The sequence below is a fragment of the Tachyglossus aculeatus genome, chromosome 7 (assembly GCF_015852505.1).
Source record: "Tachyglossus aculeatus isolate mTacAcu1 chromosome 7, mTacAcu1.pri, whole genome shotgun sequence".
Lineage (NCBI taxonomy): Eukaryota > Metazoa > Chordata > Mammalia > Monotremata > Tachyglossidae > Tachyglossus > Tachyglossus aculeatus.
In genome coordinates, this window is record NC_052072.1 from 57,971,331 (window position 1) to 58,115,509 (window position 144,179).

The window sequence follows — 144,179 nt, forward strand, 5'->3', positions numbered from 1 at the left end:
CTCTCAGTAGGGCTTTGAAGGGAGGAAGAGATGTGTGACACATTGGCGGATGTGTGGAATACCAATGGGACTGACTGAGAATCCACACCGCAACCACTGGTGACACCATCTGCCTAGAACCCATACTAGTCAGAGGCGGTGAGCCTCTGGGCAGACCCGGCTCCCAACACCACTTCTGCCACCACCTCCTCCTCCCCGCCTCCAAATTGTCACCGTGCCCCCTCCAACCCCCAGTTCCCCTGCACACCACCCCCCCCACACACACACACCCTCATGGAGGTGGGGCGGGTTGGGGGGGCTGGCGTCGGTTGGGGAAGAGAGAGGACAATAGGGAGATTCCGGGGCGGAGAGAGAGTGAGAGTGACGGTATGTGCCTGGCACAGAGTAAGCGCTTAACAAATACCACAATTATTATCATTATTACCGCCATCCTGTCTTTTGATGTTAGGCTGCTGGAGGGTGAAAGCCATATAGTCAAAATGGATTTTACAGTCCCAAGCGTTTGGCCGACACCCAGTTGATAACACTGACCTTCTTATGGACTTGTGTGGTGAGCAGTATAGAGTTCAGGGTTGTCAGACTTTGGGTTTGAATTCTAAACCCGACACTTGCCCTGCCATATGACCTTGGTCAAGTCACTTCACCTCTCTGGGCCTCAGTTTCCTCCTCTGTAATAATAACAATAATAATAATAATGATGGCATTAAGCCCTTACTATGTGCAGAGCACTGTTCTAAGCACTGAGGAGGTTACAAGGCAATCAGGTTGCTCACAGTCTTAATCCCCATTTTACAGATGAGGTAACTGAGGCACAGGGAAGTTAAGTGACTTGCCCAAAGTCATACAGCTGACAATTGGCAGAGCAGGGATTTGAACCCATGAGCTCTGACTCCAAAGCCCGTGCTCTTTCCACTGAGCCATGCTGCTTTTCTATCTATAAAAGATATGTCTGCTCCCTTCCCCTCAGAATGCGAGTCCCACATGGAACAGGGACTGTGCCCGATGGGATTATCCTACCCCAGTGCTCGACACGGTGCCTGCCAATAATAAGCTCTGAGTCGATGCCCTAGGGCGTTATTTGGTGCTGAGCCCTCATTTTGAGGGACGCAGCCTAGGGCTGGTAGACATATAGTGTCCATGGCCACAGCTGGCTAGCAGAAAGGCCAATGGGAAGGCTGGATGCTTCAGAGACCTGTATCAGCCTGGGAAAGACCCATAAAGGGAAGCAGTGTGGCTCAGTGCAGAGAGCATGGGCTTTGGAGTCAGAGGTCATGGGTTCAAATGCCGGATCTGCCAATTTTCAGTTGTGTGACTTTGGGCAAGTCAACTTCTCTGTGCCTCAGTTACCTCATTGGTAAAATGGGGGTGAAGACTGTGAGCCCCCCATGGGACAATCTGATCACCTTGTAACCTCCCCAGCGCTTAGAACAATGCTTTGCACATAGTAAAAACTTAATACATGCCATCATCATCATATAGACATGGGGCAGGCTGAATACTGAAACTCTTAGATCAATAGAGACCACTTGGGCCCTGCATCACTCTAAAGCTTGTTGGGGAAGTGGAGAAAATGAGCTCACTATGGGCAGGGAATGTGTCTGTTGTATCGTACTCTTCCAAGCACTTAGTAAAGTGCTCTGCCCACAGTAAGGACTCAACAAATACGATGGACTGACTGACTGAAGTCCATCACGGTGATAGGCCGGGGAGAATGTGGGGGTTGTGTGAGGAGGGGGCCATCTCCTCAGGCAGAGGTGGTGGTTGAAAGTCAATTCCCATCCACCAGTGGAGCCACTGTGGCTTGTTTTGAGCCCACTTCCATTGCCATTGTCCATTTTACTTTCTGAAAGAAGAGACCTGCCGCTGTGGAACGGTGCAACAGGAGAGGGCAGTGTCTGTTCACTGTTGCTGGGACTAATGGGGATAAATAAGAGCAAGAAATGAATGGAAATTGAAGGAATGTCTGCTGAATCTGCAACTTAGTGTGTTTCAAAATGGGTTTGCCCTCCTTACTTGTTGATGGGAACCTAGTTTGGGTGCTGTACGATGTTCCTCTGGACTGTAAGCTTCTCCATCAAACATCAATGGTATTTACTGAGTGCTCACTGTGTACAGACCACTGCACTAAATGCTTTTTTTATGGTACTTAAGCACTTTCCATGTGCCCAGCACCACTGTTGTTGTTACTCCTTGTTGCTGATGGGGATTTAGTTTGGGCCCTGTAAGATGTTTCTCTGGACTGTGTTTCTTCACCAAGCATCAGTGGTATTTATTGAGTGCTTCCTGTGTACAGACCACTGTACTGTTCTTTTTTTTTTATGGTATTTAAGCACTTTCCATGTGCCCGACACTGTACTCCAGTGCTTAGTACAGTGCCTGGCACGTAGTTAAGTGCTTAACAAATACCATAATTATTATTATTATTATTATTACTGAGAGCTGGGGTAAGGTAGAGGGACTTATTGGCAGGAATTATATTTACCCCCAGAGTTGTATCTTCCCAAGATCTTAGTACAGTGCACTGCATTCAATGAACACTCAATATATTTTTTTAAAAATGTATTTGTGCGTGCGCCTGCATGCTCACTAATGATGGTCGGGGGAAGGGGTGGTTGGCTGGGTGGGTGCGTAAAACAGAGGATGCCACTGCTGACACAGAAGCTGGTCCTGGAAATGGGGTTTGGGTGTCTGTGCAGGGCACTGGGTCTTTTTGACTTGATGGTGGGCCTGAAGACCCAGGGCCCTTTATTCTCTAGACAGGTCAAAGTCCTGCCTTGAGGATCACCCTGCACCTCCTCATTCCCCAAAGAAGGGACATCTCTGTCTAACAATGGCTTCTGAGGTGGTGCTTTGTAAGGATTAAGGCAGGTATTGCCACTGCCTCCTTCACCCTCTGCTGAGAAATTGTTATGGGGATTTTAGAAGGATATGGATTTCAGTGGTGAGAGGCACAGTGAGGCACAGTAGATAAGTTGCATTGATAGTCAAGCACACGGGCTGGGGACCTGAAAATGCAGGCAGTATACTAGAAACTGACCTCTGGCCAACGTTCAAAGATGCTGTGTGTCTCTGGACTCAGGAATACCAGAGCTTCAGGCCTGATGCTGGTGGTGGGAAGGAGCGAGAGGAAGGGATCTCAAGGGGGGAGAAAACTCCAATGTTTAGAGTCGGGTAGAGAATAGTAGTGAAAAGTCCTCTCATTGGAACTGCTTTGCACAGCTCTACCTCCAGCAGAAGGGACCTTTCCATTTCTGCTAGGGGTTGCTCCCAGTGGAGTGGGAGGTGAGTATCAGGACTGACTTTGTGTGTTGTGTGTGTGATGAGGCTGTCTACTGCCATGTCTTCGCCCCCTCTCCCCATGCCCACCCCCGTCTCTCTCACCCCACCTCTGGGTAGGATGACTTGAGGGAAAATCTGACTGGCTATTACTTCCTAAACAGAGGCTGCTCAACGCTTCATCCTGGACTCGAAGACCATCCTTTTGCAGTGTGGGTACAGGCAAATCAATTCTCAGATTTGCGCCACCACTGAGCTATGGAGAAGTGGATCACATTGCCCCCACAAAAGAAGGTGTTGTTGTGTGTGTTAAGGGGTCTTCTTCTCTGTCACTCGGTCCCTCAACCCCCCTATTGTTCTCCCCACTTTCCTCCTCCCTCCTCACTGTGGGATGATTTAAGGGAAAATCTCACTGGCTATTACTTTCTTAGCAGAGGCTGCTCAACTGTTCATCCTGGACTTGAGGATCATCCCCTTGCAGTGTGGGTACAATCAAATCAATTCTGGGATTTGCTCTACCATCGTGCAGCGGAGCTGTGGATCACATTGCCAATCACAAAGAAAAGGATGTGTGTGTGTGATCGCCCCCTCTACCTCGCCCCCTCCTACCTCACTTCCCTTCTCTCCTTCTACAGCCCAGCCAGCACCCTCCGCTCCTCTGCCACTAGCCTCCTCACTGTACCTCGTTCTCGCCTGTCCCGCCGTCGGCCGTCGGCCCACATCCTCCCCCTGGCCTGGAATGTCCTCCCTCTGCCCATCCGCCAAGCTAGCTCTCTTCCTCCCTTCAAAGCCCTACCGAGAGCTCACCTCCTCCAAGAGGCCTTCCCAGACTGAGCCCCCTTTTTCCTCGCCTCCTCCCCATCCCCTAGCCCTACCTCCTTCCCCTCCCCACAGCACTTGTATATATTTGTAGAGATTTATTACTCTATTTATTTTACTTGTACATATTTACTATTCTATTTGTTTTGTTAATGATGTGCATTTAGCTTTAATTCTATTTGTTCTGACGTCTTGACACCTGTCCACATGTTTTGTTGTCTTTCTCCCCATTCTAGACTGTGAGCCCATTGTTGGGTAGGGACCGTCTCTATATGTTGCCAACTTGTATTTCCCAAGTGCTTACTACAGTGCTCTGTACACAGTAAGCACACAATAAATACGATTGAATGAATGAATTGTTCTGGAAGGTGAGGTTCTGTGCAGGGTACTGGTTTTGTTGAACTCGGGCTCGGGACCAAGAAGACCCATGGCCCTTAATTTCATAGACGGGTCAATTCCCCCTGTATCGACAGACCCGTATGCAGGTTCACCCTGCAAACCTTCAGTCCCTGGAGAGGGGACCCTTCTGTGTTTGACAGTGGTGGCTTCTGTGGAGGGTTGGGGTTTGGGGGTCTAGTGTCAGGAGCAGTACAGAGTGGCATCAATGTGTCTGCTGCATTTGTCTCTGAGAAACAGAGCCTTGCAAACTCTCTTCAGACACCATGTCAGCAGGGGTGTGGGTTGGGAGGAGAAGAACAGTGAGGCTTGGTACTAGAAGTTGACTTCTGCAGTTGTGCTGGACTTCCAGTTTCTGGATAAGGAGCCCCTCCTGGAGCCGTTGTTGGGTAGGGACCGTCTCTATATGTTGCCGACTTGTACTTCCCAAGCACTTAGTACAGTGCTCTGCACACAGTAAGCATTCAATAAATACGATTGAATGAATGAATGAATGGAGTAACGGAGCTGGGTTTCTGAGGGGGCCCACTAACAATCAAAATGGCAGAATGCTGCAGTCAGTTTAGCAGGGGTGGTAACTATTATTTTTGGGGGGGGGGAGGGGGAAAACAATGTTTGCCACCCCCTAAAAAGAAGACAAATTAAAAAAACAGGTTGTCTGCAATCTCCTACCCCTCCAATCTCCAGCTCTTGGAGACTGTGTTCGGTAACAGATAAGGACATCAGAGGGTAGGATGGGGGAACCCAGCCCCTGAGGCTTACCACATGTCTCTTCCAGGACCAGTTTCCACAACCCCAAATGGGTTCCAGCCAGGACCAGTGGAGAAGCTCCATTAACAACTGATTTCCCTCAGAGTGATGTTCCAGGATCCTCTGCCAGGTACCTGGAAGAGTTTTTGGTGGTGAATGCCAAATTCTTGCCCTCACCCTTAACAACTCCATGTCTTGCCAGCTCTGACACAAAATCAATCAATCGTATTTATTGAGCGCTTACTGTGTGCAGAGCACTGTACTAAGCGCTTGGGAAGTACAAGCTGGCAACATATAGAGACAGTCCCTATCCAACAGTGGGCTCAGAGTCTAGAAGGGGGAGACAGAGAACAAAACCAAACATACTAACAAAATAAAATAAATAGAATAGAGAGGTACAAGTAAAATAAATAAATAAATAGAGTAATAAATATGTACAAACATATGTACATATATACAGGTGCTGTGGGGAAGGGAAGGAGGTAAGATGCGGGGGATGGAGAGGGGGACGAGGGGGAGAGGAAGGAAGGAGCTGAGTCTGGGAAGGCCTCCTGGAGGAGATGAGCTCTCAGTAGGGCCTTGAAGGGAGGAAGAGAGCTAGCTTGGCGGATGGGCAGAGGGAGGGCATTCCAGGCCCGGGGGAGGACATGGGCCGGGGGTCCATGGCGGGACAGGAAGGCTGAGTAGGTGAGAATGAGGTTGTTGTTAATGTAACTTGGAGATAACAAGGGCCTTTTTCGGGGTGGGGGGGGGGGAGAGGGAGAGTCAGTCAGGACCGGACCGGGAAGGGGGGTTGGGGGACACTATAAGGAAGGTTACTTAAGTGGGTGGGGGTGGAAGCAGGGGGCGTCTATGGCGGCGCTTGGAGGAGAGGAGCCTTCCAGGAGCAGCGGGGGTCACGCGGTGTGATGGCGGGCGGGCGGGCCTCTCGGGAACGGAGTCCCGGGCGTCTATGGCGGGCCTCTCTGGTGCTCTGAGGAGAGGATCCTTCCAGGAGCAGCGGGGTCCATGCAGTGTGATGGTGGGCGGCCCTCTCGGGAACGGAGTCCCGGGCGTCTATGGGGGCACTCTGAGGAGAGGATCATTCCTGGAGAAGCGGGGGCCACGCGGTGGGATGGCGGGCAGGCCTCTCAAGAACAAAAAGAAGTCCTGCAATGCACTGCTTGGGTAGGATGACCAAGGGAGGAATCTGACCAACTATTTCTCTCCAAACAGATGCTGTTGAGTGCATGCTCTGGCCTTGAGGATCATACCCTTGCACAGTCAAGTCAATCTCCAGACTTGCCCCACCAATGAGGGATTGCACTGTGAAGACCAAGTGGCCATTACAAAGGGAAGGATATGTGTGTGTGTGTGTGTGTGTGTGTGTGTGTGTGTGTGTGTGTGTGTGTGTGTGAATGAATACTGGAGTTAGCTTTTGGGGAAGGACAGTTAGGAGGGGGCTACCACTTTGTATGGAGGCTTGTTCTGTGCAGGGAACTGGCTTTGTCTGACATGGTTGTGGGACTGAGAAGATCCAGGGCCCTCAAACCTCCCTGCACCCACAGTCCAGTCAATGGGATCAACCTACTCACTGTCCGGACCTGGGAAAGGGATCTGTCTGGGCCTGCCAGGGTGCCTTCTGGGAGCCCAGTGTCTGGAGTGGGGCAGGAAGACTATCACTCTGTCTATTCTATTCCTCTCTGAAAAGCAGACTTCTGCAACTGAGTTGTCACAGGCGTGGACAGGAAGCACAGAAGGCAGGCACTGTACTCACAAATGAAAATAGTTCAGTTTGGGTTGGACCTCCAGTCCCTGGAGTACAAGGCCCTCCTGGACTAACAGATTTGGAGGGGATGGCTAAGAATTAGTCAGGCAGAGTTTTGCATTCAGGTGTGAGAATGATGGTCTGTTTCTGAAGACCTCATATCTGATGGTGTTGGGGTCTTTGGGAAGAGGGAGAATTCAGTGCTTGCCAAAAAAAAGTCAGCTGAAACCCTTACCCTTCTCTTTCCAGCTTTGAGACTACTGATTCTCCTGGAGACATGAGTGTCTGTTGATTTAGATGTGATCCTCAGCTGTGGACAGAAGGCTGGAAGAGAAACCCAAACCTTCAGGTTAACTCACCTTCCTTCTCTCTTTTTCCATGCCCACTTTGATCCTTGGAGACTTCAACATCCACAAAGATGTACCCAGTGAGTCCTCTGCCACCTGCCTTCTATCCCTCCTCGAGTCCGCCAACCTCCTGCTCCACCCCACCTTGCCCACTCACCAACTTGGACACACTCAATTTCATCAACTCTAATTGCTGCACAATCTCCACCCTCACCAATTCTGAAATCCCACTCTCTGACCACAACCTTCTCACTTGCCTCCTCTCCTTTACTCCTCCTCCCCACAGAGACGTCTGGTCTCTCGATTCCATCCATCTCTCTCAGCTACATCACACCCCACCTAGCCTCCATCCCCAGTCAACCCACTCTTGATGAACAAATAGATGCTCTCAACTCCACCCTCTCTACTCAACTCATTCGCTCCTCTATCCCTTGGTGGCTCTCGCACCACTAACCCATGGCCCTAGATCACCTCCACCATCCACCTCCTGCCTCTTATGCTCGAGCCGCTGAATGCCTAGAAACACTCTGGGCATGTCACTCCCCTCCTCAAAAATCTCCAATGGTTGCCCTCATGAAGCAAAAACTCCTCACTATTGTCTTCAAAGCTCTCCATCACCTTGCCCCCTCCTATCTCACCTCCCTTCTCTCCTTCTACAGCCCAGCCCACACACTCTGCTGCTTTGCCACTAACCTCCTCACTGTGCCTCGTTCTCGCCTGTCCCACTGTCGACCTCCAGCCCACGTCCTACCTCTGGCCTGGAATGCCCTCCCTCCACACATCTGCGAAACTAGCTCTCTTCCTCCCTTCAAAGCCCTACTGAGAGCTCACCTCCTCCAGGATGCCTTCCCAGACTAAGCCCCCCTTATCTTCTGCTCCTCCTCCTCTCCCCATCACCCAAACTCCCTCCTCTGCCCTACCCCTTTCCCCTCCCCACAGCACTTGTGTACATTTGTACATATTTATTATTCTATTTTATTAATGATGTATATATATCTATAATTCTATTTATTTTGATGGTATTGACACCTGTCTACTTGTTCTGTTTTGCCATCTGTCTCCCCCTTCTAGACTGTGAGCCCGTTGTTGGGTAGGGACTGTCTCTATATGTTGCCAAATTGTATTTTCCAAATGCTTAGTACAGTACTCTGCACACAGTAAATGCTCAATAAATATGAATGAATGAATGCTGCTGGCAGAAATCTAAACATCAGCCTGACCTTGTCCACTTCGAATTTACTCTACCCTTTCCTCTGCCCGGAAAAACTATTTCTCTTCCCTTATTGACACCCATGTCCATCACTCTTGTCAATTATTCCAGACATTTAACTCCCTCCTCAGGCCCCCTGTCCCTCCCCCTCCCCCATCCCTCATCCCCAATGATCTGGTCACCTACTTCATTAGGAAAATTAACACCATCAGGTCTGAGCTCTCAAAAATCACCCCTTCCCCTCCTTTCAACATTCCCATCGTTCCCAGCAGTATCTTCAGAAGAGATATCCTGCTTCCTCTCAAGAGCCACCCCCTCCACTTGCACATTGGACCCAATTCCCTCGTACTTTATAACAACTCTTGCCCCTTCCCTCCTCCCCTCCTTAACTTCCATTTTCAACCACTCACTCTCCAACGGCTTCTTCCCCTCTGCCTTCAAACATGCCCAAGTCTCCCCCATCCTAAAAAATCCTCCATTGATCCCACTGCCCCCTCTATAGCTCCATCTCCCTCCTACCCTTCCTTTCCAAACTCCTCGAGCGAGTCATCTACCCTTGTTGCCTCAAATTCCTCTCCTCCAACTCTCTCTTGGACTTCCTCCCATCTGGTTTCTGCCCTCTTCACTCCCCTGAAATTGCCCTCTCAAAGGTCACCAATGACCTCCTTCTTGCCAAAACCAACAGTTCCTCCTCCATCCTAATCCTCCTCGACCTCTCAGCTGCCTTTGATGCTGTCGACCAACCCCTTCTCCTCAACACATTATCCAACCTTGGTTTCACTGACTCCATACTCTTCTGGTTCTCATCTTATCTCTCTGAACATCTCCTTTGCAGGATCCTCCCCCACTCCACATCCCCTAACTGTAGGGGTCCCTCAAGGGTCAGCTCTTTGTCCCATTATATTCTCCATCTAGACTCACTCCCTTGGTGAACTCATTCGCTCCTGCAGCTTCAACTATCATCTCTATATGGATGACACCCAAATCTATATCTCATTCCCTGTTCTCTCTCCCTCCCTCCAGGCTCACTTCTCCGGCCTTCAGTACATCTCCACTTGGATGCCCTCCTGCCAAGCCAGAGTTCCTTATCCTCCCTCCCAAAGCCTGTCCTCTACCTGACTATCCTGTCACTGTGGGTGGCACAAACCATCCTTCACATCTCACAAGCCCGCAACCTTGGTGTCATCTTTGACTCCGCTGTCTCATTCACCCCACATATCCAATTTGTCACCAGAGCCTGTCAGTCTCACCTCCAAAACATCACCAAGATCTGCCCTTTCCTCTCCATCCAAACCGCTACCACATTAATACAGTCACTCATCACATCCCGACTAGATTACTGCATCAACCTCGTTTTTGACCTCCCAACCTCCTGTCTCTCCCCTCTTCAGTCCATACTTGACTCAGCTGCCCAGATTATCTTTCTTCAGAAATGCTCTGAGCATCCTCACAATCCTCCAAAATCTCCAGTGGTTGCCTATCAACCTCCGTATCAAACAAAAACTCCTCACTTTTGGGTTCAAAGCTCTCCATCACCTTCTTACCCTTCTTACCTCACCTCCCTTCTCTCCTTCAACAACCCAGCCCACACACTCCGCTCCTCTGGTGCTAACCTTCTCACTGTGCCTTGTTCTCTCCTGTTCCACTGTCGACCTCTGGCCTGGAATGCCCTCCCTCTTCAAATCTGCCAATTACACTTCACCCCTTCAAAGCCCTACTGAAAGCTCACTTCTTTCAAGAGGCCTTTGCAGACTAAGCCCCCCTTTTCCTCAGCTCCCACTCTCCTCTGCATCACCCCGACTCACTCCCTTTGCTCTACTCCCCTCCCTGCCCCATAGCACTTGTGTGTGTGTATGTATATATAGATATATATCTTTAATTCTATTAATTTATATTAATACCTGTTTACTTGTTTTGATGTGTATATATCTATAATTAGATTTATTTATATTGATGCTTTTGATGCCTATTTACTTGTTTTGATGTCTATCTCCCCCTTCTAGATTGCGAGCCCTCTGTGGGTAGGTATTATCTCTCTTTGTTGCTGAACTGTACTTTCCAAGCGCTTAGTACAGTGTTTTGCACATAGTAAGAGAAAGAGCTCAATAAATACAATTGAATGAATGAACAGGGACTGTGTCCAACCAGATCAACTTGTATCTGCCCCAGCGCTTAGTACAGTACTTAGTACATAATAAGCACTTAACACCATAAAAAAAATAAAGATGTCATAGGACCGCAGTTTGCTGAAGCCCCCTCTCCTGCCCAGGTCTCTTCCTGAGACAAGGTCCACTAATGCCAGGAGACCTTGATAAACCCATTCCCCCAACCCTCAGCAGCCTAAGGGAGCAGGGATGGGGGTTGGGGGACAGAATCCACCTTGTCCCCCGCTCCCCATCTCTTCTCACTACTCTCCAACTACAATTTAGCTGCCCAATGACTGCCCATTCATTAAGAGAAAATCCTCAGGCTGGAAGGGGGAGGCAGAGCAGCGGGGGGTGGGGGGGAGGGGGACGAGGCAGAGGAACAGACAGACTGACTAATTCTGCCCCCATTAATCGATGGAATTTATTAAGCGCTTACTGGTGTAGAGTCTGTACTAACTGCTTAGGAGAGCACAGTACAAGAGAATCAGTAAACACTTTTCCTGCCCACAAGGAGCCAACAGTCTAGAGGGGGGCTCTTGGCTTAAGACCCCCAAGTTATCACTGCTGCCACACAGCCTCCTTGCTGCACGCAGAGGTGACCAGTACCAACCTCTGCCCATGGTGAGTCACTTAAATTCTCTGGGTCTCAGTTCCTTCACCTACAAACAAGGGGAGGAACGGGGATATGTCTGTTTTGTTCTATTGTCCTCTCCCAAGTGCTTAGTACAGTGCTCTGCATCAGTAAGAGCTTAATAAATTCCAATGCCTAATAATAATAATGATGGCATTTGTTAAGCGCTTACTATGTGCAAAGCACTTTTCTAAGTGCTGATACCACCCCCATCTGTCAAACATATTTATTGAGTGCTTACTGTGTTCAGAAGACTGTACTAAGTGCTTGAGAGAGTAGGATACAACAATTAGACACATTCCCTGACCTCTTCCTCCTCCTATATCAGGAAATAGAGCTAGCAAGAAATAGGAATAGTAGGAATGGGAATGTTAAACACTTTTCTTTTTTTAGTAAAACATTGCTAGTGGTCATTTCTTCCCTAATGTTTCACCACTGCTAAATGGTCAAACATTAGGGAAGCAGCATGGCCTAGTGGAAAGAGCACAGGGCTGGGAGTCAGAGGACCTGGGTTCTAATTCCAGCTCCACCACTTGTCGGCTGTGTGAACTGGGGTGAGTCACTTAAATTCTCTGGGTCTCAGTTCCTTCATCTACAAAATGGGGATTCAATACCTGTTCTCTCTCCTATTTATAATATGAAACCTAATTCTCTTGTATCTAGCCCCAGTGCCTAGAAGTGTTTGGCACATAGTAAGTACTTAACAAGTACCACAGTTACTGTTATTATTGGGTGAAATTCCTTCACCAAGCAACTGTATCCAATGAAATGACATTTCCCCTAACCTGGCCAAATTCCATATTAGAGAAACAGCGTGGCTCAGTGGAAAGAGCACAGGTTTGGGAGTCAGAGGTCATGGGTTCTAATCCCAGCTCTGCCGCTTGTCAGCTGTGTGACTTTGGGTAAGTCACTTCACTTCTCTGTGCCTCAGTTACCTCATCTGTAAAATGGGGATTAAGACTGTGAGCCCCACATGGGACAACCTGATCATCTTGTATCCACCCCAGCGCTTAGACCAGTACTTTGCACATATAGTAAGCACTTAACAAATTCATTCATTCATTCATTCAATCGTATTTATTGAGCGCTTACTGTGTGCAGAGCACTGTACTAAGTGCTTGGGAAGTACAAGTTGGCAACATATACAGACGGTCCCTACCCAACTGCGGGCTCACAGTCTAGAAGGGGGAGACAGAGAACAAAACAAAACATATTAACAAAATAAAATAAGTAGAATAAATATGTACAAATGACATCATCATCATCATTATTATTATATAACAACTAACAACAGGGGCCAAAAACCATCTAACTCCTAATCAAAACCCAAATTCCTTGGGAGGGAGGGACTGGGGGTGGGGTGCGGGAGGGGAGGAGGGTCAGGGCAGGGAAAGGAGAGGAATTGAGGCAATCCCTTTATCCTGCTCAGAGCCTTAGGGAATTGCCTACTTTTTTTCATCCTGAAGCACCCCAATTGTTTCACCACCGCCCCCCACCCCCGGGTGTCTGAAATCTACTCTTTAAAATGTTGGGGTTTTTTTTTATTTTTTTATCAGATCCAATAGGGAGGGGGACAGGAGACAAGTGGTATCCCACCCACCTATGTATGCCCTGAGGCAAAAAGAAAAGCATTAGGAAAAGATCCTTTGCAATCAGAATGGCTCTTTTGGAGCCAAAGTTTCTAAAGGATGAGAGACAGAGACAAAAGGGAAAACTGCACCAGGGGCTGCAAACATTAAGTATGACAGTAAAAGAAAGGGCAGACTTTTTCTGCATACAATATGGTTGTAACTGGTTCTCACAATGGGCTTTTCCCTCACACATGGATCAGGAGTTCACCGTAGTGAGGGGTGTCAGAAGGGCAGCTCTAGTTTCATCAAGCCATGTCATTATTAGTGACACAACCTTCATGGCTAGCCCCCGCCCCAACACTTGAGCTGAGAGTCCAGGCCTAGTCACCCACCTTTCAGCAACACCAACAACCCAATGGCTTCTCCAACACCAGAAGCAACCCCTCCCCCAGCCAAGACCTCCCCACCAGTCACTCTCATTCATTCAGTCATATTTATTGAGCGCTTACTGTGTGCAGAACATTGTACTAAGCACTTGGAAAGTACAGTTCGACAACAGAAACAATCCCTACCCAACAACAGGCTCACAGTCCAGAAGGAGGGAGATAGACAACAAAACAAAACTTTTCTTGACCCCCTCCTCATTCCCTCCCACAACGCCTCCCAGCTGCACATCATCACAACCACCACTACCAACAAAGCTGGGGGCATCAGCTGTCCCTGCCGGAAATGGGGTGCAGCTCAGACGGTGACGACAGCCCCCAACTCACCAGGTTCAAACAGGGGGGCCACATTCTGTCTCCTTCCCAAATACAGATCTGGCCAGCTGAGTGTTCGGTGGCTCAGTGGAAAGAGTACGGGCTTTGGAGTCCGAGGTCATGGGTTCAAATCCCAGCTCTGGCAATTGCCAACTGTGGGCAATTCACTTCACTTCTCTGGGCCTCAGTTACCTCATCTGTAAAATCGTGATGAAGACTGTGGGACAACCTGATCACCTTGTAACCGCCCCAGCGCTTAGAACAGTGCTTTTCACACGGTAAGCCCTTAATAAATGCTATCATTATTATTATTATTATTATTGCATGGGGCAGGGATTGCCCAGAATCCTCCAGCTGGGGGAGAGATTGACTCATTAGAGCCAGCTCCCCTATGATGGGAAGCAGTCAAGGGCAATTAGTTGCTATTAATCTTAGAAAGTGAACTTCCCTGTCAATTTTCAAGCTGAGCAAGATTTATGGATCACTTGCAGAACATCTGAAACAGAACCAAACAACTCAGCTTGATTTCACCAATTGTTCCAATTTGATTTCTCCGTGGATACAAAGAAATCCAAGCTATGAAATGGAAGAGGCCTTCCCCGACTAAACCTTCGTTTCCTCTTTCTCCCACTACTTTCTGTGTCATGTTTGCACTTGGATTTTTTTAACTGTATTTGTTAAGCGCTTACTATGTGTCAGACACTGTTCTAAGCGCTGGGGTAGATACAAGCTCACCAGGTTGGACACAGTCCATGCCCCAGCCACATGGGGCTCACAGTCTTCATCTCCTCCGTTTCACAGATGAGGGAACTGAAGCACAGAGAAGTTAAGTGACTTGCCCAAGGTCACACAGCAGATGAGTGGTGGAGTCAGAATTAGAATCCCGGTCCTTCCCAGACCCATGCTTTAACCACCGGGTGATGCTCTGAACTCTCACTCCAGTTCAGAACTCTGTTCCAGTTGGTTCTGTTTGGGATCACAATCATGAGTAGTTATTGTCTTCAGAGCACTGTCTAAGAGGGTGGGAGAGTATACTACTATTAGTGGCAGAAGATACTCCCGACACGGAGAGGCTGGGATTCAGAGGACCTGGGTTCTATTCCCAGCTCTACCACTTGCCTCCTGTGGGACTTTGGGCAAATCCCTTTAATTTCTCTGGCCTCCATCTCCTCATCAGACAAGGAGAAACCCTCTCTCCCCACCTCTCAGTCCCCATCTTTGAGAAGCAGCGTGGCTCAATGGAGAGAGCACAGGCTTTGGAGTCACAGGTCATGGGTTCAAATCCTGTCTCCACCACTTAGCTGTGTGACTTTGGGCAAGTCAACTTCTCTGGGCCTCAGTTCCCTCGTAAAATGGGGATTAAGACTGTGAGCCCTCTTGGGACTACCTGATCACCTTGTAACCTCCCCAGCGCTTAGAACAGTGCTTTGCACATAGTAAGCGGTTAATAAATGCCACTATTATTATTATCTCATACAGAACTCCCAATCTGTGCCCAGCCTGATTATCTTGCCTCTGGCCCAGTGCTCAGCACCAATGAAGCATTAGTAAATAACTCCCCATCTTCAAAGCCCTTCTAAAATCCCCCTCCTCCAGGAGATATTCACCAATTAAAGTGGAATTTTCCCAGTACTTACATTTATGCACCTACTCTAACACTTATGCACATTTTGCATATTGATATAAACTTATTTGTCTATTTATCCTTCTAATCTGCATGGCCTAGTAGAAGCAGCATGGTTTAGTGGATAGAGCATGGGTCTGGGAGTCAGAAGGTCATGGGTTCTAATCCTGGCTCTGCCACTTGTCTGCTGTGTGACTTTGGGTAAGTCACCTAACTTCTCTATGTCTCAGTTCCCTCATCTGTGAAATGGGGATGAAGATTGTGAGTCCCATGTGGGTGGGGCTTGGACTGTGTCCAACCTGGTGAGCTTGTATCTACCCCAGCTCTTAGAACAGTGTCTGACACATAGTAAGCGCTTAACAAAGTGCTTTGCACATAGTAATGCTTAATAAATGCCATCACCATGAATTTAAAAAAATCCAAGTGCAAACACGACACAGAAAGGAGTCGGAGAAAGAATAAATGAAGACGTAGCCGGGGAAGGCCTCTTTCATTTCCTAGCTTGAATTTCTATGTATCTGCAGAGAAATCAAATTGGAACAATTGGTGAAATCAGGCTGAGTGGTTTGACTCTGTTTCAGATGTTCTGCAAGTGATCCATAAATCTTGCTCAGCTCGAAAATTGACAGGTAAGTTTACTTTCTAAAATTAATAGCAATTGTAAGTGTCCTTCTCCTCACCTAGCTCCCCTGAGGGCTCCAGGTTCCAGCACAAAGAAGCTCAATTCGGATTTCAGTTGTGTCCTCTTTCAGAGTCAGACATTAAGTCCTAGGGGTGTGTTCCCTTTCTGGATATTCTTGCCACTGCAGGGTTATGTGATCCTAGCCTACAGCAAATTTAGGCAACACTACCATTCCACACCCATGAAGTTTGGGTGACGCTGGAATTTACCTCCTCCATTAATCAATCGATCGGTCAATCCGTAGTATTCAGATGTCTTCTACTTGCCGTACTAACTGTCTGGAAGTGTTAGAATTAGTTGACATCACCGTACCCTCTAGGAGTTCAATAATCTAGCAGGGGAGACAGTAGCTAAAGTGAACTGGAGGTATGGGGAAGAGGCTGCGGGGAGGTGTGTAGCCTTAGGGTGTATGTAGCTCTGAAGTGCCGGCCTCGGCTGTAGAGTTGGAGGAGGGGTGGGAAGGGGTGGCGTAGATCATAGGAAAGAGCCTTCAGATGACTTTTGGGTTGGTCGGGTGGGAGCGAGTATACAGTGAGCTGATGCCATTCTCTGAGAACTGACCCTTCGATAGGCTGCTCTGGGGATGGGGGCAGTGACTGGATGAGCCAACCATAAAATGGCCTTACATGGGAATCACGTGACTGGAAACGTGTTTAAAAGGATAAAAACTAGCCTCCCTAGGGAGACTGATCCAATCCCGACTTTGGAGGGGGACCTAGGGGTCACGGTGTGCGGTGAAGCCCTTGGTCTCTCCAAGCGGGAGCCGAAGGCCTGCTGCAAGGGAAGACAGGACAGTTGCCAGTGATATTCTCTGAGGAGTTGGTCTGTGAGTGTGGGTGTCGTGGGGGTGGGCCAGGGGATGAGGTGGGGGGGGTTCATGGGGAAAGAGCAGAAAGAACTCTTCACAGGGTCAGGAACAGTCAGTCAATCATATTTATTGAGCGCTTACTATGTTCACAGCACTGTACTATGCACTTGGGAGAGAGCTCCCACGGGGAGCTCACAGCCTAGAGGGAGAGACAGACATTAATATAAATAAACAAAATTACAGATATGCACATAGAGAAGCAGCGTGGCTCAGTGGAAAGAGCACGGGCTTGGGAATCAGAGGTCATGGGTTCTAATCCCGACCCCGCCATTTGTCAAATGTGTGACTTTGGGGAGGTCACTTAACTTCTCTGTGCCTCAGTTTGCTCATTTGTAAAATGGGGATTAAGACTGTAAGCCCCACGTGGGACAGTCTTGATTACCTTGTAACCCCCCAGCGCTTAGAACAGTGCTTGGCACATAGTAAGTGCTTAACAAATACCAATTTTTTATTATAAGTACTGAGGGCTGGGGAAGAGGGATGAATAAAGGGAGCGAGTCAGGGCGATGCAGATGGAATGGGAGAAGAGGGAAGGAGGGCTTAGTAAGGGAAGACCTATTGGAGATGTGCTTTCAATAAGCCCTTGAAAGTTGGGAGAGTAATTGTCCATCAAATATGAAGAGGGAGGGCTTCCCAGGCCAGAGGCAGGATTTGGGTGAGAGGTTAGAGGTGAGATAGGTGAGATTGCAGTACAGTGAGAAGGTTAGCATTAGAGGAGCAAGGCGTATGGACTGGGTTGTAGTAGCAGAATAGTGAGGTGACCTCATTTGTGGGCAGGGAATGTGTCTATTATATTGTACTCTCCCAAGCACTTAGTATAGAGCTTTGCACACAGTAAGCACTCAATAAATACGATTGAATGAATGAATGAGGGGACAAAGTGATTGAGTGATTTAAAGCTGTTGGTAAGAAGATTTTTGTTTGCGGAAGTGGATGGGCAGCCACTGGAATTTCTAGAGGAGTGGGAAAACATGGCTTGAACACTTCTGTAGAAAAAATGACCTGGGCATCAGAGTGACTTATGGACTGGAGTGGGGAGAGACTGGAATAATAATAATGATGGCAGTTGTTAAGCGCTTACTGTGTGCCAAGCACTGTTCTAAGTGCTGGGGGGGATACAAGATGATAAGGTTGTCCCACGTGGGGCTCACAGTCTTCATCCCCATTTTACAGATGAGGTAACTGAGGCGCAGAGAAGTTAAGTGACTTTCCCAAGGTCACACAGCAGACATGTGGTAGAGCCTGGATTAGAACCCATGACCTTTGGCTCCGAAGCCCAGGCTCTTTCCACTGAGCCACGCTGCTGCCTCCCTGGAAGCAGGGAGGTCAGCCAAGGAGGCTGATTCAATAATCAAGGCGGGTTAGGGTAAGTGCTTAGACTACTGTAGCAGTTCGGATGGAGAGTAAAGAATGGATTTTAGCAATGTTGTGATGGTGGAACCAACAGGATTTAGTAATGGATTGAATGTGTGGGTTGAATGAGAAAGGAGCCAAGGGTAATGCCAAGATTACAGGCTTGTGAGCCAAGTAGAGATATCTCGAACGCAGGAGGAAATGCTGAGACTGTAGGGAGGGAGAGAGATCAGGGCTGGAGATGTAGTAGATTTGGGAAAGGTTTCGAGAGCCGGTGTCTATGAGGAAAACAACAGGAGCACCTAAGGGTCCCAGAGGCCGAAAACAGGAAATTGTGGGTGGTCCCAGAACCCAGGGGCTGCTACCACTCAGTCTTGTGACTCTCCATGCAGCTTTGCTACATATTTAAAAATCACAACCTAGACAGAATTTTTAGCCTTCCCTCTCCCACCTTCTCCACCCCACCCAAATTCCAACTGTCCACTCCAGAAACTAGGGGAGTTGTTTGCTCAAGGCAGATGGAACTGGTTCTGGGACATAGCAGCCATTTGAAGTCCTGGCCCTGCGGGCACTCCTGCCTGCGAGAACACAGCCCCAAGCAGACCCAGCAGGTGATCTGGCAGTGGCGGGGGGCTAATCAGAGAAGGAAATCAGACCTGCCCCCCCAAACCTGACAGAGGGGAAACAGAGCAAGCAGCATGGCCTAGGTCTGACTCGTGGACCCAGGAGTCAGAATTCATTCAATCATATTTAATGAGCACTTACTATATGCAGAGCACTGTACTGAGCACTTGGGAGACCAATATAACAATAAAACAGACAGATTCTCTGCCCACAGTGAGCTTACAGGCTAGAAACGAGCCTACCGTCAGAAGGACCTGGGTTCTAATGCCGGCTGCTGTGTGATTTTTGGGCATGTCAATTGATCAGTGGTATTTATTGAGCATTTTCTATGCGTAGAACATTATCTGTGCCTCAGTTGCCTCATCAGTAAAATGGGGATTAATACTGTCCCCAACCTGACTAACTTGTATCTACCCCAGCACTTAGTACAGTGCATGGCATAGTAAGTGCTTAACAAATATAAAAAAATGAGAGAGAGGGGAAAAAGGGAAAAGGAGGGCAAGATGGTATGGGAAGGTTGACAAAAAACAGTATCGAAGGCAACTGGTCAGAGTTGATGGGAAAGAAAATGGGGAGAGCTGTGAGCCCACTGTTGGGTAGGGACCGTCTCTATATGTTGCCAACTTGTACTTCCCAAGCGCTTAGTACAGTGCTCTGCACACAGTAAGCGCTCAATAAATACGATTGAATGAATGAATGAATCCCAGATTCTGGACCTGAGTCAGGATTTGGAGGAGAGGAGAGAAAATGGAGTCTTTGTCACCATGAGGGCAGCCAAAAGGTCTCTTTTTGACCTGGGGCTCCGATTTTTGGATCCCATGGCTTGATCTTTCCGTAGGCCTTCCTGCCACTCCTTCCCTAACTTCCCCAGGCTTTCTCTCCCTTCCCAATCTTTCTGCCAACCTCATAGGAGCAGCAAAGTAACAGTAATAGTAATGGTATTAAGTGCTTACTGTGTGCAGGGCACTGTACTAAACGCTGGGAAAGAATGTGCAGGTGGGAAATAGACACAGTCCATGTCTCTCCCAGGCTAAGAGATTTTTGACAACCAAGATATGAGCTGAGTTCAAACCATCAGTCCGGGTGCTCTCTGCCCCTTCCAATTTCCACCCCACATGAACTTAATCATCATTCTTGTCATTCCATCCAAGGTGTCATGGCTGCTGCACAACCATTTCAGGCAAAAGATCACGTAGAACTTTATGAAAAGTACAGGTTCCCTCCTCCTGAGGAACTCCAAAATGTTATCTTCTCCTATTTGGAAGAGAAGGTAAGATGTGAAGCTCATGGGGCGAATGTGGCTCAGAAAGAAAACAAGGTGTGAGGCTGATCTTCTGTCAGTTTGTTTAGAGGAAGAGCAAGAGCCTGACCACTGCCTTCTCATTCAGTAGCATCTTCTAGATTGTAAATTCCTTCAGGGCAAGAATACTGTGTTGTGCTTTCTCAAGTCTTTAGTGGAATGGTCATTAAATGCTATCAGTTGATTTTAATGAGCATCTGCTGGATGCAGAACATACTGTATGTAGTAGGCCCTTGGGAGAAAGCAATAAAAATAAAATATACAGACCCTGCCCTTGAGGAGCTTCCAATCTAATGGAGGGAAGCAACTTGGCCTAGAGGAAAGCAAAGTGGCCTACTGGAAAGAGCACGGGCCTGGACTTTGCCACTTGTCTGCTGTTTGACCTTGGGCAAGTCACTTAAATTCTCAATTTCCTCATCCGCCAAATGGGGATACGGTGCCTGTCCTCCCTTGGATTGTGAACCCTAGGATTGTGGGCCCCATGTGGGATAGGGACTGTGTCTAACCTGATTAACTTATATCTACCCCAGTGCTTAGTATAGTACTTGGCACATAGCAATTGTGTAACGAATACCCTAAGAATAAGTATTATCTGCATCATTATTATCTCATTAATTAATTAATGTTGGTATTAAGCTCTTACTATGTGCCAAGCACTGTTCTAAGCGCTGGGGGGGATACAAGGTGATCAGGCTGTCCCACGTGGGGCTCACAGTCTTAATCCTCATTTTACAGATGAGGTAACTGAGGCACAGAGAAGTGAAGTGACTTGCCCAAAGTCACACAGCTGACAAGTGGCGGAGCTAGGATTAGAACCCATGACTTCTGACTCCCAAGTCCGGGCTCTTTCCACTGACATGCATTGCTCAGAAGCAATTTACAGAGGCAAAGCAAGGGCAAGTTCATACTGCTGCATGTTTTGAGCTCTGGGAGCTATTGGGATTGTTCTTCATTCATTCAATTGTATTTATTGAGCACTTACTGTGTACAGAGCACTGTACTAAGTGCTTGGAAAGTACAATTTAGCAACAAATTGTATTTTCTATTGTCTCTAAATATTGTCTAAGTATCTAGACAATTGTCTCTAAATATTGTCTAAGTATATTGTCTAAGTATTGTCTCTAAATTGTAATTTAGAGACAATCCCTACCCAACAATGGGCTCATTGTCTAGAAGGGGGGAGACAGACATCTAAACATGTAAACAGGCCCCAATAGCATCAATATAAATGAATAAATAGAATTATAGATATATACATGTCATTAATAAAATAAATATGTACATATTTACACAAGTGCTATGGGGCAGGGAGGGGAAGTAGAGCAGAGGGAGGGAGTTGGGGCGATGGAGAGGGGAGGAGGAGCAGAGGAAAAGGGGGATTAGTCTGGGAAGGCCTCCTGGAGGAGGTGAGCTTTCAGTAGGGCTTCGAAGAGCGGGAAGTATGCTAGTTTGGCAGATGTGAGGAGGGAGGGCATGAGCCAGGGGTTGATGGTGGGACACGCAAGAATGAGATTCTCTACCTCTCTTTCTGTCTGTCTGTCTGTCTCATTTTCTTTAGAAAGGAAAACCTCACAGACTGGCCGTGGACGTGGGCTGTGGATCAGGCCAGGGCACGCGAGTCCTGGCGCCTCATTTTGAGTGGGTCTTGGGGATGGACATCAGCGAGGCCCAGATCCAACAGGCCCGACAAGTCCCCGGCCCCAACAACATCTCCTACAGGTGAGCTTGATCGACAGTCTCTCCGGGAGGCGGTTAAAATCCCAACCCTAGAACTGGGTGGATGGAGCAATAAGACCAGCATAATTCACTCAGCAATAAGGGACCAGATACAAATGAAGAAGCAGCGTGACGTAGTGGAAAGAGCAGGGGCCTGGCAGTCAGAGGAGCTGAGTTCTAATCCTCGCTCTGCCAATTGCTTGCTGTGTGACCTTGGAAAAGTCACTTAGCTTCTCTGTGCCTCAGTTTCCTCAACTCTAAAATGGGGATTAAGTACCAGTTCTCCCTCCTACTTAGACTTGCGAACTCCATGGGGGATAGGGACTGTGTCCGACTGAATTAACTTCTACCTATCCCAGTGTTTAGAAAAGTGTTTAACACAAATACCATAAAAACTCATATTTTGTATTTAATGTGAAGAAAAACTTTACAGACTCTGCACTGTGTTCAGAAAAAGGTATGTCAGGGAAGTTTTATTACTACTAGTGCTTCATCCGGCACTAGTATGGAGAGGCATTGAGTGGCAGAGATTCCCCTGCTAGACAAAGTCAGTTCAACTTCTACCAATACAGAGCTTCTTTATATATCATTAGTACAGCTGGAGAAGCAGTGTGGCTCAGAGGAAAGAGCATGGGCTTGGGAGTCAGAGGTCCTTTGTTCTAATCCCAGCTCCCCCACTTGTTTGCTGTGTGACTTTGGGCACGTCACTTAACTTCTCTGTGCCTCAGTTCCCTCATCTGGAAAATGGGGATTTAGACTGAGCCCCATGTGGGACAACTTGATTAACTTGTATCCCCTCAGCACTTAGAACAGTGCTTGGCACATAGTAAGCGCTTAACAAATGCCGTTATTATTATTATTATTACAGCATTCATAATAATCAGAACAATACAAAGGAGAAATACCTTAGGATAGAAAGCAGTGAGTCCCTGGGGCATTTCCTGTTTAGTCCTGGACCTCCTTTGATAAGGTGATAAGTAGGACCAGGGGCTTGATTGGTTCAAGGGCATGGTTTTACCAGGTTGTATTGTGCTTGATTGAATTGAAGCTTGACTACTCAATTTGAGTCAATCAACCCATCAGGCACACCCAAAGTGGTCAAGTGGGCCTTAGGCAGAGGGAAAGGTCAGAGAGAAAGGTGGGCGAAAGCATTGTGATTCCACAATAATGATAATAACAAAAATGATGAATATAATTGTGGGATTTGTTAAAGACTTATATGCCAAGAACCAAGCACTGTAATAAGTGCTGGGGAAGATATATTTTAAGCAGATCAGACATTCCTTATCCCACATGAGGTTCTCAGCCGAAGTGGGAGGGACAACAGGTATCTTATCTTGGTTTTATAGATGAGGAAATTGAGGCACCGAGCAGTAAAGTGACTTGCCCAGGATCATACAGTACAGTGTAGTTCTAGCATGGAAGTCAAATTTTGCCTTTGCAAACAATGAAAAACAAATGGATTCATTTTCTAGCTGATTTTAAGCTCAGATATTTTGGGAGGAAATGTTGTTTTTGGTAAGACTCATTTGCTTTTTAATAGTAAGCATCATGGCTGAAGCAGCATGGCTCAGTGGAAAGAGCACGGGCTTGGGAGTCAGAGGTCATGGGTTCTAATCCTGACTCTGCCACTTGTCGGCTGTGTGACTCTGAGCAAGTCACTTAACTTCTCTGGGCTTCAGTTACCTCATCTGTAGAATGAGGATTAAGATTGTGAGCCCCACATGGGACAACCTGATCACTTTGTATCCCCCCAGCGCTTAGAACAGTGCTTTGCACATAGTAAGTGCTTAACAAATACCATTATTATTTTAAAAATTTCGCATTTCTTAGGACTTGATTTCCCAATCCCCAGAGCTCAAGGAGAGCTTACTAAATGATCCATAGGGGATTCAGCTTCCATCCACTTTGTCAATTCTGGGTATAGAATACTCAGAATTCAGTAAAGTCAATGGGAATTTCAAGTAAGGGGAGGATGTGCACCTCTTAGCAGCCAGATACAGTGCTCTACACACAGTAAGGGTTTAATAAATTGTATAGCAATACTCTAAAACTAAAGGATAAGATTTAGGAGTATCTGCTTCAGATAGAGATTTGGGGTGCAGAAGAGTGGAATTTGGTGGCTGTTCTAAGAGCCGGGGTAGATATAAACTAACAGGTTGGACACAATCCCTGTTCTGCATGGGGCTCGCAGTCTTAATCCTCATTTTACAGATGAGATAATTGAGGCCCAGAGAAGTGAAGTGACTTGTATATATGTTTGTACATATTTATTACTCTTTATTTATTTTACTTGTACATATTTATTCTATTTATTTTATTTTGTTAATGTTTTGTTTGTTGTCTGTCTCCCCCTTCTAGACTGTGAATCCGCTGTTGGGTAGGGACTGTCTCTATATGTTGCCAACTTGTACTTCCCAAGCACTTAGTACAGTGCTCTGCACACAGTAAGCGCTCAATAAATACGATTGAATGAATGAATGAATGAATGAACTTGTCCAAGGTCTCATAGCAGACAAGTGGTGGAATCGGAATTAGAACCAGGTTCTTCTGACTCCCAAATCTGGGCTCTATCCACTAGGCCATGCTGCTTGTATTAACCACTCCTGTCTCTCCCAACTTCAGTCTATACTTCACGCTGCTGCCCGGGTCATCTTTGTGCAGAAACGCTCTGGGCATGTTACTCCCCTCCTCAAAAATCTCCAGTGGCTGCCTGTCAACCTAAACATCAAGAAAATACTCCTCATTCTCTGCTTCAAGGCTGTCCATCACCTCGCCTCCTCCTACCTCACCTCCCTTCTCTCCTTCTACAGCCCAGCCTGCACCCTCCGCTCCTCTGCCGCTAATCTCCACACTGTACCTCGTTCTCTCCTGTCCCACCGTCGACTTCTGGCCCACGTCCTCCCCCTGGCCTGGAATGCCCTCCCTCCACACATCAGCCAAGCTAGCTCTCTTCCTCCCTTCACACCTCCTCCAGGAGGCCTTGCCAGACTGAGCTCCCTCGTTCCTCTCCACCTCCTCCCCCTCCCCATCCCCCCTGCCTTACCTCCTTCCCCTCCCCACAGTACCTGTATATATGTTTGTACGTATTTATTACTCTATTTTATTTGTACATATTTATTCTATTTATTTTATTTTATTAATATGTTTTGTTGTTTGTCTCCCCCTTCTAGACTGTGAGCCTGCTGTTGGGTAGGGACTGTCTCTATATGTTGCTAACTTGTACTTCCCAAGCGCTTAGTCCAGTGCTCTGCACACAGTAAGTGCTCAATAAATATGATTGAATGAATGAATGAAAGCCCTACTGAGAGCTCACCTCCTCCAAGAAACCTTCCCAGACTGAGCCCCCTTTTTCCTCTCCTCCTCCCCATTTCCCCCCCCGCCTCCTTCCCCTCCCCACAGCACCTGTATATATGTTTGTACAGATTTACTTCTCTATTTTACTTGTATATATTTACTATTCTATTTATTTTGTTAATGATGTGCATTTTAGCTTTAATTCTATTTGTTCTGATGACTTGAAACCTGTCCACATGTTTTGTTTTGTTATCTGTCTCTCCCTTCTAGCCTGTGAGCCCATTGTTGGGTAGGGACCATCTCCATATGTTGCTGACTTGTACTTCCCAAGTACTTAGTACAGTGCTCTGCACACAGTAAGCACTCAATAAATATGACTGAATGAATGAACCCCAGTCCTAGTATAGTGCCCGGCCCTCAGTAAGCTCTGAACAAATACTACAGTCATTATTATTGTTATTAATTATTATTATTTCCATTCCCCTTTCAATCAATCAATCGTAGGGTCTGCCCCGCAGAAGACCTCCCCCTGGAAGATGCATCTGTGGACCTAGTCACGGCATTTGCAGCAGCTCACTGGTTTGACACGGAGCGCTTCCTGCGGGAAGTGAAGCGCGTCCTCAAGCCGCAGGGTTGTGTGGCCCTGAGCACCTACCTCCCCCGGATGAGCCTGCACTTTGGGGACTGCTCAGAGAGGCTCACCCAGATTGTGGAGAAGGTGAGACCATCCAGGCCACCAACAATGGCCAGGTTTAGAGCCAAGGGAATTAACAGAATGTTTTCAGAAATCGTCTCGACAAGTAGCTGTCAAATGGGCCACGGTGAAAGGTAGCCAACTGAGTAGCAATTTGGAGTCAGGAGAACTGATCAGTCATAGAGAAGCAGCATGGCCCAGTGGAAAGAGCTTGGGCTTGGGAGTCAGGTCATGGGTTCAAATGCCGGCTCCGCTGCTTGTCAGTTCTGTGACTTTGGGCAAGTCACTTCACTTCTCTGGGCCTCAGTTACCTCATCTGTAAAATGGGGATTAAGATTGTGACCCCCACATGGGGCAACCCGATCACCTTGTATCCTCCCCAGTGCTCAGAACAGTGATTTGCACATAGTAAGTGTTTAACAAATACCAAAATTATTATTATTACTATAATTGAGCGCTAACTGTGTGCACAGCTGTTGGGTAGGGACCGTCTCTGTAGGTTGCCGATTTGTACTTCCCAAGCACTTAGTGCAGTGCTCTGCATACAGTAAGCACTCAGTAAATATGATTGAATGAATGAATAAGTGCTTGGAAGAGTACACTCTATTCCATGTTCCCTGCCACAACGAGCTGACAGTCTTGAGGGCTGTATGTCTCCTGTTGTAAATAATGATGGTATTTGTTAGGCGCTTATTATGTGTCAAGCACTATATTAAACGCTGGGGTAGATACAAACTGTGTGTCCCACTTGGGGCTCACATCTTAATCCCCACTTTACGGAGGAGGGAACTGAGGTCCAGAGAAGTGAATAGACTTGTCCAGGGTCACAAAACACACATGGTGGAGTCGGCATTAGAACGTAGGCCCTACTGACTTCCAGGCTCATGCTCTATAATGATGATGGTATTTGTTAAGCACTTACTATGTGCCAAGCACTGTTCTAAGCAATGGGGTAGTTACAAGTTAATCAGGTTGTCCCACATAGGGCTCACAGTCTTAATACCCATTTTACAGATGAGGTAACTGAAGCACAGAGGAGTGAACTGACTTGCCCAAAGTCACAGAGCTGATAAGTGGTGGAGCCAGAATTAGAACCCATGACCTCTGACTCTCAGGCCCGGGCTCTTTCCACTAAGCCACCACACTGATATCCACTAGGCTCTGCTGCTTCTCTTAATCAATACTTGCAGTCCCTGGCTCTTTTCGAAAGTTTCAGGCCACAGTCCTCGCTGATGAAAACAACATAGATTCTCCCAAACATTCTGATAGCTGTAAGGGCCGACATTTCTATCAATCAGTATAGTATTTCTGAGAGCCTATTGTGTGCCAAACACTGTATTAAGAGCTTGGGAGAGTATGATTGAATTAGTAGATATAATCCTCGCCTTCATGATCCCTGGATTTGAACATTTGTACTGTTTGCAGAGGATATGCTTCAGGAACATACCAAAAAAAGATAGAAGGTACAGACAAGGATCTTACAATTTAATGAGAGCATCAGGCAGATAAAGATAAATATGCACAGTGGGGGTGGAGGGAAAAATATAGACACTGCTAGAAACAACAAAAGTAAGTAAATGGGAAGAATAAACTGGGATAATAATAATAATTGTGGGCTTTAAGAGCTTACCATGTGCCAAGCACTGTACTAAGCACTGGGGTGGATACAAGAAAATAGTCCCTGTCTTGTATGGGGCTCACAGTCTCAATCCCCATTTTACAGGTGCGGTAACTAAGGTACGGAGAAGTGAAATGACTTGCCCAAGGTCACACTGCAGACAAGTGGCAGAGCCAGGATTAAAACCTATGTCCTTCTGACTCCCAGGCCCCTGCTCTATCTGCTATCCCATGCTGCTTCTCTACAAAAATCACTTGGTTCATGGAACTTGCTAAGCGGAGCTGATGGAGTTTAGTCTTTTAATCAGGGTGGTGGGTTGTATCATCTTTATATTGAATGTTTCGCCGACACAGGGGACAGAAAACATAACGTTAGAGAAGTGATAATGGACTCATAAATCTGACCTTGCATTAGTGAAAAATTGTGCACTCAGCATCTGTCCCTTCTTGTACATTTTGCTGTTTTAGCAGATGCAGTTGCTTGTGGATAATTATGCTAGTAACGGCATCAAATTTGTGTTGTCAGAGTACAAAGAGATACTTGATGCTATGACTTTCCCAGACAAACAAAGGTGAGGATCTGTTTTCACTATGGGTGCTAAGATTATGGTTTGGGGGTCTAGCTTGTGAAAGCCTCCTTTAAAGTTTCTGAAAATTTAAAATTATATTATCTTGACGAAAGCTAAGACAAGAAGTGCTGGATCAGTCTAAGGAAGACCCCAAATAAAGACCAATTCAGTGGCCTTAATCTGTAAATGTCTTTAAATAATGAAAGAGAAAGACTAGCAAAGGGAACAACTGCTCTAGGTATCAGCGCGAGTTGGAATTAGGGACCTAAGCAATTTTGGTTTGGCAGAGAATAACTGTTAACATTCACCAGCGTGATTTTTTTTTTATGATACATGTTCAGCACTTACTACGGGTGAAGCATTGTTCTAAGCCCTGGAGTTCATACAAGCTTATCAGCTTGGGCACAGTCCCTGTCCCACATGGGACTCACAGTCTAAATTGGAGGAAGGAGGATTTAATCCCCATTTTACAGATGATGAGGTAACTGAGGCATAGAAATTAAGTGACTTGTCCAAGGACACACAGCAAGTAATTGGCAGAGTGGGATTAGAACCCAGGTCCTCAAGCCAGTCCCGGGCTCTTTCTACTAGGCCACTCTGCTTCTCCTCCAAATCTGGGCTGTGGGTCTTCAGAGAGTACCGGTTCACTTCAGGACTCTTGGATGAAGCCCAAGCCATCTCTGATATCCGCCAGTTGACCCTAGTCTTCTGTAGCTAACAGGGGATGACTCTCATTCGGTTTCCTGGGCGCTGATGGGTCAAAACCTACCACTTTGTAACTAACCAGTGTCCATGCTCCTTTAATATAGTAGATCCATGAGATACTGGGGTAGTAGTAGTAATATAGTAATAATAATAATAATAAATGGCATTTATTAAGCGCTCACTATGTGAAAAGCACTGTTCTAGATGCTGTGAAGTGACTTGCCCAAAGTCACACAGCAGCAAGTGGCGGAGTCGGGATTTGAACCCACAACCTCGGACTTCCAAGCCTGCGCTTTTTCCACTGAGAGGAGGAGTAGTAGTAGCAGTCGTCGTCGTCGTCGTCGTTGTAGTAGTAGTAGTAATAGCAGTATTTATTAAGCACTTACTGTGTGCAGAGCACTATATTGAATGCTGGGAGAGAAGTCACAGGTAGGAATTAGACAACGTCCTTCTCCCTCCAAGGCTCCCAACCCAAGAGCATAAGTGGGGAGAAGGAACTGGAAATTGAAGCCTCAGGAATGATGAAACATTAAAACACAACACAGATAAATACACAAAATAAAAACAAAGTAGGTAGCTAGAGGAGCAGAAAGTCAGGCTCCTTGTGTCTCAGAGTGCAAGGCACACTCAGGGGCACAGTGGCCACTACAGCAGCCACCAGTCTTCTTGGGGTTTTGTGGAAGCCTCATGCTGAAGGTGGTGTTCTTTTTCCCACCTGGGTGGTGTAAGGCAGGGTGGGATGAAGTCTCCTCAGTGAGATGGAGGAGTGTCAGCACTGGTTTCCAGGGAGGCAGGGCAGCTGGCTGTTCACCTGGGGAGAAGCCAAGAGGCAGCTTTTAACCCCAGCCTGGTGCGCATTACTTTTTATTTCTTTATTTAATTTAATTTATGGTGTGTGTTAAGTGTTTACTACGTGACATGCACAGTTCCAAGTGCTGCGGTAGGTATAAGTTAATTGATTTGAATGCAATCCATGTCCCACCTGGGGCTCACAGTCTTAATCCCCATTTTACACAGCTGCTGCCAAGTGTGGCCTCTGGAACCCCCGCTCTGTTTTAAGTAAGATCCCTTTCATCCTGGACCTTTTCCTTTCCAGTTCTCTCCTCCTCCTCGCCCTAACTGAAACATGGCTGTCTCCGGATGACACGGTCTCTTCTGCTGCTCTCTGCAGTGCAGGCCTCTTCTTCTCCCACTCCCCCAGACTCACCGGAAAAGGAGGAGGTGTCGGTTTCCTTCTCGCCCCCCAGTGTCGCTTTCGCACTATCCCTCCTCCCCCTTCCCTTTCCTTCCCTTCCCTTCCTTTGAAGCCCACATTATTCGCCTCTACCACCCCCTCCAGATTCTTGTAGCCGTCATCTACCGCCCTCCCGGCCCCAATTCCAACTTCTTTAATGACTTTGACCCCTTCCTCACCTTCCTTCTCTCCTTCTCCATGCCCACTCTGATCCTCGGAGACTTCAATATCCACATGGATATCCCTAACGACTCCTCTGCTGCCCGCCTTCTATCTCTCCTTGACGCTGCCAACCTCTTCCTCCACCCCACCTCACCCACTCACCAACTTGGTCATACCCTCGACCTCATCATCTCCTACCGCTGCACTGTGTCCACCCTCACCAACTCTGTAATCCCTCTCTCTGATCATAATCTTCTCACCTGCCTCCTCACTCACACTCCTTTCCCCTGTAAATCCATATTACTCCCTCACAGAGATCTCCGCTCTCTGGACCCCACCCATCTTTCGGAGCGCCTCAAACCCCACCTCGCCACCCTCTCCTCTCTACCCAGTCTTGATGATCAGATTACTGCTCTCAACTCTACCCTTTTTACTCAGCTAGACTCACTCGCTCCCCTTTCCCTTCGCCGCTCTCGCACCACTAACCCACAGCCCTGGATCACTGCTACTGTCCGCCTCCTTCGCTCTTATGCTCGAGCTGCCGAACGCTGCTGGCGAAAGTCTAGACACCATGCCAACCTCGTTCACTTCAAGTTTATCCTTTCCTGCCTTAATTCAGCCCTCTCTTCTGCCAGACAAAACTATTTCTCCTCCCTTATTGACACCCATGCCCATCACCCCCGCCAGCTCTTCCGTACATTCAACTCCCTTCTCAGGTCCCCGGTTTCTCCCCCTCCTCCTTCCCTCACCCCCAACGATCTGACCTCCTACTTCATTAACAAAATTAAATCCATCAGGACCGACCTCCCCAAAGTCTCTTCCCCCCTTTCTCCAACCCCCCGGCTCTCAACACTCTCTGCTACTCTCCCATCCTTCCCAGCAGTATCCTCAGAGGAGCTCTCCTCCCTCCTCTCAAGTGCTACTCCAGCCACTTGCGCTTCTGACCCCATTCCCTCTCATCTCATGAAATCTCTCGCTCCATCCCTTCTCCCCTCCTTAACTTCCATCTTCAACCACTCACTCTCCACTGGTTCCTTCCCCTCTGCCTTCAAACATGCCCATGTCTCTCCCATCCTAAAAAAACCCTCTCTTGACCCCACCTCACCTTCTAGTTATCACCCCATATCCCTCCTACCATTCCTTTCCAAACTCCTTGAACGAGTTGTCTACACGCACTGCCTAGAATTCCTCAACTACAACTCTCTCCTCGACCCCCTCCAGTCCAGCTTCCATCCCCTTCATTCCATGGAAACTGCCCTCTCAAAGGTCACCAATGACCTCCTGCTTGCCAAATCCAGCGGCTCATACTCTGTCCTAATCCTCCTCGACCTCTCAGCTGCCTTTGACACTGTGGACCACCCCCTTCTCCTCAACACGCTATCTGACCTTGGCTTCACAGACTCCGTCCTCTCCTGGTTCTCCTCTTATCTCTCCGGTCGTTCTTTCTCAGTCTCTTTTGCAGGCTCCTCCTCCCCCTCCCATCCTCTTATTGTGGGGGTTCCCCAAGGTTCAGTACTTGGTCCCCTTCTGTTCTCAATCTACACGCACTCCCTTGGTGACCTCATTCACTCCCACGGCTTCAACTATCATCTCTATGCTGATGACACCCAGATCTACATCTCTGCCCCTGCTCTCTCCCCCTCTCTCCAGGCTCACATCTCCTCCTGCCTTCAGGACATCTCCATTTAGATGTCTGCCCGCCACCTAAAGCTCAACATGTTGAAGACTGAACTCCTTGTCTTCCCTCCCAAACCTTGTCCTCTCCCTGACTTTTCCATCTCTGTTGACGGCACTACCATCCTTCCCGTCTCACAAGCCCACAACCTTGGTGTCATCCTCGACTCCGCTCTCTCATTCACCCCTCACATCCAAGCTGTCACCAAAACCTGCCGGTCTCAGCTCCACAACATTGCCAAGATCCGCCCTTTCCTCTCCATCCAAACTGCTAGCCTCCTCATTCAAGCTCTCATCCTATCCCGTCTGGACTACTGCACCAGCCTTCTCTCTGATCTCCCTTCCGCGTGTCTCTCTCCACTTCAATCCATACTTCATGCTGCTGCCCGGATTATCTTTGTCCAGAAACGCTCTGGGCATATTACTCCCCTCCTCAAAAACCTCCAATGGCTACCAATCAATCTGCGCATCAGGCAGAAACTCCTCACCCTGGGCTTCAAGGCTCTCCATCACCTCGCCCCCTCCTACCTCACCTCCCTTCTCTCCTTCTACTGCCCAGCCCGCACCCTCCGCTCCTCCGCCGCTAATCTCCTCACCGTACCTCGTTCTCGCCTGTCCCGCCATCGACCCCCGGCCCACGTCATCCCCGGGCCTGGAATGCCCTCCTTCTGCCCATCCGCTAAGCTAGCTCTCTTCCTCCCTTCAAGGCCCTGCTGAGAGCTCACCTCCTCCAGGAGGCCTTCCCAGACTGAGCCCCTTCCTTCCTCTCCCCCTCGTCCCCCTCTCCATCCCCCCATCTTACCTCCTTCCCTCCCCCACAGCACCTGTATATATGTATATTTGGTTGTACATATTTATTACTCTATTTATTTATTTTACTTGTACATATCTATCCTATTTATTTTATTTTGTTGGTATGTTTGGTTTTGTTCTCTGTCTCCCCCTTTTAGACTGTGAGCCCACTGTTGGGTAGGGACTGTCTCTATGTGTTGCCAATTTGTACTTCCCAAGCGCTTAGTACAGTGCTCTGCACATAGTAAGCGCTCAATAAATACGATTGATGATGATGATTGATGATTTTACGGATGAGGTAACTGTGATTCGCCCAAGGTCATACAGCAGACAGGTGGTGGAGGCAGAATTAGAACCCAGGGCCTTCTGACTCCCTGGATTTTGCTCTATCCACTAGGAGCAGGGTCCCTTGGTGGAAGGAGGGGATTTACCTGAAGATGCTTTTCTCAGCTGTAATGGACAGGTCCAGTGGAAAGAGTATTATGCGTTGGTGATCAGGAGATCTGAGTTCTAATCCCTCATGACTGGCTGTTGTTTGACCTCGGGCAAGTCACTTAACCTTCTTTGGGCCTCAGCTTCCTTAGCTTTAAACTCAGGTCAGTAAGAATAACAGCTGCCTTCCATACCCCAAAGAGATACTGGGAGGAGAAAGAAGAGATAACTGTCAAAGGCATTTTGGAAAAAATCCAGACAACTCTGCAAATTCAAAGTATTATTGCTTCCTTTTCTATTCTGCAGAATTAGAAATCTCCGTGGTAAAATGCACATGTCAGTTGGTGAATTGATGGGGTACATACAGTCCCTTGCCATGTACCAGAAATTCTTGAATATCAACCCTGAGGCAGCAAAGGATTCTTTGAAAACAACCGAAGAGAGGTAAAGTATGAATTGCAGCCCTAAGGACATGTATTATTTTACATCTGCTGGTTCCTGCACAACTGTCCCAAATCCCCATTTCTGCAGTGGTTACAGCTTCTACAACACATTAAAAAGGAAATCAATCAATCAATCAATCAATCAAACATTTATTGAACACATTGTGTGCAGAGCACTGTACTAAGTGCTTGGGAGAGTACAGTATAACAATATAACAGACATTCCTTGCCCACAAAGAGCTTGCTGTGTGCTGAGCACTGTGATGATTATAATAATAATAATAATAACTGGCATTTGTAAGCATTTACTATGTGCCAGGCACTGTACTAAGTACTAGGGTGGATAAATGCTAATTGGGTTGGACACAAATAATTTATGAATATGTACATAAGCCCTCTGGGGCTGAGGAAGTGGGGAGAATGGGAGCAAGTCAGGGCCTTGCAGAAGGGAGTGGGGAAAAAAGGAAATGAGAGTTTAGTCAGGGAAGGCCTCACAGAGATGTGCCTTCAGTAAGGTTTTGAATATGGGGAGAGTAATTGTCTGGCGGATATGAAGAGGAAGGACATTTTAGGCCAGCTAGTGGGACTAAGGACAGGCTGGAGGGGATTTAATTCCCCTATGCCCACCAAATGCAATTCTTTCACTCAACAAGAACTGAAATGGCAAGCCAAGATCTATCATTCAATCTAGTATTTATTGAGTGCTTCCATTTTGCAGAGCACTGTACTAAACACTTGGGAAAGTACAATAAAACAAATCTGGTAGATACAGACCCTGCCATCAAGGAGCTGATAATCTCCAGGGGGAGACAGACATTAAAATAGGTTATGGATAGGAGAAATAGTAGAGTACAAGAATATTAACGCAAGTATTGTGAGGCTGAAATGACTATCAACACAGCCAAGTAGATGGTCAGTCGTTCAGTCAGTCATATTTATTGAGTGCTTACTGTGTGCAGAGCACTGTACTAAGCACTTGGGAGAATACAATATGTAAAAGACATTCCCTGCTCATAACGAGCTTACACTCTAGGCGGGGGAGAACAAAGGAAGAAGGAAACAGGAGTTAGACCAAATGAAGATCAGCAATGGGAGACAGGGCACCCGCCTCCAACTTTTTATCTTCAGGTGCCATTTCTTTCTGCCTTAGTTTCCCTCTCTCTTTTCCTTTCCAGGAGACATCCTATTTCCCAGGGCTTAGAGCCAGTTGTTGCAGAGAAGAGAGTGGAGAGGGGAAATTAAAGCTTAGTGTCAGTCTGTGAAGAAAAAATGAATTCTGATGTCTGATAGGTGAACAATTTCCTAAAATGAAGCTCTAGTAATCAGTCACCGCGGGTTCCATAAATCAAAATCAGCCCATCTCAATCACCCAAAACCAAGGGGTGGTGGCAGGGGTTGTATCGTAAGCTCCTTACGGACAGGGAACATATCAACTCTGTTATATTGTACTCTACAAAGTTCTGCACCAAGTAAGAGCTCAATATATACAATTGATTGATAGCCAATCATTGATTGTTAGATAAGTGAATGGTGTTTAACTCAGAGGTTTTAGAAGATGTCCCTCACAGTCAAATGTATCCTAAAACAGTGACCAATCTGCCGAAAGTATACTAGAAAATTCTCTTTCCATCTAGTACATTCTTGGTGCCAATCTGACCGAGGTATCAGAATTAAGCCGCAAGCAATTTTTGTGCTGAGAGTATTAATCAAACTTCACTTTCCTTGTTTTTTACAACAGCATCTTAGAGACCATGGGAGCTCATTCCAAAGAAACTCAAATAGAGGTCTGGATGAATTATGTTTGCATTCTAGGCTACAAGATGTCATAGGAATGCCTCTGGAGCAGGTATGTGGATCACCTCCACACAACCATCTTTTGTTTTCTGATCAGCTTGAAAGACTAATTTTCATATGTTGACTGACTCCTGGCTGCGCTTTAAAATCCATCTTAAAATCTTTCAAATGCGATGCACAGTTTAATTAGGGCTTTCTTTCATCGCCATTTGCTAGTTGGTCAGCCGTGGGACTGTGTTAGGGCAGGGAAGAAGGAAGGAGGGAGGGAAAAAGATGGGGTGAGGTGCAGGGGAATAGCTGCCACTGTTTCCTGACAATCAGACCGACATTCAGGCAAGGGAGCAGATGAGTAGTGAGGAGCAGCAGGGACCAGGGCCTGAGGAGCAATTAAAGGAACAGGGCCCAGCCGACCACCCTGAGGCGAAGGAGCGAAGGGGGAGTTCCTGCTCCGGATTCCCCCCTCTGTGTCACCTCAGAGGAAAAGGGGATAGCTTGGGTCTCCAGTTGCTGCCCCATTCCTGGTTGTCCTACCTGCGGCTACAGAAGATGCGGAGATGATGGCCCCTGCTTACCCAAGGCTCTGACTGACTCACATCCCTGAAGGAAGGCTGTGGGGGCAGATACGGGATTTTGGGTATCCCAAGCAGGGCACATAACAGACAATCAGATGAGACCTCTATGACTGAACGTTAACTAATCATATCTCATTTGAAAGGGAGGAAGCAAGGGAAATGCCCGCGGCCAAAGGGGACCATCCCATTCTCTGGAGAAGAAAATGCCCTGTACTGGCCACCCAACAAAATGGAAGACCTGATCCTCCAAGGCTCCTGTCTCGCTATTTTGGGAACGCTACCATTGATTGGCTGATTGCTCATGATTCCAGACCAGAATGGCTTCCAGAGGGTGGGAAGGGTGTTGGGGGGGGGGGGGGAAGGTTCCTGTGTGATGTCACTAAGGGGAAGGGTCAAGGCAGTATCCTGACATAGTCAATGCCCTCTCCCAGCCTCAGAGGCAACTGGTCCCTAGGGTTTTAATCATTTTCCCGATTATCAACCGCCTGGTCTAACATGGCCCAATCCTTTGCACAAGAACTTGTTTGAATGGGGTGCAAAAATTCTTTCTGAATGCTTTCATTTAAAAGCCAGGATCATGAAAATCTGCTGTAATCTTGAAGAAAGGCTCAAACTTGTAAAGCATCTGTGAAATAAATATGTGTGTTCCCCATATTTGCTAAGGATACATTTCTCCTGCACACCTACTTCCTCTTCCAAAGGCAGTTCCTCTCCTGAAGGTAGGTTGGGCTAATGGTCTCTCCAGCCCAAGTTTCCAACCATGACATCAGGGCCCTTTCAGGAACTGGATATGATGTTTGCTGCCCAGACACCCAACCTCATGGTTAGGGATGGACCATCCCATATCCCTGTCACCCTTCTTTTCATTCGTAACCTTCCTCTCCACATCATAAATCTCCTAGTAGTAACACTCTTGGATCTCTTGCCCATTAATTTATCTAACTTTCCCCTCTATTATTTCCAGTGGTAGCAAATTACATTTTTTTTTTATGTTATTTAAGCGCTTACAATGTGCAGGTATTGTACTAAGCGTGGGGTTGTATACAAGCAAATCAGGATGGACAAAGTCCCAGTCCCACATGGGGCCCACAGTCTCGATCCCCATTTTACAGATGAGTTAACTGAGGCACAGAGAAGTGAAGTGACTTGCTCAAGGTCACACATGGTTATCACCTGCTTTCATTATCACCAAATATGTGCAAAATGCATAGTAAGTACTTGGGTAAATACAATATAAGTAAAATCAACTAATGAATAGCATTTATTCAGTGGCTACCATGTGCAGAGCACTCTAAACACTTGGGATTGTAGCATAGAAGGCTCAATCCCTGCCTTTAAAGAGTTGTTTCTTTTTTTTAAATGATATTTGTTAAGCACTTTCTATGTGTCAGGCACTGCACTAAGCACTGGGGTAGGTGCAAGCTAATCAGGGTGGACACAGTTCATGTCCCACATGGGGTTCACATTCTTAATCCCCATTTTACAAATGAGGTAACAGGTACAGGGAAGTCAAGTGACTTACCCAAGGTTACACAAGCAAGTGGCAGAGCCAGGATTAGAACCCAGGTCCTGTTGGACTCCAGGCCTGTGCTCTTTCCACTATGCCACATTGCTTCTCTAGTTTGCAGTTTAGCCAGGGAGGTAGATGCAAAGTAGTTTATAATAGTAGTAATAATGACATTTGTTAAGTGCTTACTATGTGCGAAGCACTGGGGGGAGTACAAGGTGATCAGGTTGTCCCATGTGGGACTCAGTCTTAATTCTTATCTTACAGGTGAAGTAACAGGCTTAGAGAAGTGAAGTGACTTGCCCAAAGTCACACAGCTGACAAGCGGCAGAGCTGGGATTAGAACCCATGACCTCTGACTCCTAAGCCCGTGCTCTTTCCACGGAGCCACAAAGTTTAGAGACAGTGTGGTGTAGTGGAAAGCAGAAGACTGGGAAGTCAGGAATCACTGGCTCTGGTCCCAGCTCCATCATTGGCCTTCTGTGTGACACTGGGCAAGTCACTTGACCTCTATGAACCTCAGTTTCCTCGTCTGTAAGATAACTACGTTCCCTACCTCTGATATTGTGAGCCCCATCTGGGATAGGCACGGAGTGTCCAATCTGATTCTTCCGTATCCGCCTTGGTGCTTGACACCTAAGTGTCCAATGAACACATAGGAAAATTAGATAATAATATTAATAATGCTGGTATTTAAGTGCTTACTATGTGTCAAGCACTGTTCTAAGTGCTGGGGGGGATACAAAGTAATCAAGGTTGTCCCACGTGGGGCTCACAGTCTTCATCCTTATTTTACGGATGAGGTCACTGAAGGCCAGAGAAGTTAAGTGACTTGCCCAAAGTCGTACAGCTGACTATTGGCAAAGAGGGGATTTGAACCCATGACCTCTGACTCCAATGCCCGTGCTCTTTCCACTGAGCCATGCTGCTTCTCAAGAAGGAGGGAGATGGAGGAAAGGATTTGGGAGGTTCAGTTTTAGACATTTTGAGCTTAAGGTGTCCGTGGGACAACCATATAGAAGTGAACTGAATGCAGGAGGAAAATGCTAGATTGCAGGAGAAGTGAGAGGTTGATGTAGTCATCAGGAAAGAGTAATTAATAATAATGGTATTTGTTAAGCACTTACTATGTGTCAAGCAACCATGAGAGAGAGTTCACTGCATTTCTTCTCACTTTGCATTCTCTATAGAGAGAGCCTTGAGGAGCACATCCAGTTAGGGGATGAGAGATGGAAGAAGAGCAAGGTCTTTTTTGACAGTCAAGTTGGTCATTATTTCTGCGGATGCTGACATCAGCTCTTCAGAAAGGCTAAAATGCTTACCTTTCCTGGATTCATCAGCCTGCAGGCTAAAATATCCAGAGAGACCAGGTGTGACACCTTCCTCTAAACCTGAACCAATCCTAACTCCAGTGAGCTTAGCACTTACCTTGACAGTGGTGAGTAGACAAGAGTGTTAACCATTCAAGCTAGGAAATCAGGAAACGTGGCACCCTGGAACATTTCTCTTCCCAGGGTGTATGGATTCTAAATCATGTGGTTTTCCTTCCTGGCTTCCCCAGAGAAGCAGCAGGTGGTGATAGAGAGGGAAACATGATAATTCACTGCTGGAGAGGTGATTGTTGAAGCCATGAGTCTGAGGAGTCCTCTCTGGCTGGGCTTCCCCTCAGCTCTGCAGAGTCTGTCACAGCAGGAAGGAAAACACTCTGGCAAACTAAACCCTAAATGGCCTCGGAAAATACCATTGAATGATGGATGGCCAGTCCCTTTTTACCTTATACAACCCCTTCCTTGCTTCTGAGCGGTCACTGAAGGTCCTCGCAGGATTGAAGATGGTATGAATAATAATTGTGGTATTTGTTAAGCATTTACTATGTCCTAGGCACTGTTGTAAGTGCAGGGGTAGACACAGAATAATTGGGTTGGACACAGTCCTTGTCCCACATGGGGCTCAGAGTCTTAATCCCCATTTTACAGATGATAAGAATAATAATGTTATTTGTTAAGCATTTACTATATGCCAGGCACTGTTCTAAGGAATGGGGTAAATACAAGATAATCAGGTTGGACACAGTCCCTGTCCCAGATAGGGCTTAACAGTCTAAATTCCCATTTTAAAGATGAGATAACTGAGGCAGAAGTGAAGTGACTTGTCCAAGGTTACAGAGCAGACAAGTGGTGGAGCTGGGATTAGAACCCACGACCTTCTGACTCCCAGGCCCATGCTGTAGCTCTTTCTTGAAGATGGGACTGCTCAATTTCTTTCCAGGATCTTTTCTAAAAATATTTCTGAGTGAAATCAGTTTTCCTGTTCCATTTCTTCCCGCTACGTTTAATAATAATAATAATGGTGTGTGTTAAGCGTTTATGTGCCAAGCACTGTTCTAAGCACTGAGGTAGATACAAGGTAATCAGGTTGTCCCATGTGGGGCTCACAGTCTTAATCCTCATTTTACAGATGAGGTAACTGAGGCACCAAGAGGTTAAGTGACTTGCCCAAAGTCACACAGTTGACAAGTGGTGGAGTCGGGATTAGAACCCATGAACTCTGACTCCCAAGCCTGGGCTCTTGCCACTAAGCCACGATCAGGAAGGGGAACCAATACAATCCTGGTAAAGAGCCTCTGCTCTTGAATTATAGTAACGCCAAAGACCAGGAAAAGCTCTGGAAAAGAGGGTGGGTACAGAGTCTCATGGACATAGTAGAAGTAGTAGTAATAATAATAATAGTAATAATAATTATTACTCTGTACCATTGGGGATGTGCCAGATAATACTAGTATCTTTTTAGCACTTTCTATGTGCTAAACACTGTACGAAGCACAGGGGTAGACACAGTGGGGCTCACGGTCTAAGCAGGAGGGAGAATAGGCATTGAATTCCCATTCTGCAACTGAGAGAACTGAGGCACAGAGAAATTAAGAGATTTTCACAAAGTAACACCACAGGCAAGTGAGGGAGGTACAAGGATTACTGAAAGCTCACCTACTGAGAGCTCACCTCCTCCAGGAGGCCTTCCCAGGCTGAGCCCCCCTTTCCTCTGCTCCTCCTCCCCTCCCCATCATCCCGACTCTCTTCCTTGCTCTACCCCACTCCTCTTCCCATAGCATTTGTGTATATATGTACATATTTATTCTATTTTATTAATGATGTGTATATATATATATATATACAGTGCTCTGCACACAATAAGTGCTCAATAAATACAATTGAATGAATGAATGAATGACTACCTATAATTCTATTTATTTACTTTGATGCTATTGATGCCTATCTACTTGTTTTGTTTTGTTGTCTGTCTCCCCCCTTTTAGACTGTGAGCCCGTTGCTGGGTAGGGACTGTCTCTATATGTTGCCGAATTTTACTCTCCAAGCGCTTAGTACAGTGCTCTGCACACAGTAAGCGCTTAGTAAATACAATTGAATAAATGAATGAATAAATCAATCGTATTTATTGAGCGCTTACTGTGTGCAGAGCACTGTACTAAGCGCTTGGGAAGTACAAGTTGGCAACATATAGAGACAGTCCCTACCCAACAGTGGGCTCACAGAAAGGATTAAAATCCAGGTCCTCTGGCTCCCAGGCCCATCCTCAAGCCACTAAGTGACACTACTTCTCTACAGGGTAGGAGAAATCACTTCCCCACCTTCAAAAATAATTTTAAAAAAACCTTTTCAGATGACAGGAGGAGGATTGAGGGGCGGGAGGTGCGGGGGCTCCAGGGACCCACAGTGTAGAGGAGGCAGCACACAATAATAATAATGATGGTATTTGTTAAGCATTTACTATGTGCCAAGCACTGTTCTAAGCACTGGGGGTGGGGGATACAAGGTAATCAGGTTGTCCCATGTTGGGGCTCACAGTCTTAATCCACATTTTACCGATTAGGTAACTGAGGCACGGAGAAGTGAAGTGACTGGCCCAAAGCCACACAGCTGATAACTGGTGGAGTTGGGATTAGAACCCACGACCTCTGACCCCCAAGCCCGGGCTCTTTCCACTAAGCCATGCTGCTTCTCTACACTGCTTTTCAGATGAGAGACTGTGAGCCCACTGTTGGGTAGGGACTGTCTCTATATGTTGCCAACTTGTACTTCCCAAGTGCTTAGTTACAGTGCTCTGCACACAGTAAGTGCTCAATAAATATGATTGATTGATTGATTGATGAGAGGAGGATTGGGGGGCAGGGGCGTGGGGCTTCCAGGGACTGTAGAGCACACATGCCAGAGGACTCACAACCAAATATAAACGTGCCTCTTCCTGCAGCTGATGTCCACATGCCCACTCGGGGTGGGGGGTAGGCCTATAGCCTGCGCCCTCAGAAGGAGCCTGGGCGGTTCAGTCTACACCCACACACCCTGGAACTCTGACAAACAGGGAGCGTGGGGTGGAAGGCGAGGACGCCCTGAATTTCCTGAGGGAACGAAGCCAATAAAAATGGATGAGTAGAATAAATACAACCTCATGCTTCTGACCAAGATTTAAAGCCATTCATAGGCCTAACCCTGCCTTTCTCCTCTGGCCAGGTACACTGGCAATAATAATAATAATGTTGGTATTTGTTAAGCGCTTACTACGTGCCAAGCACTGTTCTAAGTGCTGGGGTAGATACAAGGTAATCAGGTTGTCCCCCGTGGGGCTCACAGTCTTCATCCCCATTTTACAGTTGAGGTAACTGAGGCACGGAGAAGTGAAGTGACTGGCCCAAAGTCACACAGCAGGCAAGTGGTGGAACCTGGATTAGAACCCATGACCTCTGACTCCCAAATCCAGGCTCTTTCCACTGAGACACGTGGCAACACAAACACAGACCTCTCCCTGTCACGGGCCCGCGGATAAGCAACTGATAATATTGAGCAGCAGCGTCGCTCGGCAGAGAGAGCCTGGAGCTGGGAGTCAGACCTGGGTTCTAATTCTGCCTCCGCCACAGGTCTGCTGGGTGACTGTGGGCAAGGTACTTCACTTCTCTGGGCCTCAGTTACCTCCCCTGGAAAATGGGGTTTAAGACTGGTGGAGTAACTTGTAGCACTTAGAACAGTGCTTGGCATATAGTAAGCGCTTAACAAATACTACCATTATTATTATTGTATCTACCCCCAGCATTTAGAACAGTGCTTGGGACATAGTAAGCACTTAACGAGTACCACAATTATTGTTATTTATTGGGGTCCCAACACCCACGCACACAGGGAAGCAGTGTGGCTTAGTGGAAAGAGCGCGGGCTTGGGAGTCAGAGGACGTGGATTCTAATCCCGGCTCTGCCACTTGTCATTCATTCACTCATTCATTCATTCAATTGTATTTATTGAGCACTCACTGTGTACTGTGAACTGTACTAAGCGCTTGGGAAAGTACAATTCAGCAGATGTGGCAGATGAGAAGCAGTGTGGCCTAGTGGAAAGAGCCCGGGCTTGGGAGTCAGAGGATGTGGGTTCTAATCCTGACTCTGCCACTTGTCATTCATTCATTCAATCGTATTTATTGAGCACTCACTGTGTGCAGAGCACTTGGGAAGTACAAGTCGGCAACATATAGATACAGTCCCTACCCAACAACGGTCTCACAGTCTAGAGGGGGAGAAAGACAACAAAACAAAAATGTAGAGCCAGTTGAAAAAACAAGTGGACAGGTGAGCTGAGACTTTGAGACAATCACAGCACCAAGAGGGAGCTGTCGGCTGTGTGACCTTGGGTAAGTAAGTCACCTCACCGCTCTGGGCCTCAGTGCTCTCATCTGGCAAATGGGGATGAGGCCTGGGAGCCCCGCAGGGGCAGTATTTCCCCCAGCGCTTAGAACAGGGCTTGGCACAGAGGAAGCGCTTAACAAATACCAAACAGATGAACACCCCCTTCCCCCCCAGCCGGGAGCGTTGCGCTGGAGCTCCCCATTCATTCATTCATTCAGTTGTATTTATTGAGTGCTTACTGTGTGCAGAGCACTGGACTAAGCGCTTGGGAACAAGGTGGCAACATATAGAGACAGTCCCTACCCAACAACATGCAGAAACGTTCTGGGCATGTTACTCCCCTCCTCAAAAATCTCCAGTGGTTGCCTGTCAACCTACGAATCAAGCAAAAACTCCTCACTTTCAGCTTCAAGGCTGTCCATCCCCTCGCCCCCTCCTACCTCACCTCCCTTCTCTCCTTCTCCAGCCCAGCCTGCACCCTCCGCTCCTCTGCCGCCACTAACCTTCTCACTGTGCCTCGTTCTCGCTCGTCCCGCCGTCGGCCCCCGGCCCACATCCTCCCCCTGGCCTGGAATGCCCTCCCTCCGCACATCTGGCCAAGCTAGCTCTCTTCCTCCCTTCAAAGCCCTACTTAGAGCTCACCTCCTCCAGGAGGTCTTCCCAGACTGAGCCCCCTCCTTCCTCCCCCCTCCTCCCCCTCCCCATCCCCCACGCCTTACCTCCTTCCCCTCCCCACAGCCCCTGTATATATGTATATATGTTTGTACGTATTTATTACTCTATTTATTTTATTTGTACATATTTATTCTATTTATTTTATTTGTTAATATGTTTGGTTTTGTTCTCTGTCTCCCCCTTCTAGACTGTGAGCCCACTGTTGGGTAGGGACCGTCTCTATATGTTGCCAACTTGTACTTCCCAAGCGCTTAGTCCAGTGCTCTGTGCACAGTAAGCGCTCAATAAATACGATTGAATGAATGAATGAATGAATATTTATTTTATTTTGTTAATATGTTTTGTATTGTTGTCCTTCTCCCCCTTCTAGACTGTGAGCCCGCTGTTGGGTAGGGACCGTCTCTAGATGTTGCCAACTTGTACTTCCCAAGCGCTGAGTCCAGTGCTCTGCGCACAGTAAGCGCTCAATAAATATGATTGAATGAATGAATATTTATTTTATTTTGTTAGTATGTTTTGTATTGTTGTCCATCTCCCCCTTCGAGACTGTGAGCCCGCTGCTGGGTAGGGACCATCTCTATATGTTGCTGACTTGTACTTCCCAAGCGCTTAGTCCAGTGCTCTGCACGCAGTAAGTGCTCAATAAAGACTGTGAGCCCACTGTTGGGTAGGGACTGTCTCTATATGTTGCCAACTTGTACTTCCCAAGCGCTTAGTCCAGTGCTCTGCGCACAGTAAGCTCTCAATAAATACGATTGATTGTCTTAATCCTCATTTTACAGATGAGATAATTGAGGCCCAGAGAAGTGAAGTGACTTGTATATATGTTTGTACATATTTATTACTCTTTATTTATTTGACTTGTACATATTTATTCTATTTATTTTATTTTGTTAACGTTTTGTTTTGTTGTCTGTCTCCCCCTTCTAGACTGTGAACCCGCTGTTGGGTAGGGACTGTCTCTATATGTTGCCAACTTGTACTTCCCAAGCGCTTAGTCCAGTGCTCTGCACACAGTAAGTGCTCAATAAATACGATTGATTGTCTTAATCCTCATTTTACAGATGAGATAATTGAGGCCCAGAGAAGTGAAGTGACTTGTATATATGTTTGTACATATTTATTACTCTTTATTTATTTGACTTGTATTTATTTATTCTATTTATTTTATTTTGTTAATGTTTTGTTTTGTTGTCTGTCTCCCCCTTCTGGACTGTGAACCCGCTGTTGGGTAGGGACCGTCTCTATATGTTGCCAACTTGTACTTCCCAAGCGCTTAGTACAGTGCTCTGCACACAGTAAGCGCTCAATAAATACGATTGAATGAATGAATGAATGAATGAATGAATGAACAACGGGCTCAGTCTAGAAGAATGAGAGCTCCGCCCCCTGATAGCCCCGCCCCTCCAGGATAGCCCCGCCCCCTTCTTGACCGCCCCTCCCTGATAGGTCCGCCCCACCCGATAGCCCCGCCCCCTGCTTGTCCGCCCCTCCCTGATAGGCCCGCCCCACCCTATAGCCCCGCCCCCTGCTTGTCCGCCCCTCCCTGATAGGCCCACTCCACCGATAGCCCTGCCCCCTGCTCCCCTGCTTGTCGCCCCTCCTGATAACCCCGCCCCCTGCTTGCCCGCCCCTCCCTATAGCCCCGCCCCCTGCTTGTCCGCTCCTCCCTGATAGGCCCGCCCCGCCCGATAGCCCCGCCCCCTTGCTTGTCCGCCCCTCCCGATAACCCCGCCCCCTGCCTGCCCGCCCCTCCTGATAGGCCCGCCGCACCCGACAGCCCCGCCCCCTGCTTGCCCGCCCCCCGATAGCCCCGCCCCCTGCTTGTCCGCCCCTCCCCGATAGGCCCGCCCCACGCGATAGCCCCGCCCCCTGCTCGCCCGGCCCTCCTGATAGGCCCGCCCCCTGTTGGCCCCGCCCCCCGATTGTTGCCGGCCCCGCCCCCCCCCTCCCCGCGCCCTCCCACCGTCCGGCGGGGCCCGGGCCCGGGACGGGAACCGGCGTCCGCGGCGCCTCCGCATGGGGCTCCGGGCCTGGCTGGGCGCCCTGGGCTCCTGCTGCTGCGGCTGCTGCTCCTGCTGCGATAAACACTGCGACTGCGACAGCCTCTGTCCCGGACCCGCAGCCCCCACCACCGCCCCCACCGCGGAGAAGGAGCCGCTGGTGCGGTAAGGGGGGAGGGGGCGGGGCCTGTCCGTCCGTGGGTCCCTGCCTGACCATCATTCAGTCATTCAATCCATTCATTCATTCAATCAATCGCATTTATTGAGCGCTTACTGTGCGCAGAGCACTGGACTAAGCGCTTGGGAAGGACCAGTTGGCAACATTTATTTATTATTACTCTATTTTACTTGCACATATCTATTCTATTTATTTTATTTTGTTAATATGTTTGGTTTTCTTCTCTGTGTCCCCCTTTCAGACTGTGAGCCCACTGTTGGGTAGGGGCCGTCTCTATATGTTGCCAACTTGGACTTCCCAAGCGCTTAGTACAGTGCTCTGCACACAGTAAGCGCTCAATAAATACGATTGATTGATTGATTGATTGACTGAACATGGAGAGACGGTCCCTACCCAACAGAGGGCTCACAGTCTAGAAGGCGGAGGCAGGCGACAGAACAAAACATATGAACAAAATAAGATAAATAGAATAAATATGTACAAATAAAAAGAGTGATAAATACGTACAAGCACGTTTACATATATACAGGTGCCGTGGGGAGGGGAAGGAGGTAAGGCCGGGGGGATGGGGAGGGGAAGGAGGGGGCTCAGTCTGGGAAGGCCTCCTGGAGGAGGTGAGCTCTCAGTAGGGCTTTGAAGGGAGGAAGAGAGCTAGCTAATTCAATCATATTTATTGAGCGCTTACTGTGTGCAGAGCACTGGACTAAGCGCTTGGGAAGTACAAGTTGGCAACATATTCATTCATTCATTCGTATTTATTGAGCGCTTGATGTGTGCAGAGCACTGGGCTAAGCGCTTGGGAAGTACAAGTAGGCAACATATTCATTCATTCAATCGTATTTATTGAGCACTTACTGTGTGCAGAGCACTGGACTAAGTGCTTGGGAAGTACAAATTGGCAACATACAGAGATGGTCCCTACCCAACAACAGGCTCACAGTCCCTCTGAGTAATAATAATGATGATAGTATTTGTTAAGCGCTTACAAGAAGCAGCGTGGCTCAGTGGAAAGAGCACGGGCTTTGGAGACAGAGGCCATGGGTTTAAATCCTGACTCCACCAATGGTCAGTTCTGTGCCTCAGCACCTCATCTGTGAAATGGAAATTATGACTGTGAGCCCCCAGTGGGACAACCTGATCACCTTGTAACCTCCCCAGCGCTTAGAACAGTGCTTTGCACATAGTAAGCGCTTAATAAATGCTATTATTATTATTAGTATTATTATTATTACTATGTGCCGAATACTGTTCTAAGCACTGGGGTAGATACAGCGTAATCAGGTTTTCTCACGTGGGGCCCACAGTCTTCATCCCCATTTTACAGATGAGGTAACTGAGGCACGGAGAAGTTAAGTGGCTTGCCCAAGGTCACACAGCAGACAAGTGCGGGAGTGGGATTAGAACCCACATCCCCTGACTCCCAAGCCCGTGCTGTTTCCACTGAGCCACGCTGCTTCTCATCTGCTGAATTGTACTTTCTCAAGAACTCAGTACAGTGCTCTGCACACAGTAAGCGCTCAAGGAATACGATTGAATGAATGAATGCCCTGCACACAGTAAGCGCTCAAAAAATACGATTGAATGAATGAATGCCCTGCACACAGCGCTCAATAAATTCGATTGAATGAATGAATGCCCCACACACAGTTAGTGCTCAATAAATATGAGTGAATGAATGAATGAATCTGCGTGTCATGTGCTTTTGTCCTGGCTGTGTATGTAACTGTTTCATGTGTGCATGTGTGTTTGTATGTCCCCTTTGGGCGAACGTATGTCTCTCGTGTGTATCACGTTTCTGTCATCTGCACTGCATCTGTCTGTCTTACGACTGTTGTCGACTAGGTATCCTGCCCTCAGCAGTTTGCAGCGTATTTGTATGGCTGTGTTCTGGGGCTTTAAAGTGATGCCACCCTGGGGAAGTGGATATCCGAATATTTACAGATGCCTTGTGTTCATGCCCCCTGTGCTTTGGCATTCACCGTACTGCCAGCGCCCTTAGGTATCTATCCTTATGCTCTGTTCCTTCCCCTATCTGTAATTTATTTTATTGTCTGTCTCCTCCACTAGACTGTAAGTTCCTTGTGGACAGGACCCTGTATTATTTTCTCGAGCTCTTAGTACAGTGTTCAATGTGGTATCAATATGGGTTCAAATCTCAGCTCTGCCAATTGTCAGCTTTGTGACTTTGGGCAAGTCACTTCACTTTTCTGGGCCTTAGTTACCTCATTTGTAATATGGGGATTGAGACTGTGAGCCCCATGTGGGACAACCTGATCACCTTGTAACCTCCCCAGTGCTTAGAACAGTGCTTTGCACATAGTAAGCGCTTAATAAATGCCATTATTATTATCAATGAATACTCTGGATTGACTGTTTTGAATCCGATTAATGTGTATATCTGTGCTTGCCCAGCGTTTATGTATGAGTATCTAAGTCTCTGGGACTGTGTATATGGGTCCTGGGTGTGGGCATCCGATTCATATGTATATTTGGCGCATCTCCTGTGTGTTTGCATCTTGAAAATGCTTTCATATTCCCTTCATTTTATGCGTGTCCTCCTTTATTCATTCGTTCAATCATATTTATTGAGCACTTACTGTGTGCAGAGCACTGTACTAAGCACTTGGGAAGTACAAGTAGGCAACATATAGAGACGGTCCCTACCCAACAACAGGCTCACAGTCTAGAAGGGGGGAGACAGACAAGAGAACAAGACAGGTGTCAATACCATCAGAATAAATTGAATTATAGCTATATACACGTCATTAATAAAATAGAGTAATAAATATGTACAAATATACACAAGTACTGAGGGGAGGGGAAGGGGATAGGGCAAAGAGAGGGAGTAGGGGCGATGGGGTGGGAAGGAAGAGAAGAGGATAAGGGGGGGCTCAGTCTGGGAAAGTCTCCTGGAGGAAGTGAGCTCTCAGTAGGGCTTTGAAGGAAGGAAGAGAGCTAGTTTGGCAGATGTGAGGAGGGAGGGCATTCCAGACCAGAGGTAAGATGTGGGCCAGGGGTCGACGGCGGAACAGGCGAGAACGAGGCACAGTGAGGAGGTTAGCGGCAGAGGGTGCGGACTGGGCTGTAGAAGGAGAGAAGGGAGGTGAGGTAGGAGAGGGAGAGGTGATGGAGAGCCTTGAAGCCAAGGAGTTTTTCTTGATATGAAGGTTGATAGGCAACCACTGGAGATTTTTGAGGAGGGGAGTAACATGCTCAGAGCGTTTCTGTACAAAGGTAATCCGGGCAGCAGTGTTAAGTATAGATTGAAGCAGGGAGAGGCAGAAGGATGGGAAATCAGAGAAGAGGCTGAGGCAGTAATCCAGTTGGGATAGGATGAGAGATTGAACAAGCAACGTAGCGATTTGGATGGTGAGGAAAGGGCAGATCTTGGAGATGTTGTGGAGGTGAGACCGGCATGTGTTGGTGACAGATTGGATGTGAGGGGTGAACGAGAGGGCAGAGTCGAGGATGACACCAAAGTTGTGGGCTTGTGAAACGGGAAGGATGGTAGTGTCGTCTACAGTGATGGGAAAGTCAGGGAGAGGACAGGGTTTGAAAGGGAAAATAAGGAACTCAGTCTTAGACATGTTGAATTTTAGATGGCGGGCAGATATCCAGATGGAGATGTCCTGAGGGCAGGAAGAGATACGAGCCTGGAAGGAGGGAGAGAGAATCAATCAATCAATCAATCAATCGTATTAATTGAGGGCTTACTGTGTGCAGAGCACTGTACTAAGCGCTTGGGAAGTACAAGTTGGCAACATATAAAGACGGTCCCTACTCAACAGTGGGCTCACAGTCTAGAATGGGGAGACAGAGAACAAAACCAAACATATTAACAAAATAAAATAAATAGAATAGTAAATATGTACAAGTAAAATAGAGTAATAAATATGTACAAACATATATACATATATGCAGGTGCTGTGGGGAAGGGAAGGAGGTAAGACGGGGGGATGGAGAGGGGGAGGGGGGGAGAGGAAGGAGGGGGCTCAGTCTGGGAAGGCCTCCTGGAGGAGGTGAGCTCTCAGTAGGGCCTTGAAGGGAGGAAGAGAGCTAGAAGAGAACAGGAATGGAGATGTAGATTTGGGTGTCATCAGCGTAGAGATGATAGTTGAAGCCATGGGAGCGAATGAGGTCACCAAGGGAGTGAGTATAGATGGAGAACAGAAGGGGACCGAGGACTGACCCTTGAGGAACCCCTACAGTAAGGGGATTGGGTGGGTGGGGGGGAAGCCTGCGAAGGAGACTGAGAATGCATTCTTCCTTTGCCTTGCACCTTATTCACCAAGCTCCAGGGGCATCATGATTCCCCTGTCTGAAGAAAGGGTCACGGAGGTCCCATGGCAGGGAAAACCAGGCCAAGGTGGACACTTGGATGCGTTTTTAGCTAGCACCTACTGGGTGTTGGTTTGTTTCAGGGTGTCAGCCCAGTGTGGTGCTGCTTTTCTTACAGTGTGTTTGGAAACAGCAGCTTTCTCACAGAATTTGCGTTGAGAGAAGGGTTTGATTGTCATAATTACAGCATGAAATCTAGTAATCTGGGAGCCAACTCGAAGGATTGAAGCCAAATGCAGTGCACTGAACACCCGCTGAGTGACAACCATCAGCCCAAAGTTAGTGAAGGGTTGGGAGTGGACATTTGGCATTTTGCAGGGATTTTCTTTATGAACGTGGCTGATTTTGATATGTTTGGATGAGAGACTCCTTGCCCCTGCCAGTTGACATTTTACACCATGCTACAAATCAAATTTATTTACAAATTTTAAAGAATTAGTATTTCTCACTGCAATGGGAAGGGCATGGGGCTGGAAGTCAGAGGACCTAGGTTCTAACCCGAACTCTGCCACTTGACCGCTGTGTGTTATGGAGCAAGTCACTTAACCCCTCTGTTTTTTTTCTTTTCACAGTATTTGTTGAGCGCTAGGGTGGACATATTTATTCGTTCATTCATTCAATCGTATTTATTGAGCGCTTACTGTGTGCAGAGCACTGTATTAAACGCTTGGGAAGTACAAGTTGGTAACATATGGAGACGGTCCCTACCCAATAAGGGGCTCACAGTCTAGAAGGGGGAGACAGACAACGAAACAACACATATTAACAAAATAAAATAAATAGGACATATGCTTCAGCACTTAGAGCAGTGCTTCACACATAGTAAGTGCTTAACAAATACCATAATAATAACACTAATCAGGTTGGATACAGCCCATGTTTCACATGGGGCTGACAGTCGTAATCCCCATTTTACAGATGAGGTAAACTCATTAGGGGCAGAGAATGTGTCTGCTAATTCCGTTATATTGTGCTCTCCCAAGTGGTTAGTACAGTGCTCTGCACATATTAAATGCTCAGTAAATACCATTGATTGATTGGTTGCTTGATGAGGTAACTGAGACACAGAGAAGTGAAGTGACTTGTCCAAAGTCAGCACACAGCAGGCAAGTGGCGGAGCTGGGATTAGAACCCAGGGTCTTCTGACTCTCAGATCTGTGTACTATCCACTAGAGAAGCAGTGTGGCTCAGTGGAAAGAGCCCGGGCTTGGGAGTCAGAGGTCATGGGTTCAAATCTCGGCTCTGCCACTTGTCAGCTGTGTGACTTTGGGCAAGTCACTTAACTTCTCTGTGCCTCAGTTACCTCATCTGGAAAATGGGGATTTAGTCTGTGAGCCCCACGTGGGACAACTTGATTACCTTGTATCTACCCCAGTGCTTAGAACGGTGCTTTGCACATAGTAAGCGCTTAATAAATACCATTGTTATTATTATTATTATCCTCTAGGCCATGATGCTTCTCTGTGTTTGTTTACTCATCTGTATAAATGGAGATAAAATATCTGGTTTACCTCCCTCTTAGACTGTTATAGCTCTTTTGGTAGACAAAGAAAAGTGTTCAACCTGATTATCTTATATCTACTCAACACTGTACCCAATCTAGTCCCTGGCACAAAGTAAGCACTTAAAATACCATCATCATGAATCAATCAGTAGTATTTATGAGCACCTACTGTGTGCAGATTGCCAAATGAAGCTTTTGGGTGAGTACAGTAGACAATAATAGACAAGTTCCCTGCCCTCCAGGGTTATAGCAGCAGTAGAATCCAGAGCTAGAAAAAGGCTTCTTGTGTGATGATTGAAGTGCTGGATGATGTTTTCACTTTGGTCAAAGTGAAGCTTTGAAGGTTTTGGTTAGAAAGAGCTGCTCCTTTCTTGGCAGGCTAGTCTAGCTTCAGCAGGGAAGCAGTGTAGCCTAGTGGAAAGAGCCTGGGCCCGGGAGTCAGAGGAGCTGGGTTCTAAATCCGGCCCCACCTTTTGTTGGCTATGTGACTTGGGGCAAGTCACTCAACTTCTCTGTGCCTTAGTTACCTCATCTGCAAAATGGGGACTTAGTACCTGTTCTCCCTCCTACTTAAACTGTGAGCCCCATGTGGGACTTGATTATCTTGTATCTACCCCTGCTCTTAGTACAGTGCTTGGCACGTAGTTAGCACTTAGCAAGTGCCACAGTTATTATTATTGTTATTAATTGGTCTCCAAGTTTTCAGCTGGGACACAGGCATCTTCTGATGCTTCACTTTATCATGTCCTTAAAATGTTTCCTCTGTCCTCCTTGCTTTCAGATTCTCAATTTCCATTCTCTATTCAGCATTTATTAGGGAATCTCTAGACTCTCTAGACTGTAAGCCTGTTATGGGGCAGGGAACGTGTCTGCTAATTCTGTTGTATTTACTCTCCCAAGCTCTTAGTATGGTGCTCTGCACATAGTAAGTGCTCAATAAATACAATTGATTAATTGATTGAATCCTGTTGGGGGACATTCCTTTGCTGTGTCCCACCCAAGAGACCTGGGTCGAAGGGAATAGAGCTACAAAACTAGGAGTCTTCTCCATTCTAGGATTTCATTGTCGGGAACTCTGCCTTGTTATTTGGTGTTAAATATAACTTGTAAATGATGCTGGTGAAACAGCTCAAGGAATCAGATGAGGCAGCCAGATGTTTGTTGTTTATTTGTTAATGGTATTTGTTAAGCGCTTACTATGTGCCAAGCACTGTTTTAAGTGCTGGGGTAGTTACAAAGTTATCAGGTTGGACAGAGTCACTGTCCCACATGGGACTCATGTGGGAGGGAGTAGGGTTTAATGCCCATTTTACAGATGAAGAAACTGAGGCACAGAGAAGTAAAGTGACTTGCCCAAAATCACCCAGCGGGAGAGTCGAGTGGTGGCAGCGGGTTTAGAACCTAGGGCTTCTGGCTCCCAGGCCCATGCTCTTTCCACTAGGCCATGCTGTTTCTCATAAGGACCAAGGTGGGGTCCAGGTTCCATAGCTATAGGGGAGATTGGACAGAACTCCACCTCTAAAGCCCTTCACTTTGGTCTGGACTCTGGGGGTGCCACACTGCCTCCACACACTGGCAGTCTCCCTAAGGATGGGCAAACCTTCGGGATTTGGTTTCTATGTTTTAGGTGTTATGGATTGTCCACCACCTCTGCATCAAACGGAATCTCTTTACCAGCAGCTTTACAGCTATCCATCAGCTCGCCCCATCCTAGTTCATCTCGCTGATTTCCTACTCCTACTTTGTTCCTCTAATGCTAACCTGCTCACTTTACCTCAATCTTGTCTACCTCGCTGGCCGACCCCTTGCCCATGTCCCGCCTCTGGCCCAGAACTCTCTGCTCATTCATATCTGATAAACCAGCACTCTCCTTACCTTCAAAGCCTTTTTAAAATCACATCTCCTCCAGGAGGCCTTTCATTAATTCATTCAATCAAATTTATTGAGTGCTCACTGTGTGCAGAGCATTGTACTAAGTGCTTGGGAGGGTACAGTACAACAGTAAACAAACACATTCCCTGCCCACGACGAGCTTATAGTCTAGAGGGGAGGAGACAAACATTAATATACATAAATGACAAATATGTACATAAGTGCTGTGGGGCTGAGTGGGGAGCAAGTCAGGGTGGTGCAGAACGGAGTGGGAGAAGAGGAAAGGGGGTGCTTAGGCAGGGAAGGCCTTTTGGAGGAGATGGGCCTTCAATGAGGCTTTGAAGGGCGGGGAGAGTCATTGTCTGTCAGACTTGAAGAGGGAAGGCATTCCAGGCCAAAGGCGGGACCTGGGTGAGATGTTGACAGTGAGATAGACAAGATTGAGGCACAGGGAAAAGGTTAGTATTAGAGGAGTGAAGTGTGTGGGCTTGGTTGTAGTGGGAGAGTGGTGAGGTAGGAGAGGGCAAGGTGATTGAGTGTTTTGAAGCAAGGTGATTCAGTGCTATGAATCAATTCTCCGACTTAGCCCTATTCTCCCCTACTCCCTCTCCCTTCTGCGTCACCCTTACAGTTGGATTTGCACCCTTTATTCACCCCACCATCAGCCCCACGACACTTGTATACATATTGTAATTTATTTATTTTAATGCCTGTTTCCCCCTCTAGATTGTAAGCTTGTTTCGGCAGGGAACGTGTCTACGAACTCTATTGTATTGCACTCTCCCAAGGGCTTAGTCTAGTGCTAAATGATTGATTGATTGATCAATTTTCTACCGTTGCATCATTGGTCTGTGTCCTGCCTAGGTAAGAGAATTCTGTCACGGAGGTGAGCTCTGTGTTGCTAATGTACATTTTTGGTCTTGTATATGGCTTCCGTAGTTCAGGCTGATAAATCACCTCGGTTTTCTGTAGACTTATAGCCAACCTATAACACCTAACTGGTTTGGTACTTGATCACTGGTAGTCACTGAGTCCTTACTGTGTACAATACAGTACAGACAGTACAAAAGGCTTGGTAATCACATTCCTGCCTTCAGGGAACTTACAGTATAAAGCAGGAATTGTATTTGAATTGGTTTTTTTCATTAGTGTTGATGGGTTGCATTGAACCATCCATACTCTCAGTTCAATTTATATCTACCCCAGTACTTAGAACAGTGTTTGACACATAACAAGTACTTAACAAATCTACTGGTAATAATAATAAGAATAATGATAATGAGCTCTCAGGAGCTAATAGTCCACCTTGAGAGATGGTTGGTTAAACATAGTAAGCAGTTAACCAATACCATTATTGTTATTATTGGTGCTGTCTAGGGGTAGAACATATGCCCAAGTGAAAAGAATGTAGGATTGGAAGTCAGGAGACACCCACACACACCCACACCCTCCCCACCCACCTGCCTGTGTCAGGAGCAGCTGGGATTGGTCCTCCCAACAGTGCCCGAGGAGTGGCCATGCTTGCCCAGAGCTGTAGCTGTCACTACCCAGCCTCAGTTCCTGTAGCCCACAAGCGGCCCTGGCCCAGGCTAGAGGATATGGGATCCCCCTCATTCACTCATCCCCCTTGTAAGTAGGACTGCACAAAAATAACTGTGGATTTTTTATTAAGTGCTTACTGTGTACCAAGCACTGTGCTACATACTGGGGTAGATACAATACATTCTGGTCAGACACCAGTCCCTGATCCCTCATGGGGCTCACAGTCCAAGAAGGAGAGAGAACAGGTATTTTATCCCCAGTTTACAGTCACAGTAACTGAGGCCCAGAGAAGTGAAATGACTTACCCAAGGTCACACAGCAGGCAAGAGTTGGGATTAGCATCCCGGTGCTTTGACTCCCAGGCCTGTGCTCTTTCCCGTAGGACACGCTGCTTCTTTTCCAGGAAAATGCTTGGAACCAACCTGACCAGGGAGATGGGGCTGGTTCTGTCTGAGGCAAGATGGATGGACTCAGACTCTTCAGTCGGGAAAGACACAAGCTGAGAGGGGCGGGATCCAAACTCATTTAAAGGAGGGTTAGGTTACATATAGAATTGTTCTCCAAAACCCCAGACAGCGCGGTGAAGGGCCCCCATAGATGTCAACAGGTGGCAGTCTCAAAATAATGAACAGGGAAGAGTCAGTCAATCAGTCAATCATATTTATTGAGCACTTACTGTGTACAGAGTGCTAAACTAAGCACTTGGGCAAGTACAATAAAACAGTACAACAGACACATTTCCTGCCCACAACAAGCTCAGGATGTGGAGATGAAGTGTCAGTATATGGAGAGAGTTACCACAGCAGGTGATCACAGCCAATCTGTTGTTTTAGCAACTGGCTTTTTTTCACCTGATCGCGTTTACATTGCAGTGATGTTTTTGGTCTGTGCCAAACTGACCTTTTATAAAAATTAAGCGAGTTTCAAACTTGAATAGTGGTCTGAGTTGGGCTGGGTTCTTGGGGTTAGCCAAGGTGTTGGAAGATCATTTTCCTATAGAAAGTTTCAATGTTGTGATACCTCAGTGGCCTGTTACACCCACCCCCCTTCATATCCGACACATAATCAGTCTTCCCTCTTTCAAAGCCTTATTGAAGGCACATCTCCTCCAAGAGACCTTCCCTGACATTTCCCACTTCCTTCTGCACCACCCTTGCAATTGAATTTGCTCCCTTTTTTCACCTTTCCCTCAGCCCCACATCTCATATACATATCTGTAATTTATCTATTTATAGTAATATCTGCCTCCCCCTCTAGGCTATAAGCTCGTTGTGGGCAGGGAACATGACTACCAACTCTATTATATTGTTATATTGTTCTCTCCCAAACACTTAGTGCAGTGCTCCATATATAGTAAGCGCTCTGTAATGTGATGGGTTGATAGTCTAGACTTCACCTTCTTTGAAATTTCATCTTTCCTTCTGCCTCCAGGGTTTCTGTACGTGGATGTCCTGCCAGCACCAGGAGCTCATCGTGTTCCAAAACTGAGTTCTTCATCTTCCCTCCCAAATCCTCTCCTCTGCCTAACATTCCAGTCACAGTTGGCAGTACCACCGTCTGTCTCTGAATCTCATGGCTTTGGCTTTTTATCCTAATATTCAGTCTGAAATCAAATCTTGTCAGATTTTCCTCTACAACATTCCAGAATCTGCCTCTTCCTCTCCTCTCAAACGATCACCACTCTGTCCCAGGCACTTGTCATATCCTGGCTTGATTCCTACATCAGCCTGCCCCTTGATCCCCTTGCTTCCATTGCCTCCCCTCTCCAGTCTACACTTCACTCAGCTGCCTGGATCAGTTTTCTAAAATGTCATTCTGCACACATTCTTCCATTCCTCCAAAACTCCAATAATTGCCCATTTCTTTTTGTATTAAACAGAAACTCCAGATCACTGGCCCTAAAGCCCTCCATCAACTCTCCTTCCTCCACTTATTCTCCTTCACACTCTTCATTCCCCTCAAGCTAACCTACTTTCTGTGCTTCGTTTTTATCTCTCCCACCACTGATCTCTTGTTCACACCCTCATGTCTGCCTAGAGCTTCCTTTCCCTTGAAATTTGTCAGTCCACAGCTCTCCCCACTTGACAAGCCCTTCGGAAATCAAATTTCCTTCAGCAGGCCTTCCCCAATTTACTTGTAATCTCCCCTGCTTCTATCTCCCCTGCTGCCTGTTCAAGGACTTCTGTGCTACTTAAGCATTAATTACTCACAACCTCACGAAACATAATAATAATAATGGTATTTGTTATGCTTTTCTATGTACCAAGCATTGTTCTAAGTGCTGGGATAATTACAAGGTAATCAGGTCCCACATTGGGCCTTAGAGTCTTAATCCCCATTTTACAGGTAAAACCCAGAGAAATTAAGTGACTAACCCAAGGTCACACAACAGACATGTGGCAGACCCAGGATTACAACCCACATCCTCTGACTCCCAGGCCACTGATTTTTCCACTAAGCCACGCTGCTTTTTTGTTTATACCATATATATCCTATTACTTAAATGCAACTCTTGTCCATAATCCCTTTTCCTTCTTCCTTCTATCTGTAATTTATTCTAGGTTGGTTCTCCCCTGCTAGATAGAAATTCCTCCTTGAGGGAAATGTTCATATCCTTTAATTCCATGGCACTATGCTCATTACACAATAGGTACTCAGTTTTTACTACTGATTAACCTCAAGACTCTAAACTCCTTTTAGACAGGGATCATGTCTATGTACTCTGGGAAGAGAATGTGTCTGTTACATTGTTGTGTTGTACTCTCCCAAGTGGTATTTGTTAAGCACTTACTATGTGCCAGGCACTGTATTAAGCACTGGGGTGGATACAAGCAAATCGGGTTGTTCACAGTCCTTGTCCCAGATGGGGCTCACAGTCTCGATCCCCATCTTACAGATGAGGTAACTGAGACCCAGAGAAGTGAGGTGACTTGCCTAAAGTCACACAGCAGACATGCTTAGTACAGTGCTCTGCACAGAGTAAGTGCTCAATAAATACGATTACTAGATTGATTACTGTTGAATTGTACTCTCACAAGCACTAAGTCCAGTGCTCTGCATGCTGTAAGTGCTCAATAAATGCCATGGATTAATTGATAGGTTGAGGGATTGCACTGGGCAGAAAGGACTGACATTTTAGGGAGTCACCTCCAGCACTGCCCTGCCGATGCTCTTAGCCTCCAGGCCACTTAGCAGCAGAGATGAATGGGGGAAGAACTTAGCAACTGGACAGGCAGACTTCTGGACAAAACAGGTGACAGCACAACAATTCAGTCCTTAAGGAGGGCTCCATCTCACATTGTTGCTCTTCTACATGATTGTGCCGAACTGTAACCAGGCCTCCCAACACCAAAGCCCTGAACCAGCCCGATGCCACTAGTGCCTTTGAAATCCAAGCAGATCCAGCAAAACGGTCTGCAGCAGGCTGAAAGTTACCCCACACAGACAAGGACTCTGAGTTTTTAGCTGCTGCCCTAAAAACGGCATCATTGAGTGACTCTCATTTGATAATCCCACAGGATCATGTTTCATCTGAACAGATCCAGACCTGCCTGTCACTGGCAGTGTAATTCAATAGGCTGCTTTTGACCTTAATTGATCACAGCTTTTTATTTTCAAACCATCCCTGAAAGTGCCATACCATCAGTTCAATATTCTTCCACAGTTGTACCCTGAGAGATTTGAAAATGACAGGAGCTGCCATATGGCGTCCGTGTAGTGGGACTGGCTGGATAATGCTGATGAAATATTTATCATCAGTAGATGCTAACAGGGGGATAGGGTGCAGATAGAATTTCCTAAGCTGGCGACTATGTTTTTTGGGTACTTTTGCATATATTTTGCCCCCAGTAAAGTGATTATATTGAAAAATGTCGGCACAGTTTTACTAAGTGCCGCATATTTTTGTCAGGATGATACAGGTGCTAGTCAGTGTTCTACTTCTCTGCATTTCTGAGGGATATAGCTCAAGAATTTCTAAAAGTGGAGTCTGATTTCCCATTGGTGAATGGGGTTTGCATGACACATGGGATACTGGTCTGTCAATCAGTGGTGTTTCTTGATTGCTTACTGCCCTGGCAGGCTGTGGCCAATAATAATAAAGATGAATAATATAGTAACTGTGATGTTTGTTAAACACCTACTCTGTGCAAAACACTGGGATATACAAGTTATTCAGAGGAGGCATAGTCCTATCCCACACAGGGCTCACAATCTAAGGGTGAGGGAGAACAGGTATTTTAGTGCCCATTTTACAGATGAGGAAATTGAGGCACAGATAAGTCATTCATTCATTCAATCATATTTATTGAGTGCTTACTCTGTGCAGAGCACTGTACTAAGTGCTTGGGAAGTACAAATTGGCAACATAAAGAGACGGTCCCTACCCAACAACGGTCTCACAGTCTAGAAGACCAGCGACGGAGCCAGGATTAGAACCCAGGTCCTCTGACTCCCAGACCCACATTCTTCAAGGCCACACTGTACCCATCCTAAATCCTGCCAGTATGGCCTTTACCCGTCACTAAAATCCACCCCTTCTTCTCCATCCACACTGCTACAAATTAGTTAATCCACTCACTCATCCTATCCCCCCTTGATTACTGTATCAGCCTCTTTACTGACTTCCCAGCCTCCTGTCTGTCCCCACTCCAGTCCATACTTCATTGTGCTGCCCAGATCATTTTTCTGCAAAAACTTTCAGGCTGTATTTTCAACTTCAAGAAGCTCCAGTGATGGCCTATTCACTGCCACATCAAACACAAACTCCTCACCATGGGCTTTAAAGCAGTCAACCACCTTGTCCCCTCCTACTTCACCTCACTGCTCTCCTCCTACCCAGTCTGCATACTTCACTCTTCTAATGCTACCCTTCTCACTGTACCTTGATCTCATCCATCTGGCCTCTTGCCCACATCCTGCCTCTGGTCTGGAATACCCTCCTTCCTCATATCTGACAGATGGTGACTCTGTCTGTCCCACTTCAAAGCCTTATTGAAGGGATCTTTCCTCGGGGCCTTCTCTGACTAAATCCTCCTTTCCTCATCTTCCATTCCCTTCAGCGTCACCCTGACTTGTTCCCTTTATTCATCCCCCTTCCCAGCCTCACAGCACTTATGTACATATCTGTAATTTATTTATTTATATTAATGTCTGCCTCCCCCCACTCAAACTGTAAACTTTCTGTGGGCAGGGAATGTGTCTGTTGTACTAGACTCTCCCAAATGCTTAGTACAGTGCTCTGCACACAGTAAGCGCTCTATAAATATGATTGACTAACTGACTGACTCTCCCTGTCCACAACCTCGAAGAAGGGGTGGTGCTCAGGGGATGGGTGTGGAGGTCTGGGTGTCTGGCCTAGGCTGGAGCCTATGGCAGAGGCAAAGCAACCTGGGGTGGATGGGTGGGCTGTGAATCCCCCGATTGAGGAAGCTCATAGCCCTAGTGCCTCTGAGATGAGGATCGTGCTATTTCACTTGCCTTTTCCTCCTGGTAGGAAATCATGTAATCATTGTTCCAATGATTTTCTCCTTTTCCCCTTTTCTCCTTTCCCTATTTCCAGAAATCTTTTTTTATATGGTTTTTGTTAAGCACTTATGTTCCAGGCACTGTACAAGCATTGGCTCAGATAGAAGGTCATCATTTTGGACACAGTCCTTCATTCAGTCATATTTACTGAGCGTTTACTGTCAGCAGAGCACTTCACTGAGCACTTGGAAGAGTACAGTCCGTGTCCCACAGGGGGCTCACAGCGTTAATCCCCATTTTACAGATGAGGTGACTGAGGCACAGGGAAGGTAAGTGAGTTGCCCAAGGTCACACAGCAGAGGAGAAAGAAAGAGACCAGGACAGATGGAGAAGCAGCATGGCATAATAGATAGTGCACAGGCCTGGGAGTCAGAAGGTCATGGGTTCTAATCGTGGCTCTGCCACTTCATTCATTCATTCATTCATTCACTCAATCGTATTTATTGAGCGCTCACTGTGTGCAGAGCATTGTACTAAGTACTTGGGAAAATAGAACATGGCAATACAGTCATCTGCTGTGTAATCTTGATCAAGCCACTTCCCCTTCTCTGTGCCTCAGTTACCACATCTGCAAAATGGGGATTGAGATTCTGAGTCTCATGTGACAGAGTCTGTATCCGACCCAATTTGCTCGCATCCACCCCAGTGCTTAGTACAGTGCCTAGCACATAGCAAGCACTTAAATACCATAATTGTTATTGTTATGTGGCAGAGCCAGGATTAGAACACAGGTCCTCTGATTTCCAGGCCTGTGATATTTCCACTAGACCACAATGCTTCTCCATCTGTCCTGGTCTCTTTCTTTCTCCTCTCCCACCCCTCAGCTCCACTAGAGATTGTGCAAACCACAGTCCCTGGAAGGAAGATAGAGGGAGGGAAGGCATTGGTTTGACAGATTTGTTGAGGACCTAGTGTTTCTTGTAAAAGTAGAAGAAGGTGTTGGGTGTTTACACTTCAATCCACTCAGTGCCTGGTCATGATGAGGAAATCTGTGAGTGGCTCAGTCTGCTTCGAACACCTGCGGAGAGTATTGGCAGAGTTCGGAGGGGTTGGGCTAGACGATTGTTCTTTTCGAGAGCTACTCCTTGACAGACTCTGGCTACCATGTGCCAGTGTCTTTCTGACCAACCCGTTCTTGCTGCTCTCGTGCCTCAGCCAGAACAGAGACGATGGCCTCCTGTCCACGGTTCTGAATGCAGAGGGGACTGTTGTGACAGGTTGATGTCTCCACAGAGACAGCACATAGGCATACGGTGGTGTGCTCTTGGTGTGGAAACGTAGGAACCCCTGTGCTCAGCTGAGGTGAATCTGCTTCCTTTATTCAGCAAAGATGAGATTTAGGGATCAGACTGTACTGCTGCGGACCAGAAGAGACTGTTCTAACAATAATGATGATGATGTTAATGACAATAATAATAATAATGGCATTTGTTAGGCAATTACTATGTGCCAACCACTGTACTAAGTGCTTGAGTGGATACAATCAAATCGGGTTGGACACAGTCCCTGTCCCACTTCTCAGTCCCCTCACATGAAGGAACTGAGACCCAGAGAAGTAAAGTGACTTGCCCAAGGTTACACAGAAGACAAATGGCAGAATGGGGATTAGCACCCAGGTCCTTCAGACACTGAGGCCCGTACTGTAAGTTTGCTGTGGGCAGGGAGTGTGTCTGTTGATTGTTGTATTCTATTCTCCCAAGTGCTTAGTACAGTGCTCTGCACACAGAAAGTACTCAGTAAATAAATATGATTGAATGAATGAACTAGGCCCATGTTGCTTTTCTTTATGACTTGCATGGGTAAATTGTACATAAAAGGCAGAAGGCCATTTCTCAAGTCTGGTAATACTAACTATTCAACATCATTATCAAAGCCTATTTCTCCAGCATCTCCTTTGTGCAGAGAATTGTTCTACGCCCCTAGGATATGATTTCTCTTCCACTGATTCCAGTCCAGGCCTGTCCCACCTTTGATCTTGTCTGAGCCACACCAGGTCTAGATCACTTCCAGAGTGCACTTCTACTCCTGGACTCATGCTGTATTGCACAGTTGGAGGAAATCCAGACACCGGGTTGAATTCTGTCTCTTCAGATCCATTCTTGTTTGTGAGAACTCTGCCCTTTCTACTCAGGGTCCTTACTACTTCATCACTGGGTTGAATTCTGTCTCTTCAGGCCCATCCTCATTTGTTAGAACTCTGCCCTTTCTACTCCTCAGCAACTCCTCAGGTTGATGTCTCCACAGAGACAGAACATAGGCATACGGTGGTGTGCTCTTGGTGTGGAAACATAGGAACCCCTGTGCTCAGCTGAGGTGAATCTGTTTCCTTTATTCAGCAAAGATGAGATTTAGGGATCAGACTGCCCTGCTGTGGACCAGAAGGGACTGTTTTAATAATGATGATGATGATGATAATGACAATAATAATAATAATAATAGCATTTGTTAGGCAATTACTATGTGCCAAGCACTATACTAAGTGCTGTACTAAGCGCTTCTTTGTCGACTTCCATACCCATTGGCACCAATGATTCCAGACCTTTAACTCTTCCTTTAAAAACAGTGCTCCTTCTACCACCCTCCCTTAACCCCAGCAATCCCACAAACTACTCTGTTGCCAAAATTACGATCATTAGGCATGACCTTCCCAAACTCCCTTCAGCTCCCTGAGTCCCTTGCACTCTTCCACCTCTATACTATAAACTCGTTGATGATGATGATATTTGTTAAGCGCTTACTATGTGCCAAGCACTGTTCTAAGTGCTGAGGTAGATACAAGGTAATGAGGTTGTCCCTCGTGGGGCCCACAGTCTTAATCCTCATTTTACAGATGAGGTAACTGAGGCGCAGAGAAGTTAAGTGGCTTGCCTGAGGTCACACCGCAGACAAGTGGAAGAGCCGGGATTAGAATCCATGTCCTCTGATGTTGCTCCTCATTGTGGGCAGGCAGTGAGTGTATCAACCCTGTTGTATTGTACTCACCCAAGCACTTAGTGCAGTACTCTGCTTTTGCACAGTAAGCGCTCAATAAATTCCATTGATTGATTACATGTTTCTATGCTGCTCACAGTCTCAATCCCCATTTTGCAGGTGAAGGAACTGAGGGCTAGAGAAGTGAAGTGACTTTCCCAGGGTCACACAGCAGACAAGTGGCAGAGCCAGGATAGGAACCCATGACCTTCTGACACCCAGGCCCCTATTTCATCCACTATGCCATTGTTCAAATTCTTTCCCAAGTCGCTGGCAGGTGAGAGAAAGGTCAGTGTTGAAGTAGGATCCCGGCTTCAGCAGCCACTTTCTGTACTTCAGCAACAAGCATGGAGACTGTTCCAGTTGGCATCCTGTTTTGGCTCCCTGCTAATGGAGACTACTGGAATGCAGGGAAATCCATGAAGTAAGGGAAATTTGGTCCTTTTAAAGATCATATTGTTATATAATTCAATCTGTACTACGGGACTGACTTTAAAATTCACCTCACTCATCTAATCTCACTGCAGAGGAGTTTCATTTTCAAATACAGGATTGTTTTTCTGACATCATTGTTCAGCACACATCTCTGCAAGTGTTGATGGTTCCTCTCCCCATCTAGCAGCAAATTCTGCTCATTTATACTCTTTAAGACACTTCATCTGCATTCTCCCTCTTACTTCTCAGCTCTCCTCTCGCACCACACTCCACCTCGCACTCTTTGTTCCTCCCAGGTTAACCCTCTCACCTTGCCTAATTCCCAGCTCTCTAATTTCCATCCCCTTTGCTCGTGCACCCTTCCTCCTGCCTGGAATTCCCCCTCCCTTCCAATCAACCAGATCACAGCTCTCCTCATCTTCAAATCCCTCCTGAAAATTCACCTCTTCCAAGGGGCATTCCTCAATTGAGCTCCATCAGCCTAGGTTTGTGTTCTCCCAGAGACTGTCCTGAGGACAGGAATCAAGAAAGTGCTTCGGAAGAGTGGAGGGGAAAGGATGAGGGGAGTAGCCCGGTGAGTACTGACTTAAAGCTATTCACTGATTGAGTGACTGATTGACTGGAAGGGCTTGGTGAGCAAGTCAGGGTTATTTCTGGAATGGAAACTAACAACTTTTCAAACTGTGGGAAAATGTATCACACAGTACAATGGTTCACAATGCACCCACATTTTAGAGGAGCACATTACATATATTCCTATATGTTTATCTGTAAACAATAATAATAATAATAATAAAGCATGTATATTGAGCGCTTACTGTGTGCACTGTACTAAGTGCTTGGGAGAGTACAATCTAACAGACACATTCCCTGCCCACAACCGAGCTTACTGTCTTGTTAAGTGCTTACTGTGTGCCAGGTACTGGACTAAGCGCTGGGGTAGGTACAAGCTAACTTAGTTGGACACAGTCCCTGTCCCAAGTGGGGCTCCATAGTCTTAATTCCCATTTTAGAGATGAGGTAACTGAGGCACAGAGAAGTGAAATGATTTGCCCAAGGTCACACAGCAGGCAAGTGCTGGAGGCAGGATTAGAACCCATGTCCTTCTGACTCCCAGGCTCATACTCTATCCACTAGACCATGCTGTTTCTTGTACATGTATATATTTCATATATAAAATGCATTTTATGTTGAGAAGAGTCAAAGGACACATCATTTGGGGTTTTAACCCTGTTGGAATGATGTGGATTGGTGACCTCATTATGCTAGTAATGGAGGAAGAAAACAGTTTCTAGTACCTTGTTCATTGTTCTACACAAGGGACGGATAGCACCTTGGCTAGAGCAAAGCATTTTAAAGCATCTGTGCTAGTGGAAAGAGGACAGGCCTGGAACCCAAAGAGGATATGGGTTCTAATCCCACCTCTGCAATTTACATGCTGTGTGTATTTTGTCAAGTCACTTCACTTCTCTGTGCTTCAGTTCCCTCATCTGTGAAATGGGGTTCCATACCTGTTCTCTTTTTTACTTACATTGTGAGCCTCCAAGTGGGACCTGATTATCTTGTATCTACCCCAGAGTTTAGTACATTGTTTGACAAATAATAAGCGCTTAACAAATATCACAATTATGATTAGATTATGATTGAGAAGCAGCGTGGTTTAGTGGAAAGAGCACAGGCTTTGGAGTCAGAGGTCATGGGTTCAAATCCCAGCTCCACCAATTGTCAGCTGTGTGACTTTGGGCAAGTCACTTAACTTCTCTGTGCCTCAGTTACCTCATCTGTAAAACGGGGATTAAAACTCTGAGCCCCTGTGGGACAACCTGATCACCCTGTAACCTCCCCAGTGCTTAGAACAGTGCTTTGCACATAGTAAGCACCTAATAAAAGCCATCATTATTATTATTATTATTTGGAATCAGAGGACGTGGTCTGGGGTTCTAATCCCGGCTCTGCCACAGCACTCAATAAATGCGAGTGAATGAATGAATGAATCTGTGTGTCATGTGCTTTTGTCCTGGCTGTGTATGTAACTGTCTCGTGTGTGTGTGTGTGTGTGTGTGTGTGTGTGTGTGTGTGTGTGTGTGTGTCCCCTTTGGGCTAATGTGTGTCTCTTGTTCATATCATGTTTCTGTCATCTGCGCTGTGTTTGTCTGTTTTGCGGCTGTTGTCGACTACATATCCTGCCCTCAGCAGTTTGCAGCGTATTTGTATGGCCACGTCCTGGGGGTTTAAAATGACGCCACCCTGGGGAAGTGGATATCCGAATATTTGCAGGTGCCTTGTGTTCATGCCTTCTGCGCTTTGGCATTCACCTTACTGCCAGTGCCCTGAGGTACCTATCCTTATACTCTGTTCCTTCCCCTATCTGCAATTTATTTTATTGTCTGTCTCCTCCACTAGATTGTAAGTTCCTTGTGGACAGGGCCCTGTAGTATTTTCTCAAGTGCTTAGTACAGTGTTCAGCATGGTATCAATATGGGGTCAAATCTCGGCTCCACCAATTGTCAGCTGTGTGACTTTGGGCAAATCACTTAACTTCTCTGTGCCTCAGTTACCTCATCTGTAAAATGGGGATTAAAACTCAGAGCCCCTCGTGGGACAACCTGATTACCTTGTATCTACCCCAGCACTTAGAACAGTGCTTGGCACATACTAAGCACTTAACATATATTATTATTTTATTATTATTATTATTATTATTATTATTATCCTCTGCCTCTGTTCCCATCAGAGAATCACTGGAATCTTTTCTCCTTCCTCCCTGTTGGCTATCGCTGTCTCAACCCTCTTCTCTACATCACTGATCTCTTCTCTCCTCGACATTCCAGTCTCTCAACCAGACTCAGCCTTGGAAAGCAACAGTTCCCTGACCTTTGTTAGGAGGAAACACAGGTCTTTGCTTGCAGTGTCAAAAGTTAATGAGTGAAACATGGAGAGCACCAGAGGTAGAGTCTTCATCCTGCCACTATTCTCCATCTACACCCACTCCTTTGGAGAACTCATTCGCTCCCATGGCTTCAACTACCACCTCTATGTGGATGATGCCCAAATCTATATCTCCAGCCCTGATCTCTCTCCCTCTCTGTAGTCTCACATTTTCTCCTGCCTTCAAGACATCTCTACTTGGATGTCCTCCTGTCACCTCAAACTTAGCATATCTAAAACAGAGCTCCTTATCTTCCCACACAAACCCTGTCCTACTCTGTAAATGGCACCACCATCCCTCCTGCCTCACAAGCCACTAACCTTGATATTATCCTTGAGTCCTCTCTCTCATTCAATCCATCACTAACTCATGTTGGTTCGATCTTGATGACGTCGCTAAAATCTACCCTTTCCTCTCCATCCAAACTGCTACCACATTAATTGAAGCACGTGTCCTATCCCACCTTGATTACTGCATCAACCTCCTTTCTGACTTCACTGCCTCTTGTCTCTCCCCACTCCAATCCATACTTCACTCTGCTGCCCAGACCATTTTTCTACAAAAATGTTCAGGCCATATTTCCTCACTCCTCAAATACCTCCATTGGTTGCCCATCCACCTCTGCATAAAACAGAAGCTCCTTACCATCGCCTTTAAAGCACTCCACCACCTTGCCCCTCCTATGTCACCTTGTTACTCTCCTACTACAACCCAGCCCAAACATTTCGCTCCTGTAATGCTAACCTCACTGTACCTCAATCTCATCTGTTTCATCGCCAACCTCTTGCCCATGTCCTGCCTCTGGCTTGGAATGCCCTGTCTTCATATCTGAAAGGAAATTACTCGCCTCTGCTTCAAAGCCTATTGAAGGCATATCTCATCTACTCCAAGAGGGCTTCCCAGACTAAGCCCTCTTTTCCTTTACCCGCTTCTGCATCACCCTAACTTGCTTCCTTTATTCATCTCCCTTTCCAACCCCACAACACTTATGTACACATCTGTAATTTACTTCTTTCTTCCCCTCTAGACTGTAAGCTCACTGTGGGCAGGGAATGTATCTGTTATAGTCTACTCTCCCAAGTGCTTAGTACAGTGTTCTGCACACAGTAAGCACTCAATAAATGTCATTGACTAACTAGAGTCTTTGACTCCAAAAGCACATGCCAGAGTGCAAGCCTACAAAATAGGCCACTGACTTGACCCCATCAGTCAACCAATCAATGGTATTGATTATTATTGAGGCCTTCCCAGGAGGCCTTCCCAGACTGAGCCCCTTCCTTCCTCTCCCCCTCCCCCCCGCCTTAGCTCCTTCCCCTCCCCACAGCACCTGTATATATGCATGTATGTTTGTACGTATTTATTACTCTATTTATTTATTTTATTTGTACATATTTATTCTATTTTATTTTGTTACTATGTTTTGCTTTGTTCTCTGTCTCCCCCTTCTAGACTGTGAGCCCACTGTTGGATAGGGACTGTCTCTATATGTTGCCAACTTGTACTTCCCAAGCACTTAGTATAGTGCTCTGCACACAGTAAGCGCTCAATAAATGCGATTGAATGAAAGAATGAATGAATGGTATTCATTGAGCACTTACTGTGTGCAGAGCACTGTACTAAGTGCTTGGGAAAGTACAATAGAATTAGTAGACACAAAACCTGCCCTTAAGGACCTTACACTATTGTGGGGGAGACAGACATAAATATAAATAAGTAAATTACAGATGTGTACAAAAGTGCTGTGGGGCTGGGAAGGGCGGGGGAGATGAATAAAGGGACCAAGTCAGGGCGATACAGAAGGGAGTGGGAGAAGAGAAAAGGCGAGCATAATCAGGGAAGGCCCTTGGAGGAGATGTGCCTTCTGTAAGACTGTAGGGTAGGAGTAGGGTGAATATCAGCTGCTTAGATGGTGCAGATCCAAGTGTGTAGGAGATGCAGAAGGGAGGGCAAATAGGCTGGGGAGATGAGACCACCACTCTCCCCTACTTCAAAGCCTTATTAAAAGCACATCTCCTCCAACAGGCCTTTCCCAAGTCCTCATTTCCTCTTCTCCCTCTCCCTTCTGTGTCATTCTTTCACATTGATTTGTTCCCTTCATTCACACCACCCTCAGCCCCACAGCACTTATATATTATTATTATAGTATGTTTTAAGCATTTACTATGTGCCAGTCACTGAACTAAGCACCATAATTTATTTTAATGTCTGTCTCTCCCTCTAGATTGTAAGTTCTTTGTGGACAGGGACATGTATACAAATTCTATTGTATTCCACTCTCCCAAGCACTTAATACAGTGTCTGCACACAGTAAGTACTCAGTAAATACCATTGTTGAATGATTCATTGATTGATAAAGAATGTGTCTGTTTATGGTTATATTTTACTCTACCAAGCACTTAGTAAAGTGCTCAGCAGGCAGTAAACACTCCATAAATCTGATTGAATGAATGAATGAATGAGAGTTAGTGAGGGAATGCTTCTGGAGGGAGATATGCTAAGACATGATTTCAGTAGGGCTTTATGGATGTGGAGAGTGGGGGTCTGTCAGCTGTGATGAGGGAGGGAGTTCTGAGCAGTTGGGAGGATGTGAGCAGTCTGTCAGTCATATTTATTGAATGCTTACTGGGTGCAAAGCACTGTATTAAGCACTTGGGAGAGTACAATATACAATATAACAGAAATATTCCCTACCACAATGAGCTTACAGTTTAGAGGGGGAGACAGACATTAATATAAATAAATAAAATGTAGATATGTGCATAACTGCTGTGGGGCTGGGAGAGAGGAATGAATAAAGGGAGAAAGCCAGAGAGATGCAGAAGGAAGTGGAAGAAAAGAAAAAGAGGGCTTAGGAAAGGCCTCTTAGAGGAGGTGTGCCTCTAAAAGGCTTTGAAAGTAGAGGGGGTGTACTTGTCTGTTGGATTTGTGGATGGAGGGCAATCCAGGCCAGAGGCAGGATGTTGGCAAGATAGACGAGATCGAAGTACAGTGAGAAGGTTGGTATTAGAAAAGCTAAGTGTGTGGGCTGAGTTAGTGTGTGGGCTGAGTTGTAGTAGGAGAGTAGCGAGGTAAGGTAGGAGGGAGCAAGGTGATTGACTGCTTTAAGTGATTGAGTGAAGAAGGGGTCGACGGTGTGTGTTCTCTGTTGTTCAGAGCCAAATGTGCACTTTGTTACCAAATTCAGTATTTCCTCAGTACAGAATAAACATTTAGGACGGTGCTGGGTCTGGCCATTCTCTAGACATACGGGGCTGACTTCTTCTCTCTCCCCTTACCCAATTCCAGAGAGACCAACCCTTATACTAGCTTTGGAGCCACTCTAGTGAGGGACGATGAGAAGAATTTATGGAGCGTCCCCCACGACACGTCCCATACAGAGGCAGACGACGACAGGATTCTGTACAACCTCATCGTTGTTCGCAACCAGCAGGCCAGAGATTCTGAGGTGAGTCACTGTGGCCCAGTGAGTCAGTGAAAATGTCAGAAAGTCAACATGCTGAGCATCAAGTTGAGCACCCACTGGGTGCTAGGGTGTGATGTGTCCTTTTGAGACCCATTCAAAACCCCAGAAGTCAATCAGTCGTTTTATTGAGCACTTACTGCATACATTGCACTGCGTTAAGCTCTTGGGAGATTACAATATGACTAAGTTGGTATCGTCAATCATATTTTTTTGAGCTCTTATTGTGTGCAGCCCACTGTACTAAGGTGCTTGGGAGAGTACAAAATGACAGAGTTGGTATCAATCAATCATATTTATTGAGCGCTTACCTTGCACAGTGCACTGTACTAAGCACTTGGGAGTGCTTCTAGACTGTGAGCCCACTGTTGGGTAGGGACTGTCTCTATATGTTGCCAACTTGTACTTCCCAAGCGCTTAGTACAGTGCTCTGCACACAGTAAGCGCTCAATAAATACGATTGATTGATTGAGTGTACAGTAAAACAGAGTTGGTAGATGCAGTCCCTGTCCACAGCAAGCTTACAGTCTAGCAGAGAGACAGACATTAAAATGAATTAATAAATTGCAGATATGTACATAAGTGCCATGGAGCTGAAAGAGGGGTGAATAAAGGGTGCAAACCCAAGTGCAAAGCTAACAAAATAAGGAGTGGGAGAAAAGGAAATGAGAGCTTAGTTGGGAAAGGCCTCTTGGAGGAGATGGTTTTTCAAAGAGGCTTAGAGGATGGGAAGAGTGGTTTTCTGTTGGATATGAAGAGGGCGGGCATTCCAGGACAGAGACAGGACATGGGCCAGGGTTTGGTGCCCAGACAGGTGAGACAGAGGCACAGTGAGAAGGTTAGTACTAGAGGAGTGAAGTGTGTGGACTGGGTTGTAGTAGGAGAGCAGCGAGGTAAGGTAGAAGGGCACAAGGTGATTGCTTTGAAGCTGATGGTAAGGGTTTTCTGTTGGTTGCGGAGGTAGATAAGCAACTACTGGAGGTTCTTGAGGAGTGGGGAAATGTGGACTGAATGCTTTTGTAGAATAATGATCCAAGCAGCAGAATGTAGTAAGGTGTGGAGTTGGGAGAGACAGGAGGTAGGGAGGTCAGCAAGGAGACTGATGCAACAATTAAGGCCGGATAGGTTAAGTGATTGGATTAATGTGGTCACAGTTTGGATGGTGAGGAAAGTGATGTTGTGAAGGTTGAACTGACTGAATTTGGTGACAGATTGAATATGTGGGTTCAATGAGAGAGATGAGTCAAGGATAACACCAAGGTTATGGGCTTGTAAAACAAGGAGATAGTAGTGCCATCTACAGTGATGGGAAAGTCAGTAGGGGGACAGGGAAAGAGCACAGGCCTGGTAGTCAAGAGACCTGGGTTCTAATCCTGGCTCCACACCTTGCCTTGGGCATGTCACTTCATTTCTCTGTGTTTCAGTTTCCTCATCTGTAAACTGGGGATTCAGTATCCGTCCCCCATCCCTTTTAGACTGTGAGCCCCATGTGGTACTGGGACTGTGTCTGATCTGATTTCATTTTTCTATCCTAGCGCTTCACATATATTAAGTACTTTGCACATACCACAATTAATGTCATTAATAAAACTGGCTACTCCCTTAGCACCCATGCTGGCATGCATATCTTCAGTTCATTACGTTGGAGAGGAGTTTGATGACACTGTCTGGAGTAACTTCCAACAGTTACTCATTCCAGAAGTTACTGACAAACCAAGATTGCTGGTAAGGAGCAGAATCTGGAGAGGAAAGAGCAGAGATGACCAAGATTGCTGTGTGTGCGTGTGTGTGTGTGTGTGTGCACGCGTGCGCGCGTGCACGTGCCAGGTCCTTAAAATACACTGCAAAGAATTTCTGACTCTAGTTCACCTTGCTTGCTGGTTTGCTCAGGCACAGGAATAATTTGGGGAGCATTTCTGAGATAAGGGGGACCAGGTTTGTTGGACTGGCGCTCATGGATAGGAACGTGTTGGCCTGAGGCGAGGTAAATTCCTCCCTGTCGATCCTCAGCCTCCTTAAATCAATCAGTCAAACATATTTATTGAGCGCATACTGTGTGCAGAGCAATATACTTAGTGCTCAGGAGAATAAAGTCCAACAGAGTTGGTGGACATGTTTCCTGCCCACAAGGAGCTTACAGTCTAAGCGAAGGACAGACACTAAAATATAGATATGTATGTCAGTATTCTGGGTCTGAGGGTAGGGTGATAAAGGGTGCAAATTCAAGAGCAAGGGGGACACGGGAGGAGGAGGAGAAGAAATAAGGGCTCAGTCGAGGAAGGCCAGTTGAGCTGATATTATTTTAATACTAATACATAATAATAGTAATTGTGATATTTGTTAAGCACTTAATGTGTCCCAGGGACTGTACTAAGAGCCAGGATGGATACAAGCAAATCGGCTTAGGCACAGTCCCTGTCCCACCTGGGGTTCCCAGTCTCAATCCCCATTTTACAGGTGAGGTAACTGAGGCCCAGAGAAGTCAAGTGATTTGTCCAAGGTCACATAGCAGACAAGTGGTGGAGCTGGGATTAGAATCCATGACCTTCTGACTCCCGGACCCGTGCTCTATCCACGATGAAGATGGGGAGAGTGATGTGATGCCCTTTCCTCCCCATCCAAACTGCTACCCAGTTAATCCAGTCACTCATCCTATCCCGCCTAGATTACTGCATCAGCCTCCTTGCTTACCTCCCAACCTCCTGCTTCTCTCCACTACAGTCCATACTTCACTCCACTGCCTGAATATTCTTTCTACATAAACGTTCAGGACGTCACCCCCCTCCTCAAAAATCTCCAGTTGTCGTCTGTCCACTTCCATAATAAACAAAAGCTCCCCACCATTGGCTTTAAAGCACTCCATCACCTCGCCCACTCCTATCTCACCTCGTTTCTCTCCTTCTACAACCCAGCCCACACTTTTCACTCCTCTGGTGCTATTGTTCTCACTATGCCACAATCTAGCCTGTCTCACCACCAACCCCTGGCCCACATCCTGACTCTGGCCTGGAACGCCCTCTCTCCAAACCCGCCAGACAATTACTCTTCCCCACTTCAAAGCCTTACTGAAGGCACATCTCCTCCAAAAGGCCTTCCCAGACTAAGCCTTACTTTTCCACATCTCCCATTCCCTTCTGCTTCGCTTTGACTTGTACCCTTTGCTTTCCCCCCATCCCTGCCCCACAACACTTATGTATTTATCTGTAATTTTATTTATTTATATATACACACAAGGGGATACAACCAAATCGGGATGGAGACAGTCCCTGTCCCACGTGGGGCTCAGAGTCTCAATCCCCATTTTACAGATGAGATAACTGAGGCCCAGAGAATTGAAGTGACTTGCCCAAGGTCACACAGCAGACAAGAGGCAGAGCTGGGATTAGAACTCATGACCTTCTGACTCCCAGGTCTGTGCTTTATCCACTATGCCATGCTATTTAATAATGATGGCATTTGTTTGGTGCTTACTATGTGCCAAGCACTGTTCTAAGCGCTGGGGGTTTACAAGGTAATCATTCATTCAGTCATATTTATTGAGTGCTTACTATGTGCAGAGCACTGTACTAAGCGCTTGGGAAGTACAAGTCGGCAACACATAGAGACAGTCCCTAGGTTGTCCCACATGGGGCTCACAGTATGTGAGCCCCAATCCCCATTTTCCAGATGAGGGAACTGAGGCACAGAGAAGTTAAGTGACTTGTCCAAAGTCACACAGTTGACAAGTGGTGGAGACGGAATTTGAACCTATGACCTCTAACTCCCAAGCCCATGCTGTTTCCTCTGAGCCGTGCTATTTCTATTTGAGCTTAGCACAGTGCTTTGCACATTGTTAAACGTCACAATTATTATCATTTTTTATAATTATTTCCATCATTACCAGGAGCACAGCACCTTAGCTTTGGCAGAGAGGTTACAATCCATGACTGGACTGGAACACATATGTGTCTTCTCTGCCTAGCAGCAGAGGAAGGAGCTCAGAGGTATGTGTGAGAGCCCTACTTTTGATTTCACTCACTTTTGAGAAGATTTTGATCTGAGAACCCAACAGTCTTATATTCTGTTCTTGGAACAGGAATCCTTTGTCACTGGACAGCATAATAATAATGAGATGCAGCATCGCCTAATGGATAGAGCACGGGCCTGGGAGTCAGAAGGACCTGGGTTCTAATCCAGATTTATGACTGTGAACCCCATGTGGGATGTGGACTGTGTTGGTCTGATTATCTTGTATTTTCCCCAGCCTTTAGTACAGTGCGTGGCATTTAGTACCTCAAAAATACCAACAAAAAAACTTGAGCTATTTAAGTGCTTACTATGTACTAAACTAAAAAATGCCTGACACAGAGTAAGCACTTAACAAATACCACAGTTGTTATAGAGAAGTAGCATGTCCTAGTGGATAGAAGACAGGCCTGGGAGTCAGAAGGAGCTGGGTTCTAATTCTGGCTAATACAACTAGTCTGTTGTGTGACCTTTCGCTGCCTCAGTTCCCTCATCTTCAAAATGAGCATTCAAAACCTGTTCTCCCTCTCCTTCAGACTTCAAGCCCCATGATTATCTTGTATATACTCCAGTGCTTAGTAAAGATTCCGGCACATAGTAGGTACTTAGCAAATGCCACAATTATTATAGAGAAGCAGTGTGGCCTAGTGGACAGAACATGCCCTAGGTGGGCAAACTTGGTTGATCAATTCCTCTGTAGGGAAGTTTATAGTTTTTTCTGTCTTTTCCTTAATTTTGTTTATTAAATGCTTACTATGTGCTGGAAACTGTACTAAGCTCTGAGTTAGATATAAGCTTATCAAGTTGGACACAGTCCCTATCCCACATGGGGCTCACAGTCTTTCCAGATTAGGTAACTGAGGCACAGAGAAGTGAGGCGATTTGCCCAAGATCACACAGGAGACAAGCGACAGAACTGGGATTAGAACCCAGGTCCTTCTGACTCTCAGGCCCGAGCGCTACCACTAGGCCATGCTGCTTCTCACTTACAGTCATGAGAACTAGGATCAGAGCAGTGTGCTCTTCCCTCAGCAGGCTCTAGATACAGTGCACCAGATGGTGCAAGGACTGTGTTCAAACTATTACTATTTATTATTCATTCATTCATTCAGTTGTATTTATTGAGCGTTTACTGTGTGCAGAGCACTGTACTAAGTGCATGGAAAGTATAAATTGGCAACATATAGAGATGGTCCCTACCCAACAACGGGCTTACAGTCTAGAAGACTGTGAGAAGTGCCATCAGAGAAGTGCCATGGCTTAGTGGATAGAACATGGACCTGGGTGTCAGATGTACCTGGGATCCAAACCTGGTTCTATCACTTGCCTGCTGTGTGACCTTGGGCAAGTCACTTCACTGCTCTGTGTATCAGTTACTTCATCTGCAAAATGGGGATTAAGACTAAGAGCCCCATGTGTGACAGGGACTGTGTGCAACCCGATTTGCTAGTATCTACCCACCGCTTACTTAATATAGTGCCTGGCACATAGTAGACACTCAACATACCACAGTTGTTGTTATTATTATTATTACCCTGGTGCTTAGCCCAGTGCTTGGAACCTAAGAAGTGCCTAACAAGTAACAACTGTAGGCTCATCCTCTAGACTGTATGTTTGTTGTGGACAGGGAATGTTTCTGTTAATTCTGTTGTAATGTACTTTCTCAAGCGTTTAGTACAGTGCTCTGCACACAGTAAGCACCAAATAAATGCCATTTATTAAATTGATTGAAGTACCACAATGATGGTTGTGGTGGTGGTGGTGGTTGTTGTTCTTCTTCTTTTCTTTCTCTTCTCCTCCTCCTCTCCTCCTCCTCCTTCTCCTCCTCCTTCTTCTTCTTCCTCCTCCTGTAACAATAATAATAATAATTGTGGTATTTGTTAGGTACTTACTGTGCGCCAGGCACTGGGGTGGATACAAGCAAATCAGGTTGAACACAGTCCCTTTCCCTCATGAGGCTCACTATCTCAATCCCCATTTTGCAGATGAGGTAACTGAAACAAACAGAAGCAAAGTGACTTGTCCAAGGCCAACAGCAGGCAAGTGGAGGAGCTGGGATTAGAACCCATGACCTTCTGACCCCCAGGCCTGTGCTCTAGCCACTACACCATGCTGGTACAATATGGGCATGTCACACCAGTGAGTGAAAGCCACCATTCATTCGTCGAGGGACTTGCCATCTGCCTGGCAGAGCCCTCAGACCTTGGCAGTAACACGAGAGCGGAAGCAGGCCTCAGCTTCCCAGCCTGTCAGTCTGACATCACTCAACCACTGCCGTATGAGTTATCAGGCTTCTGTTAATGACATTTATGTCTTCGTGCTGCTTCGGTATAAATGGAAGAAACAGATGGTCCCCGGGAAACTAATCTGAGGCAGAAACGATATAGCAGGGTTTCTGGCCCGGATGGGAAATGAGAGCTGTAAAATCAGAGTGCCTTCTTTCTCCACAGTCAAAGGAGGTAGTTGTTTGTGATGGCTTTTATCCTGGAGCAAAGCAAACTCACCCAAATGGCTGGCACGATAACATTTGTTATGTAGTAGAGTTCCTCCAGAGGGACAGTCAATAGGTTCAGAGTTTCAGTGTTTGGCCAACTGAAGAAATCTTTTTCTAAGACAGTGAGTAGCAGCATGGCTTAGGTCAAAAGCATGGGTCTGGGAGACGGGGATCTGGGTTCTAATTCCAGCTCTGCCACATAATAATAACAATAATAATAATAATAATAATAATAATGATTGTGGTATTTGTTAATCACTTACTATATGCCAAGCGCTGTACTAACCACTGGGGTAGATACAAAGTAGTTAGGTAGGACAAGTCCATGTACCACATGGGGCTCACAGTCTTAATCCCCATTTTACAGATGAGGTAACTGAGGCACAAGATGTGAAGTAACTTACCCAAGGTCACAGAGCAGGCAGCTGGGGGAGCCAGGATTAGAACCCAGGTCTTTTTGACTCCCAGGCCTGTGCTCTATCCACTTGACCAGTAGTAGTAGTTTAATACTACTATGACTACTTTTATTATTAGTAATAACATATCACAATAATAATTATTATTGCATTTGGTAAGTGCGTCCTAAGCACTTACTAAGCACTAGGGTAGCTCTAAGACAATCAGGTCCCACTCAGAGCTCCCACTCTAAGTAGGAGGGAGAACAGGTATTGAATCCTCATTTTGCAGATGAGGAAACTGAGGAGTAGAGAAGTTGAGTGACTTGCCCAAGGTCACAGAGCAGGTAAGTGACAAAATCAGGATTAGAACCCTAGTTTTTTTGACTCCCAGGCCCATGCTTTTTCCACTAGGCCATTCTGCTTCATTTGCCTGGTGAGTGATTTGGGTAAGTCACTTCATTTCTCTGTCCTCAACTTCTTCTTCTGTAAAATGGGGATTCAATGCCTATTATCCCTCCTACTTAGACTCTGAGGCCAAGTGGAAAGGTATTGTGTCTGAAACCTGAATACCTTCTTTCTATCCCAGGACTTAATACAGTGTTTACCACATAATAGCATTTCACAAATATTATCATTGTCATTATTATTATTATCATTCTTTAACCCCCACCATTCCTCTAAATCACAGGCCCCCAGGGGAGAAATGGAGCCCTATTTGAGCACTGAGAGGGGAGAAATCAATCAATCGATCAGTCAACTGGTATTTTTCGAGCACTTACAAATTCCAGTATTGATACATAGTTTCACGTTTCCCTTCCCACTCCGACCCCTTGTCCTTTTCAAAGAGTTTTAAAAATTGCTTTCCTTCCTTTTACTGCTTTGGGGTCATGAGGAATAATAATAATCATAATGATGTTGTTTGTTAAGTGCTTACTATACAACAGGCACTATACTAAGCACTGGGGTGGATACAAGCAAATTGAGTTGGACACAGGCCCTGTCCCATATGGGGCTCACAGTCTCAATCCCCATTTTACAGATGAGGTAACTGAGGTGCAGAGCAAGGCACAGTGCCTGACACATAGTAAATGCTTAACAAATACCGATTATTATTATTATTATTCGAGTGAGGGAGACCTCCAAAGCCTTATTGAAGGCATATCTCCTCCAAGAGGCCTTCCCTGACTAAGCCTTCTTTTCTTCTTCTCCCACTCCCTTCTGAGTCACCCTGACTTGCTTCCTTTATTCATTCCCCCCTCCTATCCCCACAACACTTATGTACTTACCTGTAATTTATTTATTTATATTAACATCTGTTTCCCCCTCTGGACTGTAAGCTGGTTGTAGGCAGGGAATGTGTCTGTTACATTGTTATATTGCACTCTCCCAGGCACTTAGTACAGTGCTCTGTGCCCAGTAAGCACTCACTAAATACGATTGATTGACTGACTGTCTGCCATGAGTCAGTCAAAAAATCAATCAATTACTGAACTAATCTCTTAGGAGAAGGTAGACTCAATCCACAGGTGACAAAGAGCACTTCACTGTCCAGTTTGGAAGAGGTCAGTGAAGAGGCGGGGCAGATAATTGGCGGCTCTGTGGACCTTGTAAAACTCAGATGGGATCACCCCAAATCAGATTGATTCCTTCCTGACAGGAGCAAACACCTTCTTCCTGGGTTACGATCACAGGTGAATCATCATCAGGGCTCAGATCGCTGGCAGCTCCGATTGACGTTAGAAGCGATGTGCCTAAAGGCTAGAACACAGGCCTTGTAGTCAGAAGGGCCTGGGTTCTAATTCCAGTTCTGCCACCTGTCTGCTGTGTGACCTTGGGCAAGTCACTTCACTTCTCCGTGCCTCTGTAAATGGGGATGAAGACTGTAAGCCCCATAATAGACAAGGACTGTGACCAACCAGATTGGCTTGTATCTACCTCAGGGCATAATACAGTCCCAGGTACATAATAAGCACTTAGCAAATACCATCAAAAAGCAAACAAACTAAAAGAAGTCATCACTGCTCACAAGCCTTGGGAGTTTCATATGGGAACGGGTCTGTAGCCCCTCTCCACTGTAAACTCTACCTTTATAGCCTCTAAGTTCTTGTGTCTATCTCAGCACTTGGCTCATAGTAAGTGTTCACTACTATTATCATTATCAGGAGGACACACACTTGACTTACTGAGTTGTTTTTCCAGTAGTGGTGATGATTCATGTTGAGCCATCCCTACTCTCTCACCTAGTCCTGTGCGTCAGAGCACATCTTGTGTGACTGCTTCAAGGCCGTGGCACAGATTCATTATTATTATGGTATTTGTTAAATGCTTACTATGTACCAAGCACTGTTCTAAGCCCTGGGGTAGGTACAGGGTAATCAGGTTGTCCCACGTGGGGCTCACACTTTTAATCCCCATTTTACAGATGGGGTAACTGAGGCACAGAAAAGTTAAGTGACTTGTCCAAAGTCACACAGCAGACAAGTACTCTGTCCCTTCTCCACAGTAGCTAACCCTGCTGGGTTTCCATCTGCTCTTTGCACTGTGGTTGAATGTGGCCGGCAGGGAATGTATCTACCAACTCTGTTATAGTGTACTTTCCCAAGCACTTAATACAGTGCTCTACAAGCAATAGGCACTCTGTAAATACGATTGGTTGGTTGATCCATCCCACAAAGCCTTGGGGTTTTTGTTAAAAGACTACTTTTTAAAAATGGTATTTATTAAGTGCTTACTATGAGCCAGGCTCTGAACTAAGCTCTGGGGTAGATACAAGGTGGTCAGGTTGGACACAGTCCCTGTCTCACATGGGGCTCATAGTCTTCAGCCCCATTTTAAGATGAGGTAACCGAGACACGGAGCAGAGAAGTGACTTGCCCAAGATCACACAGCAGGAAAGTAGCGGAGCCAGGAATAGAACCCACGTCCTTCTGACTCCCAGGCCCATGCTCTATCCACTAGGCCATGCTTTCTCTAGACTGTAAGCTTGTTGCGGGCAGTGTCTACCAATTCTGTTGTAGTGTACTCTCCCAAGTGCTTAGTACAGTGCTCTGCACCCAGTAAGTGCTCAATAACTGTGATCGATTGATTGATTGTAGTGATGGTGGCTTGCACAGCACAACACACATTCTCTCCTTCCTGTCAGTCGGGCTATCAATTAGTGATATTTATCGAGCGCTAAATAATGATAGCATTTGTTAAGCGCTTACTATGTGCAAAGCACTGTTCTAAGCGCTGGGAAGGTTACAAGTTAATCAGGTTGTCCCACGGGGGGCTCACAGTCTTCATCCCTATTTTACAGATGAGGTAACTGAGGCCCAGAGAAGTTAAGTGACTTGCCCAAAGTCACACAGCTGACAATTGGCAGAGCCGGGATTTGAACCCATGGCCTCTGACTCCAAAGCCCGTTGCTCTTTCCACTGAGCCACGCTGCTTCCCCTAAATGTGTGCAGAGCACTTGGGAGAGTACAGTACAACAGAGTGAATAGGGATGTTCCCTGCCCACAAGGAGCTTACAGTCAAGATGGGAAGACCGCCATTAAAATAAATTACAGATGTGTACATAAGTGCTGTGGGGCTGAGTGGAGTGATTATCAAGTACTTAAGGGGTACAGATTCAAATGTCTGGATAATGCAGAAGAGAATAGAGGAGGGGAAATAGGGCTTAGCCTGGGAAAGCTTCTTGGAGGAGATGCAATTTTAATAAGGTTTTGAAGGTGGGGATATAGTCCTCCTGTGACATGGAGTACAATGAGCAAATAATGAGCAATGAGTACAATGAGCTTGTTGAAACTCTCCAATTTGGCCTTAGTGATGCTGAGTGGGGATTATATTGCTCCAACGTTTTGATAAAGCTCCAGCAGTAAGAGTATAGTATTTGTTAAACACTTACTAGGTGCCATGCACTTTACTAAGTTTTGAGGTTGGTGTAAGATAACCAGGTCGGGCACAGTCCCTGCCCCACATGGGACTCAAAGTCTAAGGGGGAAGGAGAACAGGTATTTCGTCCCCATTATACAGAGGACAAAAGTGAGTCACAGAGAACTGAAGTAACTTGAATAGAGTGAGCCAGGAGGCGGAGCTGGGGTTCAAACCCAGGTCCTTCGACTCCCAGGCTTGAGTTCTTTCCACTAGGCCACGATGTTTCTCTGAACAGGAAGCACAGGAGGGCAATAGAGTAGTACCGACAACCATTCCGTTTTATGGATGGAATTCCATTCTGCTGTTCGGAATTCTACAAGAGAGCAAAGGTGTTCTGCTGTTTGGAATTTAACAAGGTAGCAGAGGTAGAAACTCATGAAGACTGGATTCACAGAGCTTTGCGATCGTCATCCCATTAAAATCACCCACTCATTTGGGTCAGAGCGAGGTAATATCTTCTGGTTGGGAAACCAATTCAGTGTATTGACTTCTGGGGTCGTAAGCCTCTTCTGGTCAGATGGTAGGTCCTGAAATAGGGTGAATTTGGGTAGAACTGAGGGGAGACAGTCAGTCAGTCAGTAGTATTTATTGAGTGCTTACTTAGTGCAGAGCCCTGTACTAAACAATAAACCCTGCCCAAGAATGGGAGGATCCAGGGAAGCCCTGGAGCAGGCGACGTACATGAGTTGGCTCTCTTTGAAGAACACAGAAAGAATGTGGTTTGACTGATCAGGCGTGATTCCAGGGTCCGGGCCAGCTGGAGTGAATCTGTCAGAGAGCTCTCATCAAAGTCAGCTCCAGGGAGCAAGGAGGCCCTGTAGCTCGTGGCCTCTGAAGCATTATCAATTAATCAGTCAATCAGAGTGCTTATTATGTGCAGAGCACTTTACTAAGGGTTTGGGAGAGTAACGTTGCCATTCCCTAGGAAAGCAGCGTCGCCTAGTGGAAAGAGCACAGACCTGGGATTCAGTGGACCTGGATTCTTATCCTGGCTCCACCACTTGTCTGCTGGGTGACCTTGGGCAAGTCATTTAACAACTCTATGCTTCAGTTTCCTCATCTGTAAAGTGAGGATTAAATCCTACACCCTCCTACGAAGACTGTGAGCTTCGAATAGGACAGGGACTGTGTGCAATCTGAATATCGTGGATCTTCCCCAGCACTTCATACAGTTCTTGGAACATAGTAGTGCTTAACAATTATCATTATGATTATTTTTATCATTCTTTAGCCCCCCCAACCATTCCCCTAAATTGCGTGGCCCTAACGGAGAAATGAGAGGGGAGAAATCCATCAATCAATCAGTCAATCAGTGGTATTTATCGAACACTTACTGGGGCAGATCAAAGCACGAAGCATCTGGGAGAATACCGTAGAATAAATAGACACGTTCACTGTTCTCAAGGAGCCTACGGTCTAGAAAGAAAATGAAGGTAGTCATTGGTGGCTAAAATAGGGGTGTTTGTAGAAATTCACCTCTTGAGAGCTCAAGAGCAGCAGCTGTCTGAAGCTCAAGAAGCTGATGATGGTCACAGCCCCAGAAACCAACTGCCTTAAACTGCCTTTGAGCTTTGAGCTCTAGCTGACAGTGCTTTGCACATAGTAAGCACTTAACAGATACCATCATTATTTGGGGAGAAATGACCATTTGCTCTGTGCTGTCCATGGGGTGTGGGCGACGTTGGGTGGGTGGAAGGTGTAGGACGGGGGAGGTGTCGATTCCTACCACTTTTGGTAAAGTTCAAGTTTTTTTATGGTATTTTTTAAGTGCTTATTATATACTGAGCGCTGATCTAAGTGCTAGGGTAGATACAAGATAATCAAGCTGGACATAGTCCCTGTCCCACATGGGGCTCCTTGTCTTAATCCTCATTTTACATATGAAGTAACTGAGACACAGAGAAGTGAAGTGATTTGCCCAAGGTCACACAGCAGACAAGTGGCAGAGCTGGAAGTAGAATCCGGGTCCTTCTGACTCCTAGGCCTGTGCTCAGTCCGCATGTTTCACTCCTCTAATGCCAACCTTCTTGTTGTACCTCAATATCGTCTATCTCACCACCAAGCTCTAGCCCACATCCTGCTCTGGCCTGGAATGCCCTCCCTCATATTCAACAATTACTCTCCCCAGCTTCAAAGCCTTATTGAAGGCATTTCTCCTCCAAGGGGTCTTCCCTCACTAAGTCCTCCTTTCCTCTTTTCCCACTTCTTTGTGCATCTCCCTGACTTGCTCCCTTTATTGAGAAGCAGCGTGGCTCAGTGGAAAGAGCCCGGTCTTGGGAGTCAGAGGTCATGGGTTCTAATCCCCGCTCCGCCACTTGTCAGCCGTGTGACTTTGGGCAAATCACTTAACTTCTCTGTACCTCATCTACCTCATCTGTAAAATGGGAATTAAAACTGTGAGTCCCATGTGGGGCAACCTGATTACCCGGTATCTATCCCAGTGCTTAGAACAGTGCTTGGCACATAGTAAGCGCTTAACAAATACCATCATTATTTATTCCCTTCCCAGCCCCATAGCACGTATGTACGTATCTGTAATTCATTCATTTATATTAATGTCTGTCTCCTTCTCTAGATGTAAGCTCACTGTATGCAGGGAATGTGTTTGTCTCCCAGGAGCTTAGTAAAGTGCTGTGCACAGAGTAAACACCCCATAAATACGATTAACTGACTGACTGTCCATTAGGCCACGCTGCTTCTCGTGGCTCAGTGGAAAGAGCATAGGCTTTGAAGGTTGCCCTATGTTGGGGTAGCAGTTGGGTGGGAAGTTCAGACTGGGTTATCTGGGAAGACCAGGGTGGGTGATCAGTAAGTAGCGGTTGGCGTGGGGTGGGTTGGTGGGAGAGAGGATGGGCCAGGACCCTGTTTCTCTACCCTGAATTGCATGGGCTGTGGGCTAGTCATGCCCGCTGGGTTGGGCAGAGTGCCTAACCCCCAGACTGTAAGCTTGTTGTGGGCACGGAATGTGTCTGTTTATTGTTGTATTGTACTGTTCCAGGTGCTTAATACAGTGGTCTGCATATAGTAGGTGCCCAATAAATACAATTGACTGACTGACTGACCGTCAAAGTTGGGTCTCAGCCATTTGTGGATGGAAGAGGTAGCCTTTTCAGGACAGTGGGCTTGGACAGGTGGGAGAGAGCCAGAGAGGGCCCAGGGTTAGGGTGGAACTGACAGGTGGGGGTTTTATGTTAGTTGACAAGTCTGGCTGAACCATCCAGCACCTCCTGTTCCACTGCTCCAATACTGCCCATGTGGATTCCCTTCTGCTCTGCTCTCCCATCCCATTCCCAACCTCCATGAATATAGGAGCACAAGTGAATGGAACATTTTGTTGTTAGAATGAAAACTTCTCCTGTACTACTATTTCCACTTGGATTCTTTCATTCAGTCGTATTTATTGAGCACTTACTGTGCGCAAAGCACTGAACTAAGCACTTAGGAGAGTACAATATAAAAGAGTTGGTAGACACGTTTCCTGCCCACAACAATAGCATTTCATCCTCTTCAAACCCCACTGAATGTTTCATTTATTCATCCATTCATTCATTTATTCATTGTTGCATTTATTTAGTGCTTACGTGTACAGAATACAAGTGCCTGAGAGAGTGCAATACAACAATAAACACATTCCCTGACCACAATGAGCTCACAGTCTGGTTGCCCCCCAAACCCTAGCTGCTCTGCATTTCTGGTGACAATGACTGTCGTTTCACTTTGAAACAATGGGTGCAATATAAGTAGCCTCGTGGCCTAGTGGAAAGAACACGGGCCTAGGAATCAGAGGTACTGGGTTCTAATCTTGGCTCTTCCACTTACGTGCTATATGAAAGCCTTTCACAACTTCTCTGTGCCTCAGTTATCTCATCTGTAGAATGAGGATTCAATACCTGTTCTACCTGCTACTTAGAAGAGGAGCCCCTTGGACTCTGCCCAACTTGTTTATCTGATATCTACCCCAGCACTTAGAACAGTGTTTTATGCTTAGTAAACACTTAACAAATACTACAACTGAAACTCCCAGGCCCTTTTGAAAATCAGGAGCTGAAAATGGTGTTTGCCATTGTTGAAACCCACAGTGGGATGGAATTTGCCCAATCATTGATCAAACTATATTTTTTGGGTCAGTGATGGAATTGCGGGCAGGGACTCTGTCTCTTTATGGTTGTAATTTACTCTTCCAAGCTGTTAGTACAGTGCTCTGCATGCAGCAAGCACTCAATAAATGTGATTGAATGAAGGAATGAATTCTGGAAAGGACTACATTTGTACGTGTTGTGCGATGTTAGCCGGAGGCCTAAAGCAAGGATCCGGTCTCAGAAATGGCTTGGGTAATTAGGAGAAATTTCTACAGTGGGTGTGCCAAGATGAGCCCTGTCAAACGCACCCATAACCCATTGAGCAATGGGATCCTGCTGCCCTGCCGTGTTTCACCCCCATCTTCTCCTCAGGCTAGGATTGCATAAAGGCTGGTGAAGCACAGGCTGGAATGTTGATGGACTGATTTGTGGGGGAGAATAACATGTTGGCCTTGAAAAACCAAAATAACTTGAATTCTGGACATATGTGGCAGATTTCCAACCCCTTCCCTGGGAGCCATGCTTGGATTTCAAATGCTGAGTAAATGCACAGCGTGATAATAGTAAAACTAGTTAGCCAGTGTATTTCCAGACAGCAATTGAATTCCTCTAATTTAGGGTTGTGCTCTGAACATCATGTTTCAGGCTGTCGGTCATTATCATCAGGGTTTGATTGAGTGCCTCTTATGGACAGAATGCTGAACTAGATTCTTGAGGACATACAAAGAAGTAGGTTAGCTCCCATTGGGGAGCTTATGATTTAATGGGGAAGACAGGCAGATGCAAATTGATGAACCCACAACGGGTCACAGACTATAAGTAGAAATAATAGAAGGGAATCGGTATTACATCTGTCAGTGGTATTTATTGAGCACTTACTGTGTGCAGAGCTCTGTACTAAGGACTTGGGAAAGTATAATACAGTAGAGTTGGTAGACACATTCCTTGCCCACAATGAGTTTACAAATCCTGGCTGATGGATGTAAGACAGTGGGAAAGTCATCGGGAAAAGCATCCTGGTGGAGCATTTTCTTTGTGGGCAGGGAAAGTGTCTACCAATTCTGTTGTAGATTACTCTCCCAAGCTCTGCATGCAGTAAGCTCTCATTAAATACCATAGATTGATTTTAAAGGAAAGATGGGACATGTTATAGTGAAGCAGGGCAAGAAGGTGGCTTCAGGCCAGAAGAAAGTTGTGGGCAATGGGGTGAAGGTGGAAAAATCCAAAAATACTTTGGAAGTTTCTCAGCTTAAGTTTGATTAAGTCCTCTTTTCCCCAGCTCACTCTCCCTCCTGCATTATCTAAGCACTCGGGTCTGTGACCTTTGGACATTTGATATTTGTTCCACCCTCAACCCCATAGCACTATGTATGTATCTTTAATATATTAGCAATTATTTATTCATATTTATGCCTATCTCCCCCTCTAGACTGTAAACCTGTTATGGGCAGGCAACATATCTACTAATTCTCTTGTATTGTGCTCTCCCACTGTGTTCTCCCAAGCACTTAGTACAGTGTTCTGCGCATAGTAAGCGCTCAGTAAATACCATTGATGGATTGGCTTTTCTGGTGAAGAAAAGAAGAGATTAAACTAGGTGGAATTTGTTCTGTCACTGGAGATCTGAAATTACATTCAAGTTTGCTTGAATTGCAATCCTAATAAGATTGAAATTTGTATCCAGACAGGATCTTCTTCAAGGTTAGTTTTGATAGTTACCGCTACATTGTAAGCTTTTTGTGGGAAAGGAACATGTCTACCAACTCTGTTATATTGTATTCTCCCAAACAGTACAGTGCTCTGCACACAGCAAGTTCTCAATAAATATAATTGACTGATTGATTGATATTAACTAGATAGGGTATTAATGAAGCACAAGGTAATCAGATCAACCCCTCTCAGGGTCACACCTAGGGAGTTTCCAGTACTCTACCAGACTTGACAGTGGGAGGGAGAGTCAGGCAGAGGCCTATCCATTCCATTCCAAGCTTGGCTAGTGGCTAGCAAGTGGAATGTTTAAAGTTAAAACTCACCTGTGCTGGGCTGCAGTGGCATGGGAGAGAGCCGAGAGTGGAGACACAGGTTTACTGCGTGGAAGGAGGCAATTGTAAACCACTTCCATATTTTTACCAAGAAAATTCTGTGTATACACTACCAGAACGATTGCAGATGAGGTGGGGGCGTTCTGGGATGAGATGTGTCCATGGAGTTGCTATGGGTTGGGGACGACTCGACAGTGTTAGGCAAGAAAATCAGATCAGACACATTTCCTTTCCCTGCTAGGCTAACAATCTAAGTGGTAGGAAGAACAGATATCTCAATTTTAAACATGAGGAAGAGGAGGTCCAGAGTGGTTAAGTGAACTTGCCCAAGGTCTATCAATGCTTTTTATTGAGCACTTAATATGTGCAGGGCACTGTACTCAGCGTTTACTAGAGCACAGTACAAAACAGTAGGTAGACACAAGGAAGTCCACAAGGATGTTAGACTAGGGAGGGAGCCATATGTGCTGTTATGTGCAGTAGGCACCCCCCAACCTCAGTTCCTGGACGACCACCCCCAAACCCCAGGGTGATAGCCATCAGACCAGATTCTACAATTAAGAAGCAACATGGTCTAGTAGATAGAGCACAGGGAGTCCTGGGAGTCAGGACTGCACTTCTAACCCTGGCTCCACCACTTGTCGGTTGTGTGACCTTGGGGAAGTCACTTCACTTCTCTGTGCCTCAGTTGCCTCTTCTTTAAAATGGGGATTAAGACTGTGAGTCCCATGTGGGTAAGGGACTGTGTCCAACCTGCTTATCTTGTATCTACCCCAGTGCTTAGAACAGCCCTTGACACATAGTAAGCACTTTGCAAATACAATTGTTTTTACAGTTGAAATCCTAAAGTGCTGGAAGTAATAATAATAATAATTCATTCACTCATTCAATCGTATTAAGTGCTTATTGTGTGCAGGGCACTGCACTAAGCACTTGGGAAAGCACAATTCAATGATAAACAGTGATGATAATGATAATAATAATAATGGTATTTCTTAAGCACTTACTATGTGCCAGGCACTGTACTAAGCGTTGGGGCGGGTACACATGAATTGGGTTGAACACAGTCCTCTGTCCCACATGGGGGCTCACAGTCTCAATCCCCATTTTCCAGATGAGGTAACTGAGGCATAGAGGAGTGAAATGACTTGCCCAGAGTCACATAGCTGACAGGTGGCAGAGCTGGGATTAGAACCCATGTACTTCTGACTCCCAGACCCGTGCTCTATGCACTATGCCGAACCTGTGTGTCCGACCTCACATTCCCTCCTTCCATGCCTGCATAATAATAAAACTAATACTAATGATGGCATGTACCTGCACCCTGGTCTCTGGCTTAGTCTAGATAAAAAATTAGTCCAGAGCCTCAGGCTGTGTAATGTCCTGGGTCCAGACTCCAGTGGAGTTCTGACCAGGAAACAGAGAGGACGGGATGACTGGACACAGAAAGGACAAAGTGATCGGGACACAGAGAAGACAGCATGGAGTAGAGAGGGTGATCACGACTTTACCTTAGCATTTGATCTGTGCTCCGTCAAGCTTGAGGGAAAAGGGGAGGGTTGCCTAGGCATTTCCCAACCTACCCTCTTGTCAACTCTGTCCTGAGTGTGTTTGTAAGTGTGTTTGTTTCTTCAAAGGTATTTTTGTGGACTGAGGGGCAGTGATCGAGTATGCTGCAGTGGTGGATGAAGCAACCATGTGGAGATGAATTTTAACTCTGCCTCCGCCATTAATAAACTTCTGCGGTGGTCTCCAACCCTCCATTTTCACATCTGGGAAATGAGTCTAACTGAATCGGTTTTCCTGGAAGCTCTAATCCTAAAGAACAAATAATAATTCCAACAATAATAATAATAATAAAGGCATTTATTAAGCGCTTACTATGTGCAAAGCACTCTTCTAAGTGCTGGGGAGGTAACAAGGTGATCAAGTTGTCCCACGGGGGGCTCACAGTCTTAATCCCCATTTTACAGATGAGGTAACTGAGGCACAGAGAAGTGAAGTGACTTGCCCAAAGTCACGTAGCTGACAATTGGCAGATCTGGGATTTGAACCCATGACCTCTGACTCCAAAGCCCGGGCTCTTTCCACTGAGCCACGCTGCTTCTAATTGTGGTATTTGCTAAGTGCTTACTATGTGTCAAGCATCATATTAAGCAATGGGTCAGATAAACAGCATGGCGTAGTGGATAGAGCACAGGCCTGGGAGCCAGAAACTCATGGGTTCTAATCCCGGCTCTGCCCCTTGACCCTGGGTGAGTCACTTCATTTCACTGTGCCTCGGTTGCCTCATCTGGAAACTGGGGATTGAAACTGTGAGCCCCACATGGGACAGGGATTGTGTCCAACTCGATTTGCTTGTATCCACCCCAGCGCTTAGTACAGTGCCTGGCACATAGTAAGTACTTAACAAATACCATCGTTATTATCATTATTAAGTTAATCAGGTTGGACACAGTTCCTGTCCCACATGGGACTGCCAGTCTTAGTAGGAGAGAGAACAGATATTGAATCCCCATTTTGCAGCTGGAGGAACTGAGGCACAGAAAGTTAAATGATGTGGCCATGGTCACACAGCAGACAAGTGGCGGAGCCAGGATTAGAACCCAGGTTCTCTGACTTCCAGGCTTGTGCTCTTTCAACTAGGCCACACTGCTTCCCAATGGATTTCCTTGGTTTTCTTCAAATGGAAGACTGAGTCATTCTTGACCAAGATTAATGAATTATTGTTCCTTCAGATCACCCCATGCCCAAAGAACTGCTTATCCCCAAGGGGAAGGCCTGTTGCTGAGGTTGAATGTTTGAAATATTGACTTTTCCAGCCACTCTAAGCCCTGAAAAGTGTGTTTGTCCAAGACAGGGTTTGTGGAACAATTTCCCTTCGGGATTTAGTGAAGTAGGCTGAACCCACATTCCACTTAGAGGCAAATGTGCAAGGAGGAGTGTTTGGGCCCAAGGGTTTCTGAGAGTTTGGAGAAGGGAACAGAGAGTCATATGAGTGAAACTGCAGTTTGAAGAGCAGTCAGCTAGGGTGTATGCCTGACTATTTCAAGAGGAGGCTCAGATGGCCCTTCCTGGAACTGGATCATTTCCCCAGGGCGGAAAAAGCAGTCAGAGGTCTACTTTGTTGTTTCAGGGATGTGGGGTGGGGTGGGGGGGGTGGATTGCCAGATTCTTTTAGAGGTGCGAGGGAGAAAGAAACACTGCTTCACACTGTTCTCCCTCCAGCTGGTAGAGAGGGGTGGGGAAGCAGCATATGACTGACATTCAACCTCTTAGGTAGGGTAGTTCTAAAATACCAGCAGGTTCTAAAGGGGTTAGATAGTCATGGTTGAGCCGTCCATGCTGGGGTATTAGAGGGAAAGATGGGGATGGGGAGTGGAAACCTTGGGGGTCTTGGATGGTCCAGGAGGGTGGGGGCCAGATACACGGTTCCTGTAAAGTAGTTGAGGTATCTGTTAAGCACTTGCTAAGTGTTAAGCACTGTTCTAAGCACTGGGGTGGTTACAAGTTAATTGGGTCAGACACAGCCCCTGTCCCAGTTGGGGTTCACAGTCTAAGGAGGAGGGAGAACAGGTTTTGTTGTTGCTGTCAAAAACTGAAAATAATAATAATAATAATCATGGTATTTGAAGTGCTTACTTTGTGCCAAGCACTGTGGTAGATACAAACTTATCAGGTTGGACCCATCCCTGTCCCACATGGGCTTTAGAGCCTTAATCCCCATTTTACAGATGAGGTAACTGAGGCCCACAATTTAAGTGTCTTGCCCAGATAAGTGGTGGAGCTAGGATTAGAACCCAGGTCCTTCTGACTCCCAGGCCCATATTCTATCCACTAGGCCACACTGCTTCCCAAAATCATCTGAAAAGGACCTTTGGTCCCATGCGATAATAGCATTGCTGAAGGTCTCCTGTTCTTCAGGTCTCCATTAACAAGTGGTTGGCTGTTCTCTGCCTCGACCTTCACTAGCACAGATGCAGAGTAGTCAACCAGGAGCGCCCAGTACATTGCTCTGCACATAGTAAGTGCTCAATAACTGCCAAGACACAAAGCAGGAGATCACTTAGGAGAAGAGAAACGGTGCAGAGGGAAGATAAGAGCTTGGGAGAGCACTTGGATAATCAGCATGGTGCAGTGGAATCAGGCCTGGGAGTCAGAAGATCATGGGTTCTAATCCCGGCTCTGCCACGTGCCTGCTGTGTGACCTTGGGCGAGTCACTTCACTTCTCTGTGCCTCAGTTACCTCATCTGTGAAATGGGGATTTAGACTGTGAGACCCATGTGGGACAAGGACGGTGTCCAACCGGATTTGCTTGTATCAATCAATCAATCAATATCAATCATATTTATTGAGCACTTACTGTGTATAGAGCACTGTACTAAGTGCTTGGGAAGTACAAGTTGGCAACATATAGAGACAGTCCCTACCCAACAGTGGGCTCACAGTCTAGAAGGGGGAGATCAACTCCAGCGCTTAGTATAGTGCCTGGCACATAGTAAGAGCTTTACAAATGCCACAATTAATATTATTATTACAGTACAACAAAGCCGGTAGGCACGCTCCCTATGCACAATGAGCTTACAGTTTCAGATCTAAGCAGTCAGCTATAGACAAGGCTGCAGATCAGCTCCTCTTTGAGTCTTTCCAGATCATGATACTTGTAATTTCCACAGTCCTTTTCTGCCAAGGGGCTCACTGCTTCTCTGCAGTATTTGTAAGATTCCGGGGACACGGCAGTGGAACTAATGCCCCAAATGTGCTGGTTCTTCTCAAGGTCATCGACTGGGTTGGGGCCAGTCAGGACCTGAGCCTACGGGTTACAACTCTTTCCCTCACCCTGATGTCAGCCAAGCCAGGCCAGAGTGGCTAGGCCCACTCAATCTGCCTCTTGCAAATACACCGTTTCTGTTTCTCAGTTCTCTTAGTCACAGTTTATCTTCCCTCTGAACTGTTTTTCTTCTTCGAAGTGATCTCCTGCTTTGTGTCTTGGGCATTATGTGATCATTCCTCTGGTTTTAGCTTCATTTTGTCTCAGGCCTCTGAGGGACGGAAACCTGTATGCTCTCCTTCCTGCCTGGAACTTTTTCCTCTTTCTCTTCCTCCACAGCTCTCTCCATCTTCAAAGTGCTCCTTAAAATCCTTTTTTTTTCCTCCAGGAAGGTATCCCCGATCACATTTTTCTTTTCCTTTCTTTTCCTCAAGTCTTATTTTTCCAGTTGTCACCTCGGCGTGTTTATACTGTAACCTGTAATGCCTTTGTTCACATAGATATACATACTTCAATTTTTAAATACTTATCCATCTTTCCATTTTTTGCTTCGTCCTTTCTGTCAATTGTCTTTTGTCTGTGTCAGTTTATTGAGGTCACAACTGTGCCTTTCACCTCTATTGCATGCTCCCAGGTGTTTAGTAGAGTGCTCTTTCTGCCCTACAATTGTTGGCTTCATTGGGATGGCATGGCTTAGTGAAAAGAGCATGGGCTTGGGAGTCAGAGGTCATGTGTTCTAATCCCAGCTCCGCCACTTGTCAGCTGTGTGACTTTGGGCAAGTCACTTAACTTCTCTTTGCCTCAGTTACCTCAACTGTAAAATGAGATTCAGATTGTGAGCACCACATGGGACAACCTGATAATCTTGTATCCTCCCCAGCAATTAGAACAGTGCTTGGCACATAGTAAGTGCTCAACAAATACCATCATTATTATTATTAAGTCTCATAGATGGGTATTGTTGAGTCTTGTACCTAATAATAATAATAGTAATAATGGTATCTGTTAAGTGCTTTCTATGTGCCTTATTAAGGTCACACATCCTCCAAGATACCTGGATTGATTATGGTATTTGGTAAGTGTTTACTATGTGCAAAGCACTATTCTAAGCATCGGGTTAGATTCAGTTTAATCAGGCTGGACACAGTCCCTGACCCAGATGGGGCTCACAGTCTAAGTAGGAGGGAGACCAGGTATTGAATCCCAATTTTTACAGTTGAGAAAACCAAGGCAGAGTTCTTTGCACACAGTAAGCCCTCAGTAAATACAAATTTCATTCATTCATTGTCACATTTATTGAGCGCTTACTGTGTGCAGAGCACTGTACTAAGCACTTGGGAAGTACAAGTTGGCAACATATAGAGACGGTCCCTACCCAACAACGAATGAATGAACAGAGAGTTCATTCTTGCCCAAGTTCACACAGCAAGCAAGTGGCAGAGCCGGAATTACAACACAGATCCTCTGCCTCCAAGGCCCATGCTTTTTCCATCAGGTCATGCTGCTTCCTTCCCCAATTACACCCTTTTTTCCCCAACTTTCACTCCCTCCTGCATCATCTATGTATTTGGATCAGTACCCTTTAAGCCCTTGCTATTCATCCCATCTTCAGCCCCGGAGCACTTTTGTACATCTCCATAACTTATTTATTTATATTAATGTCTTCTCCCTCTCTAGACTGTAATCTCGTTTTGGGGAGGGACTGTGCCTCCCACCTCTTAGTTTTGTACTTTCCCAAGTGCTTAATGCAGTACTGTGCACATAGTAAGTGCTCAGTAACACTGTTGGTTGATTGCCAAACTTTGTACTACCAGCTGGGGTAGATATTAGAGAATCAGTGAAGACCCAAGTCCCTGTCCCACGAGAGGCTTGCAGTCTAAGTAGGAGTGAGGATCTAAGTAGGAGTGAGGATAGATATTGTGTTGCCATTTTACAGCTGAAGAAACGGAGGCTCAGTGAAGTGAACTGACTTGCCCCAGATCATAGAGCAGGCCGTTTCTATATGTTGCCAACTTGTACTTCCCAAGCGCTTAGTACAGTGCTCTGCACACAGTAAGCACTCAATAAATACTATTGAATGAATGAATGAAAGTGGCAGAAACATGCTACCCCAGCCTCTTCAGAGCCCCCCCCACCCCGGATCCCCCGGAAGAAACCGTGCCCACCTCCCTGACCTTGTGGTCCTTCTGAGCCCACCTCTCGCTTCCCAATGGGGCAGTGTGGTTGTTAGAGATGAAGCTCTAAGTCCAGTGCTCTGCACACAGTAAGCACTCAAAAAGTACGATTGATTGATTCTTTTAGCTGTTTCAGCCTCCTTCCTCAGAGCCTTTTTCCTGGCATCATTAAACACATCTCCGTGGTCTAACTTTCTATTTTATCTCTTATCCTTTCCTCTCCCCAAGAGTTCACAGAAGAGCAGCCTAATGGTTTCAGGAAGGCAAAGGAGCAGAAGACAGGGCCCCGGAAATTCATGCGTTGAAGTACAGAGCTGACCATCCTAGACTTGAAGTTGGGAGCCCGGGGCAGAGGGGTTATCCGCTTGTGGGCGGCTGCTTAAGGCTCTTGAAGCCATCTAGTGGTATAATTTATGCTTTAGAGCAAGAGCGAGAGATACACAATCCCTGCTAATCCTAACCCTGTGTGCAATTCCTTGCAAGGGGCACAAACCTCACCTGCTCCAGACATTAGCCGTAACAATCAGGGATTACAGACAGCGGTCCGTTTGGAAGGTAACTTTTCTGGCTGTGCCCCCTGTAGTGAGCTAAGGATGCCATAATGTTTCAGGGAGTGAATGCAGATGACGTGTATTTTTTAAAAATCTCAGTGTGTTAAGTGCTTACTATGTGTTGAGCACTGTTCTAAGTGCTGGAGTAGATACAAGCTTTATCAGGATGGATTCAGTCCTTATCCCACAAGGGACAGTCTGAATTGGAGGGAGGAGGAGTTAATCCTCATTTTACACATGAGGGGACTGAGGTGACAGAGAAGCTATGTGACTTGCCCAAAGTCACATAGCAAGCAATTGGCAGAACCAGGACCTCTGACTCCCAGGCCTGAGTAGTTTCCACTATCATCAGTGGTATTTACTGAGCCTTACCTATGTGCAGAGCACTGTACTAATCGCTTGGGTGAGTACAGTGCAACAGAGTTGGTAGACACATTCCCTTCCCACAGCAAGTTTACAATCGAGACCATGCTGTTTCTCTTTACCTAGCCCCAAGTCTGGGTGAGCAGTAACATATTGAGAAGGGAAAAGAAGCATCGAAAGGACTTGTCTACTTGTCTGATGGTCACTCAAGCTGGCCGCACACATAGAGGAAGTCGGGGGAGAGGAAAACAGAGGAGAAATTTGCAAAGTTGCTTGGAGTACATTCAATCCTACTGACCTCTTTTCTGAAGGAAGTCTAATGAAATTGAATTACCAGGTGCCTATCAGGTACCTTGGTCTGGGATACAGCCAGTCAATCACAGGGGAGCGGGGATTGGGAAAGGAGGTGGGGGTCAATGAAGGAGCCCCTCAGTCATTTTGAGTGGAGATTTGGGAAGCGATCCTGGAGAAGCTGACTGAGGAAGAAGGCTTCTCCATATTGGAATTCAGTGGTTAGGATCCCAGAGGAGTGAGGCTCCTTACCCTAAACTGGGAAACGATCCATCTTGTAGGTTGGTAGCAGTTCTATCCCGGCATCTGAAAATCTTGAAGGAAGGATTGTGGCCTAATGAAAAGAGCACAGACCTGGGAGTCAGAGGACCTGGGTTCTAATCCTGGCTTTGCCACACATCTGCTGTGTGACCTAGAACAAGTCATTTAACTTATCTGGGCCTCGGTTTCCTCATCTGTAAAATGGAGATTTAGAGTGTGAGCCCTGTGTGGAACAGGACATGGGTGCAACCTGATTAGCTTGTATCTACCCCAGTGTTTAGTTCCGTGGCTGGCACGTGGTGAGAATTTAACAGATACCATAAAAAGAAAACAGATCTGGAGAGAGTGACCCTGAAAGTAGGAACTTTGAGGGAGAAGGAGGAAGAGGAGAAGAGGGTTGGGGTGGGGAAGAAAGGGGAGGAGGAGAAAGAGGAGAAGAAGGAGGGTGGGAGGGAAGGGGAGGAGGAGGAAATGGGGTAGAAGATTTTCTGTCTCAGTATGGAAAGTAGAGAGGGTCTTGGAAAAGTGTTTTAGGCTTTGTTTCCTAGTTAACTTGTTCAGAATCTTTTTTGTTTGTCCATTAGAAACCCATTGAGCCATCTAACCTCTATTTCTGCCAGCATCGTGGACTCGGGTGCTTCTGCGGAGCCATGGGGACACATGTTTGCCTGGGAAGTTGAGGGAGGGAGAAAAGACTGCTCCTTTCTCCCCCACTGCCCTCTGAGCTTCTTGCAGCCAACTTAGGGAGGGAGGTTGGCTACCTGGCCCTTGAATGATCCCTTTGCTGTTTTGGGGCTGTTTATTTGAGAGACAAGGTGTGGTAACATTCACAGGGGTGCAGGATTGGGGTTTGCTAGGAAGGGAGCCTCAATCTTCTCCACCCCTGGGAAGGAAAAAAATTTTTAGGTTTTAGAGGACATCATCGGGGCGCGGTGGCGGGAGGAGGGGGGAATCTGGACTCTCCTTAAGTCCAGACCTGTCAGAAGAAAATTACTTTCATCAGAACTATCAGAATCCATTAGATTGTAAGTCCTCCAAGGGCACAACTTGCCATTGGATATTATTGCACTCTCCGAAGTACTCAGTACATCCTCAGGGTATACAATTGATTAACAGTTTCTACTGTATCAGAGGAGCTGGGGAATCATAAAAGGGCTTAAGCCAAGCATTTGGAAGAGTTTTTTTGGTTTAATCAGTCTATGGTATTTATTGAGTGTTTGCTGTGTGCAGGGCACCATACTAAAGCCTTGGAAGTTGGTAATCACAATCTCTGCCCAACAGGAGTTTATAGACTAGTGGGATAATGATAAAGAGTACACTTCTGTGTGTGGCCATTTAAAGGGGAAAGTTATCATTCATACCATGACGGTATCAGCTTAGTCAAGCCCTTTAAACTTGTACTTCCCAAGCGCTTAGTACAGTGCTCTGCACACAGTAAGCGCTCAGTAAATATGATTGATTGATTGATTGATTTAAAAGGAATCCAGACACTCTAGTGGCCCCTTTTCCCAAATCCTGTTGCGGCACCAAGGGGTTTCAAACTTTTGACCTTCCTTGTGGCTAACTGAACTTCCAGCTCAAGGTGTGAGGCCTTGAGGCCTGAGCTGAGCTGTAAATCAAAGTCCTAAAAGGAGGCAAGTTGCCCTACAGGTTCCTGCAGCGTTAATCTGTTGGTGGTATTTATTGAGCACTTACCATGTGCAGAGCACTGTACAGAGAAGCAGCATGGCTTTGTGAATAGAGGACGGGCCTGGGAGTCAGAAAGACCTGGGTTCTAATTCCGGCTCTGCCATATGTCTGCTGTGTGACCTGGGGCAAGTCCCATTTCTACCTCACTGGTGCAGTGGCCCATGTCCCCCTGTGTGGGTTGGAATGCATCAATCAGCTCTATTAAATTGTACTGTCCCAAGCACTTAGTACAGTGTTCTGCACACAGTAAGAGCTCGATAAATACGCTTGACTGATTGACCGGAAATTCCCTCAGTTGTTTTTATTCCTTGACATCAAATAATTCTGCACCTTTTAGACTGAAAACTCGTGGGCAGGGAAGGTTTCTATCAACACTGTTGAATTGTACTCTCCTAAGAACTTAGTATAATGCTCTGCACACAGTAAGTTCTCAATAAATACTATTGATCAAGTGATTCTCCAGCTTACTGCTTACCGTCCACAGAGAGTATGACCACTTGAGGGCACAGGAAGTGTTCCTAGATCTGTTTATCATGAGGAACTTGTTGGGGTCAGTTCATTGGCCCTTACATCTTGCCCCTTTCCCATCTCACCAGGCCCCTCTCCTACTTTATCCCGGCCCTCACATTTCATTCCTCTAATGCCAACCTGCTCACTGTACCTCCATCTCGTTTATCTCACCACAGACCTCTCGCCCACTTCCAGCCTCTGATCTGGAACACCCTTCCTCTTTATATCTGCCAGACAATTACTGTCCTCCCGTTCAAAGCCTTCTTGAAAGCTCATCGCCTTTAGGAGGCCTTTTCCTGAATAAATCCTCTTTTCCTTTTGTTCCACTCCCTTCTGCCTTGCCCTGATTTGGTCCCTTTACTTGTGCCCCCTCCCAGCCCCCAAAGCACTTATGTACCTATCTGGAATTTATTTATTTATATTAATGTCTTTCTGCCCTTCTATACTGTAAGCTCATCATGGGCAGGGAATGTGTCTGTTATGTTGTTCTAGTCTACTCTCCCAAGCGCTTAGTACAGTGCTTTGCACACAATGTGTTCAATAAATACGATTGATTGATTAGGGAATCAGGGGGAGGAGGGAAAGGGCAGGGGTGTGGTGTGAAAGAGCTGCTGATTTGGGTAACAGATTGTGCCCCTGGATATGAGCCTATTGCTGAGGTCTGTGTTGGTACTGCCAGCTGAATCAAGTTTGTGACCTCATAAACCAGTGATAAATGGTGGGAAAATCCCTGGGAACAGAAGGTGAAGAAGAGTCTAACAAAGCTGATTGTTTTTACTTTACCAATGTTGCAGAAATGGCAAAAACTCAACTATGATATCTACGCCTTGAGGCAAATTAGAAGGGAGGTGCAAAACCGATGGAAACGTATTTTGGAGGATTTAGGTGAGTGAAAATATTCTGAGTGGAGGTGGATGAGCCCTGCCCCTGTGCCTTGCTAGTGCCCCCCTGAATTCAAGGACTTTTGATGATGCTCCCTGGTTTTCAAGTGGGAAGAATTTCCCAGAGATCAGAAACATATTCTGACCCTAACTTCCAGGTTCCTGTAGGTATCTTTGAACACAGCTATGTAGGATGAGTTACTTTCTGGCACCATACCAGCTGGAAGGTGTAGACACAGGCATCTTTGAGGATTCCTATAGGTGGGCAAACTTGGTTACCTGATCCCTTTGTAGAGAAGAAGTTTATAGTTTTTTGTTTGTTTCTTAATGGTATTTAAGTGTTTACCATGTGCTGGGCACTATACTAAGTGTTGAGATAGATACAAGCTAATCAGTTTGGACACAGTCCACATCCCACATGGGGCTCACAGTCTTAATAATAACAATAATAATGATGATGGTATTTGTTAAGCGCCTACTACGTGCCAAGGAGAGACAAGGTTATCAGGTTGACCCAGGTGGGGCTCACAGTCTCAATCCCCATTTTACAGATGAGGTAACTGAGGCACAGAGAAGTTAAGTGACTTGCCCCAAGTCACACAGCTGACAAGTGGCGGAGTTGGGATTAGAACCCACGACCACTGACTCCCAACCCCGTGTTCTGTCCACTAAGCCACGCTGCTTCTCTATTTTTGTTAAGTGCTTAACTATGTGCCAGAGACAGTCCCGAGCGCTGGGGTGGATACAAGCAGATCGGGTTGGACACAGTCCCTGTCCCACGTGGGGCTCACAATCTCAATTATAAAAATGGCATTTGTTAAGCGCTTACTATCTGCCAGGCACTGTTCTAAGTGCTGGGGTAGATACAAGGTAATCAGGTTGTCCCACATGGGGATCACAGTCTTAATCCCCATTTTCCAGATGAGGTAACTGGGGCCCAGAGAAGTTAAGTGACTTGCCCAAAGTCACACAGCTGACAAGTGGCGGAGTTGGGATTAGAACCCACAACTTCTGACTCCTAAACCCGTGCTCTTTCCACTGAGCCACGCTGCTTCTCTTAATACCCGATTTACAGATGAGGTAATTGAGGCACAGAGAAGTAAAATGACTTGCCCAAGGTCATGCAACAGACAAGTGGCAGAGCTAGGATTCGAACCCAGGTCCTCCGATTCCCAGGCTCATGCTCTCTCCACTAGTCCATACTGTTTGAATCCTTCCTTGGAGAGACTTTACTTGAAGTGTTTATAAATTTACTTAGTCCCCCTTACTGAATAGTCGTTCAGCCCAGAGGGGCACTCAACAGACACTTAACTGAGTCGGCATTAGAACCCAGGTCCTTCTGACTTTCAGGCCTGTGCTCTATCCACTAGGGCACATTGCTTCTCTTTGGCTATTGATGATTGGGAAGTAAGGTTATTCTAAATGTAGAGAGAAGCAGTGTGCCCTAGTGGAAAGATCACGGGCCTGGGAGTCAGAGGACCCGAGTTCTAATCCTTTCTGCCACTTGTCTGCTGTGTGACCTTGAGCAAGTCACTTGACTTCTCTGGGCCTCAGTTACCTCATCTATAAAAGGGGGATTAAGATTATGAGCCCCATCATTATCTTGTATCTACTCCCGCATAGTTTAGTGCCTGGTACATAGTAATAATAATAATACTTCCCCAGTGCTTGGTACAGTGCTCTGCGCACAGTAAACGCTCAATAAATATGATTGATTGAATGAATGAATAATAATAATTATGGTACTTGTTAAGCACTTAGTATGTGCCAAGCACTGTTCTATGTGCTGGGGTTGTTACAAATTAATCAGCACTTAGCCAACTTTGAATCATTGGAGTTGCAACTGCACAGATCCAATTCTCTGGACAAATAAGTTAGGGTTAACAATTGAATAAATTAATGTTTACTGGACTTGAAAAAAAAATTACCCTTTAAGGAGATTGTTGTTCTACGGTGTTGCCAAATGGAAAGAGCACAGGATTGGGCATCAGTAGATCTGGATGCCAATTAGGCTTCAACACTTGCAATCTGTATGACCTTGGACAAGTTATTTAATTTCCTTGAGCCTTAGTTTCTTCATCAATAAAATGGGGATTGAATACCCGTTCTCCTTCCCACTTTGACTGTGAGCCCCATGTGTCCATTCTGATTATCCTGTATCTACACCCATGCTTAGCCCAGTGAATGGCACATAATAAGATTTTAACAAATCTGACTATCTATATACATATACAGCTCTTGCTATTTTGATGTGTGTTGTGCAGATAATCTGGTATAGACTGCTAAAGAATTGTTTGGAAGATCTAAATTCAGGATAAATGTTTTCTCTTCTAGGCTTTCAGAAAGAGGCAGACTCCTTGTTATCAGTGACTTATCTCAGCACCATCAGCGATTCTCAGAATACAAGAAAGGCCCGTGAGATGCTATTAAAGCTGGCTGAGGAAACCAGTATTTTCCCAAACAGCTGGGGGTTATCAGAGAGATACCTCTTAGTGGTGGTAAATGGCTTATTTTTAACAGCTTGTTTGTTTTTAGGCTCTAAGATTTGGTAAATGGCTTATTTTTAACAGCTTGTTTGTTTTTAGGCTCTAAGATTTGAATAGTAAATTAAAGGGTGTGCCTCTAATTTTTTTCTTTGTCTTCAAATAGCCCGCATCTCGCTTTTGCTGGGTTTTAAGTTATTTGTGTAAAGTCAGGGGAAGAATCACAGGGCTTGTATCCACTTTACAAGGTCAGGGTTCAACCAGAGAAACAGGGCAAAATCCCAAGATTCTATTTTCTAGAATAACTTTCAGGGGAAATACCAAATGGGAAAGTAGCAAGCAGGGTAAATGTCTGTTTCCACTATTCATTCATTCATTCAATCGTATTTATTGAGCACTTACTGTGTGCAGAGCACTGTACTAAGCACTTGGGAAGTACAAGTTGGCAAAATATAGAGACGGTCCCTACCCAACAGCGGGCTCACAGTCTAGAAGGGGGAGACAGACAACAAAATAAAACATATTAACAAAATAAAATAAATCAAATAGTAAATATGTACAAGTAAAATAAATAGAGTAATAAATATGTACAAACATATATACAGATGCTGTGGGGAGGGGAAGGAGGTAGGGCGGGGGAGATGGGGAGGGGGAGGAGGGGCAGAGGAAGGAGGGGGCTCAGTCTGGGAAGGCCTCCTGGAGGAGGTGAGCTCTCAGTAGGGCTTTGAAGGGAGGAAGAGAGCTAGCTTTGAGGATGTGCGGAGGGAGGGCATTCCAGGCCAGGGGGAGGACTTGGGCCGGGGGTCGACGGCAGGACGGGCGAGAACAAGGCACAGTGAGGAGGTTAGCGGCAGAGGAACGGAGGGTGCAGGCTGGGCTGAGTTTTCATCCTCCCTCCGCCACTCATCTTGCTGTGTGACCTTGGGCAAATCACTTCACTTCTCTGGGCCTCAGTTACTGCATCTTTAGATTTCCCACTAGGATCCTTAATCCGCTTCATCTCACTCCTCCATCTTATTGTTATTCTGGGTTGAGATCCAACTGTCCCTGTAGACTTCAGAGGAGCCAGAGGTGTAAGCTCCTCATGGTCAGGGATTGTTTCTGCCCATCTTTTGAACTGTGCCCTTCCAAGCACATATCACAGTGCTCTGCCCAGGGTGAGTACTCAGTATATACCATGGGTTGATTGAGTCTCTGGAAAGATCCTGTGGGAAAAGAATTGGTGGAGGGGAATCCGGTTGGCATACCCCAGGCTTGTCCTTGAAACAGAGGTGGCTACAATATCTCATTTGACTCCTTCTCTTCTTTGGCAGGATCGCCTTATTGCTGTGGATGCCGCAGAAGAGTTCTTGAGACTAGCCAGACGCACGTACCCAAGGAGACCTTGTGTGCCCCCCACAAATGGCCACCAGAAAGAACTGCAATGCCTTCCCATTCCATGACCCTAGAGGAATTTCCAAAAGGCTGTCTTCCTCAGGGCCTCCTCTCTATAAAACATGAGCACAGCATGAGCAAGGAATATGGACAACAGTGAATCAGGGTTGGATGTTGCCATGGTCCAGCTGCATCCCTGGCCACAGGGAAGAGTTTGGGGGTGGGAAAATGCCAAGAACATTCTTCATCCTACCGATGGGTAGGAACTTGATGGGTAGTCATTTGGTCTGGAATGATTGTGGTGGTTTCCTCTTATGTTTTTGAAATTTAGTTGGATCGTGCTGGAGTATCTTAAATTGCAGCATATCGGTCTGAATTTCCAGCTTCCAAAGATGTCCCATTTTCCTGTCACCTCCGTATGTCCCTTCTTAAACAGATAAATGCAAAATGGAAGTTTTCCCACTATGGTATGTTTTACAGGTTTGTTTTTCCAAACTGCTGTCTCAGTGAGACAGGAGGCCTGTATTTGTGGCATTAAGGAAGCCTGTTTTCTGTGTCGTAGCAAAGGTCAATGGGAAGCAATTGGTCCTCCATGTGGAGGACCATAACACAAATCAGATACAAATCTGGCTTCCCCTCAGTTGCTGAGGACCGAATTGGACTGATGAAAATGAGCCAGCATCCCGTGGTTGAGGAAATTTGATTGTGCTTGGCTCCAAATTTGTTCTGGTGCATAGTGATGTGGTAGGAATTTAGAGGCAGCTCTCCTCTCCAAAGACTGAAATTCTTCTACAGTCATCCAAGATGGAATCTTGAAGCTTCAGTAAGAGTCTTGTCTGGACATGAAGATTTTTAGATCCAAGTGTCATTAATTTATAAGCTTTCCCTTTTGAAGACTCTGCTATTTTGATTTTCTTTACCTGGTATGGAAGGCATTAAAGTCTGTCATTTTTATAGGCAAAATAACTTGCTGAATACAATCTAGAAAGCACTGTCAATGTCTCAGACTTAAGCATTTTAACATTCTTATCTATTTTGTTACTAAGAAATTGTTTCAAGGCATAGTTCTTGTTCCCAATTTATGAACATAGCATATTTGCTGCTAAATAGAGCTACTGAAATGATGGATGCTAGTTTACAAAAGTAATGTAAGTCTGTACTTCTTTATATATTGTGAAAAAAATCAATACATAATGTTTAGCAATATCAGGAAAGATAGAAGTCCATTATATATTGTCAATAAAAAGCCTGAAAGTCAAGTTCTTTCATGTTTTATATCTTTTGACTTTTTTACTCTACCAGTTAGGTGAGGCTGATTGTGTTTGTAGAAAACATGGAAGTTTAACTCAGCCTTAATATCTGGTTGACTCAGTTTTCAGCTTTATATTGGAACACAGCTCTAATGGCATTAAAATGTGCTGGCACAAAAATGCAGAAATGTTGTGAGGGAGATAGAACCTGGAATTAATGCAAATGCACTGGGGAAAGCCTCCTCAATCGACCATAGGTATTTTTTGAGTGCTTACTGTGTGCAAAACACTATACTAAGCACACAGTACAATGCAACATAACTGAGTTGGTAGACACATTCCCTGCTCACAGTGAACATCCTGAAGGAGATGTGATTACAGAAGGGCTTTGAAGTTGAGAGAGCTGTGGTCTTTTGAATTTTGAGGATGGTGTAGGGAGTTTCAGTCAGGGGAAAGAGTGTGAGCAGGAGGTCCGTGGCAAGAGAGATACAAGGCCCAGTAAGTTTGAGAATAACGAAGATTGGAACCTGGGCTGTGGTAGGAGAAGAGAGTGGGTGAGTAGGAGGGAAGAGAGCTGATGGAGTATCTTAAAGGTAGTGGTCAGGAATTTCTACTTGTTGTGAGAGGAGTGGGTAATCCTTGGAAGTTTTTGAGGAGCTGAGAGACATAGGCAGAAAGATGTTTTAGAAAAATCATCTGGGCAGCCAAGTGAAGGAAGGACTGGAGGCAGAAAGACCAGTGTGAAGGCCAGTGCAGAAGTAGTTGCAGGTTTTAGGAACAGAGTAAATATGAGGTTAAATAAGAGGGAAGAGTCAAGGATAATGCCAAGGTTGCAAGCTTCAGAGAGCATTTAGTCAATTAATTGATGGATCAATCAGTGGTATTTTTTGAGCACTTACTGTGTGCAGAGGACTAATCCCTTGGGAGAGTACAATAAAATGGAGTTGGTAGACATGATCCCTGCCCATGATGAGCTTACTGCCATGACGGGGGAGAATGGTGTGTTATCAACTCTGGTGGCCAAGAAGATGGAAGAAAGGATTTTGAAGAGAAGATGAGTTCATTTTAGAACATGTTTAGCTTTAGATGCCTGCGGGACTTCCTGTCCTGGAGGCAGGAGGAAAGAGATTATAGAGGAGGAGGAGAGATAAGGGAGGTAGATTTAGGGGACATACACAAAGATCTGGTAGATGAGCCTGTGGAAAGTAGATGAGCTTTCCAGTCAATCAGTCAATCTGGTATGCAGAGCATGGTACTGGTATGCAGAGTACTGTATAACAGAGTTGGTAGACACATTCTCTGCCCACAATGAGCTTACAGTCTAGAGGAGGAGGCATACAATATAAATAAAGAATATGTACATAAGTGCTGTGGGACTGAGGGAGGGGTAAATTAAGTGTGCAAATCCAGATGCAAGGGAAAGAATACAAAGTGAGAAGAGAAAGGGACTTGAAACAGAGCCTTGAGGGACTCCCACAGTTTAGGGGTGAGAGGAAAAGGAAGACCAAGAGAAAAGGAGGAGAACCATGATATTCATTAAGCACTTATTATGTGCCAAGCACTATATTAAGTGCAGGGGTAGATAAAAGTTCATCTGGTCAGACAGTCCTTGCCCACATGGGGCTCACAGACTAAAGGAGGAGAACTCACAGTCTAAAGGAGGAGAACAGGTAATTCCCATTTTCCAGATAAGGAAACTGTGGCCCAGAGAAACTAAGTGACTTACCCAGGGTCACACAGGCCCGTGGCAGAGGCGATCTTTGAACCCAGGTCTTCTGACTCCCAGGTCCGTGCTCCTTCCACTGGGACACCTTTCTTCTCAGCTATGTCAGGAAAACCAGGGTTAGATCATGTTTCCAAGATAAGGGCATGGTCCAGGGGCAGCCAAGAGATTGAGGAGTATTAGGGTAGGGAAGGGTTAGTCCAAACTCCTAGAATGAATCGTCTACACTCGCTGTCTCGAATTCCTAACTCCCAATTCTCTCCTAGACTCCCTCCAATCTGGCTTCCATCCCCTACACTCCACTGAAACTGCCCTCTCAAAGGTCACCAATGACCTCCTTCTTGCCAAATCAAATGGCTCCTACTCTATCCTAATCCTCCTCGACCTCTCAGCTGCCTTTGACACTGTGGACCATCCCTTTCTCCTCAACACGCTATCCAACCTTGGCTTCCCAGACTCCGTCCTCTCCTGGTTCTCCTCTTATCTCTCTGGCCATACATTCTCAGTCTCCTTCTGGGGCTCCTCCTCCCCCTCCCTTCCCCTTACTGTAGGGGTTCCTCAAGGGTCAGTTCTTGGTCACCTTCTGTTCTCCCATCTATACTCAGTCCCTTGGTGAACTCATTCACTTCCATGGCTTCAACTATCATCTGTATGCTGATGACACCCAAATCTACATCTCCACCCCTGTTCTCTCTCATTCCCTCCAGGCTCGTATCCCCTTCTGCCTTCAGGATATCTCCGTTTGGATGTCTGCCCTCCATCTAAAACTCAACATGTCCAAGATTGAGCTCCTTATCTTCCCTCCCAAACCCTGTCCTCTCCCTGACTTTCCCGTCACAGTAGACAGCACTACCATCCTTCCTGTCTCACAAGCCCGCAAGCTTGGTGTCATCCTCGACTCTGCTCTCTCATTCACCCCACACATCCAATCTGTCATCATAACCTGCTGGTCTCACCTCCACAACATCACTAAGATCCACCCTTTCCTCTCCATCCAAACCGCTACCTTGCTGGTTCAATCTCTCATCCTATCTCGACTGGATTACTGCATCAGCCTCCTTTCTGATCTCCCATCCTCCTGCCTCTCCTCACTTCAGTCTATACTTCTCTGCTGCCTGGAGTATCTTTCTACAGAAACGTTCTGGACATGTCATTCCTCTCCTCAAAAATCTCCAGCGGTTGCCTATCAACCTTCAAATCAAGCAAAAACTCCTCACTCTCGGCTTCAAAGCTCTCCATCACCTTGCTCCCTCCTACCTCACCTACCTTTTCTCCTTCTACAGTCCAAAACACACACTCCACTCCTCTACTGCTAATCTTCTCACTGTGCCTTTCTCTCCTGTCCTGCCATTGACCCCTGGCCCAAGTCCTACCTCTGGCCTGGAATGCCCTCCCTCCAAACGTCCGCCAAACTAGCTCTCTTCCTCCCTTCAAAGCCCTACTGAGAGCTCACCTCCTCCAGGAGGTCTTCCCAGCCTGAGCCCCCCCTTTTTCCTCTCCTCCTCCTCCCCTCCCCATCTCCCCCCACCCTACTTCCTTCCCCTTCCCCACAGCACTTGTGTATATTCATACATATTTATTACTTTATTTATTTTATTAATGATTTGTATATAACTATAATTCTATTTATTCAGATGGTATTAACACCTGTTTACTTGTTTTGTTGTCTGTCTCCCCCTTCTAGACTGTGAGCCCGTTGTTGGGTAGGGACCATCTCTATCTGTTGCCGAATTGTACTTTCCAAGCACTTAGTACAGTGCCCTGCACACAGTAAGCGCTCAATAAATACGATTGAATGAATGAATCAATTTGACAAGTAGGAGGTCATTGGAGACCCTGGAGAGAAAGCTTTCGGTGGAAATAAGAGGGTGAAACAAAACAAGAGGAATGAGAAGAGGGTGAAAAGGAGTTTGCTGTCAGTGCAGTGGGGTTCCACAGACTTCATCTGCCATGAGAGGCAGCATGGTCTACTGGAAGGAACATGGGCCTGTGTGTCAGACAACCTGGTTTCTAAACCCTGCTTCATCACATACCTGCTGTGTGACCTTGGGCAAATCAGTTGACTTCTCTGTACCTCAGTTCCCTCATTTGCAAAACGGGGATTCAATATCTGTTCTACCTTAGATTTGGACTGTGAGCACCATGTGGGACCTGATTATCTTGTAGGTACCTCATCACTTAGTATGGTGTTTGGCGCTGAGTGCCTAACAAATACTACGTGTTCTTGTTATTAGGGGGGCTTGTGGGGAGGGGATGGTTGGAGGGTGTTGAATGGGAGTGAGCTGTTGGGTGAGTCGCCGTGGGTGACCGACATGGGGAGGCGGCAAGAGAGGCAGATCAGGAGGTTGTGAGTGGAGGGCTAGTTGTGTGTGTATGGAGGGTGGACGGGGGCGAGGGGGGCGATTCTGGTGAATCCTGGAGAAGCATCATGGCCTAGCGGGTAAAGCAGGGGCCTGGGAATCAGAGGACATGGGTTCTAATCCTGACTCCCCCACTTGTCTGCTGTGTGACCTTGGGAAAGTTGCTTTACTTCTCTCTTATCTTAGCTGTAAAATATGATTAAGACTGTGAGCCCCATGTGAGGTATAGACTGTTTTCAACCTGATTGGCTTGTTATCAATCCCAGTACTTAGTGCAGTACCTGGCACCTAATAAGTGCTTAACAAACACCATAAAAAAGAAAATGCTTAACAAGTATGGTAGAAAACAAAGCTGGAGAAACAGCGTGGCCTAGTGGGCAGAGCCCAGATCTGGGAGTCAGGGGACCTGAGTTCTGGTCCTGCCTGCACCACCGATCTGCTTTGTGATCTTGAGTGAGTCACTTTACTTTTCTGGGCCTCACTTACCTCATCTGTAAAATGGGAATTAAAGTTGTGATCCCTATGTGAGGCATGGAGCTTGTCTGACCTGATTGGCTTGTATCTACCCCAGCTCTTAATACCCTGCTTGGTGCACAGTAAGGGCTTAACAAATACCATTAAAAGCACAAACAAAAAATTCTGGGTTCTCAATGCTGGCACCTTCCCAAAATTGTTACCCCAACCCCAGTGGACCCTCCTCTGAGACAGCAAATGGAGTCTGAGTCCACTGCTCCAATCAATCAATCAATCCATCTTTTTTATTGAATACTTACTGAGTGCAGAGTACTGGACAATAAGCGCTCAGTAATAATAATAATGGCATATTTTAAAGTGTTTGCTATGTGCAATGCAGTGTTCTAAGCATTAGGGAGGATACAAGGTGATCAGGTTGTCCCACGGGGGGCTTACAGTCTTTGGTTCTGTTCTCTGTCTCCCCCTTTTAGACTGTGAGCCCACTGTTGGGTAGGGACTGTCTCTATGTGATGCCAATTTGTACTTCCCAAGCGCTTAGTACAGTGCTCTGCACATAGTAAGCGCTCAATAAATACGATTGATTGATTGATTGATTGATTAATCCCCATTTTACAGATGAGGTAACTAAGGCACAGAGAAGTTGTGATTTGCCCAAGGTCACACAGCTGACAATTGGCGGAGCTGGGATTTGAACCCATGACCTCTGACTCCAAAACCCATGCTCTTTCCATTGAGCCATGCTGAGGCTTACCCTACCATATAACAGACACATTCCCTGCCCACAATGAGCTCACAGTCTAGAGGGGGTGACAGCCATTAATAATAATAAATGTATTATTATTAATCTAAATAAATCTAACTAATCAATCAATCAATCAATCAATCGTATTTATTGAGCGCTTACTATGTGCAGAGCACTGTACTAAGCGCTTGGGAAGTACAAATTGGCATCACATAGAGACAGTCCCTACCCAACAGTGGGCTCACAGTCTAAAAGGGGGAGACAGAGAACAGAACCAAACATACCAACAAAATAAAATAAGTACAAGTAAAATAAATAAATAAATAAATAAATAGAGTAATAAATATGTACAACCATATATACATATATACAGGTGCTGTGGGGAAGGGAAGGAGGTAAAACGGGGGGATGGAGAGGGGGACGAGGGGGAGAGGAAAGAAGGGGCTCAGTCTGGGAAGGCCTCCTGGAGGAGGTGAGCTCTCAACAGGGCCTTGAAGGGAGGAAGAGAGCTATCTTGGCGGATGGGCAGAGGGAGGGCATTCCAGGCCCCGGGGATGACGTGGGCCGGGGGTCGATGGCGGGACAGGCGAGAGCGAGGTACAGTGAGGAGATTAGTGGTGGAGGAGCGGAGGGTGCGGGCTGGGCAGTAGAAGGAGAGAAGGGAGGTGAGGTAGGAGGGGGCAAGGTGATGGAGAGCCTTGAAGCCCAGGGTGAGGAGTTTCTGCCTGATGCGCAGATTGATCGGTAGCCATTGGAGGTTTTTGAGGAGGGGAGTAATATGTCCAGAGCGTTTCTGGACAAAGATAATCCGGGCAGCAGCATGAAGTATGGATTGAAGTGGAGAGAGACACGAGGATGGGAGATCAGAGAGAAGGCTAGTGCAGTAGTCCAGACGGGATAGGATGAGAGCTTGAATGAGCAGGGTAGCAGTTTGGATGGAGAGGAAAGGGCGGATCTTGGCAATGTTGCGGAGCTGAGACCGGCAGGTTTTGGTGACAGCTTGGATGTGATGGGTGAATGAGAGAGCGGAGTCGAGGATGACACCAAGGTTGCGGGCTTGTGAGACGGGAAGGATGGTAGTGCCGTCAAGAGAGATGGGAAAGTCAGGGAGAGGACAAGGTTTGGGAGGGAAGACAAGGAGCTCAGTCTTCGACATGTTGAGCTTTAGGTGGCGGGCGGACATCCAGATGGAGATGTCCTGAAGGCAGGAGGAAATGCGAGCCTGGAGGGAGGGGGAGAGAGCAGGGGCAGAGATGTAGATCTGGGTGTCATCAGCGTAGAGATGATAGTTGAAGCCGTGGGAGCGAATTACAGGTACGTACATAAGTGCTGTGGGGTTGGGGTGGGGAAGATGAATTAAGGAAGCAAGTCAGGGAGTGAGCTCACATTCCTATCACCCGCGGTTCACTTGAATATTGTCCAGAAGAAGGTGGAATGCCAGGCACCTCCCTTCCTGCCCACAGGCATTCATTCATTCATTCATTCAATCAATCAATCAATTGTATTTATTGAGCGCTTACTGTGTGCAGAGCACTGTACTAAGCGCTTGGGAAGTACAAGTTGGCAACATATAGAGACAGTCCCTACCCAACAGTGGGCTCACAGTCTAGAAGGGGGAGACAGAGAACAAAACCAAACATATTAACAAAATAAAATAAATAGAATAGATATGTACAAGTAAAATAAATAAATAAATAGAGTAATAAATATGTACAAACATATATACATATATACAGGTGCTGTGGGGAAGGGAAGGAGGTAAGACGGGGAGGATGGAGAGGGGGATGAGAGGGAGAGGAAGGAGGGGGCTAAGTCTGGGAAGGCCTCCTGGAGGAGGTGAGCTCTCATTAGGGCCTTGAAGGGAGGACGAGAGCTAGCTTGGCAGATGGGCAGAGGGAGGGCATTCCAGGCCAGGGGGATGACGTGGGCCGGGGGTCGACGGTGGGACCGGTGAAAATGAGGTATGGTGAGGAGATTAGCGGCAGAGGAGCGGAGGGTGTGGGCTGGGCTGTAGAAGGAGAGAAGGGAGGTGAGGTAGGAGGGGGCGAGGTGATGGAGAGCCTTGAAGCCCAGGGTGAGGAGTTTCTGCCTGATGCGCAGATTGATTGGTAGCCACTGGAGATTTTTGAGGAGGGGAGTAACATGCCCAGAGCGTTTCTGGACAAAAACAATCCGGGCAGTGGCATGAAGTATGGATTGAAGTGGGGAGAGACACAAGGATGGGAGATCGAAGAGGAGGCTGATGCAGTAGTCCAGATGGGATAGGATGAGAGCCTGAACGAGCAGGGTAGCGGTTTGGTTGGAGACGAAAGGGTGGATCTTGGCAATGTTGCGGAGCTGAGACCAGCAGGTTTTGGTGATGGCTTGGATGTGAGGGGTGAACGAGAGAGCAGAGTCGAGGATCACACCAAGGTTGCGGGCCTGTGAGACGGGAAGGATGGTAGTGCCATCAACAATGATGGGAAAGTCCGGGAGAGGGCAGGGTTTGGGAGGGAAGACAAGGAGTTCAGTCTTGGACATGTTGTGTTTAAGGTGGCGGGCAGACATCCAGATGGAGATGTCCTGAAGGCAGGAGGAGATGCGAGCCTGGAGGGAGGGGGAGAGAGCAGGGGCAGAGATGTAGATTTGTGTGTCATGAGTGTAGAGATGATAGTTGAAGCCATGGGAGCAAATGAGGTCACCAAGGGAGTGAGTGTAGATCGAGAACAGAAGGGGACCAAGAACTGAACCTTGAGGAACCCCCACGGTAAGGGGATGAGAGGGGGAGGAGGAGCCTGCAAAAGAGACTGAGAATGAACAACCGGAGAGATATGAGGAGAACCATGAGAGGACGGAGTCTGTGAAGCCAAGGTTGGATAGCGTGTTGAGGAGAAGGGGGTAGTCCACAGTGTCGAAGGCAGCAGAGAGGTCGAGGAGGATTAGGTCAGAGTATGAGCCATTGGATTTGGCAAGCAGGAGGTCATTGGTGACCTTTGAGAGGGCAGTTTCCGTGGAATGTAGGGGATGGAAGCTAGACTGGAAGGGGTCGAGGAGAGAGCTGGTGTTGAGGAATTCGAGGCAGCGCATGTAGACAACTCGTTCAAGGAGTTTGGAAAGGAATGGTAGGAGGGAGATGGGGCAATAACTAGAAGGTGAGGTGGGGTCAAGAGAGGGTTTTTTTAGGATGGGAGAGACATGGGCATGTTTGCAGGCAGAGGGGAAGGAACCAGTGGAGAGTGAGCGGTTGAAGATGGAAGTTAAGGAGGGGAAAAGGGAAGGAGTGAGAGATTTCATGAGATGAGAGGGAATGGGGTCAGAAGCACACGTGGCCGGAGTAGCACTTGAGAGGAGGGAGGAGAGCTCCTCTGAGGATACTGCTGGGAAGGATGGGAGAGTAGCAGAGAGTGTTGAGAGCTGGGGGGTTGGAGAAGGGGTGGGGAGTGACTTTGGGGAGGTCGGACCTGATAGATTTAATTTTATTAATGAAGTAGGAGGCCAGATCGTTGGGGGTGAGGGAAGGAGGAGGGGGAGGAACTGGGGGCCTGAGAAGGGAGTTGAATGTACGGAAGAGCTGATGGGGTTAATGGGGATGGGTGTCAATAAGGGAGGAGAAATAGTTTGAGCGCTTACTGTGTGCAGAGTACTGTACTAAGCGCTTGGGAAGTACAAGTTGGCAACACTTGTACTGTTCAGGCTTGGCATGAGGTCGTATGTTACATGTAATTGGTACGACCAAGCAGATGAGTCTTCGATGTTGTCAAAATCACCACACTGGCTTCTGCACCTGCTCGGTTGCCAAGGTGAGGTCTTGGGGTTGGTCTGGCCCTACTGAGGGCCACCTGGTCTGGAATTTACAGGTTCTGGGGGACTGCTGGATACTTAGTGGGTCCTGGCTTCCTGAGTCCTTGGCTTTTATAAGAAATTAGTCTCCTTCCCTTCCCGCCTGCTTTCAGCCTTCAAATTTTTCTGACCCCAGTGATGGCGTGAGGAAGATGAAGCACTGCAGGCTCCATCCAGGGTCACCTCAAGGTTCAGGGCTGCTGGGACAAAGAGGATGGGGATGTTAGCGACAGAAGTAGGAGAGTTAGGAGGGGTGGATTTCGGAGGGAAGATGAGGAGCTCAGTTTTAGACTTGCTGAGTTTTGAGGTGTTGGTGGGAAGGGTGCCAGAGGAAAGAATAATAATGATAATAATGATGGCATTTGTTAAGTGCTCACTGTGTGCAAAGCATTGTTCTGAGCACTGGGGAGGATACAAGGTGATCAGGTTGTCCCATGGGGCCTCACCGTCTTAATCCCCATTTTACAGATGAGGTAACTGAGGCCCAGAGAAGTTAAGTGATTTGTCCAAAGTCACACAGCTGACAAGTGGTGGAGCTGGAATTTGAACCCATGACCTCTGATTCCTAAACTGATGCTCTTTCCACTGAGCCACACTACTTCAAATGTGGATTAGGTAGAGTAGGTGACACTGTGTCCAAATTGATCAATTTATATCTATCCGAGTTTATAACAGTGTTTAGTCACATCTCATCTATCTCGCCTCTGACCTTTCACCCATGTCCTGCCTCTAACCTGGAACACCCTCCCACTTCCTATCAACAACTATTCTCCCCACCTTCAAAGCCTTATTGAAGGCACATCTCCTCCAAGAGACCTTCTCCCACTAAGCCCTCATTTCCTCTTTTCCCACTCCCTTCTGTTTCACCCTGACTTGCTCCCTTTATTCACACTCCCCAAGTCCCACAGTAGTTATATACATATCTGTAATTTATTTATATTAATGTCTGTCTCCCCCCCTAGACCGTTAGCTCATTGTGAGCAGGAAATGTGTCTGTTATATTGTAGTGTTGTTCTCTGTCAAGCACTTAGTACAGGACCTTGTGCACAATAGGTGCTCAGTAAATACATTTGATTGATTAATTAAGTACTTAATGGGTACAATAGTAGCTATTATTATAATTTGTGTTATTGTCATTATTATTATTACTATAGGTCTGGAAAGGCACTATGAATCCACCAAAAGACACCAAGGAGCTTCAAGACCTGCAAATACAGGATAGGTGCCCCTACTTGGATTCCATACAGTTGGATAATGGGTACCTCCAGTGGGGACCTCCACCCCCTTACACAACGTTGTGTCACAAAGCCTCCGTGACTTTGTTCATCTTAATTGAGGGGTAGATGTCCCAGTGGGGCTTGACTGATCTGCTTCTCACCAGTACCCGAGGACAGTTTTCCTTCCTGGTGGAATGTAGGCAGGCAGTTTGCAAGATCCTCTCTGAGCACTAGGTGGTGCCACCACCCGTCTGTTTACCGAAGCTGAGACAAAGTCGCAACAAGTGATGGTATTTATTGAGTGATTACTGTGTAAGCTCTTGGAAGGAACAGCAGAGCTGGTAGATGTGATCGCTGCTTTCTGGAGGTTAGAGTCTAGTGGAGCGGAGACTGGAGTCTTTATGGTATTAGCTGCTTTTGACTTTCTGTTCTGCCTTGATTTTTAGTTCACCATCATCCTCCCTGTCTCACTAGCCTGTAATCTTGGCATTATCTCTCTCATACAACCCACGTATTCAGTCTATCGCCAAATCCTGTCAGTTATCCTTCGTAGCATCGCTAAAAACTGACCTTTCCTCTCCATCCAAACTGTTACTATGCTGATCCAAGAACTAATCCTATCCTGCCTTGACTACTGCATCTGCCTCCTCACTGACCTCTCTGCCTCCCATTTCCCCCTACTCAAGTCCATATTTCACTCTGCTGCCCTATCATTTTTCTATCATATCTCCTCACTTAAGTATCTCCCCCAGTGGTTGCCCATCCACAAACAGAAACTCCTTACCATCAACTTTAAAGCACTCAATCAGCTTGCCCCTTCTCACCTTACCTCACTGATCCACTACAGCCCAGCCCACACACACTTCACTCCTCTAGCACCAGCTTGCTAACCGTTCCTCAATCTCAGCTATCTTGCCACTGACCCCTTTCCTACAACCACCCTCTGGTCTGGAACTCCCCCCTCCCCAATATTCTCCAGACCAACACCCTCCCTACTTTCAGAGCCTTATTTAGATTATATCTCCTTCAAGAGGCTTTCTACAATTAAGCCCTCTCATATCCAGCTCCTTCTCTCTTCTATGTCACCTATAAACCAGAATCAGTATCCTTTAGGAACTTGGTATTCACCCCACCCTCAGCCCACAGCACTTATGTACAAATCTGTAATTTATTTTTATATTAATGTCTTTCTCCTCCGCTACACCGTAAGATCACTGTGGAAGGAAACATGTCAACCAACTCTATTGTACTGTACTCTCTCACATTCTTAATATGGTGTTTTATACACAGTAAGCTCTCAATAATTGTTGCTATTGACTGACTGACTATTTTTCTTCTTGAATGAGATGATCTGGCATCTGGCCAGAGGCACAGCTCTGCAGGATTTCCAGGGGAGAGTATGGAGGATAATTCTGCACGTCCACTGTACAGAAAACTTCAATGTTTCTGGGAAAAAAAATGTTTATACTCATGAACGCAAATCAGTTTTAGTTGTTTTACTAACCAGTGGGCGATAGTCATCTCATGAAGAATATCATCAGGTTTATGGCTGTTAAAAAATTTTTGCATCTTTGCAAGTCCACTTTAAAACCTTGTTTTCATTGAGAGAGCTAACCTCTACTGAAATTTCAATATTTACTTGCCCCAATCTTGCTAGTTAGACAGCCTACTAACAATACATTGATGGACAAAGAAATGGAAAATTGAATCAAGAATGCTAGCATGTTCTTAGGAGGCTGATGGAAATCATGTAGCTGTATGGCCCTCATCAAGCTCTTTTATAGTCTGAGGTGTGCTAAGCCTAAACCTGGAAAGGACCCAAAATTTCTAAAACAGAAACAGCCCATCCTCACCAACCGACTGAGTGTACCCTGATCTTGTCTATCTCACCACTGACCCCTCCTCTCACATCCTGCCTCTGGCCCGCAACTCCCTCCCGCTTCGTATCCAACAGACCTCCACTCTCCCCTCCATCAAAGCCTTACTACATCACATCACCTCCAAGAGGCCTTCCCCAACTAAGTCCTCATTTCCCCTACTCCATGGCCCTTCTGTGTCTCCCTCTCACTTGGATTTTGCTCACCTCCTCCAGGAAGCCTTCCCAGACTGATCCCCCGTTTCCCTCTCCCCCTCCCCATCCCCCCTGCCCTACCTCCTTCCCCTCCCCACAGCACCTGTATATATGTTTGTACAGATTTGTTACTCTATTTATTTTACGTGTACATATTTACTATTCTATTTATTTTGTTAATGATGTGCATCTAGCTTTACTTCTATTTATTCTGATGACTTGACACCTGTCCACATCTTTTGTTTTGTTGTCTGTCTCCCCCTTCTAGACTGTGAGTCCATTGTTGGGTAGGGACTGTCTCTACATGTTGCCAACTCGTACTTCCGAAGCGCTTAGTACAGTGCTCTGCACACACTAAGCGCTCAATAAATACGACTGAATGAATGAATGAATTTGCACCCTTTATTCACTGGACCCTTAGCCCTATAGCACTTATATACTTATCTATATTCATTTCAATGTCTGTCCTACTCTAGGCTCTAAGTTCCTTGCTGGCAGGAAACACGTCTACGAACTCTCCCAAGTGCTCAGTACAGTGTTGTACACACAGTAAGTGTTCAATAAATACCTCACAAGCACAGATTTGAGTGGTCTAATGAAGAACCCATTCATTGAGTGAACTGAATTGTCTCTAATCCAGAAGATGGCAGCATTGGTGTATTTTTATGAGGAAAGGAAAATGGGGTTTATCGTTAGATAGAGTTATGGTAAGGTAGTAGGCATTTATGAACTTATATTTTACATTTATTCACGCAGCAAAGATCAAGTGTGTGTGTGTGTGTGTGTGTGTGAGTGAAAGAGAGAGAGGGCTGGGTGAATTAGAAGTGTTATAATGTGGAGGAGCTATAAACTATTACATGAACTAAGAGTGAAAGATAAACTTTGAGGGTGATTCCAACATTATTTATGGAATTAAGGAATCAAAGACACACCCTGTCTAAAGAGGAAAGAAGGAAAAGAAGAGGCTTTGGAGAAATCATCTGTTCTGTCCATGACCCAGTTTTCAAAGTAGCACTCAGACTGAAGTTAAAATGGATTATTCTGAGTTTACCCGACTTTCAGTTAGAAATTAAAGGCATTTGGAGGTTGATCAAAGCATCCATGAAAAGACTTTTAGACTCCTAAGTGCCTAGTTCATTTCTGAACCCATAATCACTGCTCAAAGAATCCTGGTAATGTCAATGACCTTGATGGTAAAATGAACAGGATGCCCTCAAACTCTAGGGTTTAAAATCTAGTTTTCTTCAGTTGAGGTTTGATTACTCACTATTCAGAGTGAGAGGCTAATCTTTCAATGACTCAGAATTAAGTTGCAGGTTGCCAGAAACTTTTAACAGCTTCGAGTCTGACTCTAAAAGTGGGGAACCTAAGTTCAGCAATTAGGATTTCTGTGGCCTCTTTTTGCCTGGGTGAGCCTGAGGAAAGTACAGACTGAAAATTCAGCCCTTTTTGAATGGGTTAAAATGAAAATTAAAGTGATACAATTTGGGGAAGCTTTCTGTGAGCCAAGGGCTGGGGCCTCTGAGGAGGAGTGAAGGGATTCTAAGAGGTGGGATTTCTTTGGCAGAAGGACCAAGGGTCCAGGAATGATGAGAAGGGGCCGGAAGGCAGGGTAGGAGAGAGATAGACTAACCAACAGAACTAGAGACAGATAGAGAGAGGCAGAGAGGTGGAAACCAAGGCATAGGGAGAAGTGGGGGCTAGTTTACATGCGAATCAATCAATTGTTTTTATTGAATGTGTGTGCAGAGCACCATTCTAAGTGCTTGGGGGAGTACAAAGCAGCGTGGCTCAGTGGAAAGAGCATGGGCTTGGGAGTCAGAGCTCATGGGTTCTAATCCAGGCTTCCCCACATGTCTGCTGTGTGACCTTGGGCAAGTCAACTAACTTCTCTGAGCCTCATTTACCTCACCTATAAAATGGGGATTAAGACTGCGAGCCCCACGTGGGACAATGTGATCACCTTGTATCACCCCCCAGTGCTTAGAACAGTGCTTCGCACATACTAAGCACTTAACAAATGCCATTATTATTATTATTACAATATAACATATATAGCAATATAGTATTCCCTATCCACAACAAGCTAACAGTCTAGAGGGAAGACAGACATTAATATAAATAAGTAAATTACAGATAAGTACATAAATGCCTTGTGGTGGGGAGGGGCGATGAAGAAAGGGAGTGAAGCAGGGCAATGCAGAAAAGAGTGGGGAAAAAGGGAAATTAGGGCTTAGTCAGGGAAGGCCTCTTGGAGGAGATGGACCTTCAATAGGTTTTGAAGGCAGAGAGAGTCATTGTCTGTCGAATTTGAGGAGGGAGGGGGGTTCCAGGATACAGGCATGATGTGGGCAAGAGGTTGGGGGTGAGGTAGATGAGATAGAGGTGCGGCGTATGGGTTGACACCAGAGGCATGAAGTGTGCTGGCTGGGTTGTAGTAGGAGAACAGCTTCTAGACTGTGAGCCCGCTGTTGGGTAGGGACTGTCTCTATATATTGCCAACTTGTACTTCCCAAGCGCTTAGTACAGTGTTCTGCACACAGTAAGCGCTCAATAAATCATCATCATCATCATCAATCGTATTTATTGAGCACTTACTATGTGCAGAGCACTGTACTAAGCGCTTGGGAAGTACAAATTGGCAACATATAGAAACAGTCCCTACCCAACAGTGGGCTCACAGTCTAAAAGGGGGAGACAGAGAACAAAACCAAACATACTAACAAAATAAAATAAATAGAATAGCTATGTACAAGTAAAATAAATAAATAAATAGAGTAATAAATATGTACAAACATATATACATATATACGGGTGCTGTGGGGAAGGGAAGGAGGTAAGATGGGGGGGATGGAGAGGGGGACGAGGGGGAGAGGAAGGAAGGGGCTCAGTCTGGGAAGGCCTCCTGGAGGAGATGAGCTCTCAGCAGGGCCTTGAAGGGAGGAAGAGAACTAGCTTGGCGGATGGGCAGAGGGAGGGCATTCCAGGCCCGGGGGATGACGTGGGCTGGGGATCGATGGTGGGACAGGCGAGAACGAGGTACGGTGAGGAGATTAGCGGCGGAGGAGTGGAGGGTGCGGGCTGGGCTGTAGAAGGAGAGAAGGGAGGTGAGGTAGGAGGGGGCGAGGTGATGGAGAGCCTTATAGCCGAGGATGAGGAGTTTCTGCCTGATGCGCAGATTGATTGGTAGCCACTGGAGATTTTTGAGGAGGGGAGTAATATGCCCAGAGCGTTTCTGGACAAAGATAATCTGGGCAGCAACATGAAGTATGGATTGAAGTGGAGAGAGACACGAGGATGGGAGATCAGAGAGAAGGCTGATGCAGTAGTCCAGACGGGATAGGATGAGAGCTTGAATACAATTGAATGAATGAATGAACAGCAAGGTGAGGTAGGAGGGAGCAAGGTGATTGACTGCTTTAAAGAGGACAAAAGTGCACGCATGCGTGCTTGTGCACCCCCCCCCCCCGCCCCCCCCCCCCCACCCCTGCCCCATTGACCGAGAAGACATATTCGGTATGGGGCAGCTAACAAGCAAAGAAGTATGAAACAAGGTCAACCATAAGTGCTGATGGAGTCCCCACCCTGCTGTCAATATGTGATTGCTGCTTTCACCAATCAGTGATGTTTACTGAGCTCATACTGTGTGCAGAGCACTGTACTAAGCGCTTGGGAAAGTACAATACAGTAGAGTTGCTATCTCTGGAAAACACGACTGTCCCCCCGTGAACATTGCCCTGAAGACTTGTGCTGCATTGTATCATGGGCATCTCCTTCGGCTCTTAAGGACTGTGCGCACGACGATGCCTGTAGCAGCCTGCAGCAGTTGTCCCAGAAGCACTGTCATGGCAGCTGCACTGACTTCAGCATTGTACAGCATGGCTTAGTAGCAAGAGCCAGGGCTTGGGAGTCAGAGGTCGTGGGTTCTAATCCTGACTCTGCAACTTGTCAGCTGTGTGACTTTGGGCAAGTCACTTCCCTTCTCTGTGCATCAGTTCCCTCATCTGTAAAATGGGGACTGACTGTGAGCCCCACGTGGGGACAACCTGACTACCCAGCATTTAGAACAGTACTTGGCACATAGTAAGCACTTAATAAATATCATCATCATTATTATTATTATTACCAGGGAAGGACAACTGTCTCTCCTATGCCCTCAGCAGCCTGGACTTGTCTTCTTATTTATTTATTTTTTACTCTTATTTATTCTTACTATGTGCCAGGCACTGTTCTAAACATTGGGGTATACAAGGTAATAAGGTTGGACACAGTCCATGTTCCAAATGGGGTTCACTTTTATAATCCCTATTTTACAGATGAGGTAACTGAGGCCCACAGAAGTGCAGTGACTTGCCCAAAGTCAGACAGCAAACAAGTGGTAGAGCTGGGACTAGAACCCAGGTCCTTCTGACTCCCAGGCCTGTGCTCTTTCCGCTAGGCCATACCACTCCTCCTATTGTCCCTGCTCCCCATTCTTACCCCTGAAAACTGAGCTTCAGGGAGTCCTGGTGGCTGTTTTTCAGGAGATGGGACAAGGTGGCCTAGTGTAGGACATTCCCTCGTAAGGTGGGATGCACATCCATGTTAAGCAGACCATGAGAGCGACACTTTGTCTTGTGAGGGAGACAGTTGTACCTCTGTCAGTTGCCTTCCTGGGCCTGCCCAGATCTACAACTTCAGGTCACTGGCTAAATAAACACTTCTGGGAGGGTCTTGGCCCAGGAGAGGTTGGAAAACCAGGCCCAAGCTACTAACTAGAACCTTTTTCGACCCTGCCACAATCAGAGCAGGCCAACTTTTTCCACTTTTAGCCAGAGGGCTGTTTGGGTTACCAATTTGGTTTTCATGGACTCAGTCTGTTTATCCTCCATGTGGCAATTCCTTTTCAGACCTTGCATCTGAATAATTCAATTGGACTGAAGGGAAAGACGGGAGCCTTATTTAGTTACTTGAACTAATATGAAATATACCTTTTAAATAGGGAGGAAAGTAAAGCTAAAAGTCTTCATGGGGTGCCTTTAACATTTTTTTTGGAAGAATAGCAACTTTTGAAGATGGGGAAAAGGGAGATTCTCGAGAGGGTTTATAATCACACCTTCCCCTCCTTACCCCAACCCTGAGCCCTCCAGCCCCTCCAAAGCTCACAGTCACATCATCATCAGAGTCACATTATTGAGCGCTTACCATATTCAGAGAACTGTACTCAGCTCTTCAGAGAGTGCAATACAACAGAGCTGGTAGACACGTTTCCTATCCATAGTAAGCTTACAGCTTAGAGGGGAGACAGACACTGATATAAATGAATAATTCATAATATATATTTTATAGCCATGTGCATGGCTCAATGGAAAGAGCCCAGGCTTGGGAGTCAGAGGTCATGGGTTCAAATCCCCAGCTGTGTGACTTTGGGCAAGCCATTTCACTTCTCTGGGCCTCAGTTACCCCACCTGTACAATGGAGATGAAGACTGTGAGCCCCACCTGGGACAGCCTGATTTCCTTGTATCCCCCCCGCCCCCCGCAGCGCTTAGAACAGTGCTTGACACATAGTAAGTGCTTAACAAATACCATAATTATAATTATATGTTCTATGAGGCAGAAATGTGTGCTATGAGGCTGTTCTAAGTGCTGTGGGGTGGAGAGTTGAATGAGTTGGTTTGCCATGCCTCTTCATTTAGATTTTTGGCCCTATTATGTCATGAAGGTGTGTTGATGACCCAAGAATTTTTTCAGCCACTCTCCTATGCATGGTTAGGACTTCATTGTCTTTAGCATCATATTCTCTCTCTCTTGCTCTCTCTCTTTCTGTGTGTACAGTTCAGTGTATACATATACACACACATATACTGAACTGTACTGTGTTCAGTGCCTGTTTGGACCTCTACTGAGTGCCTGGTGTGTACAGGACACTGTACGAGTGCACAATGCTTTATAGTGTGCCTACTGGATGCACAGAGCTCTAATAAAAGCTTGGATAATTTGTAAGGGAAGCAACGTGGCCTAGTGGAAAGAAAACAAGCGTGGGGATAAGAGGGCCTGGGTTCTAATCCCAGCTCTAAGACTTGTCTACTGTGTGACCTTGGACAAGTCACTTAAATTCTCTGTGCCTCAGTTCCCTCACCTGCAAAATAGGGATTAACTATCTGTGCTCCCTCCTACTTAGACTGTGAGCCCCATGTGGGACCTGATTACCCTGTATTTACCCCAGCGCTTAGTACAGTGCTTGGCACATAGTACATTCTTAGCTAATACCATAATAATTATTTTAAGGGAAGTTGAAAGATGCAATTCTTGCTCTTGAAACACTTACAATACAGTGGTGGAGACAGCAAACATAAACTGGTTAATACATCTTAGAGAACAGTGGGAGAGAGGGTGTATTCATTCAATCTTATTTATTCAGCACTTACTGTGTGCAGAGCATTGTACTAAGTGTTTGGCTGAGCACAATACAACAATAAACAGATTCCCTGCCCACAATGAGCTTACAGTCTAGAAGGGGGAGACAGACATTTAATATAAATAAATTAATTACAGATATGTATATAAGTGCTGTAACCTCTCAGGGTTGCACCTGGAGATTTTCCAGTACTCTCTGCTAGAGAAGCAGTGTGGCTCAGTGGAAAGAGCCCGGGCTTTGGAGTCAGAGGTCATGGGTTCAAATCCTGGCTCCACCACTTGTCAGCTGTGTGACTTTGGGCAAGTCACTTAATTTCTCTGGGCCTCAGTTCCCTCATCTGTAAAATGGGGATTAAGACTGTGAGCCCCTGTGGGACAAACTCATCACCTTGTAACCTCCCCAGCACTTAGAACAGTGCTTTGCACATAGTAAGTGCTTAATAAATGCTATCAATAATAATAATAATAATAATACCAGTCTCGACTACAGAAGGAAGAGTCAAGCAGAGGCATACCCATTCCATTCCTACCTCGGGCAGTGGCTCGCGAGTGGAAGGCAAGTCGAAACTCTCCTGTGCTGGGCAGCAGCAGCACGGGAGAGAGTCGAGGGCAGAGGGTCAAGTTGACTGCGCAGAAGGAGGTAAACAACTCCCATATTTTTACCAAGAAAACTCTATGGATTCACTACCAGAACGACTGCAGATGGAGGTGGGTGTTCTGAGAGACATGTGTCCCTGACATTGCTATGGGTCAGACACGACTCGACAGCATAAGACAACAACAACATATTAGTGCTGTGGGGCTGGGAAGGGAGATGAAAAACAGAAGCAAGTCAGTGCAACGCAGAAAGGGGTGGGAGAAGAGGAAAGGGGGCCGGCGGTTTAGTCTGGAAAGGCCTCTTGGAGGATATGTGCCTTCAATAAGGCTTTGAATGGGGGGCGGGGAGAGTCATTTTCTGTAGGATTTGAGGAGGGAGAGTATTCCAGACCAGAGGCAGGATGTGGGCGAAGCATCAGTGACGAGATAGATGAGATTGAGGCACAGTGGGGAGGTTAGCATTGGAGGAGCCAAGTGTGCCGGCTGGATTGTAGTAGAAGAGTAGCGAGGTGAGGTAGGAGGGGGCAAGGTGATTGAGTGATTTTTAAGCCGATGGTATGTTTTGTTTGATGTGGAGGTGGATGGACAACGACCGGAGGTTCTTGAGGAGTGGGAAAACATGGTCTGAATGTTCTTATAGAAAAATGATCCAGCAGCAGAGTGAAGTCTGGCCTGGAGTGGGGAGAAACAGGAGGCTGGAGGTCAGCAAGGAGGCTGCTACAGTAATTCAGACAGGATAGGATGAGTGACTGTATTAACGTGGTAGCAGTTTGGATGGAGGGTGGATTTTAGTGATGTTGTGAAGATGGGACTGACAGGATTTAGTGATGGATTGAATATGTGGGTTGAATGAGAGGGTGGAGAAAAGGATAATGTCGAGATAGCTGCTCTTCATTTTCGAAGATATCCCTGTTGATGGAAAGATTCTGTATTTGTATATGAGGGTGGTTGAAATTAGCAGCATGTGACTGACATACCCTGCTGCATTATTTATCAATCCATCCATCACTTAAGGATATTTACTGAGTGCTTATTGTATACAGTGTACTGTACCAAGTGCTTGGTAGAGAAGAATAGAGGAACATGATCGCCACCTGCAAGGATTTTAGAATCTAATGGGGGAGATAGAGATTAAAATAAATTAAAGGTAGGGGAAGCAACTATCAGGATACCTACATAGAGGTTACACGGATGGAAGTTGGCTGGTACTTAAGTGCTTAAGGGGTTGGAATAAATGCATAGGTAATGCAGTATTGGGGGAGAAAAAGTGGGGAAATGAGAGATAAGTCAAGGGAAGGCTTCCTGGAGGAGATAGGATTGTATTAGATGGGGATTGTGGTGGTTTTTCAGATATGAAGGGTAAACTTGTTATTGTCAGGAAATGTGCCTGCTAATTCTGTTAGATTGTACTTTCCCAAGTGCTTAGTACATTGCTCTGTACATAGTAAACACTCAATAAATATGATAGATTGATTGATTGATTGGGAGGGCATGAGCAAGGGGATGGGGTGAGAAAGATGAGAGCGAGGCACAGTGAGTAAGATGGTGCTAAAGGAGTAAAGCAGGTCAGCCTGGTTATAGTGGGAGAGGAGTACGTTTTGTTTATTTTAAATTTTAATGTCTGACAAATAACTGTGGCCTATAAGCTACTTGTGGACAGGGAACACGTCTACTAACTCTGTTGTAATGTGCTTTCCCAAGCACTTAGTACATGCTCTGCACATAGTAAGCACTCAATAAATACCATTGATTGTACAGAAATGCTCTGGGCATGTTACTCCCCTCCTCAAAAATCTCCAGTGGTAGTCTGTCAACCTATGAATCAAGCAAAAACTCCTCACTCTCAGCTTCAAGGCTGTCCATCACCTTGCCCCCTCCTACCTCACCTCCATTCTCTCCTTCTACAGCCCAGCCTGCACTCTCCACTCCTCTGCCGCTAACCTCCTTACTGTGCCTCGTTCTCGCCTGTCCCGCCACTGACCCCCAACCCATGTCCTTCTCACCTGTCCCACCGCTGACCCCTGGCCAACGTCCTTCCCCTGGCCTGGAATGCCCTCCCTACACACATTCCCCAAACTAGCTCTGTTCCTCCATTCAAAGCCCTACTGAGAGCTCACCTCTTCCAGGAGGCCTTCCCAGACTGAGCCCCCTTTTTCCTCTCCTCCTCCGCATCCACCCTCTGCTCTACCTCCTTCCCCTCCCCATAGCACTTGTATATATTTGTACAGATCTATTACTCTATTTATTTTCCTTGTCCATATTTACTATTCTATTTATTTTGTTAATGATGTTCATATAGCTATAATTCTATTTATTCTGACAATTATGACACCTGTCTACATGTTTTGTTTTGTTTTTTTGTCTGTCTGCCCCTTCCAGACTGTGAGACCGTTGTTGGGTAGGGATTGTCTCTACATGTTGCCGACTTGTACTTCCCAAGCATTTAGTACAGTGCTTTGCACACAGTAAGCGCTCAGTAAATACGATTGAATGAATGAATGATTGAAGTAGATGGTGATGCAGTGATGAATGGACAACCATAAGTGTTTTGTGAGGAGTGGGGAGATGTGTACAGAATTGTGCACCAGTGATTATTTGAACTCTAGGATAGATCATTGCTGCAGTTGTAGGTCTGTCCCACACAGAGCCTGCTTCTGCTTTTGAGCTCATCTCTTGGTCAAAAATAGTAGTAATTCCAATATTTGCAGAACCTTTGCTTGTGGGGAATTACCAAAATCCTGACTACTCTACCAGGCTGCCTTGTTTGCTGCAGGTATCAATGATTCAGACCAGCAAATAAAGAACAAATAAATAAACCATGAAATATATCCACATTGAGATGACTGTAGGGACGGCATCATCCTGAAGGAGGAAGATTAATCTGAGAATAGCTCCTTGTGGACATGGACTTTTTAAAGAGGAATTTGAGGGTGGGGAAGACAGGTTTGTTGAAATTGATGGGGAATCTATTCCAGGAGAGAGGTGCCTAGCCCAGACCTGTTTTCTCCATGGATTTTCCTTCACTCCATGGAAATGGATGGAGTCTTATTTTGCTTCCTTTTGGACAAGAACAGGTTGTTTGTAAGAGCAGTCAGACTCAGCAGTATATTTAAATTCTATGTTTGAATGATTCAGCAGCTCTGGGAATCCAGGACCTCTCTAGATTACATTAAGACTACTTCACATGGCACGAAAGCCCTTTCTAAGCCTAGTGGGGAATTTAATTACATATGGGAAGACACAGAGATTCTGAAAGCCAAAAATGATGACCATGTTTAAGCCCCAATTTAGAGAATCGGGTGTTTTTCTATCTCCTTGGTGATCATTTTCAGGATTCAAATTTAATAGCAGACTCCTCCCCACTGAATAAGCAGACCGACAAAACAAGTCTACATGTCTTGCAATCATTTTCTGGCTATTTTATTTTGCTCAAGAACATGGTGAGTGATAGGATAATGGAAGTGAAAATATAGGCTTATTTTGGGGGCAAAGACAAGATCACCTCCACTAGGGCAAACTACCACAGGGTTTGAACTCATTCTCTCCTACTGCTTCAACTACCATCTCTATGCAGATGATTTCCAAATCTGCATCTCCAGTCCTGACCTCTTTTCTTCTCTGTAGTCTCGCTTTTCCTCCTGACTTTAGGACATTTCTACCTGGATGTGCCACTGACACCATAAACTAAACATGTCCCAAACTGAACTCCTTAACTTTCCATCCATACGCTATCCCCTGCCTGTCCTTCTTTTCACTGAAGTCAATACCACTATCCTCCCCATCTCATGAGCCTGAACTTTGCATTGCCCTCAACTCATCACTCTCATTCCACCAACATATTTAATCTGTCACCCAATCTAGTAGGTTCTACCTTCACAACATTACTGAAATTCACTCTGTCCTTTCCATCCAAACTGCTACTATGTTGATCCAAACACTTATCCTATCCCGCCTATACTACTGCATCTGCATCCTCTCTGGCCTTCCAGCCTCCTGTCTCTCCCCATTCCAGTCCAAAATTCACTCTACTGCACAGATGATTTTTCAGAAAAAACATTCAGTCCATGTCTCCCACTCTTCAAGTGGAGTCTCCCTCTCCCACTCTGCCTCCTCTCTGATCTCCCATCCTCATGTCTCTCCCCACTTCAATCCATACTTCATGCTGCTGCCCAGATTGTCTTTGTCCAGAAACGCTCTGGGCATGTTACTCCCCTCCTCAAAAATCTCCAGTGGCTACCAATCAATCTGCGCATCAGGCAGAAACTCCTCACCCTCGGCTTCAAGGCTCTCCATCACCTCGCACCCTCCTAGCTCACCTCCCTTCTCTCCTTCTACAGCCCACCCTGCACCCTCTGCTCCTCTGCCACTAATCTCCTCACTGTGCCTCGTTCTCGCCTGTCCCACCGTCGACCCCCGGCCCACGTCATCCCCCTGGCCTGGAATGCCCTCCCTCTGCCCATCCGCCAAGCTAGATCTCTTCCTCCCTTCAAGACCCTACTGAGAGCTCACCTCCTCCAGGAGGCCTTCCCAGACTGAGCCCCCTCCTTCCTCTCCCCCTCGCCCCCCTCCCCATCCCCCCCATCTTACCTCCTTCCCTTCCCCACAGGACCTGTATATATGTAGATATGTTTGTTCGTATTTATTACTCCAGCACAATGTAGCTGGGAAGAGGAGCAACTACCACAGATGGATGGGATGGCATCTGAAGGCTCCCCTCCTTGTGGAGTGTATTTAAATCTACAGCAGCAGCATCAGCCTCAAATACCTAAGGTAGTGGGGTCCGGGGTCCGGGGGGGGAGGTGGTCTTTATCTGAAAGGGGTCCTAGCTAGGGAGAACTAGAAGGGAATGCCCCCCACCTTCTGACCTTCTGACTCCCAGGCCTGTGAACTATCCACTACGCCATGCTGCTTCCTAAATCAACAACACATAAGCACGGGCTTGAGAGTCAGAGGTTATGAGTTCTAATCCCAGCTTCACCACTGATCAGCTGTGTGACTTTGGGTTAGTCACCTGACTTCTCTGTGCCTGTTACCTAATCTGTAAAATGAGGATTAAGACCATGAGCCCCACGTGGGACAACCTGATTACCTTGTATCTAGCCCTGTGCTTAGAACAGTGCTCGGCCCATAGTAAGCACTTAACAAATGCTATCATTATTTATTATTTGTTATTATGCCCATGAGTGACTTTCACTATCACTAGTATCTTAAAGTTCGAAGAACCAACTATATGTGTGTGGGTGTGTGCCTGCATTTGTTTATTCAAGCGTCTTTTTACTTCTCCTGGAAACTCCTGCTTTCTTTCCTTCTCTGTTTCTCTGTTTCTGTGTGTGTGTGTGTGTGTGTGCGCACGCATGTTTGTTGGTGAGCCTCTCTGTGTGTGTATATCTCTGTCTTTGTGTGTTTCCTTAAATATATGTGTCTTTCTGCCTCTATTTTCGTCTTTCCTTCATCTTTAATCCCATTCATTCATTCATTCATTCAATTGTATTTATTGAGCGCTTACTGTGTGCAAAGCACTGTACTAAGCGCTTGTGAAATGGGACCCTTCTATGCCATGCAAATATGATCTCTAAAGTCCCAACTGCCTTGCTTGATGGAGACCCGGCAAAAGCCAAGGTGGCCCAAATTTGGGTGGAAAAACTCCCAGCCCCCACAACCCCTCAGTCCTGTGCTGGGCCTCAGCCCCATCAGGGGCAGGCATGGGGAGGGGGGATTGGGACAGTCTCCTTGCCGGCCAGAGGATTTGTACTCTTCCGGGCCTCAGACATCCTGCTCGGGCTGACCAACCCTAGGCCCCAGGCACAGACCAGGACCGGCTGGGCTCCGGTTAGAGGAGCAGGGCCCTGTTTGCGGGGACATCTCCCTGTGGGGTTCTGAACCCCAGAGTCCAGATAAACCCTGACTTCCAGGCTCAGCTCCCAGGGAACAGTGCAAAGAGGGAATTTTCCATGGGCACAGCTGCGTAACCCTCATCCCCTACCCTGGATTGTGTCAGCCTGCCCTTCTAGACTGTAAGATTTTTGTGAGCAGGGAATGTGTCTGTTTATTGTTATATTCTACTCCCCCAAGTGCTTAGTAGAGTGTTCTGCATACAATAAGCCTCAATAAATATAAGTGAGTGACTGACTGACTCACTGTCAGGGTGGCTCAGTGGAAAGAGCGTGGGCTTTGTAATCAGAGGGCATTGGTTCAAATCCCAGCTCCACCACTTGTCAGCTGTGTGACTTTGGGCAAGTCACTTAACTTCTCTGAGCCTCAATTACCTCATCTGTAAAATGGGGATTAAGACTGTGAACCGCACGTGGGACAACCTGATCACCTTATAAGTTCCCCAGCACTTAGAACAGTGCTTTGCACATAGTAAGCCCTTAATAAATGCCATAAATATTATTTTTATTATTATTATCTCCGGTCTGCCCAACAGGGCCTTCCGGTGGCTTGCTCAGAGCCAGGTGGTAAGTTTCAGCTGTCTGCTCTGGCCGGGGGTAGGGGGAGGGAGGAAGGGGCAGGGGCCGGGGGCCGGGCCACCCAACCGAGTAAGATCCTTGAAGCTGCCGCTCCAGTGCCCCAATGTTTTCCTCTTGTTTCCAGACAGCTCTTCTCAGAAAGCCCGGTGCTGTTCGACTTTGGAACGGGCCTGGAGGGTTTAAACAAATTTGTTCAGTGGGGCTCTGTGCTCTGGGCAAACAAGGGACTTGTTTGAAACAAGCTGGGTGGAGGTCTGATCTTGAGCCAGCGGCTTTCCCCAGGATCCTGGAGGCAGCAGGCCAGAGCAGGGTCTGTGGACCAGGTACACATTGTGCTGAGCCCTGTGGAGGCCCAAAATGCAGGTGTTTACCCTGGATCCTGGGCATGACTGGACAGGAAACATCCGGTTCATAGGATCACAGGCCATGGGCTGTCTTCTGGGTGACTAGGATCTTTCTGGGTTTCCTGTCACTTCCGAAGAGGTCAAGTAGCAGAGTTGGTGGGTGGAGCAGAGGTTGGTTTCTGGGCTAAGAAACCTTCCTCTCCCTTAGGCCTTCTTAGTCTTCCTCTCCTCTGGGCCTTCTTAACCTTCCTCACCCCTGGGCCTTCTTAGCCTTCCTCTCCCCTGGGCCCGTCTCAGGAACCCATTCCTACTTTCCAAACGCTGGGGAATAAGCAGGCTAATCCCCCACCCCCACCCCCAAACACACCAATCCTTCCTGGATATGGTTGATAGAAGTCAGTCAATTGTCAATCAATCAATTAATTAGTGGTATTTAGTGAATGCTTACTGTATGTGAAGCACTTTAGTAAGCCCTTTTTGAAAATCTTTTATGGTGTTAAGCATGTACTATGTAGCAGTCACTTTTCTAAGTTTCTAAGCACTAGGGTACATTTTTTTGTGGTACTTGTTAAGCACTGGGCTGGATACAAGCAATTTGGGTTGGGCACAGTCCCTGTCCCATGTGGGGTTCACAGTTTTAAACCCCATTTCATGGAGGAGGTAACTGAGGCAGAGAGAATTGAAGTGACTTGCCCAAGGCAGAGCTTGGATTAGAACCCAGGTCTTTCTGATTCCCAGGCCCATGCTCTATCCACTAGACCATGCTGCTATCTCTTGGGAGAGTTCAATAAATCCCTGCCCTCCAGAAGGAGTTATGTTACTTTCTGAGGAGTTATGTCCACCGTCTGGTGCAGACTGAAGGGTGATCAGGCTGTAAGCTCCTTGTGGTCAGGAAACGTGTCTACCAACTTTGCTGGATCGTACTGTGCCCGGCATGCTGTAATTGCTCAATAAATACCATTCATTCAACAGGTTGACAGTCCTCATTTGGTTCCCAGGTACTGCTGTTTTTCTCCAGGGTCAGAAGGGTTTGCCATTCCTCCTTCAGAAACCATTCCTGGCTTTCCAGATCCCTGATGGACAATAGAGTCTCTGCCCCTTGCCACACCAGCACTGCCCAAGTGGCGGCTATACATCCCCTTAACTATGAATATAACTGGTTCCACCTTGGCATCTGATCCCTGATTGGTAAGGTAACTGCCAGTGGCCCTCTCCCATATTGGTCAAGGAGACACCCATAGTGCTTAATGTAGTGCTCTGCACATGGTAAATGCTTAATAAATGTGATTGAATGAATAATAAGCACATAACATATACCTCAGTTATGATTGTAATTATTGAGGGAAACATAATTCCTTCCCTAAGTGTTTCAAGGCAATATGATTGAATATTGCACACTGAAGGAATTTCATTAAAGGGCTCATGCTCTGACCTTTAGCTTCCCTTACCCCATCCCTGTTTCCTAAGGTGCACAGGAAATTGTGTTCCCTTGGCCATTTTCAATGCTAAGACAATCAACCCCCAAATTGTTCTGGGTTCAACTCAACTGTCTCACTTTTAGGGGTCATTGAGAGTGCTTTCTATCCTCAGAAGTTTCCTGTTGTTTGTTCAGGACTTTTTTGCTCGTGCAGGGTTTAATGAGGGAAAAAAACTGAACCTGCGATGGTCAAAAGCCCTCTTGAGTCAGAGGGTGGACTGACCTGGGACTTCCCTAAACCCACTCTGGGCAGCTACCTGCTGGTACAGATACTGCACCTGCACGTCTCTCTAGTCAAATATTTTCTGTCTGTCTGAATCCATACTTGTTATTTAAGTCAGATGGTGCCCCAAGCCACTACATGGTGCACCCACCTTGTGCCAACCTGGTTCAGAGGATGTGATGGCAAGCCCAGTGCCAGCCTTATGCTCTGCCAGCCCTGCCTAACCACATCCAAAGGCCTCCTCTTGTACCCTCAGGGCTTGATATGTACTTATTTGCTCACCTGAAACAGAATGCTTTGATGTGCTGCTTGGCACTATTTGTGTGGAGGCCTTCATAGACTATAAGACAACAGTAAGGCCCCAGTGGATAGAATGCAGTGCTGGGAGCCAGGAGCCTTGGGTCCTAATCCTGGCTCTGCACCTTTCCTGCTGTGTGACCTTGGGCAATTCACCTAACCTCTCTGCCTCAGTTTTCTCATCTGTAAAATGGGGAGAAAATACCAGTTTCCAGTCCTTCTTAGATGGGCTCACAGTCCTTTTAGACTGTGAGCCCACTGTTGGGTAGGGACTGTCTCTATATGTTGCCAATTTGTACTTCCCAAGCGCTTAGTACAGTGCTCTGCACATAGTAAGCACTCAATACATACGATTGATGATGATGATGATGATGGTGAACTCTCTGTGGGATAGAAACTGTAAGGTTCTTGAGGGCACCGGTTATGATTACTCGATTGTATTGTACTCTCCCAAGGGCTTAGTACAGTGCTCTGCACGCAGTAAGTGCTCAATAAATGTCATTGATTGATCTACTTCTTGAATCTACCCCAATCCTCGTGACATAATAAATGCTTAATGAATATCACCATCATTATTGTTATGATTAGTACCTTTGGCAGGCCATTAGATTCTAAGCTTTAGGGAACATGTGTCTTGCTCAAGTCATACCTTCCTAACCCAACATTAGCCTAGCACTCTGTAGATTTTCAATAAATGTCACTGATTGATTGATTATTCATGGTTTGTTGTGTCTCCCTGAATCCAGTAAGAGTGACCCCAAATTTGTAAACATCCCTGGGCTGATGAAATGAAGTATGCTTTAGGTTGGTTAATTCAACACTGTTTTAAGTCTACTGAATAGCTGATACATGAATTTTCATGTGCTCTGCAATTAGTAGGTGCTTAATTTATGGCTTTGGATCGCTACAATGATGAAACAATCATCTCTATCTAAAAATGAATGCAATGCTTCCTTCTTCAAAACGAAGTTTAGGAAAGTAATACACCTCATTTACATACAATATGGGCATCGCTTTCTTGCAAAACTCCATCGTAAGAAAATCTTGTGTATCATTATTATTACTATATTGTTGTTATTGTGTTTGTTAATAACTTGCTATGTGTCAAGTCCTGTGCAAAGGGCTGGTGTAGATACAAGTTAATCAGATCAGACACAGTCTCTGTCCCATATGGGATTCACAGTCTAAGAAGGAAGGAGAACAGGCATTGAAGCCTTATTTTACAGATGAGGAAATGAAAGTTAAATGACTTGTCCAAGCTCACACAGCAGGTAATGGCAGAGCAGGGATTAGAACCCAGGTCCTTTGATTGCCAGACCCATGTTCTTTCCACTAGGTCATGCTGCTCCTCACAATGATGGGCTCCAGATGCACATATGCAAGCTGTTTACTGGAGCACCTCTTCCCCACAGGCTTGTATTGTTGGAAGAGCACTCCCTAATTTCCCCGCAGCCAGTGTTTGCTCCGGTTGTCTCCTGACATTCAGCTCTGAGGTTGCATTTACTGTATCTTTAAAACATTTTCCTTGTCTCCTTCCCTTCTGGTTGTCCGATTCCAACTCAACCATGAAATGGCAGCCAAAATCATCCATTCTCCTCACTTGTCTCACACAGTTAAGCTATGCTAAGGTTGAGCATAGATTCAGCAGTAGCAGACTGATTTTGTTTCCGGACTTTGTTGTTTCTGAACCTGCCTTACCACTTGATTTTGAGAATGTCACATAAATGACACTGATGGAACTGTTAAGGAACCAGACGAAGCATTTATGATGGTTCTGTGTCTCACAACCTAATAAATTCAGGACAGCCCATTGGCTCTGTAGACCCTAAATTTAGTCTGAAGCTTCAATTCATCTTGCCACTGTCCTCTATCTAATCATTCTTCCTAAATATGCTCACTTTCTTGATCCCATTTTCTAGTAGGTCATGTCATTTGTCAGTATGCTGCCAAAGTAACAGAATTTCTGTGCTAGTCTTCAGTTCCATATTACTGGACAAGATCCTTGACTACATAGTGCTTAGGACAATCCTTGGCACAAAGTAAGTGCTCAAGAAATAACAATATTATTGTTATTATTAGTGTTTTTCTGGTATATTAGTCTGATATATTATTCATTACTATCTGCGGGCTGTACACATGGAGAAAATGAAGCATAGACAGACGGACGGACTTGTCTTTTGTCTTCCCATTAGTTATTGCCGAAGCTGCGATAGCTGACAGTAATGTTGGCCCAGCTGTGACGGGAAGACAATTTGCTGAGAAGAAATATTTCGGCAAAGGGACCAGCTAATAATAAATCAAGAACTGTTTACATTACATATAAGCACTAGTGTTTGTGGTTACTGGGTGGAGGAAAGATTGAGTTGATTTTTGGAATTCCTTGGTAAACAGTCATTTCTCTTCCATAGGAAAGAACATTTTATTCTCCAAGCATCTTTACTCACTACAGGATTGAGTTGGTAAGTTGTGGGTCACTGAACTCTCCAAGTAATCGATCAGTTTGATGGCCATGTTTGGGCTTCAGTTGGAAAGTTGCCTCCTCCTGTGACATGATTTAACCCTGGCTTTGACTCAGACAGGCCTACATGGGTGGTTATTTCTAGAGTCCTGTTTCCGCCTTTCAAATGGTCAGAAGAAAATGCTCAGATGCAGAGTCCTGGCTTCAAGTCTTAGCCCTTTGGAGGGGGAAGGGTGATGTGAAGAAACAGTGTGACAGTGGAAAGTGCACAGGCCTGGGAGTCTGAGCACCTGGGTTCTAATCCCGTTCTCTGCCACTGGCCTGTTGCATGACTTTGATTTTTTGTGCCACAGTTTCCTCTTTTGTTAAATGAGGATTCACTATGTGTTTTATTTCTTATTTAGACTGTGAGCCCCATGTGGGACAGAGACTGTGTCTAATTTAGTCAGTCAGTCAGTCAGTCGTATTTATTGAACACTTACTGTGTGCAGAGCACTGTACTAAACCTTTAGGAGAGTATGTTATAACAATGAAGAGACATACTCCCTGCCCTCAACAAGCTTACAATCTAATTGTATTATTAATAATAATAATGGTATTTTTTAAACGCTTACTATGTGTCAAGCACTGTTCTAAGTGCTGAGGTATATACAAGGTAATCAGGTTGTCCCACCTGAAGCTCACAGTCTTCACCCCCCATTTTGCAGATGAGGCAACTGAGTCCCAGAGAAGTGGAGTGGCTTGCCTAAGGTTACACACAGCAGACAAGTGGCAGAGCTGGGATTAGAACCCACGTCCTCTGATTCCCAAGCCCATGTTCTTTCCACCAAGCCACACTGTTTTATGACCATGTTACTTCATGCTGCTATTCTCTGAGAGTTAATCTGTTCTTTGAGAGTTAATATTTTTTGAAGTACTAGCAAAATCAAGGAAGGTGAGTCCTATGTTTTGGGGAACAGATATTGTACTGGTCAGAAGGATTTTAACTACCCTAGGTAAAATAGCTGTCATCTCCCACATGAAACGATATCGTGAAGTGTTGTGGAAAGCAACGAGTAAATCAATCTTGTCTTGTCTTATGCTGTCGAGTCTTCTCTGATCCATTGTGACACCATGGACACATCTCTTCCAGAACACCCCATCTCCATCTACAATTGTTCTGGTAGTGTATCCATAGAGTTTTCTTGGTAAAAATGCAGAAGTGGTTTACCACTGCCTCCTTCCGTGCAGTAAACTTGAGTCTTCGACCGCAACTCTCTCCTGTGCCGCTGCTGCCCAGCACAGGGGAATTTTGACTTGTAACAGATTGCCTTCCACTCTCTAGCCACTGCCCAGGCTAGGAATGGAATGGGTAGGCCTCTGCTTGACCCTCCCTCTAGTAGTCGAGACTGTTAGAGTAATGGAAACTCTTCAGGTATGACCCTGAGAGGGGAAATCAATCAGTAGTATTTCTTAAGTGCTTATTGTGTCCAGAGCAGTGTACTAAGCACTTGGGAGAGTTGAATAGAGTTGTTCGACATGATCTCTGATCTCAAAAGGCTTACAATCTAGCAGACTTGGCAGGCACTAAAATAAAATTATGGGGGAACAACAGATTTTAAAGATATATACATGAAGGTGGGGGGTGTGGGGTTGAGTTCTCAAGTGCTTAGGCCACAAGGAAATGCAGTGGCAGTACGGTGAAGGTGGTTGGTGTGGAGACTGGACTGTCTTCTAGACTGTGAGCCCGTAGTTGGGTAAGGACTGTCTCTATATGTTGCCAGTTTGTACTTCCCAAGCACTTAGTACAATGCTCTGCACACAGTAACAGCTCAATAAATGCGATTGAACGAATGAATGGAGATAAATGTGCCATTTGTTAATCACTTACTATATGTCAGGCACTGTACTAAGTGCTGGGGTGTACACAAGAAAATTGAGTTGGACCCCCTCCCTGTCCCATATAGGGCTCACAACCTCAATCCCCATTTTATAGATGAGGTAACTGAGGCACAGAGAAGTGAAGTAACTTGCCCAAAGTCACACAGCTGACAAGTGGTGGAGCCAGGATTTGAACCCACAACCTTCTGACTCTCAGGCCCGTGCTGTATCCACTATGCCATGCTGCTCCTCTATGAGAGATTAATTAGGGAAGACCTCCTGGAGGAGGTATGATTTTCGAAGGGAGTTGAAGATGGGGAGAACAGTTCTCTGCTGGATTAGAAGGGAAAGGGAATGCCAGGCAGAAGAGAGCATGTGAGCAAAAGGCACTCCAGAGACTGGAAAGTAGCAAAGCATCCTAGGTGGGGTGGAAAGGGAGATGATTGAGGTCATCTAGTGGGGAGAGAGCTAATTCAGTACCTTCAACTACTAGACATAAGTTTCTATTTGATGTAGTGGAGGTTTTGGAAGAGTGGAGAGATATGTGCAAAATGATGTTTTAGAAAAAATGATCAAGGCGGCAGAATGAAGTCTGGGCTGGAGAGCGGAGAGACGGGAGGCAGGAAAGTTTGTGAGGAGGCTGATGCAGTAGTTGAGTCAGGATATGACAAATGCTTAGACCAGCATGGCACAGATTGGGTGGAGAGGAAGGGGAGGATTCTGGAGATGTTATGAAGAAAGAACAAGCAGGATTTGGTGATTGGTGATCGAAAGAGAGAGAGGAGTCAAGCGTAATGCAAATGTTGTGACCTTGAGAGATGGGGAGGATAGTGGTTTTTTCAACACTGGTAGGGAAGTTAGATGGAGGAGGAAACTTGGGAGGAAAGATGAGGAGCTCAGTTTGGGACACGATGAGCATGAGTTGTCAGTTGTACATCCATGAAGAGATGTCCTGGAGGCAGGAGGAGATGAGAGAGATTACAGAGGAGAGAGGTCAGGGCTAGTGATGTAAATTTGGGGATCTTCCATTGACAGATCATAGATGAAATAGTGGTAGAGGATGGATTCTTCAAGGGAGTGAGTGTGGATGGAGAATAAAAGAAGACCCAGAACTGAGCTTTGAGAAACACCCGTAGTAGGGTGTGGGAGGCATATTATAAAGCTCTAGATTAATAATGACTCCCCACAGATGTGTAATAGAGCAACTATCTCTGACAGTGCAATGATGAAGTTTCTTAAAATTAAGGTTTTGGTGGGAGATTTTGCTGCAGAAAAGGCCAAGAAAAACCTTTAATTGAACTTCCAGCATCAATGGCCAGAGATGAATAAAATCAATTCAGGACAAAAATCAGTGAAAGAGGGACTCAAATGGCTTTTGCTAGAAACCAAGTGACTGATGAAATGGCTTCCTTATTTGCATGATAGACTTGGGTGTTCTGGTTAAATGTGCAATCCATTTGATCCTTTCCAAAGACTTTTTTGCATTCACGCATCCTGAAGGTTTTTTTTTTTTTTTATTCCTCACTGGAGAGTTTGAGTAGCAGACTTCCTGGAATTTCTCAAATTCATCGTCTAGACTAGAGGCTGGGAGTCCTGATCTCTGGAGACTCATTTCACAGGATAGCTTACCAGGATGGACTGCACCTGGGAAATTACTCCTGGAATAAAGACCTTTAGAAGTTACCTTCAACATTTAGAAAGAAATCATTTAGGCCTAAGAAAGGGGCTGAAGTTACAGATCAAAAACTCAGGCATCTCGAAATATTCCAAGTGTCAGATTAGGAAATAAATCTTTTTTCCTTATTATTCAGCAAAACATCTTAGTTACATGGCCAAGCGACTTATTGGAAAAGGTTCACCTGATTCAGTCACAGTCAATCATATTTATTGAGCACTTACTGGGTGCGTAGCATTGTACTAAGCACTTGGCAGAATACAATATAACAATATAACAGGCACATTCCCTGCCCACAATGAGCTTACAGCCTATAAGGGGAAACAGATATTACTATAAATAAATAAAATTACAGATAGGTACATAAATTATAAACACCTTTAGAGTGTCTTGTGACTCTTTGGTTATGAAATTATATACCAAGAAGGAAATGTTTTACACAGAAAGTGACAGAATTAAAATAGATATTTGTTGTCTCAAGCATAGGAGGCTTTTTAAATGGTATTCGTTAAGTGCTTGCTATGTATCAAACACTAAAGTGCTGGGGTAGATGCAAGTTAATCAGGTTGATGAACATAGCCCCTGTCTCACATGGGGCTTATAGTCTAATTAGGAGGGACATCAGGTATTTCATCCCCATTTTATAGTTGAGGAAACTGAGGCGCCGAACAGTTAAGTGATTTGTCCAACATCACATGACTGGTAACTTGTAGAGGTGGAATTAGAACCCAGGCACTCTGACTCCCATACCCATACTCTTTCTACTAGGCCACACATGCAACGTGCCAACAAAGGTTATTCTGATTGAAGAGTCCCTTTTTCTCCACACATGGTCCCTCTAAGCCCCTTCCCCTCATTATAACATCACAGTGCCACTCCACCTCCTGATGCCCTGCTCTGTGCGACCCCGTCCTAAGCCCAAGTCCAACTCTCACCCCTACCCCTCTTCATTCAAATGTAAAGTAGGCTCCCCTGACAGATGAACCCTCCTGTATATAGATATAACAACTGTGGCACTTTGAATTCAGCTTTTCCTAGTTTTGTAATAGTCAAGAGAATCAATACTTCCATGTCATAGTTTCACTCTGTATCTGCTTGCTCAAAACAAGTTTTTGAGCTTAAAGCATCAAATTGCAGCTGATTTCTCATAGCTATGAAAATGTAACTATTTCTAAGACTGTGTTTTCTTTAGAAACCATTTTGCTTTATAACCAAACTTAATCCTGTCCTAGAATTTGACCTGTTTCCAACTCAGTCTCAGAGGATAAAGCTATCCTAAAGCAGTCCATGGTGTCAAAGACAGGATATAAAACCACGGTTTTACACAGGGACACTCACTTTGAGTTTTCTGATCCGTGAAAGATTTGTCAAATGCTGATAGTCATTTTATAGGAGCATGTTTCCCAGACTGAGCCCCCTCCTTCCTCTCCCCCTCACCATCCCCCCCGCCCTACCTCCTTCTCTTCCCCACAGCACCTGTATATATGTTTGTACAGATTTATTACTCTATTTATTTTACTTGTACATATTTACATATTCTATTTATTTTATTTTGTTAATGTGTTTTGTTTTGTTGTCTGTCTCCCCCTTCTAGACTGTGAGCCCGCAGTTGGGTAGGGACCGTCTCTATATGTTGCCAACTTGTACTTCCCAAGCGCTTAGTACAGTGCTCTGCACACAGTAAGTGCTCAATAAATACGATTTAATGAATGTATGAATGTTTAATCTGATTGTGTTGTGTCTACCCCAGTGCCTAGTTCAGTTCTGGACACACAGTAAGTACTTAACAGATAACCAAAATTATTATTATTCCCCTTTGATCATGTCATTTAATCGGATTAATTTAGGGAAAGAAAGGATGCCTCCCCTTCATTCATCAATCAATCAATCAGTTGTATTTATTGAGCCCTTAATGTATGCAGAGCACTGTATTATGCTCTTGGGAAAGTATGATATCTCAATACTAGGTGGAACATGATGGTGCATTTTCGCTAAAGTTGTGGATTTTTCCAACGGCTTGAGACAGTCATCTCAGAGTGAGGAGCAGATGGGACAGAGAAGCCCTGGGGGGGATGACCAGTTAGCTGTGAGCCAGAATCTTTCTTCGACCTCTTGCTGCTGTAAACTGGACAAGTCCTGTGACAGGTTGAGTATGCACAAGATTGTTTTAGTACTGCACAGAAGTGCAGCAAAAGTCTTCAATCAATCAATCATATTTAATAATAATAATAATGATGGCATTTGTTAAGCACTTACTATGTGCAAAGCACTGTTCTAAGCGCTGGGAGGATGCAAGGTGATCAGGTTGTCCCATGTGGGTCTCACAGTCTTAATCCCCATTTTACAGATGAGGTAATGGAGGCTCAGAGAAGCTAAGTGACTTGCCCAAGGTCACACAGCAGACATGTGGCGGAGCCAGGATTAGAACCCATGACCCCTGACTCCCAAGCCCGGGCTCTTTCCACTGAGTCACACTGCTTCTCTATTTTTATTGAGAACATACTGTACTAAGCGCTTGGGAGAGTACAATATATCAGAGTTGATAGACGTTCCCTGCACTCAAGGAACTTAGAGTCTGGAGTGGGAGACAGACATTAAAATAAATTACGGATGTGTAACCTAAGAGCTGTGAGGTTGAGAGTTGGATGGATGAAGGATTCTGCAAGGGTGATGCAGAAGGGAGAGAGGATGGGGGAAATGAGAGTTTTGATGGGGAAGTCCTCTGGGAGGAGATGGGAATTTAAAAAAACTTTGAAGGTGGAGAGAGTGGAGAGTAGAATCAGAGGTCATGGGCTCAGACCCCAGCTCCGCCAATTGTCAGCTGTGTGACTTTGGGCAAGTCACTTAACTTCTCTGTGCCTCAGTTATCTCATCTGTAAAATGGGGATTAAGACTGTGAGCCCCCTGAGGGACAACCTGATCACCTTGTAACCTCCCCAGCGCTTAGAACAGTGCTTTGCACATAGTAAGCACTTAATAAATGCCATCTTATTTATTATTATTGTTATGTGAATAGGGAGGGAGTTCCAGGCCAGAGGCAGGATGAGGACAAGGGTCAGTGGGGAGGAAGATGAGACCAAGGTACAGTTTGGTCTGGCTTTTCTGCACAAAACTGTGGTGGTCCCCTGAACGAAATGGGTTGTGGAATCAGAAAATCATGCTCTAGAGAAAGGGTTGTCAAACAGCAACTTTTCTGAGTGTTTACTGACATTTACCAATTAGTAGTGGTGAAACCACACTTACAGTTAACACTACTCAGCATCAATCAATCGTATTTATTGAGAGCTTGCTGTGCGCAGAGCACTTTATCTAGCACTTGGAAGAGCCCAATATGACAGCATTGGTAGACACATTCCCTTCCCACAGTGAGTTTACAGTCTAGTGAGTTTACAGTCTAGTGAGTTTACAGTCTTGTGAGTTAATGGTCTAGAGGGTGGTTGAGATAGAGGAAAGAGAAGTGACCATAGGGTGACTACTGGCAGTCTGCTTATGTCCCACACCAGAAGACAGATGTGATGACACTTATGCTATGCTGATCATGCAATATAATGTGATGATAATAACGATAATAGTGATTGTGGTATTTGCTAAGCACTTACTATGTGCCAGGCACTGTACTAAGTGCTGGGGTGGATACAAACAAATCGGTTTGGACACATTTCCTGTCCCAGGTGAGGCTCATAGTTTCAATCCCCATTTTATGGATGAGTTGTCTGAGCCCTGGAGAAGTGAAGTGACTTGCCTGAGGTCACACAGTCGACCAGTGTTGGAGTTGGGATTAGAACCCATGACCTTCTGACTCTCAGTCCTGAGCCCTATCCACTATGCCATGCTGCTTCTCTAATGATGTCATGGGGCCATTTTCGGGTAGAACCCAGATTTTGCACAATCCTAGAATGTTCCCCGGAGAGGGGAAAAAGAAGGATTAGGCTACTCCAGGGCTGTCGTGTTCCTCTCCCAGGCCAGTGAGAAGTCTAGTGTCGCATTATGGAACTCAGGGAAGTAAGACACGGTGGAGGGAGGCTCAGCACCAAAGCTCCCAAGCGCAAAACAGACCTATGAGTGCCATACTGGAAAAGACCAGGGATAGGGCAGCTTGTCTTGTCTTATGCCATCGAGTCGTTTCTGATGCATAGCGATGCCATGGACACATTCCTCCCAGAACACCCCACTGCCCATCTGAAATCATTCTGGTAGTGTATCATAGAGTTTTCTTGATAAACATATGAAAGTGGTTTACCATTGCCTCCTTCCATGCAGTAAACTTGAGTCTCTGCCCTCGACTCTCTCCCTTGCTGCTGCTGCCCAGCACGGGTGAGTTTTGACTTGTAGCAGATTGCTTTCCACTCGCTATTCACTGGCCAAGCTAGGAATGGAATGGGTATGCCTCTGCTTGACTCTCCCTCCCCTAGCCGAGACTGGTAGAGTACTGGAAACTCTCCAGGTGTGACCCAGAGAGTGGGCAGGGCAGCTAACAACCAGAATAATCAGAAAAAAAATGGTTGACTGCCCTTTATCCCCACCCCCAACCCAGGCATCAGAGGCAGAACACATCTCATTTCCTACTCATAATTCATGGTTTAGGTTTTTATTCCCAAAGCCTGGTCTAATGAAATCCACACCATTTTTCCTTCGTTAACTTTTATTGTCCCAACCAGTTTATAAACCTATTGGAGAAAATAAAGTTTCATTTACCTTTTTTTAATGATCTTTGTTTAACGCTTACTATGTGCCAGGCACTGTGCTAAGTACTGGGGGTAGATACAAGTTAATCAGTTTGGACGCAGTCCCTGACCCACAGGGGGCTCACAGTCTTAGTTCCCATTTTACAGATGAGGTAAATGAGGCACAGAGAAGTACAGTGACTTGCCCAAAGCCACACAGCCAACAAGCAACAGAGCTGGGGTTAGAACCCAGGTCCTTCTGACACCCAGAACTATGCTCTATCCACTAGGCTCTTCACTAAAACAGAAGGAGATACCTTTAGAGGGAGAAGCACTTAGTACAGTGCTCTGCACATAGCAGTAAGCGCTCAATAAATACGATTGAATGAATACCCACTTTTTCTGACTTTAAAATGGCCAAGAAAGATAAGGATTTCCCTGGAGTAGCCATTACTTATATACATATGGGATACAGTCTCTTCTTTAAGTTAGTTCCTATGAAAGAATGGCCAAATGATGGTTTAAATCAATCAACGGTATTTTTTAGGCACTTACCGTGTGCAGGGCACTGCACCAAGCGCTTGTGAGAGTACAGCGTGGCTCAGGGGAAAGAGCACAGTCTTTGGAGTCAGAGGTCATAGGTTCAAATCCTGGCTCCACCAATTGTCAGATGTGTGACTTTGGGCAAGTCACTTAACTTCTCTGTGCCTCAGTTACCCCATCTTTAAAATGGGGATGAAGACTGTGAGCCCCCGGGGGACAACCTGATCACCTTGTAACCTCCCCAGTGCTTAGAACAGTGCTTTGCACATAGTAAGTGCTTAATAAATGACATTATTATTATTATTATTATTATCATTATTATTATTATTATTATTATTATTATTATTATTACAATACAGCAGAGTTGGTGGACATACGGTTTAAATGAGCTCAAAAGGATGTAGACTTTTTTCCAGACCTCAGGACCACGGAAGGAAGAGTTCCCAGATCCAGGTGGGTGCTGAATAAGACTTAAAAAGTCCTCAGTTCCGAACTAGGCCCTCAGCCTAGATCACCATGCCAGAGATGACTGTACTTCCTGCAACATGGTGGGTGGAGTTGGTAGGTGTGATCTACAAATCCCAGTTGTGCCAATTCAGCTGTGTCCTTCTCCCTCCCACATGTCTGTGGTTTGTGGATGGGACAGACTGTTCAGAATGTGGATTTCCCAGTCACTTTGTTCTCCTCCTCCTTCCATTCCTTTGGTCAATTTCCCTGATGAGCAGCAACATTTCCATTGAGGCAAGTGGGCAGACAGGGTCAAAGGCACATAGGCACTTGAGCAGGTCGATAGGGAGGGAAGC

General features: G+C 46.1%; 2 protein-coding genes and 2 non-coding genes across 4 annotated transcripts; 2 read left to right on the forward strand and 2 right to left on the reverse strand.

The window, feature by feature from the left end:
- Window positions 1-16,574: 16,574 nt before the first annotated feature.
- LOC119930477 (putative methyltransferase DDB_G0268948) lies at window positions 16,575-36,071 on the forward strand. The gene is made up of 8 exons (XM_038748801.1): window positions 16,575-16,752; window positions 19,955-20,073; window positions 21,662-21,822; window positions 25,621-25,834; window positions 27,896-27,999; window positions 33,302-33,439; window positions 35,177-35,284; window positions 35,948-36,071. The coding sequence occupies exons 1-7, from the start codon at window positions 16,575-16,577 to the stop codon at window positions 35,265-35,267; spliced, it is 1,005 nt and encodes a 334-aa protein (XP_038604729.1). The 3' UTR covers window positions 35,268-35,284; window positions 35,948-36,071.
- A 9,600-nt stretch (window positions 36,072-45,671) lies between these two features.
- Window positions 45,672-103,973, forward strand: MREG (melanoregulin). Its single transcript, XM_038749126.1, has 5 exons — window positions 45,672-45,840; window positions 70,255-70,414; window positions 98,771-98,861; window positions 101,192-101,355; window positions 102,654-103,973. Exons 1-5 carry the CDS (start codon window positions 45,692-45,694, stop codon window positions 102,780-102,782), a joined length of 693 nt encoding a protein of 230 aa, XP_038605054.1. The 5' UTR covers window positions 45,672-45,691; the 3' UTR covers window positions 102,783-103,973.
- A 31,955-nt stretch (window positions 103,974-135,928) lies between these two features.
- LOC119931106 lies at window positions 135,929-136,066 on the reverse strand. The gene has a single exon (XR_005451968.1). It is a non-coding gene; the product is annotated as a small nucleolar RNA SNORA7 (small nucleolar RNA).
- Window positions 136,067-142,493: 6,427 nt separating this feature from the next.
- On the reverse strand, window positions 142,494-142,631 carry LOC119931198. The gene has a single exon (XR_005452054.1). It is a non-coding gene; the product is annotated as a small nucleolar RNA SNORA7 (small nucleolar RNA).
- Between the last annotated feature and the right edge of the window lie 1,548 nt (window positions 142,632-144,179).

Bases quoted from the DNA above. Each gene is read 5' to 3' on its own strand.
- LOC119930477 (XM_038748801.1), top strand. From the start codon at position 16,575: ATGGCCTTACATGGGAATCACGTGACTGGAAACGTGTTTAAAAGGATA. The intron at 20,074-21,661 runs GTAAGATGTGAA...CATTTTCTTTAG, and splicing joins TCTCCTATTTGGAAGAGAAG to AAAGGAAAACCTCACAGACT. The intron at 33,440-35,176 runs GTAAAGTATGAA...TTTTTACAACAG, and splicing joins TTGAAAACAACCGAAGAGAG to CATCTTAGAGACCATGGGAG.
- MREG (XM_038749126.1), top strand. From the start codon at position 45,692: ATGGGGCTCCGGGCCTGGCTGGGCGCCCTGGGCTCCTGCTGCTGCGGC. The intron at 45,841-70,254 runs GTAAGGGGGGAG...ACCCAATTCCAG, and splicing joins GAGAAGGAGCCGCTGGTGCG to AGAGACCAACCCTTATACTA. The intron at 98,862-101,191 runs GTGAGTGAAAAT...TTTCTCTTCTAG, and splicing joins ACGTATTTTGGAGGATTTAG to GCTTTCAGAAAGAGGCAGAC.